Source organism: Catharus ustulatus, chromosome 11 (assembly GCF_009819885.2).
Source record: "Catharus ustulatus isolate bCatUst1 chromosome 11, bCatUst1.pri.v2, whole genome shotgun sequence".
Lineage (NCBI taxonomy): Eukaryota > Metazoa > Chordata > Aves > Passeriformes > Turdidae > Catharus > Catharus ustulatus.
This window is the reverse complement of record NC_046231.1, coordinates 10,416,807-10,560,985: the sequence shown is the minus strand read 5'-3', so window position 1 is coordinate 10,560,985 and position 144,179 is coordinate 10,416,807. Positions and strand designations below refer to the sequence as shown.

The 144,179-nt window shown below is 38.8% G+C and overlaps 1 protein-coding gene across 7 annotated transcripts; it reads left to right on the top strand.

Annotated features, from left to right (window-relative positions):
- Positions 1 to 29,693: 29,693 nt before the first annotated feature.
- On the top strand, positions 29,694 to 131,967 carry TOX3 (TOX high mobility group box family member 3). 7 transcript variants are annotated; one of them, XM_033069749.2, is made up of 11 exons: positions 29,694 to 29,804; positions 32,073 to 32,190; positions 40,126 to 40,150; positions 41,498 to 41,528; positions 44,063 to 44,337; positions 105,470 to 105,535; positions 109,468 to 109,722; positions 125,248 to 125,517; positions 126,810 to 127,037; positions 128,368 to 128,448; positions 130,115 to 131,967. In XM_033069749.2, exons 5-11 carry the CDS (start codon positions 44,320 to 44,322, stop codon positions 130,850 to 130,852), a joined length of 1,656 nt encoding a protein of 551 aa, XP_032925640.1. In that variant the 5' UTR covers positions 29,694 to 29,804; positions 32,073 to 32,190; positions 40,126 to 40,150; positions 41,498 to 41,528; positions 44,063 to 44,319; the 3' UTR covers positions 130,853 to 131,967. The 7 variants fall into 7 exon arrangements, with proteins under 7 accessions (XP_032925640.1, XP_032925642.1, XP_032925639.1 ...); XM_033069751.2 differs by lacking the exon at positions 41,498 to 41,528 and having other exon boundaries at positions 32,101 to 32,190; XM_033069748.2 differs by lacking the exon at positions 41,498 to 41,528.
- Positions 131,968 to 144,179: the final 12,212 nt, after the last annotated feature.

The window sequence follows — 144,179 nt, the reverse complement described above, 5'->3', positions numbered from 1 at the left end:
AATGAAAAAATGGCTTCTTATTAGTCTGTGATGATGAGAAGCATACTGTGTCTATGGAAATATGAATCAAAAGTGTGATCTAGTACACAGCAAAATCATATAAAATTATATTGGGCATTAAAATTTCCTCATAATAGAGCATACACAAGTAAATCTATAGAGGCTTATGTATGAAAAATGATTCTTATCTTTCTTTTGCACTTGTGAGTCACCCATATGACAGTGTGTTTTATCATGAGCTGACTGAAATATAAAATCTTTTTCAGGATATTATGCATTAATCATTAATTTTTATGTTATGAAAACCACAGTATCACAGCTAAGTTGGAAAATGAGCTGCATCAACTTCACTTAAAGCTTAAAGGCATTTATTTTAAAATACTGGAATCTAATTCAAGAATGCAGTGCTCTAGTATCATCGCTATTTGGCTTCACAGAAATGAGCTCATCTTTTCATGAAGAATTACATACCTCACAGATTAAGACAATATCATGAGTACTGGGCCATTTTTACACTTTAATTACCATCATAAACCTGAATATCAAACTGTAATTTTATAACTATTCAGACTGTTTACTTACATGATGTGAAGAATGAGAATTTGGAGAGTTGGGTGGTCTGTGTTTTATTTTAATAAGAGGTAAAGCTATATTTTTCTATGGATTAAGTCCAACACAGAGAGAACTGTCAGTGTGAAAACAATAGAATTTATCTCCACTGATGTAGCTTGACATATGAACAAGAGCCTGAATTGTTGCCATGGCAATAAATGTGTAGGACTTATGCATGCATTTTCTGCTATAGGATTTTGATTAATGGCATTGACTAAATAGTCTGAAGTAGAAGAAACACTGCAGCAGGCCTGAGAATAGAGATGGCCTGCAATGGGTATGCACATCCTACTGTACACTTTTACTGGTAAAATAAACTGGTTGCAATCGGAGTTGTCAAGTCTCCAGTAAAATATGAATTAAGGGTTTAGCACTTACATTTAGTGTGAGAACTCGAAAAGACAGTCACTTGAAAAATGAACTGTTAGAACACTTCTATTTTCAAATATGATGTTTCTTCTTTTGGGATGAAAGGTTTGAATGATAAAAATAGTCTTTTTCCAACTTTAGTGGCTGTGGGCTCAATACTGGTCTTGATTCAGGAGACAATAAAGTATCTAACTTTGATTCATTCATTAAGGTATTGAAGCTGTGGGAGGAAAGGGTCAGTGTCCTACTGAGCCAAGGTCTTCATTTGGTGTAGGGAAAAGTGGTTTTCTGGGACTGGGGCAAGACGCAGAACACCTTGTGGGAGGTGGTTTTATTAAGGGAACAGTCAGAACTTACCAGAAAGGCCCCTAAATAGCACAGCCTTTGAATTCAAGTAGATCTGATTGAAAATAATAAACCTACAAGTTTACCTGAGTTTGTGTGGCTATGTATACTTGGCTATAATGCATTTGCAGTTCTAAATATATTTGTTGTAAAGTCCTAACTAGTGTTTTATAAGATGTACTTGCACTGATTTTTCAGTGAATTCTGGAGCACATATAACAACTAATTGCGTGTATATGAGTGTTTTAAAAAGAAGTTAGGAAACTCTGCAAAGAATTCAAAAAAATTAAAAAAAAAAACAACAACAACCACCCAAAAATACTTCTCATGTAGGATATGAAGATCTTCTTCTGATTTTAAATATATTTTATTCCCATATCTATTTTCATTATAAGAGCTATTTGTGTTTAATCAAGGGTTCAGCTTTTCTCCAGCTCATATTCTATTCCTAATCAACCCTGTCAAGGAATCAGACTGCTGAATTTGTGATGTAGCTATCATTTCTATGGTAATAGGATAGTTGATGAGCACAGTGTTATTGCCTCATTGTGGGATGAGGAAAAAGAAAGACTGGACTGTGTAGGAGGCAGTTAACAGGGACACAAGTGACTGGAGTCGGGGAAAACAGAAACACAGAAAATGATGGCCAATTAAAAGTATTTTTGTGAAATGATTCCCCTCCAATTTGCTTCAATTTGAAGCTTTCTGTTATTTTATAAACTCACCGATACCTTAAGAACTGTATCAGAAATACTAATTAATGAGTATGTTTCAGTGCTTTTGCTATTATGTTATAGTGTCTTGATTTGTGCTTCAATAATTGCTCATTGCAAACTTTTAAGGCAAGAAGATATTAATTGTGTTGGAGTTTTAAAACCTGATCCTGTTTACCTGCTCCTCCTGCCAGTCTCTTACTGGCATCACCTACCTTAGGTTGGCGTATTTGTTTCTCCAGTGGGACATGGCAGTAGCAATGGAACATGTTCCTTCTGGTCCAGACACTTTCTTGGGCTTCTAAAAGGGGGAAGTTATGGAGCCTCAGGTTGATTTTCATGCATTCCAAACCTGGAAGCAGAGGGGAAAAAAAGTTTTAATGTGAGACCACCATATTTGTCTCTGGATCTCTCAAATGAATAATGCTGCTCTTTTTGGCTCCCATGCCATCTGCTACCGAGTAGTACATCACAGGTCTGCCTTCTTTTCCACACCTCTTCCAAAGCAAGGAAGAAGGAAAGGCATGCAAAAACAACCCAGGGAGTTTATTTTAAGGATAAGAATGTTTAATTTCATTGGCTTGTGCTTTTGGAAGTGTTTTTAGGATGTCTAGTCCATTACTGTGTAACTCCTCTGTTTCTGGCACCTTTCATGACTTTCAAAGCTTCATCTCATGTTCTTCCTTTCATGTAACCTTCCTCTGCTCGAGGTGTTGAGCGGTGTTGTTCTCAGGGTAGGAGCAGCACATCCCTGGAAAAAGAAGGATTCCAACCAAAGTACTTTATCTGGTATATTGAACAGGTATGGTATGAACAGCCACAGGGAACACAAAGCCATGCAGCTGCTGCTGATGTTCATACTGACCTAACCAGGAAGGGTCTGGAAAACAGTTTTACTTTCATCTGATCGTTAATCAAGCCAGTCTTACATGAGGAAACTCCTTGAAATCCATTTGAACGTAGGTAAAAAGCAAAATAACTGTTCTGTAGTCAATCATAACTTGTTAGCAATGGAAGGATTCTTTACATGGCTTATCAGTATCTCAGTATATAAAGAGTCTTGTACAGAATAGCCTTAAAATTTCTCATTCATCTCCACTGGACTTTCCAAAGGGAACTCTAATAGAAGCCCACTGTAGGGCAGAGGGGCCTGTCTGTCGAGACTGCAGATCTCACAGCACATTCATGGGTTTGACAGCTTATCACCTTAATAAGAAGACTGTCAGAGACCTTCCAGCTCTCAAGCACGAAGATAGACCAGGCCAATTATCCTGATTCAGCCTCAAAAATAATGGACTTGAATGAAATTCCAAAGCCTGCTAGTGGACCCTGGAAGTGGCTGAGAAGCTGGGAGATTAGTGAACCACTGTCATTGCACATTGGCCTTTGCACACACTGGCCAGCAATAAGTACTGTGATCTACACTCTGGTTCTCAAATTAATATCCTCTACATATTGCATAGATTATCTCAATTTTTGTGGTTTCTGCTGTCAGATGAGAAGCAGGGGTAGGGATTCAAATGACAATAGGAAAAAAACCCCAAACATCATGAGAGTGAAGTTAAGCAAAGAATCTCTTCTTCAGAGGCTGTTCTGAAGTTGCACTACAAATTTACAGAGTTTTAAAACTATCTGAATAATTTTAGAGGCCATTGCCATTCTGATTTAGGAGGATGGAGCCAGGCTCCTCTTGGTAATGCTGGGCAATAAAAAGAGAAGCAACAGGCACAAACTGTTGCAGGGGAGTTCCACTTGATTATGAGGAAGATCTTCGCAGTGCAGTGACAAGCACTGGAACAGATTGTCCAGAGAGGGTGTGGAGTGTCCTTCCCTGCAGATAATCCGTAGCAGTCATATTCCATGTGCTCCACACCATCTAAAATTCAGATCTGTGAGGTTCATATCTCTCAAAAACCTAAATACAGAACAGGGAGTTAGATCTCAGATCAAACAAATCACTCACTGGCAAAATCAATATCCCACATTTTTGGTGAAATTAGATTTAGGTGACCACCTGAATATTACTAGAAAAAGCTTTTGGATTCAAGTGTTTGGCAGTCTTATATATGTCTATATGAATACACAGCTTGGTGGGTAGAAACAGAAAAATAATTAAAAAACAATGAAGAGTAAACTAGGGAATATTTTAAAGAAATTTATCCTTTGATGCTAATTTTCTGTTTGTATAACCAAGAAAACAGGATGAGAAAATAGAAATGTGTGATAGCCATTATTTTTTCTTTTTTTTTTTTGTTTATCAGTAAAATAGGTTGCTGATAGTCTGTCAATTTTCCTGGGAGAGAGCTTCCTGTGAAAGTATTTCTTTTCTGAAGCCAAGAAAATATATGCTGGAAAATTACCTTGTTTATCTCTACTGATGATGTCTGCCTAGTGAAAATGTTTTTAATTGCCCTTGCCTTCCAGAGAAGCAGTTCTTATCATATCACATTACCATGTAATCTTCCAAGGCCTATAATGTGACATATGGGTTTATTAGTAGGTAACATCTGAAGTGACACAGTTTTAACTAAACATAGATCTAGTCAAGATGCCTGCAACCTTTAGGATCAACAGACACGATCAGTTTGAGAACTAATGATTCCTATTTTTAAAATGTACACAGCTATCCTCAGCAATATTCACACTTTGGTGTGGTCTTTTATCCCACTAAATCAAATAAAATTATAAATTACTGTAGTAATCACGTAGAGTGTAAATTTTATACTGCATGGGTTTTAATAATAGATTTTTCTATTTAAGGAAGTACCTTTGATCCAAACAAAAGAGTCTGCCTTAAAAAAAAAGAGAAAAGAAAAAAAAAGCTGTTTCATTTTATATTGGAAAAATACAATGTGACATCTGGAGAATAAATTGTTCAGTCAGCCAGAAATACGCCTTGTAAAAATTGCTTAGGTTTCTGTAACAAGATTATTTACTGCGACTGTTCACCTATAATACAGCACACTTCTGAAATGGACCTTTTATGAAACACATCAAGCACTGTGGAAATGTATTCAGTGCATTAATCTACAACACTACACACTTTACAACACTTTTAGAACAGATTTTGAAACTCAGATCATCTAATGAGACAGAAAGTTTTTTCTTTATATTCATTCCAGTCACGTTTTACTCTAAACCCTCAGGGTATTTAACATAATGCAATAGGTTTTTTAGAAAATACAGACAAACAAAATGTATTACTTTTCAGATGACTTGTGATCTCGGACTGTTCTCTGTGCATTATTCCCCTGCCTGTAAAAAAGGCAGATACCATGTCTATCTTTTGCTCTAGAGTTTTATAAATATTTGAGCACTTCAAAACATGTCAGGTTCTAATCAGAGTTTTGTGTAATTAATAGCAACATCTTGATTACGATCATACTAAAGCCAAAGAAAGGGCCAGACACATCGGGGGTGGCGATGATTTGCTTTGGCTCTAGGTGTCTCAAGTGAAGGAACATGGAAAAATGGAAGCAGTAAAAAGGATGCATTTGTGCTTTGTTTTACACCCTAGATATGCACATGTTCTGCAACAAGATGATTTCTAGGGCCGAATAAAATCATAAGTAAAGATTGGATGAAGGTTGATTCAGGAAATATCCAGATGTAGCAATTAAAATTAAATTTTACCAGTGGTATATGTGAATAGCTGATATCTAAATCCCAAGCAAAATGACAGTAATCTAACACCTATTTTTTCCCTGTAAGATAGGTTACAGTAGAGTTGCAAGAATTTAAGGGGGGACTAATTTCTTGACATGCAACTCAGAAATTACTGCATTCAAATTGTGAGATAGATACTGAGACAGCAACAGAGAACAATGGTCACAAAAGCAGGGCTCTTTCCATTTCTAAACACAGAAGGCAATCTTTAATTGCTGTCTTGCCTGAAAGTATGAAGAGTATTCTGTTGACTGGTAAAAACATTGCATAAATCACATGCAGGAATGCTTGACTCAGACATTGGCACTGTCATACATTGGCAAGTCAGGTTGTCCCAAACCAGTGGGGTTTTTTTCTCCAGAAGTCCATTATAAAAAAGAGAATCAAGATCATAAAATTCCTTAACTGTCAATTGTCATTAAAGACGTAGGTGATAAAATAAGCCAGCTGAAGAATAAGAATGCAGCGTAAAAGCAAAAAGTACATAAAAATCCACTTATTTTTTAGTTTAGATTCCCGTCTGTTCCAGCAGCATGTTTTATAGAAGTGTCTCAGCACAGGTAAAATGCAGGTTTGCCTTCAGGTTTTGGGGTAAGCATTCAAACCTGCACACATTTCCTGCCAGTTCATGTTGCTTATTATGAATAGAAGCCCAAAATGCCCACCAATTTTATAACATAGGATATTAACTTGGAAATTGCTGCTCTGGATTGCAATTACTTTCAGTGCTTTATACCAAGATATTACATTTCCTTTGTTGCAAGATAATGGTACCACATGGAGAAGGCTAAAATTCACTGACTGGAGGAAATGACCAGTCCTTGAATTCTTAGTTTCTGCCACTGACTCAGAGATTGGTCTGAGAACTTGAGTTTCATCTTGGTAGTCTGATATCAATCTTCATTATGGATTTTACAGTGTTTTGCATATATAAACCGCTGTATTAGTGGTTTTGCTTTTACTTATATTAAAATAACCTTTATTAAGAAAAAGAAGTAATTTATACAATCATGTAGTAATTGAGAGATATTATCCATCAGAAGTTGCTACCTGTCGTCTTGCTTTCAAAGATATTTCTTCATGTTTCTTCTTTGTCTTGCCACTTAAAATTAAATCATTCCAAGATTGTGAAGTATTTTTCTTCAGATGCCTTCTGATGTTGTCATTTTTGTATCTTCAAATATGCAATTTTTGCAGTGCTCCACATTTCCTGCAGATTTCATTCTTCACAGAATGATTCACATAATTTACTGGAAGCAGTGTCTACTGTATGTTTACTTCTTCAGCCACCAGAATATGCATGCATCAGAAGTCATACTGTTTTCTGTAATAACCTCTGATTTCTTTGTTCTTAAAAATGTCATAATTTATCTCAAATGCTGTTAGGATGTTCCTTTTATTTTCCACCTTTATTTTCCTTGATGGCTTTTACCTTCCACTCCCTTTTGCAGTATTGGTGCTTTATTTATCTTATTTTTTGGCTTTGATTATGTTTTCGTTTTATGTCCTCGATTTTACCATATAAAAAATGACTTTGAGTTCATTGTTAGCAGAAATATATATGGGGAACTTAGGCTGACATATACTGCAGGCAATTATGAATGGAAATGAAAGGCATATTATGTGCTACACAGTGTCTAGTTGTACAGACTAAATAATAAAGAAGTAAATTATATAAAGTAAAGCTGTTGCTTTACTCAATACCTGCTTTTATTTTCAGGGAGCAAATAGACAACTGAATCAATTAGAGAGAAGAGTGGCACCTCTTCATGTAGAAGTTCCATTACATCCCTTAACTTTCCAGATAAACTTTCCCCAAGGACTATTGTGTTCCTCAACTTTTATACCCTAAGTTGTTGGTGTAACTCTGAGAATTGTGCGAATAAACTGAGAAACTCCTTGGCTACAGGAGCCAAACCAATGCAAAATATTATTCTCCTATGATTTAAAGTTCCCCTGATTTTAAATTTGATTTTTTCCTTGATATGAGAATCTGACCACCTTATAAAACACCTGACAAGAGCTCCACCTTTCTTGGCTCTGTTCCTCTGTCTGTGATATGCTGAAGGAAAAAAAGCCAAGAAAAGCCATCAAGAAAAGCAACTATTCCTAAATGGTGGGAGAGGTAGCTAGATAAGGCCTTTGCTTTTCACCAATCCAGATAGTTTTGAACTGCTTCTCAGGCTCAAGTAAATCAGACGTTTAAATGTATGATCAGCAAACTAAATATGAAACACAGGACTACTGGGCGGAGAGAAAACAGGGAAATGAGTAGGGATTCAGATATTACTGATGTTCTGCTGGATGACTGAATTAGAACTAAAGCAGATACAGAATATGTGTGTATATCACAACAAGAAATAGAACTCAAAGGAAAGTAAAGCTAACTTCTTTTATTATGAAAACTGACATGGCTTCTTTTATAAAATTACCACTTTAAAAACTTTTTCCCTCTGCACATTCTACAGATGGAGTGCAGGAATATGAATTTTCTTGTGGATTCATGGTTATAGCATTAGACAGACTTTAAAACTTCCAGAGATTTTTCCTGTTCAGTTATGATCCTGCACTGAAGTGATAATATTATTCTTTCTGTGCTCAGTAATCCTTGGTCAGCTACTTGGGCTTACAATATCATTAACTTTTTCAAACCAAATCCCAACATTAAAGTAAAAATCTACAGTAAAAGGATGTGAAATAAATAAGCTTCTGCTCTGTAAAACTTCATATAAACTACATACAGTAAGCTACTACTATCATAGTAGCTATATAATAAAGTATGCTGTAAATCCCTACATAGCAAAATAAAGACTACAGAAATGGAAAAATTCAAGTGTAATACTTAGAATTCTTAGAATACAAAATTATGTATATTCTAGTATTAAAATTACTATTGGTTCATAATAACTATTCTTTAAGCCTGCACAACTGCTATCCATAGAAATTGCAGAAAACCAGACCTAATTCTGGAGAAATTTGGTGTTTGGCTGTAGTAGCAGTGTAGAATGTTTAAGTGCTTCAGAGCCACTCTGCGTTTCATGACCCCACCCTGCCCTCTTCAGTTGATTCTTAAATCATTATGGTTGCAGATGTCAAGGGAAGAGGCAGGTTGTGCTAATCTCCTGTTCCCGTGCTGTAACACCACTATTTAACACAGCCCTTTGGCCCTTTCCTCTCTGTACAGCACAAGTCTGGTGTTCCCAATTCCCAGAGTGATTGAAAGGGAAGAGGACACACTGCTGTGAGGAAGGCACTTTGTGTGTTCTCTCTGTTACACACTCAGCTGACACCTTTCCTTTGCTGCATGGGCACACAAGGGTCATGCAAACTTTGTAATTTTATTTTTATCCTTCCTCAGCCACATCTTCCTTTCCCAGCTCATTCTGTGCACAGGTGAGTGATCTCCTGGTTTGGGGAAGGCGAGGGAGGGGTTGGGAACAGCAGAAATCTGTGTCTCCTTACTTGACCAAAACATTGCTGTGGTCTGGCTGTGTGGCAGGTCCATGGAATATCTCATGGAGACTGTACCAACTCAGAAGGTGTGCTGAGGTGAATAATGCTAAAAAAAGCATTAGATTCAGCTTGATAGAAAATGAGGGGTTTGGCTTGCAATAATGAAACTATTTGGGCTAGACTAGTTTTGTGGAATGTGCAGTGAAAATCTTTATTTGCAGGAAATGCACCTGCCCAGTAAGTAGGGAAGTACCCAGCTGATAATTAAGGAGTGTATTTGGGAATATCATGTTTAAACTGGTGAAAGAAAAAAAAAAAAAGCTTTCTCCAAGCAGCAGTGTAACCATTCATTTCTCTAGTAGTTGAGCTACATCGTTGTAAAGAATTTTTTTCTATTAGATTCGAAAACCTGAAGGATGCAGAGAAAACTATTAGCTGAAAAACTGTCAAATGTGTGTAATTTTCCCTGTTGAGTTTTTTATCTCCTTAAAAACCTTTCCCTGATATAATTGGAAAAATTCCTTTAGTTCTTAACGTTTGTAACATGAGTGATGACTACATGAGGTTTATTAGCCTGATGAGTGTTAGCATTAGGTTGCTGATTTCTGACAAATGAAAATCAATCCAACAGATGAAAGAAAAAAAAATACAACACCAAGAATTAATATTATAACTTGTTTTATAATTCTTTCAAAAAACCCCTCTAGTTAGGAATTCTGCCTATGTCTGCATATAAAAAAGGGACTAATTTTATAAATAGTATATTTCACATGATAGTTAAACAAGTTAATTTTTTTTCCTACTTACTGCAAGGTATGCTGGCAGGAATAAAAGTTGGAATTGAAACTCCCACTCTGCAAATACTTCAAAATTTCAGTTACTAAAGGTATTTTTACTTAAATTCTTACTTCAGAATTTTGTTAAATTTATCCTCCTTCAATAAAGCCTTTGCACCTCTGTATCTTACATGTGCTTAACAGGTTGATCTAAAATCACACAGCTCTTCCTTCTACTCTGCTTCCCCTCTGTTTGAGGCAGTTTAATGAATGCAGTTGTGCTCTAGACATTTTGGTACATATCATCTACAGAATAATTTGCAGTATTATTTTATATTTTAAGTAATGTTCCCTTGTTCAGAAACCCACTATTCTAATCACTTATTGATTGATTAGTATTGAAATACTATAGATCTCTGGCACAATGTAAATTAGTATTTTATATCTGATGCCACATTGCAAAATATTAGCATTCAGATTAAAAACAACTGCACTCTGCCAAGAAAAGATAGATTTAGGGCCAAAGCAATTGGATTTTGAAATACATTTATGCTTATTTTTTAAAGCATTTCAATTTTGGGAAAATGAAATTGAGGGTAAGCTTTTTGCCTGGTACTGTGCATGTTGGGGTTTACCCAAGGGCATAAATCCCAGCCATGAAGTTAATTTAGCTTCAGTACTAGACAAAAATCTCTTGGCTCACATAAGCAATGCTAAAGGTTGAGAACAGCTGCAGATCTCTTAAAATCATGCTTTTTCTGCAAAATCAGTTTTTGTATTTCTATATGCACCATCTATTTATAAGTATTTCTATGACTATGTAGCTTCCTCTTTATAAATGGGTTATTTTAGTACACATTTGATCCACATTGAATTTATTCAGATTATTTCAAGGTCAGGATGAAATTTAAAAAGGAAAATGTCTAGAGAGAGTGTATTTTTCTTAGATGTTATTTCAAAAGGTGATCTTTCATAGGAAGTGTTTTGAAATATTATCTGTACATAACTTAAAATGTTGAAAAATACTTTGTTATTAAGCAGTTTAGGTTTTGCTTTGAAAGGAAAGTTGTATTAATTTGTTATTTACTTTTTTCTTTTTTCTTTTTTTTGATGGAAAAAACTAAGAGCTGATAAAACCAAAACTGTTTCTTCAGTATGCATTTTTGCAAACACTACTAAGCAAAACCTTCTTCTCTTTTATAGAATTAAAATAATGCTGTTAAAGACAGAAAAATAAGTATAGGGAACAAAAAAGTTGCAATCTGCTTACCCTGGTTTTTCTCTTTTACTCAAAATGAACAAAATTGATGTTAGTTGCGTAGAAAATAACTTTCAAATAGAGATAATTGTCCTTACTGAGTAGAAGTTTGAAACACCTATCGGAAGCTTCTACCAGTATTTGAAAATGATTTTGTGCATTATTTTTCCCAATATATATATTTTTTTTTTTCTAAGGATTATAATTTAAAGCTAGTCATGGCATTTGTTTATGTGTCTTTTACAAATTATCATCCAAAGCTTTTGCAGTAACTAAGATATGCCTATTTCTCAAAAAAGTCTTATCCAGATGTAATTTTGGTACATGATCTCGTGTTGGTTCTGCTTTTCAATCCAAAGTTCCTATAAACATTCTGGCCTCTACCTGAAATGTGTTTTGAGATAATAAAATTTGTATATAAAATTCCCCATACCATCTTGATGTCACATTGCAAGAGGCAATTTGTCTTCTGAAATTTTCCAAGTGTTTATGCTGAAGGCTGACAGCTTCATGCAAGTTGTGATTGCTGTGAGAATATGTGAGGGCAATATGTTCTGATCTGTTGACCCTCATAGATTTTTTGGGCTAGACTTTTATTTTTACTTTTGCTATCCCAAATGGGTTTTTTTGTTGTTGCTGGTTTTTTTGTTGTTAGTTGAGTTGGTTCAGACAGAGGCTGCTGCTTTGGGGTCCAGGTTTACATTCACCTTGGTGGTTGATGCCAGTGGTTACCCTGCAGGATTGAGGAGTGTGTGGTAGCAGCCCAGCAGGAGAGTTTCCAAGTACTCAGTGCTACAAACAATACTACTAATACAGAAATGTTAATAGCTACAGCCTCCCTGGTTTGGCTGGAGTAATAGTAAATGGCTTATTCTTGGTATAAACATCAGATGATCAGTGGTTCATAGATTTAGTTGAACAATTGTAGCAACCCTTGTGTTCTTCATGCCTGTGATGTATTTTTACCCTTTCCTGTCCTTGGGCACAGTGTCAGTGTGAATGACACCAAGGCTCTTCCTCACCAATTTCTATTAGCATGCTATTAGTATTAATAAATTAGTAAATCAGATAGAGTGCCAACTGTAGTGGAGGCTTGAGAACTCCAATTCTAAGACATCATTCCTGAAAGTGTCACAGAGCAGCAGATATCACAGTGTTACACACTATAGGCTGGGTGATAGTGAGGCTTGGCATTATCACCTGCTTGGCTTCTCTCACATGTGGAGATATCCTGGCACCTGTCTTTTCACTGATGCATGATTTGCTTCCCATCATGTCACGATAATAATTTCCCCTGCTTGTGTATATAATTATCTTTACTAGTATTTGAAGTTCTCTAGTGTAAAACATCAAGTAAAAACACTCATAATTTGTTATCAACATTCTAGAAAAAATGTTTCTTGCAACTCTTGTTTAATTTTTAAGATAGTTTTTGCTGATAATTTACAGCCACCAACATGAGTCTGTGATCCCTCCCCTTCACACAGACACACAGTGCATACACCCACAGGGTTTTCCCTCTTAGTTGATGGAGGGTGTAATTTTGACTCTGAAAATCCATTCAGATATAAACTGCAGAGCACTGTTCTATTAAGAACCATGCTGGTAACAGTGAGTGAATTAAAAATTCATTCAAGCATTCCTTTTAAGAGGGTGTTTAATTAGCTAATCTTACATTATTAGTTATCAAAACAGAGTATAAGTATTCATTCATAACTACAGAATTACTGTATTTTGCCTTCTCTTTGGCAGTCAATAATTTTGATATAAGAGGTCAACATAGGGATAAAAGAGATTTTTTAAGGGATTGTGTTTTAGAAATGCATTATAGACATTTTGTTTTCTGATTTTTTATGATGTTTAGTTCAAAATTACAGATGTTTGTTGTCCTCAGACACCCTAGTTTTCCACCCCAGTATTTCAGTTTAACTGCCTGGGCAATTCTTTATCTTGCTACATTCAAAATCCACAGTGCCCTTGAGAGTCTGTCCAAGTTTGTGATTTTCTTCTGGTATTTTAGGTAGGTATTTTATTTAACTGGCCTTTCAAGTGGCAGATCTTAAGTCCACAACTGCAGATTTGGCCAGAAAGCTCCTTCTCCCTGCGTTCTATATGATAATCCCAATGAAAAACTGGCAGAGTTGATGTCAATCTGGGCAGGCCAGTCTGTGAGCATGCAGTCATGCAATGACTTCCAACAACTCAAGATTCAATTTTGCTTTATTTATCAATTCCAGGAGACAAGTTCACTCCAGCACAAAGGGCACAGTTACACTGACATATTTTCTAAATCATTATGACTCATGGACAATTAGGTCAATATTGTATTGAAAAATATTGTTCTTTTTAAGGTGAGTGATCCTATAATCATCTACAGAGTTTTGAAGCCAGAGAAGCAGACAAAAATAGGAGCAGTAAAAATAAAGTTAGAACTTCCATATAGAAAATGAATTCTACTTCATAATTCCACTACTACAGTAGATGCAGTGAGACAGTTTTAAAATTTTGTGCGAAGGGTTAAGTATTTAAAATATCCTAAAAGTACAATGAATGCTCCCCAGAAGAAAAATGTAGAAAATATGTTTTCCAGGTTTGGCCCTTTTCTCTTAAATTCCACGAAGAGCACCACTGTTAGAATGGAAAATGAGTATTTACTTTGGAAAATTGCTTGCTTTTTGAATAAGTCATGTTGTTCAGGGTAGAATGGAATAACCTACATCATAAATTAATGCTGTTAAAATGAATACTTGATATGAATCCTGGGAAATGTTCTTTGCCTTCAGTGTTTGGAAAAAGCAGGAGCTGTGCAGAAGCCAAACCAATTTGCATTGCTTGAAAACACATAGGTTTCCAACTACTGATGAATTAACAAACACTTTGGATCTGCTCCATCTTGTAGTGTTGTTAACGTTCACCTAAAAAAGCAATAGTGCGAGAAGGTACAGTGTGTGATCTGGAAGTAAATCAATACTGAAGTTCAATGAAGAATTCTGAGTTAGAAGAGCAAAAAGAAATGAAATTCTGAAAATGAAAACACCTGACATATATCACTGAGCACAGGCCAACAGAAGTTATCTAATAGACAATTTCTGTGTAATTGTGAGGAGAAGTTTATTTTGGTTTGGAAAATTCTATATTCCTGCTAGGCCAAACTGTCAGTTACAGCATCTCCCAGTTTTGGATGTCCTTGCAATTTTAAACTTTTTTCCTTTTTCTTCTGATTCCATTCCATTTAATTTACAGTAATTTCATGATTATAAGCCACACTGAGTATAAGCCGCACTTCCGGGTACCAGCAACTTTTCATTCTTTGTCCATACATAAGCTGCACCTGATTACAAGCCGCACTTCAGGCTCGGACCAAAATTTTAGTCAAAATGGTGCAGTTTATAGTCGTGAAATTACTGTATTTCTCAGGCTGTTCTCTTGCCATTGCCCCCATAAATGGCTCACTTCTTCCCGGTAACTGAAATACTCTGATTTAAACACTTCTGTGTTTTGTGATAAATCATTCAAGCAGCTACTTACTGCCTTTCCTGTAATAATCAGTGCTTTATTTTCCCACTCGAAAAAAGAAAAAACAAAACCAAACAAAACAAAAAAACTCTTTAAGTGAACTACTGTAAATGGTGTATATTTTTGTTTTAGAATTGGCCAAACAGCGTTCCTGAGCACCACTACTGCTGGAAAAGAGACAGCTCAAGTGACCTCTCTGGGCACTGTGATAGCATTTAGAAAGGAAATGTAACAGACCTTTGTACTCTCTCTGCAGGATCACGTTTTTCCAGTTTTTAAACAAAGCAATCACTGTACTTTCTAGTATGAAAACTGTCATATTGGATTGCTCCATGATCAGCATTTAAAAATGATCTCATGTCAGTAAAAGTAGCTGATAAAGATGGAGGAGGCAAAAACGATCTCTGCAAGCTTCTTCCTTATGGAATCTCTCAACTGTGGCTGTAAATCTCAAGAAGGAGTAGCTGGGAGGCCCCTTAGTTTGCTCCCTGAGTTATCCCCTTCCCTTCAACTCCCTGACCCCAAACTTGTCTTTATTCCCTGGGCACTGTAAACTCATACTTTCAGCTTTATAACCACGAAGAGTAATGTTTGAAGCACAAGTACATGGCAATTACTGTACTGAAGGAGAGCTCTAGTTTTGCTGTCCAGCATTCTGACTAATAGGGGTCATCTGTGAAGTGCTCATTAAGTTTGTCTTAATATCTAAAACCCAGAGTTTTAAACCACTTCAAATAATTCCTTGTCAGCATTAAGTAAAATTCTTTGTTTCAACCACAGCGTATCTCAAGAATTGATCTACGTGAAATCTATTCCCTCTGTGAATCTTGCTTAATTTATGGCCTTAGCAAAATGCCATGGTAAGGAGTCCCAAAATCTAATTACGTGTTGTGAGAGAAAAATTATTTTCCTTTTATCAGTTCCTAATTTGCCCCACTTCAATTTAATAACTAACTCATTTTGTTGTATTATGGAAGAGAAGAAGAAAAGCTCCCAGTTGACCTTCTTTATAGCTTTCATTACTTCTTAATACACTTTTTGTCATGCCTGTTCCTATTTGTCTTCTTTTCAAGAAAATAAACAAATAAGTTTAAAAGGCAATTTATCCTTATCTAAGAGGTTTTTTTTTTTCCCTTCCATCATACTTGTCTGCTTCTGTGAACCCCATTTCTTCAATATCCCTCATGAGATGTAGAAAATCTCCAGGTGTTTTAATCCACATTGTTTCATTTATTCTTTATATAGTAAAACTTTCTTTTCTTTTTATGAGCTCCCATTCCTGCTGCAGGCTGTGCTCCAGGTCTTCACAATATTGGTTAAATGCCTTTCCAGGATTATATCAGCTTGGAACTTGCTAAGATGAATGACTAATTCCCATTGCCTCCCCAATGTACATTAATTTTCATTCATCGATATTGAATTTTTTTTGCAGTGGCTTTGACCTACATTATTAAGCCATTTGAAAGACACCAATAGCTCTATCAAACACCAGATTTTGTCATCCTTGAGCAGCAGTAATGTTTTGTCAAAATAAGAAGACAGATTTGATGGCTGACACAATTATGAAAAATTCCCCATTCTTTCATAGCTGTTTAACTGAGACACAGAATGAATATCTTTTGTGGGATTTGGACACCTGCATTCTGGGGCTAAGAAAAAGGGCTCACTCTGGCCTTATATTTATGATATCCAGTACGGATTTTCAGTCTGGTTTGGTTCACTTAGAGGGGACTCCAGGTTTCTAAACAACCATCTCCTGCCTTGATCTCAGGATTTCACTGTACCAGGATTACACTGGAATGGCAGATTGGACTGGATCTCTGAACTGTGTGTAATGTAAATGAGCATTGGAATGTAAAGATTTACTGCACATGCCACCACATTTCTGTATTTCTTATCCCTAGCACAATGGCTGACAAATTTTATTCAAAAGCCCTGGGAAGCAGAACTGGAAATTTTGCGTTGAGCTTTGTCCTGATTAAAGACTCTTTTCAACATCCTCTACCATTGCTCCTGTGTTCTGCATTTGAAGTGCCAGGGAAAGGGTACCAGGGTATCTTCATCATGATGCTAGAAATTTGCTATAGCTCAGCAAGAAGGCACTGAACTCTTTACAAGTAGTCCAAGAGCCCCTTCCTTGTTCATATTTCATGTGACACATAGATTACCTTTTTGACTACTTATATTTCCTAGCTCTAAATGCTGTGCTATTTGTCTGATGTGCATCTTAGTCAGGATTCAGCATAATTCTTATGAATTGATTTAACAATCTTTGTCATGTGGTTATTGAACTTAAGAGGTTTAAATCTATCTGTCAGTGAGCTGCACTGTTCCTTATCACTTAGCACTCTTTTTCTTCACCTTCCTCGAGTCTCTAGTGTCACTGGTGCATTTTTGGCACTAAATCTGGCCCTGCTGCTCCCTCGACAGCCTCATTAACTTTACCCTGAGGTGTGGATTTTTGTTAGTAGCCTTTTCTGAACCCAATCTCATCAGTAGATCAATTGTAATTGTGCTCTGAAATGGTGCTTGTTGTGATTATTAAAGCTGGAGTATTTATCCATTTGGTTTTAGGGACTTGGGTGCAAGTAGTACTTGTTCCTCCTGCTTTACAACCTCCTGACATAAGCAGTTATTTTTAGGTGTGTAACTTAGGTTGTGAGCATCTGATGTGTAAGAACTGCTTACAGAGCAGGAGTGTGTCGTTACAGAGTGTGTACCTGCAGAATATGAGTGCTCCCATGAATTCCTCATTTTATTCTTCACTGACACTGTATCTGCTTAGTTTCAAGGGCATTGCAGAGTGGCAGTGGGGGTGGGATGTAGCAGGCAGCTTGCTGCTGACAATTCTGGCATAAACATTCTTTGTAACAGACATAATTTGGATACCAGGCTGAATTTTCAGCGGTAATTAACAGGTTGAGTAACCTCAGCAGTTGTTTATAAAGTACCTGCAGAAGTTATTCTCTAGAGGGTGGGCATTTTAGTATTGAGCAATTTATACTCTGGCAGATACACTCTGTGAACAGCACTTTACCTGATCCAAATTCACATTGAATTAAAATTGGGTTAGGAACAAACAAGTTCCCCATAAAAGCATTAGAATTATTGGGAAAAAATGCTCTGTGATAAATTTGGAACAAAATGAGAATGCTAAAAATAGCAGCTTTTATATTTCACATATGCATTTTTCTGTGGCAGAAATATTGGTAATTTTTTTAAAATTAATACACATTTTCTCCAGGAAAGTGAATTTATTGCAAAAGAGAAAAGCACAGAAAACATGTTTTGAATGCATATACTGGATTCTATGAGCTTGAAAATATGCCAAAATTTGGCATATTACTAAGGGCATTATGTGAACATTTGTATATCTAAATTATGTAAAATCACTACTGAAATAATTGCTCACCTTGTTTTTCTGAACCTCTTGAAGCTGGTGTGGTAGAACTAGTGGGAAATAATGTAATAATGGTAAGAAAGTTGTTGGTATTTTTAGGTGAGATAGTGAAAGACTGTCCTAGTCAGTTTGTGTAATGTAACATAATTTTAATTTACTTCTCTGACTTCTCTCTGTTTAGAGCACTGCGCAGGCAGAGGGAAGGGATCCCTATGTGAGAACCCAGAACCAGAACAGACCAGTGGCTGCACATGCTGCTCTTGACACCTACACCTGGCCTGTCCTGTGGGTTGGGAAACCAGCAAGGTACAACTTTATTTTAAAATGCCAATAATAACATTTAATAGATTTCTACTACCAACTGGTATAACAGTTAGGAACAGTGCTGCTGCTGCAGAGGAAAGAAGAGCTGGCCAAGTTACAGCAAATCAGGCACTATGATATGTTTCAAAAGTATTTTCATCAAAGATGCAAGGAGATTTCACTATTGATTATCACTTATTCTACTGTGAGTTCTAGAGAAGATAGCCAAATGCTCCAAGATACACCAAAAAAGATCATAGATTTTCTCTTTCAAGTTTTTGTGACTGGCAATAAAATGTGCTTTGGTGTGCTTGTATGGAAACATATAGAAAGGAAAGGAAATGGAGCAGGCTGGATTTGTTCTTAGGGAATAAGGTTAGGATGTGAAGCCTAATAATGTCTCTTAAAATATCTAAAAGTATACCTAAAGAAGGTTTGAAAGCAATCAGAGGTGTTAAAACAAAGAACTTTCATATGCATGCATTCAGCAGTACAAAGGTAATAACATGAGCAGAGTATGAGTCCTTAAATTCAGTGGCCTTACTGGAGAAAACACTACAATGTTTTTTTCAAACTCTAAAGTTTAATTTTTTGGTTTGATCTGTTGTGTCTACGATGGTGCTACACTGACAAAGAGATGCTCTTTCTGTACAGGTAACCCAGTATCACTTACATGCTATCTGTATAAAAAAACCCAGTGCTGTGTGAGGTTGCTGAAGTTATATTGGTATAAAACACTAAGCATTTAGACTTAGAGCAGTTATTCTTTTTTTGCTGTTCTTGGGAATCAAAGGGAACATTGGTGTGCCCTACCTTAGGTGTGTCTAAAGGTAAAAGTGTTAGAAGTATTAAAAATCCCCGTGCTGGTATGGAAACAGGTAATAGTCACATCCTTGTTTACCCTTTGGTTCCTAACAGAGGGGAAAAAATAGGCTACAGTTAAGAGAATATTTAGCAATGAGTTGAGAATATGAATGGATGCTTTAATGTAATTTTATTGGCATGCAGTGGGCTGCCAGGAAAAAATGCTGAGAAATACCCATTGTCACATCTAGGGATAACACATCTCAGTCTATTATTATTTTTGTATTCTACTACTGTGCTTTATTCCTTGAAAAAGCGCATGTGCTATGGGGGTCCAAAAAAATGTGGTTTTATATTGAAGTGCAACATGGCATTGTTTGATGTGATCTGTTTCTTCTTGTCGTTCAAGCCCATTTAAAGAAGATGTGTAATTCTGCCAAGCCTGAATTGACTGGTAATACTCATTAATATTTATCATGTCTCTGATTTGTTTTTTTTTCTATTTTATTCCACATAATATTGCTGCTGACCAGATTAGTGATGGTGACGGTGGGGTTGGCAGGAAAAAAGTAAAGACCAAATTCTAGATAAAACCTGATTTCTGACTAGACCTTAGGAACTGTCTGTGTCCATTTTGGGCAATCTGGGAGATGTGAAATGATAGCTGTGAAATACAAATATAACTTAATGCAGGAGGGGGCTATTGTAGAAGTCCATATATTCACAAGCAGTGCAGAAGAGAAGAATAAGAAGCAGTTATTTCTGGCAAAATAAGGACTATGCTGCTACCCTGTAACTCTGGTCAAGGGACAAGTTTAACAGAAATTAAAGTGCTCACTCATTTTAGGAATGATCCACATCATTAAGGTGATGTGGAAACTGAAATTATAGGAGGATTCACAACAATGTGACACAAATTCATAGCATTAAGTCCAGCTGTTATTAAATGTGATGGTCCACATGAAGTCTTCATCTGAGAAAGCTATGCTTAAGAGGAACACTTTGGAGAGATGCTTCCATACAGCCCCTGTTTCCTGGTCTGCAGTTATCTCCTCCTGGTTAATGTCAAGGCCAGAGAGAGTACCCTAGTTTGTACCTGTAAAAATACCACTTTGGAGTTTTACATGGCTCCTTTACTTCCAGGAGGTTACAAATGTGATGATCCTTCAGCAGTCACTGAATTCCAGACTCTTGGGCCTCAGTCCATTGCTCTGGAGTATTTTACCCATGCATGTATTGTAAAGATTCAATGTGTGTGTTATCTCCCTTAAACATAGGTGCAGGAGCTTATAAACTGCCATTCTGATGTTCCTTGCCTGGGAAACTTGCCCTCCACCACACACATTTGGTACTCGTACATTATCTTTTGGCTTCCCATGCACATGCCCATCTGCTCCCATGGCATTGTGCCTGCTCACAAGATGGTGTGCCAGCTCCACTAGACAATGATGCCAATCAAATAAGAGTTGCTGCAAGTGCTTTCTTTTCTAAAAGTAGCCCCTTTCAAGTGAAAGCAGTGCTATAATGGTGCCACTTGTCTCCTTTTTCCTGTTTACACCTGCTGACACTTATCCTCCAAGATGGTGCTGGAATAGTAAGAGAGGAAGAGATGAAACGTGGAGCAGCTCAGGATTGTCAGAAAATACAGGCAGAATCACCAGAGCAGCTTCAAAAAGGCATATTAAACATAGAGCACACCAACCATGTTGATCGGGGGCAGCTCCAAAAGAAGGCAGAAATATTTAACTCTAAAAAAGATCTTGAGAATAAGTGTATTGCTGGAAAAAAAAAGAAAAAGAAAAAAGATTTTTATATGTGTTACTTGTGTGTGTGTACACAGCTTTTCAATGATAACCTATAAAGCTCAAAGGTGTGAGTGCAGGTACACCTCTTTATTCTGTTGTCTGTTAGTGACAGCTACCTGTTCAACTCACAAGAAACTGGGAACTAGACCTAGGAAAAACTCTGACATAAAAGTCAAATTGTTTGACAATTTGTTTTATGATATATAAACAGCTAGGACTGGAAAAAACCTGCTTTCTTCCTTCCCGTTTGTTATACAAGCCAAACTTAATTCAGTATTCCACATCTGAAGGTATAATGCTGCTTTCCATGTTTTCTGCTTTCATTTGAAAAGATATCAACCCTGAGAGCACCAGTTAGGTACAATGTAGAACATTTTGATATAGTCTGCAAAGCTCTGAGAGGTGTTAGTATCCAGAAATTCATCTGAGAACAAAGCCATGATAAATATTGATCTGAGGTGACAAATATTTTCTTCGTTTTTACCATTTAAAAATGTTTATGGACCACACCTGGGTGCATGTCAGTGTAGTTCTGAAAACTCTGATCAAATCATGACCCTTTTTAAGTATATGATCTAATTGTTCCTTTCAGAACTCTTGCTCAGCTTGGTATTTTCCCCATCCCTAAACAGAGTTAGCACCTTATTTTTAAATTGTGAAGTCAAGAGGTAATTATTGAATTTGCATAGCATATGGTAAGAAACCGTGAAGCAGTTCCTGAGGTGCACAAACCTTGCATTATTAATCCATGGAATTACTGGGGAAAAATTAATCTTAACAGAAATAAAGAATGACTCTCAGTTCTTACTTATGATGATCATCTTGATACTTGAAAGCCCCTTAATAGCCCATTAGCAACCCATTATAGCGATCTTTCTGCTAAGGTGACCATCTCCTGTAATGACAGATGTGATTAAACACAATACATCTTCATGGCTTTCAGAATGGTTAGCTCTTGATCTAGGATGCAGGCATTCCAATGGCACAAAGACAAGAAACTTAGGGTATTGTTTCCAAGAGCAAACTGACCAGAAACAAAATAAAAGTTGACTGAAGGACAGCTAACTTTCCCTTTCTGATTTAAAGTACAGCCAGGAGAAAAATGTATTTTCACATTCTCAAATGTATTAATAAAACACTCAAAGAGAGTAGTAATTATTACCAATAAGCAGCAACTGAAGATACCAGTCTCTGCACGGGATTTTAGAAACTTCTGAAATTATTTTCATAAATGGGTTTTTTCTGTTTACTAGTGGAATATTGATGCTGCCAAACAAAATAGCAGAGGTATACATATAGAAAAAGAGAGTGGTTTTGGGTTGACACAGACAGCAATAAAGGTTAAAGATTAAGCAGTCACAGAAGCTGAAATGAGCTGCCTGAAGTTTCCAGAAAATTAAATATCAGATCTAGGAATATAATCTGGTTTCTGAGATCCAGACATGTGTCCTATTTGGGTCAAACCATTACCTTTTGATTCCAATAGCTTGGACAATGTCTAATTAGCTAATATTTTGAAGAGATTAGACACGAGTAAGCAGTGATAGAACCTAACACCTGTACAGAGATAAAAAGCTAATAGTCCATGAACTTTTACTGGCTCTGCAATGAGAATTACTAAATTTTACATTCCTAGGGGGAATTGATCTAGGAGGGTACCTGGTATTATATAAACACACCGTTCATGGCTAAAGGTATTTCACAATGTGAGAGTCCTCTTTAGTCATAGAAAATGCATAAATCTCTATTATAGGAAAAAACCTGAAAGCCAGCTTTCAAATTTCCCTCTTTAGAGTGCAATAAAAGTCAATCATTGACCCAGAAAAGCTCAAATATAGCTTTACTTATAATTTACAACCAAACAACTTACATTAAACATTTTCAGAGGGAGAGAGATGTGAATGACTTGTTGGAAAATGTAATCTAGACTAACCCCTGGCCTTTGCTCTCTCACTCAGGCTATTGCTACCTGCAGTTGTTCATTTAATGCAGAAACATCTCCATTCTGCAAGAGCTGAATGCATTGCATACCAGAATTATTGGGACATGGGATTAACACACTGTAAACAAGATTTGTCTTATCACAACTTGTAGCAAGAGACTGCTATGTAGAACTGTAAATTGTCATGAAGCTGTCTCCTTAATCCTTTCTGCATTCATTTTTATTAGATTTCTTACTGCTTCCTTCAATCATGTTTGCAGATTATTAAAAGTAGGAGTTTGGGAAAAAGCAGTCTTTTGAGCTGTCAACTGACACTGCTGCACAGACAGAATGCATATAAATAAAAACCCTCCTAATGTTTGCTTTAGAATATTCTGATGTAGTATCATGGGTAATTGTGCTGTTTGCTACAAGTTCCCAGGTGAGACTGGAAGTAATTTTGTCTCCCTTATCATGGCTTGATGACTTTTCTAACACTAAAGGAACACTCATGTATTAGCATTTCAGGCTGGTAAAACTATCCAGTTGATGCTGAAATCACTCAGGTTTGTTAAATTCTTATCTTCATTTCCACTTCAAATTTTCATTGTTTGTCAACAGTAAAAGCAATGGAAAGAACAAGGGAATTGTGTTCAAGGCAGGGGAGGAAGGGGAGGCTTGTTCACTCCTCACAGAGATAAGGGAGCAATGCATGGGGTACCACACTATAGTCGGGGTTCTTCCGTACAGCAGCTTTGGGAAGTCCTGGTTTGAGTCAAGAAAGGAAACAGAGCAGAGCTGTCAACATCTCTGAGGTTCAGCAGTCACCTCAGGGTGCTGCTGGTTGGTAAGTGTTTGCCAGGGCTGCTCATGACCTTGTAGGAAATCCCCAGGCATTGCTCCAGAAGAACACCCCTCATGCACCACACTCATTCCTCCTGCCTGGCTTTCCCTAGAACAACCTTCCCATTATTCTTTCAGGACAACATGGTCGTGCTTTCTCATTTCAATTTCTCTACCAGTTATGACACAAATCCTTCTCTAGGATATTTGCTTCTTTGGTCAGATGGCCCAAGTGTTTTCATAGTGCTCATTTCCCCACAGCAGTTAGCTAACAAAACTCCTCCTAATGCTTACAATATTTTTTTCTTTCTGGTTCCTGCATAGCTTCTCTAGAAAGTAACAGCACCTGCAGTCCTACTGAAACCTGAAAAAAGTACAATTTTTTCTTACCTGCTGTATTTTTATGGATCTCCTCTCCCAGGTTCACAGCTGTCCTTCCTCCAGGGTAGAAGATCACCACTGTAGACACCTTTTCCTGATGTGACTCCTCAGGCAAGTGTTACAGGCTGCATTTCTTCTGAGCCCCATCAAGGGACTTATATAAACCTCCTTATGCTGCAAGTAGTTAGTATATCTTTTATTGTTAGCTGTTAGGAATAATGTTTCAAAACAAAATCTAATTAATCACACAAGTGAGTAAAAGTGAATAATTAAATGGAGATAAAAAGTATAATTCACACAAATGCCTAATTATTGTCAGTTTATTACAATTTTCAAAATCTCCTATGCATCTTAATTCACTTGTGAAATTTGGTGATGCAGCTCTTCTATCACTTATATAGTTTTGAAAATGTTGTGTACCAGTCCTTGTTTCTTCCCTTGAATCTATTTTATGCTGAATACTTTATACACAGATGTCTGTCATAGAGCAGACTAGCACAGTGCTGGATCATTAAATATCAGGTCAATGTTATTCTGCACTGACTGAAATGCTTGTCATTGCCTGAGAAGGGGGAAAAGAAGGTTTTACTGTGCTTTGCAGGTGTGTGTTTTATGATAAATGATATTCACATGATTTACGTAAATTTATGGGTGAGTGAATGTGCCTAATGGTTTCAGGATAATTAAAGGGCAATATTTTATGGTTTGCAAGGAGAAGAGCTCTTTTTCTTCATGGCTGAGGCCTGGGTATGAGAAGATAAATGACTCTGGTACCAGAACACATTTGATCAGATTCATTATACATGGCTTTACAAATCTTTGAATTCCAGCTGACTCTCCAAAATGGAAAGAGCAGCATCATGTCTTGGGGTGTCCTCAAATAAGTATACCTTTTGAAAAGGCATCTTTACCTGCCTTGGGGAGTTTGAGCAACAAGAGAAGCAGAGCTGGCTAGTTTCACTCCAAAGGACATTTCCCCAGTGCTGTGATACCCTCTCTTTTCCTTGGGCTTGAGATACAAAACTGCATTACTGCCTGCCTGGCTAATTCCAGGGGGGTTAGTACAAAGGGCAGACTGAAACCAGTCTGTTCTCCCAGGAAATAGCAAGCCTCAGGCAGAATTTGCCCCGGGATTGGAGGCTGGTGCCATGCTGGATGGAAGAGGCTGAGGGATGGGGCAGAAAGTGGAGCAGGGTATTCTCATGAGCCAGTTTGCCCATAGATTTGTGCAACCTCACAGGGATATAGCACACAGATCCTGGGGAAAACAGAAAAGTGAACAAGCACAAATTTTTGTCATCCTGTTTCTGCCTGTCCTAGTGAGCTGCACAGCCCAAATCACTCCATGGTCAGATTTGACAATGTGCCAGTGCCTTCTCAGTGAAACCACATGGAACACATTGGAGAAACTAATCTTATCAGAAGAATCTTATCAGAAGCTGCTTTTTGAAATTGATGTAATAATTGAACCATTTACAAACTTCCTGTGGTGGTTTGTAAAACCAAAACCACAACACTTCCCTACTGGTTTCTGTTTGCTGTTGCACTCAGATGCACTGGGAGGGATGCCCTGTGGGCAGGTTCATCATTGTCAACTAATTCTGCAGTTGAGCAAAGAGGAATTAAAGTAATAAGGCAAGGAGACAAGGGACTTAGGCTAAATCAAAAGTAGAAATGTGGTGTATAGATGTTAAAAAGGGAAAAGCCATGGTCTTCAGGGTGGAAGTGGATGAATGAAAGGAATCTGGTGGAACAAATATCAGTGGGAAAGTCTGACTCTATCTGATAGCAGTACTGTTAATCCCAGATATTCCAAAATCTCAATGCCAGTTAACAATAAAACCATAAAAACAAAGAAAAATCCCCCACACTTCCTAAATGAAATAATAAATGTTGTTTTCCCTTTATTTTCTTTTCATGAGTACAATATAGGGATTAATCCTGTCACATTTTTTGTCTTTTTCCTCCACAAAAGATGAAGTGTAGAAGTATATTCTCTTGTTAAAGTAAGAATCAGTGTGTGCAGCAGGTAGGGTATCCTTGTTTCTTATGTTTTGTTCCTGAATCTGCCATGGCCCTGCAGGGTTATTCAGATCAGCAATTTTCCTGCACCCACATGCTTTGCAAAGCAGGTTGAGAGCTGTGGGTGTGAGGTACCACAGACCAATCATGTAATGTGGTTATCCATATCCAGAGGGCTTTCTTCTGAACCCTGGTAGGTTCAATTCCTGTTCTCTCATGTACACCAAGGAACCACAAGAAAAACTGGCTAGTTTTCACTCTCATCTCTCCTAAGCCCTGGCCTCATTCCTCAAGCAGTCTGCATGTTTACTGGCACAATACATTGTTTAACATTTACCTCTTTTGTGTTTGTATAATCATTATCTTGGCTTTCAGTAGAAGATTGTGCAAGTGCTCAACTTATTTGGAAACTTTTTTTAAAAAAAATTTTGCTTTTCTTCTAAAATAATTTATTTTGAACATGAAGTCCGTATTTTTTATTTCCTGGCTAGTTCTTTTTACTCTGCCCTGGAATATACACATTCCTTCCCAGTATATTAGTGTTTTACTCTCTGAAACCTGGGAAGAAATTTGGAATAATTTGCATTCCACCAAGTATTTTCTTTTATCTTTTGCTTGGATTTGATCTTTTCTTATAGTGCCTTAAATGTGACAATAAACAATTTCCGTAAGAATTTCAAAGAATACAGCCTATGATTCAAATTTTCTATTCCTCAACCTTTTGAAACAGTGGAACTTAAATTTTCATGCTGAAACTTAATTTTTTTTAGATTAAAAATAAGATATAGATTTTTTTGAACCTGCTTGCTTCTTTAGATCACTGATATTATTGGTGAGGGAATGGCTTTTCTTCCAAAAAAGCCCTTGTCTCACTCTGAGTGAAATTGCTCATAGCAATCTAAAATGTGAAGTACAAACTAATAGAGTTTCTCCTTAGCAACTGCTGTCTTTCCAGTGTACGAGCTGCATTCTGAGATTTGAATATGTAAAATGACTAGGTCAGGCTGTCTTGAGGATATAAAAATTATTGGATGAAGTAAAATTTTGCCTGAAATTAAATTTGCAGAAAATCAAATATCTGTTGTTCAGTTCTAAGCAGATGTTGAAAAGGTTTTCCTGGATGCCGTCCTTCTTGATAGCATGTCTTTTGATCTGAAGCCAAGTAAGAAATCTGGATGCTAGTCTGGATCTGGAAATTTTCTTTAAATAAGCATATTAGTTAAGTATGTAAATCTGCTTATCATCACTTAAGGAACATTGCCAGAGTAAGAAACATCTGGAGCTCAATATCAGCTAACTTATTAATTCACATTTTTAGTATGTTGCATCCAGAGTATTGTAGGATTCTGTTATCTCAATTGCTTAAGTCAGCTTTATCTAAAAGGCAATTAGTTGTAAGTTCTGTTGTTTACATTTAGACTCGTCTGAAATCCATGGAGTGTAGTTTTATGGGCCTGATCACTCAGCTTCCCAGAGCTGTTCAGAAACAGTCCAATGCACACTGTGGTACAAGTAACTCAGAGCTAAAGCAATCATGGCTTTGAAACCAGTGCTTGCTTCCATGGGAGACAGATTCTGGAAGTAATTGTTACTGGTTAGCATTTTGAACTACATGGTCTGGTTTCTTTATCTGAACTCACCAGTCCAATTCCAAGAAATTATTATTTGACCTGGTCTTGGTAAAAACATAAGTACAGATGTCAATACAGCCATGCACCTTCCTCAGTTTTATGACTACATTTCTTCCTAAGCTTAGAAAAGATTCTCAACTTTTAAATTTAGAGCAAACCATTTGTACTTTTTTTTAGCATTTTCGAAACTGATGGATGCTGGATGTTTTATAGAATATTTCTACTAGCTTAGATGATAGGTTGTATTAACCCACGAGAGGTAGCTTGCAGTTACTGAAGTTGAAGCTGACCCTTCATAAGTGAAAAATCTAGAAATACTGTTTATTGGTGGTGAGAAATTACTATAAATCTCTACGCAAAAAAAAAAAAAAATCAAAACCATTTTGAAACAAAGTCAAAGCCTTAGAACTGCAGGAACAAGATAAAATGTGCAATTCTACATAATTATAGTAGAGTCTGCCTAGTTCACATACTCTTTGGCTATGCAGTTAAAGTGACTCAAGAAAATGCACATAATTGTGAAACTCAGGTAGCAACACATTTTAAGGATATAAATGGATATAAATACCCTTTTGTTTGGTTTTTTTTAAATTGAAATTTAATGATAATGGTATTATTAAAGTAAAACTCTGCAGACATGATGGAGATCAGAAAATGCACAAGCTCAAATTAATATTCTAAACAGATCCAGCCCTTTCTAGGAACTTGGTAGCAGTCTAAGGTAGTTCAGATCTGTACCTTAAAGTTAAAGACTGTCTTAGCTGTGTCCTCCTGCAAGAGGATATTTATGTTTTGCATTTACTCCACAGGAGTCAGGCCAAAACCAAAGCATTCAGTGAATTAATTTTTCTCAAGTCCTGTTCGTTGCAGTCACAGTCCCTTAGCTGTGGATCAGAAGTGTTGGTTGTGTGTCCTTGAGCAGATTAGGTAACAATTTATGACTGCATCCTGCTTGGTGTGGCATCTGCTGGTGAATTTAAATGCAGCCTTACAGACAGACCATTATGATCAGTATTACTATTTTAAATAATTTGATTAAATGTAATGGCTTTGGAGCAAGGATTGCTTCTCTGTTGTTTGCACTTGTCTTTGTGGAAGGGAATACTGATTCAGAGTTTGATTTCCTTGGTGCTGCCATAAAATGGAAACTACATAACAATATTTATAGTAATTTGGAAATATAAGGCAGATGGGGCCTTCAGCTTATAAAGATGATTTTGTCTCTTGTTCTTGCTGTTGCTCTGACTACATAAAGTTACATTAGGGGGTAAAGAGTTCACCAGTTTTTGATATAAAACAGGAAAACTAAAGTATCTTACCATGATTCCATGAAAGAATTTTAATATTAACTGAGCAAACAAAGCTTGTGTGTATGATCTTCTGTTACTGTTTAAATTCCCATTATGTTTTGGGGTTTTAATAACTGAAAGTTGCTTCAAAATGTACCTACTGTGGAAGCTAAACTGTTCCAAATATTTTTCCTGACTTAAATCAATTAAGAATATTGTGTTTCATTGTGTACTTATTAATACAGCTAGAGTCTCCCTCTAGAGAGTGTATACATTAGAAGAGACAATTTTTGGAGAGCAAGAAATTACTAGCATAGTGTTGAAAATGTGTTTCCTCCATGAAACATAGAAGTATTATTATTTTTTATTAAATATGGTAATTATGCATTGCATTACTCAGCTTTTCGTGTACCTAGTTGTTTTATTTCCTTATAGGAAGTTATGTTTCTATATAATAGATTCTAATTTTCTACTGGTCAAGATAAGAAAACAACACAGGGATTATAATAATAACAATAATATATAAAACCAAAAATTGATATTTATTCATACAACAAAATTTCCACTTATTTTTTTAAGGAGTCTCAGTGTTGGGATGAGAGAAACCTATCTCATTTTAAAATTTTTTTTCACATCCATCTCAGCGTTGGAAAGAGCAGTGGAGTCAAAGTAATCATCGAGACTTGCATATATACAGGTAAAAGATATTTAACAGGGGCATTACTGCTATCTTCTGTTGTGATTTTATTTACAGTAAATTCACGAATACAAGCCGCACTGAGTATAAGCCGCATCTCTGGGTGTTGGTAAATATTTCGGTTTTTGTCCATAGATAAGCCGCACCCGAATATAAGCCGCTTTGTCGCTCGCAGCGAGGACCCGCGTGCAATTAGTAACAGAACCGCGGGAGGGCGGGGTTTACTGGCTGAGCTAAGGCTGTGCAGGCTCGGCCCGCTAGGGGCCGCTGACGGGGCCAGGTGGCCCAGCCCGGTGCTGCCGCTCGGGGCCGGCCGCCGCTGCCACTGGGCTCGGTCACCCCGGGTCGGCGCTGCCCCGCGGTGGCAGGCAGGGACGGAGCTTCCCCTACTCCTACGGCAGCGGCGGCGGGCGGGGACGGAGCTTTCCCGCGCCCGTGGCGCCGGCGGCGGGCAGGGACGGAGTTTCCCCGCTCCTGCTGCGGCGGCGGCGGGCGGGGACAAAGCACCCCGTCGGCTCCCCGAGCCGCGGCAATGGCTGCGCGGGGCTCCCGTCGGCTCCCCGGGCCACAGCAATGGCGGCGCGCGCTCCCCCCCCCTCCCCGGGCCGCAGCAATGGCTGCGCGGGGCTCCCGTCGGCTCCCCGAGCCGCAGCAATGGCGGCGCAGGCTTCCCCCCCCTCCCCGGGCCACGGCAATGGCGGCGCGGGCTTCCCCCCCCACCTCCCCGGGCCGTGGTAGGGGCGGCCCGGGTCCCCCCTCTCCTCCCCGGGCCGCGGCAATGGCGGCGCCGGGCCCCCCCCCCCGTCTCTCCCCTGGGCTGTGGCAGAGGAGGAAAGAGAGCTCTCCCGCCTCTCTCCCCGCCCCCCGTGCTGCCTACAGGGAGCCAGGCTCCACCCGCAGTGCAACAGAGTAGCGATTTGTAACAATCGCAAAATGCCAACTTTGCAGCAGCTCAGCTCAGCACTCTGGCAGGCACTTCTGAGGTTGTATTAGCCGCACCTGATTATTAGCCGCATTTCTGGTTTAGGAGCAAAATCTTAGTCAAATTGGTGCGGCTTGTATTCGTGAAATTACTGTAATTAATGTCAGTTCACCTGTGCACAGATGGCATACTGGGTTGGGTTCATAAAAGTCTGTGAATCCATTAACTTCAGGTGAGACAGCAATAAACACAAGCTGAAACCTGTTCATTGAATTGGATTGCACACACATGTAGGCTTATTTCTATGTTAGTTTGGGCACTCTCATTTTTCTTTTGTGTTCTCTTCCTTCAAAAAGTGAAAAATCTTACCCAGATTGTAGGGGAAAGCTTCTAAATACAATGTAAATAAACACCTGAAAAGAGATAAATCTGTGATACAGCTTGTAGTTTTTTATCTTTGAGTGAAAAGACAAGGATTGACTGGTGCTGTCCTTGCTTTTTTGTTCTTCGGCAAGAAACATAATAGGAGAGGGTGAGTCATGAGTATGTTACAGGAAACATGCAGCTCAGGAGTACATTCTATTTGTGAGGCAGGCTTACTGAAATTGTACTGTGAGGAAAATTCTTTGCATTGGCAGTGAAAAGTCTAAGAATACTTTTGCAGCCCGTAAATGATCAACTGTGTGTGTAAATGATAACCAATGTAGCTTTTAGGATGAAAAGTTGTGACATAAGTGTTCAAATGACTTTCATGGAGCACTCAAAAGATAAATAATCCTTCTAATATCAATGGGGGTTACAGATTATTTGCTGAATGAAAATGAAAACACTTTCACTCACAAAGAACATAGAATTTCATCACATTCATATATCACGAATAAGCTGTTGAAAAGGAAGATATTTACTGGAATTCAGAAAGAATTTTCTTGAGTTCTTATGGTGATAATAGGCCCTCTTTCTCTGATGCATCACTCAGCAGGTGTCAGCATTGAAAACGTGGGCCTGAAATTTTTACATGGAGTTTCCTCCATTATATTATTATTTTTTAAGAACAATAAATAGTGTTTTTCGTTGAATGCAAAGAAGAAATTTGTTTTGACTGTAGAATGTGATTCTGGAGAGGAACAGCGTGTATTATCCAGTGAATCATACTTTTCAAGCAAAAAGCAGCATACAAGAAAAGATCAAGGTTTATTATGCCTCACTTACTATCAAAGAAAAATGTAAAGGCAGATGCAATGTTAGCAAATTCGTGGCGCTCTGTTCACTTTTCCACAGCAGATGAATGACTGTAATTGATGGACTGGTCAGACAGACTAAAACAAAATAACATTTGTCTTTGACAGATCAAGGATTCACCTGCTTTCTTTTTAGAGAAAAACATGAAAGCTGGAATGAAGTTTTATTGGAAGTGATGCACCTTCATTGTCAGTAACAGGCAAATGAGTAGTGGAGTGACAGAAGGTAAGCTCAATGTTCATATTTAATATTGTATTGCTAAAAGGCATGGATTTTTTCTGCGTAATTCATACTTCTAAGAGCAAGATTGAACAGGACCCAGTGTTTAGCAAAGAGTGAGGATGCCAAATGGTTTTTCAAAACTTACTGTGTGGAACAAAGTCACTTAACTGCTCAGAATACTTCAGTGTGCACTGTAGACTCAGCAATATGGAAAATAACCAGAAAGTCCTCCTTCTACCAACTTTTCTCCTTCTTGCTGGTTGCTATTCTTCTTTATGATATACCTAACGACTCCTTCTGGTTTTTTGAGGGGTGTTGGTCAGTATGGTTAAAATATTTTGGAAAGCCAAAAGTTATCTTTGTACCTTAGGGGAGAAGAGCCCATTGACTTTGGCAGACAAGATCTTTTGTCCACATACCTCCCTCCCATCCCGATGGGACTGTCCCTTAGAACTATGTGAAACAAGCAGAAGATATAGTTAGTGGTTTTATAAGTACAATTTTATCCAAAAATTTCCAGTTCAAAGAAGGACTTGCAGAAAAAAAACCCACTATTTAAGTCAATATGTATTATTTTTCCCCCCAAAAAATTAGGGTGCTTCAAAAAATGAAGGAACAAGTTTTATTTGCTGCCATGCTATCTAAAGTGCCTGGCCTTTGCAATAAAGAAATCCAGCATATAAAACAACTTTTCCAATGAAAGCTGAATAAACAGTAAGCTAATTGTGTTTAATTTGTGAACTATTAAATTTGTGATAATGCTATTTAAACACTATGGTTCTCTACTGCACTTATCTGATATAATTCTTTCTTTGCACACGACCATGCCCTTTCAATATGCGTTGTCACATCTCTGATAAAATGGAGTTGAGAGTCATGACAAAACCAGGAACATCTGGGAAATGAGAACAGAAAAGCTGAGTGTCAGATAGCAATCAATGGATCACTTAGGGCAATTATGCTTAAGAAATGAAGGTAGTGCAGATGATGTAATTTGCACATGATCAGGCTGGTGCAGGGAGTCAGCCCTGCTCCCCTTAGGCTGTTATGGAGATGCCTGTGCAGATGTCTGTCCTAGAAATGCCACACGTCCAGGAGAAGCTGTCAGCTCCCCGAGGAGCCGCCCACTGCAGATGAGACAGAGCAGGGAAATGCCCCGTGGCAGAGCCATCCATTAGGACAATCTGTGTGAGCCATGCTCTAAAGAAATGAGTGAACTGGAACAGCATGGAACACAAATCGTAAAGCACAGAGAAGTTCTCCTTCCAGTCAGTTTAACCTTCCTGCCTTAGTCCAATCCTGACACCTCTCCAGTGACACATAACTTAACTCTGTTTTGCCAGGTCTGTCCTTTCCCATTTGTCCAAGTTTACTATTTTTGTCATTTCAGCTTAGCTTATTTTCCTTTTCTACATTTTCTAGTGCAATTAGTTGAATGATTTTGCTCCCTTCCTTTTCACATCATGTCAACTAATCACTTGCCTATATTTCTCTTGCCTCAGCTGGGCACATTTCTGTTATGCAACAATTCAGCTTTAAGCTTCTCCTCTTAGTGCTGCCCCCATTATTATTTATTAATGCTTTGCACAACTCTTCACCAAGAACTTTGACTTATCTTAAAGACTTTCAATAATTAAGTCCCACAATAAGCCTATAAAGGATGCAATTATATTATCTATTTACCAGATGGCTAACCAGGAACAGACAGAAGTTAGCTAAATTGCCCTGGGTTAAAAGTTGGGGAAAGACAGCACTGGGAATAGAATCCAGTGTTAGTTGAGTTTCTCTGCCAAAAGCTTGTAGTACTACAAAGTGTGTATACCAGCTGTTGGGGAATCACTGTGCTGGCCCAGAATTGTCCTGCTCTAGCTAAGAGCTTAAGATCTATTATTGAATAGGTTTTCAAACTCAGTCCTTGCCCTTTTCTTTCCTAAGGGGACAACAGAAACATCTGAACTTGTAAACTTGAAATGAAACTCTGCTGATGTTTTCCCATCTCCTCTGTAGCAGTTCTGTAACTGAGTGAGATCTATGCATATCTGGATTTTTTTTAAAATTGTGTGCATTATGAAGAAAACATTTTGAAAAAGAGGAAATCATTGTTTGTCTGTCTATCAATCTATCTGTCTGTCACAGTGTGAGCCAGTCAGACAGCCTGCCCATAGCATCAAAAAGCCATGCTGGATTTGTTATCTGTGCAACCAACCATCTGGACTACATACTGAATTCTCTGTCACCATTAAACAGAAGAATCACACTTTGTAAATAGTGACTTTAAGGATTTTTTTTCCCAGAGCCACTTATTTGGTGAGACTGGCAAATTCTAACCAGTTCTTGTAAGTTGAGGTCTTGATGTCCATGTTCATCCCATTGTCATGTGTATAATCTTCTTTGATATGTAGAATATTGAACAGAATAAAACTTATGGACTATTCCAGATGCAAGGTTTGCAGTGGATTTATGAAAGCATTGACATGGTGCTCTAACTATTTTCATGAAGTATTTTAGGATCGTTTTAAGTCTTTGGGATCATTTTAAGTGTTACAGTGGAGACCTATAGTCCTTTCATGATCAATTAATACGCTGATCTTGAAATCTCATTTTAAACTAGAGATGCCTAATTCTCATGCTTGGAATTAATCTACAAGGATAATTCTTATGATGGACAAAAGTACTGATTTTCTTCTGCAAAAGTTGCAGTCAAAGTGTGATCACTTCTATAAGGTTGGTCCCCATGCTTCATGGAGGGAGAGCTGTTGTCATTAAGTTGTACACATGAAGAAATGCCTTTTTTACCTCATTTTGCCTTGCACTACCTATGAGTTCCTGGAAGCTTTCCAGTATGAATGGTGAGGGCAGCAATCTCCAGTTATCCTCAATACATTTCCAGATCTTCAGGCATGTGTGTATTCCAGTGTCGAAGGTGATGCCTTCCAGTAGGACTAGTTACAGTATCTTGCATAAACTCACTGCAGTTGCAGAAGATCTTTAAGGGCCATATGAGATTTGTCATGAGGAAGATTAAATGCTGAAATCTAGATGGTCTTTCTACTTTGGGGAGGAAAAAAAGCCCATCCATATGAAATTGTGCTCATTACTGAGGAAAATAAATTCTTGTCTGTCAAGCAAATGGCCAGGCTTTAGAAAAGGTTAGACTTGCACATCAATTACTAGGGAAAAACAACACCTGTGTACACTAATTACTTACTTAATGGAAGGTGTTCAGATATAGGGTCAAATTCTCCACTTGCATCAGTTGTATGCCAAAGAAATGTCATTTTTGTCAATGGAAAAACCCACTGATTTACACTGCTGGGTGTTAGAGTAAATCAGGTGAATGGGATGTTATGGTGCACAATAGGAATGTCATTGTAATAAATAACACCTTTAACTTTTAAATGTAAGCTTTATATGTTCTTACATGATCAATGTCCCTTTAAGTACTGTTTGAGTTAATTTGAGTGCAGTTTTGTTTAGTCTTTGTCTCATGTTTGTTGACTTTTTACTCTCCTTGCTATGTCAAAAACATTTTGATGCTATAAATAAGAGCATGGATTAAATACATTCTTTGTGACAAGCAATGTGCAGTGCATTCACTTCTTTCTTCTAGAAGGCAGATTATCTTTTTCATTATTTTCTATCTGCGCGCTTCCAGTGTTCTGGAGATCAGTAGAAGTACATTTAGACTCAGTTATGGAAAAATGATGTTATGCATATATGTATATTCATATTCTGCTTGTGACAGATGTGTGCTTGCACCTGAAAATATCCACAGTCATACAAACTACAGTCTTAAGAAGTTGCAGAATCCATGGCATTGGTTTTATTTACTACAGGAGTTGTGTATGATGCTGTGGTACAAGAGCTTGTGTTATGATGAGATTGTGTATGATTCATAGGTTAAATCAATTAAGCTTAAAGTATTCCCTCTGGCTAAAGAGGTGGGTGTACAAAGGATCAAACTGGATCAAACATCATGCATCAGGGGAAGCTCCCTGTGCCCTGGCACTTGAGGAGTTGTGTCCTAATTCCCTCCCCCACCAAGTATTCTGTAACATGCCTGATGTCCTGGCAGGTATCTTTATGTTTGTATGGGTATGGCCAAACCTTTTACAGGTGTAAGTTGACTTGAGTGGAATTGTGTGTTTGCATTAAGGGAAAATTTCGTGGATGGTGTGCACTGCACCCACGGCAAAGGGAGACTGATCCTTTTTCAAAATCTGATCTCCCTGTGGTACTCAGTGCAGTAGCAGTTCACTTAAAAACAAGAAACACACAGGAGGAAACATCAAGGCCAGTTAGCTATACAGTCTAGGTGCACACAGAAGACATCATTGTATATTTTCACCAAATATCACATTTAGCCAGTAATCTGCAGGCAGGGGTAAGACAGGAAGAATCTTTCCTTGTGTAATGTCCTAGGGCTCAAAAAGTTCAGTGACTGTGAAGTCTACTCTCATCTCAGGCAATTTTATTTCATATTTGTCTTCATTATTGAGCACGGTTCATATTCTGTTCCTCGGCTCACTGCAGCTTCATTGCTTCATTTTATGTATCAGGAAGCCGGACAAAGCTCAACTGGCAGCAGGATTTAGACTTTTATTAAGTCAGATAGAAATCATCTCACTCAGTAATCTGGAAAGATGGTGAGAAGTCATGAGTTTGGCAGGATGGTCTTTTTTAATTATTGCAGATTTCTGATCTACATTTCCCTGCAGTTTAGCATATTGTTGTGAACTTGCAATGTGAGTGTCAAACTCCCCTCTAGTGGTTGCTGTACACAGAGAATAAACATTGATTTAGCTTGATGACAAGTATTTAACTCTGGACAGAAAAGATGACAATTCATATGAGATTCTGATGGTTGCACATAGTGAAATTTATTTATTTGTCTTTCTTCCTCTTCTAATGATTTAGTTACTTCACATGTTGAAATACTGTAATTAAAACATGATTCATTGTCAAAGCAAACAAACAAACAAAAACAAACAAAAAGAATTATGCCATTGTGCTCTGCAAAATGCGAATGTGCCACCTATTGGTGATGCCTCTGCACTTCTTGATTGCTCTCCAGCAGGTCAGTGGCAATGTCACCATGAACAATGCCAGTTGTCCCAAACCACACAACAGGGCTGCACAGCTCTGTGCCTGCTTGTATTAATGCAATACTAGTGCTGCAATAATATAAAAGCAAGAACTGAGCAGTAAGTGTGAAATAAAGAACTGAGTGTTAAAAATGTGCAAAGAATAGAGTGACTCATTAAGTGTCATTATGATTAAAGAGTTCCATTCCTTGCTAACAGAGTTCTCAGCAGCAGATTGTGAAACCAGAAATACACTCTGCAAGGCAGAAGTTTTTTGCTATGTGTGAAGAGGAAAGATATGGTGAACTTGTATGTTTCTCAGCCATCTGAGCTGTAAATTTGCACCTCTACAGTCCTCTCAGAGAATCTGTTAATAACTTTTTGGAAGCTATTCTGTTTGAATCCTTTAAGGCAGTAAGATTGGATCCTGCCTGCACAGGGTCCATGCATGGAAAGGAAGAAGCCTCGGGACATCTGACACTGTAAACTCTGTTGTGAAAGTTTTGTTTCCCAGTTTTCAAAAGCAGCCTTCATTCATCCTTTATGTGTATTCAGAATTGTATTTCTGTTGATTAAATATTTCACACAGGTACCTCTGTTCTTCAATATGTGCCAGTGATTAAACCTGTCTATGGAGGAAGTGAAAACTGTATTTTAAATCTGTGGTCCTTCTAATTTGATTTTTCTTATAGTTTATACAGCAGTTACCAATTGTCCCACTCTCCAGGATAGTATTCAATCACTGCTTATGGTAGAGTCCCACCTCTATTTAATTTCATTTAGTAGAAAAAAAAAAAATCAATCTTTTTAGTTTCCTCAGTCTAATAGACAAAAAACTGCTATTTCATAAAAAATTCTAAAATGCATTCTTGTTCATAATCTTACTACTTCTTTATGGCGTAGTTTTGGTGATGGTTTGGTGCAGGTTTTGTGCTTTGTATTTTTTTTTTTCTCTTTTTTTTTTGTTAGTGGCTCAGCTTAGTGAAAGGACGGAGTCAACCCTGACTGGCTGCAATAAGCTAAGCACTGGTGTGTGACATTAAATGTACACACTGGAATGTAAGATGTCATTGAAAACAAAACCAGTTCTGGAGAGATAAGGTAATAATAAGAGCCAGCATACAGCAAGCACAATTAAAGTACACCACAGTGTAATATTTGGCTAATCATCTAAAAATATTGGTTTTCCTTAAACTTGAGATTTGTCAGAATCACAAAACAACCCAGCAGCCTAGATAAATGTCAGGGTGAAGAATCAAAAAACACATTTGAAAATATGGGGTATGTTGTTATACCCATAAAGATTGTAAAGCAATAGCTGTGTCAGGTCCTCTTAAAAATAATACGCTTTCATCTTATGTCTCAATGTAAGAGCGTCTTTTTGAGCAGATGTTCTGGGAGTGCTCCCTCCCTTATGCAATGACAGAAGCATAGCAATGCTCCTAGAGAGGTTTACCTTTCAGAGCTGACAAGTGTTAAAAGAAAATGGGGGGTGCGAACAGGTTTATAATCTACATCACAGATATGTGGGAAAGGGTTTTAAAATACACTGTGTAAGGGAGAGGAGAAAAATCAGACACATTAAATAAAATCTATATAAATAGTAACAGTGAAGTCATACAATGATCTTTAGCAAAATAAGCCCCACTAAAGCAGACCATGAGCAGTGAGAGCTGCTATTTCTTATGGGATGCAGTGATAAAGAAATTACATACTTATTTGAGAGGAACATAAATAAAGATTAATAGGTTAATGAGTTATTTTCCTTTCATTACTATACTATTGTACTTTATTATAATTGCTTTGCACTCATTTAATTAAATTTGAACTAGGGCCAACACAAGATAATTTGTTTTCCCTGTACTAAACAATGAGTATGCAGATTGGAAGTACTGAAGCAGTAATCAGCCCTCTGTTTGCAACACTTTCCTACTCTGAGTAGACATTATAATTGATAATTTGATTGTTGCAGCACTCCGTGCAATATATTTTAAAGCAACATTAACATAATGGAAATTATGTTGTGTGCCTAATCCAAGCTTTTCACTGTGTAAGTATATGAATCCATTCTGTAATGAATTAGGGCACTCTCCACCAAACATGCATACAACCTTTACATGCCTCATTTTGGAACAGAGCTGTCTCCTCTAGTCTCCAGTCAATGTCTTCCCTATCAAGTTATATCACTTAAGTTGTGCACAAAAAGTGCTAAAATAGCTAAGCTAAGCATTTCAATGAAGGCTGATTTGTTCTGAAATAAATCTGTCATTAAAACTAAGTAGGTTTTTTATAGTCCCTGTGTAATTTTTGCATTATTTCCAAGGAAGGTGTTCATACTGTCCATTAGATTTTATCTTTCCATTGTCTCTTTCCACCTTCTGAGAAGCCTACTAGCAAAGAAATGATGTGAGATGTTGAGGTAGGACTTTTCAGTGCCTGTAATATAAGCAAAAGCTACCTCATTATGTTTCTTTAATATATTGAACTTAGGAAACAAAGCGCTTTTTTTCATGTTCTGCAAGAATGAGAGGAAAAGGCTGAGGTTCTGTTTGATCTTTTCTTTATCCCAATCACTTGCCCACATGCAGTTTTAAGAGGAGTTGGTGTCTGCATGTCCTGACCCAGTGAAGTCCTGAGGATGGTGGGACAGTCCTGAGCAGTTGTGTGCCGCCTCAGCAGCCACCAAGGTTGCCTTGCCTTTCAAGTTTGGGCCATGAAGAAGAAGTGAAAAAAACAAAGTGAAGTGTTATGGCTATAAAACTCTGCCAACTTTGTTTTCTGACAAAATAAGAGTGATTTTGCTTGCATAAATATTTGAGTCACCTCATTTAATATTTGCCTGTTTACTTTACAGCCTGGAGTGTCCCTGTACTAGAAAGGTGAGTTGTGGGTTTGTAAAATTAGTTCAACTTGTTTGAGAAGACTCTTGTAGAGGAGAGTATCTCCCTTACTGTCTTTTAGAACTGAGCTTGCTAAGTCTCTTATGGTTTTCCTTATGCAAGAAATCCTACTGAAAATAATCATGATTAGTATTTTAGAGAAGTCATGATGAGCTTAAGTGTGCTGCTCACTGGAGAGCAGTGCTAATGAGTGTGGAGTGGCACAGGTTGCCTGCACAGGTGTCTTTTGCTCTCCACCAAGTTTCCAAAGGAAGTTTTTGAAGGAGATAGGAAGCCTGACTGGCAGGCTTGATTTCCCTTTTTCCCCCTCTTCCAGTGTGTAATTCCATTTCCTTTTGCTGACAATTCTTTAACATCATTATAAAGCCTAATATATTAGGAGAAATGCCACTATAATACTCCTGGAGCTGAGAGAAAATTAGAAGTAAAGGAGAAATGAATGGTGTTACAGATATTTCAAAAGGTGTCAGAGAGTGCTCCCTGCATCACCACCCAGCTCTAAAACCACTGATCCTCTGAGAGATCTCTGTCTCTCACGATGGTCTGACACTACGTGCTTCCACTTTTATAGTTTCAGGATTTCTGTGGTTTTCCAGCCGTTTAATAGGAACTTGGGAAATCCTGCCCCAGATAGTTTCTCTCTTGCATATGAGTTTTCACTAAATAGGTCCCCAATTTGGGGTCCAGAAGTAATGAGGTGGGCTTTGTGTCTGTGAAAGGAGAGATGGGGCTGGTTGCCCGAGGTGAGGCTCTGTGCTTTGGGAAGGAGCTGGGAAGCCAGGATCCCTGCTGGAAATCAGGGTGCAGGGAGCTCCTCTCATCTTCATTCAAAGCCTGTAGGAGATTTCTTTCCTGCACTTAGTAGCACAAAGACAGAAGCCTTTTGTAACTTGTCTACTGTGAGGCCTAACCAAAGTCTCCTGAGTCTTAATAAAGGTTGCAATCACCCTCAGTGCAGCTCAGTTTTGCAATAAAGGTTGGTGCATTTCAATAACTTTTGAGTTTCCCAGAGACAGGCTTTGCCTGAGCAAAGAGACATGGGATCCATGACAGACAGGGCATCATTTAGTGCTCGTATCAAGGAGTGGTGGGATTTTTCCACACCACCTTAGAATCTGTTACGGTGGATTATGCCTTCAGAAAAACTAATTTATAATGTCTCCAGTAGAAAGTGGATCATAAGTGCTCTGTCTTTTTATACAAAGCCACTGCTGTCAGCCCATAAGGCAAATCCAGGGAGGCTTCTGTTTTCCATTTACCGTACTTTCCAATTGATTGGTCAGTGGTGTGTATCCTTTTTCAGTTTCTTTATTCCTTCTCTTTCAGACTTGGAATATCATTGCCTGAAATCCTGAGGGTAACATTATAGATTTCTTTTTATTTCACACAGAGTCCTTTAAACACACAACATACCTGAATTGCCCCTCCATCTAGCTTTAAATCAGTCTGGGTGTGTAACTCAAATCACAGACTGAATGCTATAATATTGCTTCTTTGCACAATTTAAAAGGGACTAAAAAGGGAACAACCCTTTTCATAGGTGTGCATAATAAATATAGCATGACTAGAGATGTAAGAATGGGAGAATATTTTGATATGAGGTGTTATAACCAAGCTGGGTTTATAGTGAAATCAAAAAGTGCAAGAAGAAAGAAAAGCTTTGAAAAGCATGAGGGGATCATGGAAGGGTATGGATGTAAAATAAAATAGGAGATTTTCAAAGCCGAAGTTTTGTTGTAGCTAGAGAATTCTACCTGCCGTCCAGTGTGGATATTTATTTGGGATAAATAAAATAGCAGTTGAGATTGTTGAAATGCATATATCAATCATCTCTGAGATAAAGCAGGTGGGAAAGATTGAAAGATTACAGAACAAAGGGGAAAGTGTAAGTAAAAAGAAGAAAATAAAAGAAGTCTGTGTGAAGGCTAAGATAAATAAGAGATTTTCTGAATGCACAAGAAATGAGGTCACTGGAGAATGCAGCTGAGTTTGAGAGACATTGCAAAGTTAACCTACCTCTAGTTGAGAGAAATACATTGTTTAGATGTTAAATTCTTTGAGTCATTTTTCTCAATGAAGATAATGATAATACAAAGAAGAGACACCAAAACAGAAAAAGAAGTTTATATAGACTCTGAATACTGACAAAAATTAGAACTTCAAGAATCAACCCAGATTTCTGGGGGAAACTGAAACACTCAGGAGGAGACATGAACATGCTGACCACGTTATTGGAAATAGTGCCTGGCTGGAAATGCCTGAAGACTTGTAGTCATGGACTGTGAGTTCTTGGCAGATTTTAAGTCATGACATATGGTTTGGATAGTCTGTGGTTACAAGAGAATATTTCTGTACACAGAAGTTCCCATTATCCCATTATCCTTGTGTACTGTGGGCCTCTTCAATTGAGAGAAGGGCACCAAAATGAGACCAAGGTGAGGTTGATGTGGAGGAGCAGTTGATGTGGGAGGCCACATCCTCACTCTATTTGAGTCAGGGTATTTAAACACAATGAACTGTGCTTAGGAGAATAGGAAAGACCAGGTAAAGAATGTATAACATGCTTTCAAAGACAGCCCACACCAATGGAGAGCAATAAGACCATAGAATTCTCAACAGAAAAAAAGAAAAAAAAATTAAATCAAAGGAAAAAAATGAACAGCAAAAAGAATCGGAGCATGGTGTGAAATGCAAATACAGAAGCTTCATGTCTTCATGTAGTCTGATACTGGTGAAGCATGACAGTATCATGGTAATGCTCAAAAGACCACTCTCTGGTTTTAATTATCTTTTTAAAAAGTTATTGTACAATCAGAAAAGCTTCAAAACCACTGCTAGTATGGTACAAGGGCAGAGAGACCTTAGTTATTTGTTAGAGAAAGCAGGTCTATAGAACAGAGGAAATTAGGAGGTCATCTCATTGAGTCAGAGATAATTCTGAAGGGAATAGGCAGGATAAATGCTACCAGGTTAGTTGAACTCTTTTGAGATGTAAGAACAAAGGAGAAGAACTAGGAGAAATCAATGGCCACTGTATTTATTTGGAATTCCTTAAACAAATTGGGACCAATTGCATATATAAAATATTTCATTAATGGCAGCAAGAGGAGGAAACAATTGAAACAACAATTTAAAGGGTTAGTGTAGCTAAGGTTTTAAAAACATAGACATTTAACATTAGCATTTAGAAGAGCTATTTTCTTTGCAAATGATTATACATAATCTTTTAGCAAGGCAGATCTATTGCAATAGATAATAAAAGAAGGCAGAAAAACTTAAAAATAGGAATTTTAATTTAGAAGTGGTTATAACTCTGGTTATTGGAAATTTTCTTGTGGTGATTCCCCAACAGCACTAGTAAATTTTGTATGGAAAGAGGGAGTAAACACTACTTTACTGTATATACTTCTGTGTCTCCCATTTATCCTGTTAAAAAACATGTATCGTAGAAAGGATTGTGTCATTAGAGGAGTTACTTGATTTTTGGGTTTGGTTGGGTTTTTCTGGTTTTGGGTTCCTTTTTTAAATTAATTTAAATTTGCATCTGTGCAGAGGAGTACACAAATGCACACATCTCACATACACACATATATGTATTTGTGTGTAAATTTATTTATTTATCTATGGTATAATAATCCAGAAATTTGTATGCTGTAGTTCTGAACTAAAACTGTGAAAGCCCTTCAGGAATCAGTGCTTCCCTGGAGCTCTGCGTTTGCTTCAGCCATGGTCCTCTCCTGTAACACAAGACTTCATGGAAAAGTGCTAACTGAAATGGGGGGTAGAAGGGACACAGGAATTTTTTTGCCAGAGAGAAATAAACTCCTATTCAAATGTAAAAATGCAGAATTCTGTACGTGGACTAACAAGTCCTATATTTTTTAATATTAGGAGTCCATCAAAAGCTGAGCTGAAGCTGTAACACCCTGCCTGGAAATGGGAGCCTTGCCACGAGAGTGATGATGGATCATCAGACTCACTCTATCAAACAGAAAACTCACTCTTTCAAACAGAATCTCCAGTAACTGAGGCTCAGGTATGATGCAAGACCACTTCTGTTCACCCAACGATGACCGCCTCTATAGAAGCTGTCAGCAGAGGTCCCTATGGTCTGCTGAAACCTGGAGCTTTCCTCTTCTTTCAAGGATATGAAGATGGACACAAATGTAAGTTAATTGTAAAAGATGAAGCACATTGAAGAGTGGAGATAGGTGTATGATTGTGAGGGTGAATGAATATTGAATTGCTGTACATTGAAGCAGTTAGGAACATTAATTAGTCTGGATTTAAAGTATTAGAAGGGGAACATGCACTATACATGTACTTCTAGGGTGTGTGCCTGACAAATTACCATATATCTGCATAACCCTAAAAAAACCCTATAGATTCAGAGCCATTCCTGAAACTTGCCTAATTTGTGTTTTGCTTCACTAGGCACATAGAAAAGATAGGATTTCCCTTCTCCTTCTCAGGCAAAGTGGGTTCCAAAGTGGTTCAAATCCTGGTAATCCAGCCTGAGGAATGAAATATTCCTGAAAAGACAGGATATGCTGTCTGAAGAACAGATCTCTGCCAGAGCTGCTGCTCTTACAGGCACATCCAGGCTGGCTGTAAATGAGGTTGTTCAGGCAGTAATGTAGCCACAACAGCTCAGAGCTGCACAGGGCACGCTGTTTACCCAGTTTTTCAGCCATGGAACAACATTCACATCAGTGAATGCAGTGGAGACATACCCAGAATAAGAATGTGATTTATTCTTTCAATGTGAGAAGCAGCTATATGTTCAACAAAGGCTTTCCTTAGACTAATGGCCAAAGTAGGCCCCAGTGCAGCTCCTCTATAGACTGAGAAGAAAGGATTGTTTGTTGAGGCCCAACTGTCCCCAAAACCCAGTCTGCTGCGTGGATTCCGTCATGTATGAGTTCTCTGCTCACTTCATTGTCACGGGTGTTTCCGCAAGCCTGCCATGCACAGCATAACTGGGGAATTTACTGCTACACTTGCTGATAGAGCACATAATTCAAAGTCCTGTCACAGCTTGGAAAGAACAGATGACTGCTACAGAACAGTTTAATATATATAAGATATTGTTTACCAGTGGATTACAGGACAATGTGATTTTTCTATAGATCCTCTCATTCTCAAGGAATGGCAAAGCATTTAATGAAGGAATGAGTTAAGAGTTGTGGTTGTTCAGTCCAGAGCAATGGCTGGTTTAGCCTTTCAGTGCAAAATCATTATGTGCTCAGCAGTAGCTCACAGAGCCATGGCCAGCAAGGGCTGTCGTGCTGAGACAGGGACACTGGCCTTGACACTCTCTTTGTCCCCTCAAACTGTCTGTGGTATTGCTTGCTCTCTCCTCAGATGGGCACCAATGGAAGAAAGAAGGAAACTTTTGTTAATTTTGAGGTTTTCCCCAGATCCAGTGACAATAACTTTGACCATGTGGAGCCTTTAATTGTGACTTGCAAGAGCTGCAGTTGGGCGAACCCTGGTTTTTGTGTAGGAACTTTGTTCTTCACAACTATTTTCTAGTCAGCAAGTGCCTCCTGTATTCTTGGGAAAAAAATATCTGCTCTCCTGCTCCAGTGTGGGTAGCTACCCTTCCTGAATCGGTTAAACAGCCAAGGAGTAAAACTACACCATTTTCTTTCCAGGGAGACTTGAGTTCAGCTGAATTCCAAAGCCAGTTATGCATGTACTTCATGTAAACTAATGCTCCTGAAAACTACTGCTTTTTAAACCCAGTTTATAATATATCACTCATTTTGGATGCTACTCATTTGAAGCTTTTTGAAGTACTGTTATTATTTGCATATCTTTAGAGCTGATTTTTGGATGTAACACTTCTGTGTTCTTTGCCTTTGTTTGGTTTAGGTTGTCATTACAGAAAAGACCACTCGTCCCAGCAGTGAAGTCTGTCTCACCCACGTATTGCAAGGACATTCAAGGATGTGGTGCAGAGGAAATGGTTGTGCTTGCACAGCCAGCTTGCATGTTAGAACTGCACATTAGAATGGTCTTGGTGCTTGCACAATTTGCAGTAAACTTGGCTGGAACTGTAGGGTAGAAGTCTTTGCTCTAAAATGAAGGTGGTCAGCTGAAGAAGGCAGTGTAAGTCTGTGTGTAAGTCATGCTCTAAGCATGAGCCCTGGTGATGGATCCCCAGCTCTGCTCCCCCTTTTTCAACCCGTGAACATCATACAGAGGTGGATCAGCACAGATCCACAGCCCAGCCTGGGTACTGGGTGGATCACATGTGGGACCCCAGGGCAGGACAGAGATTGTGACTTCATGCTCCACAAAAGCAGAATTTCTTCTGGTTGGGCTTAGCTCTAAGAAGCTGTTTGTCATGCAGGTTTGCTCCCATGGGGCATGTCATACAGGGCCTCACAGCTCAGTGTTTACACACGTGAATGCTCTGGTTTCAATCTGTGAGGACAAATGCAGATTGATTGAGAAGACAGTACCCCAAAGGTCTCTGATTCAATCAAACACTTCAACATATCCCTATCTTCAGCCATGTGGAGTGTTTAGTTTTTAATGATACACACATTTGGACAAAAGCACAAGCTGTTCAAGAGACTTGCTTGAGCAGAAGGAGAGGCTGTGTTGATCAGCTCTTTTTCTGCTGGAAATTATTCATTCAGGTCACCCTTTTACTGTAAAAGTTTGGGAGCAGGAATGAGTCATGCCAAGAGCTTAAGGGGGTGGAGAGGCTCCATTGGATGCAGAATGATGGAAGAAGTGTGAGAGGGTGGAGAGGAGAAGAGCCACTGCCCCCCATCCTCCTGATCCTGTCATGGTCCTGCATGAGGTGCCTTTTACTGGTCTGGCTGCTGCTCCAGCCCAGGAGCTGCCTCCTGTGTACAAGACTGATTTCCCAGTGCCCCTCTGTGACTGCCATGCCTCCTGTGGCCCTGCATTGGTGGCTGTCTGTGTCCCTGGGCTGTGCCCATCACCCTGGGCGCTGCAGGTAGAGCCCCATCCCCACTCCCACCAATGCTCTCTGGGCAGAGGAGCGACTTGCAGAGTTGAGGCTGTGATTGCTGTGAAGGGTGTTGCTGTACCTCAGCAGGATGGATGTCACTGAAAGTGAGAGAAGGGGAAGAAAACCCAAAAAAACAAGTTTTGAAAAATCTTTATCAAACAATACCTGTTGTGGGAGCTGCTTTCAGTGAGATGCAAATGCATTTTCCTTTCATTTCTGCAACGGTTCTGAGCTGCTTCATTAATAACAGACTTGTTTGGAAGACTGACAAGATGGGAACCAGCACTGTAATTACACTGCTCTTTTTGTGAGGACTGCCATGAAAACAATGCTGTGTTCTCATTTTCTCCAAAGACAAGCAGGGAAACAAATTTCTAACACCTTGCCCTCCATTGCAGCTGGACACTGTTCCAGACTGACATGAATCAATTAAAAGTGAAAATGTAACCCATTAAAACATTATCAGTAAGCTTCATACAAAAGAAAGCATTTCTACTTGCCTAATTAAAGAATGAGAAAAGAGTATATATTTTTGGCAGTAGTTGTGGAAGTATTTTGCTTTTTTTTCAAAAGTCATACCATCATAGCACAAACAATTAACAAAAGAAAAATGTTTCTTTTTCCTGGAGTTGGCTAATTAAAAACTTTCTCCCTCATGAATTCACTGAACACTGAAGGAGACATTTCATGGCTTTTTAGCACCCCAAATGTCATATTTATATTTCAATTGAAAAACTGTATTATTGTGAACTGCCATACACACAGCTTACCTGGATTCTCTAAATTAAGCAGTGATAATCTTTATCATTGCTCTCTTGACTTTGTTTCAACATTCCTTTTAATGCAAATTTCCTAATCTAACTTGTAAAACATTTAATATTTAGAATATACTCCTTTGAGATCCATCAAAAGAGGCAAAGCTGCACAACAATGCCTGGTGCTGGAGCATTGTGAGCCTGCTACAAAGGAATGAGGTGATTCTTTCTTTCAGGTCAGAAGGTCAGGCTTCACTGCATTAATTTTGCTGAGTCTCTTTGTTATTTATAACAAACAAGGTCATTTATTTTCATTTCCTTGTTTCTAATTGCATGCATCTCCTTTGGAGTATGAACTCGGTAAACAGGTGGCTGAAATGCTGGGGAAAATACTTGAAGCTGTTCCAGAAATAGGGCATGTCCCACACTGGTAAAGCAATTTGATGAGTTAGAGATTTAGTCATAGCAGGATGTGCACCTGCTTGAAAGCAAACACACTTCTCTTTGGCACACACAGATACATGCAAATTAAAAGAGATTATTTCACTCTGAATAGTGGGTTGATATTTGATCAAATTTAACACTGTATATTTTAAATAAAGCCTTGGTGTGTATTAGTGAAATACAATCTCTTTTCAGCTGCTTTTGATTTTTTTCAACTTCTCTTTGAATATTACAAATGTATGATATTTCTTCACTAGCTGAGCCTACAAAGAGTGTGTCTCTGGAGGAGAACTTTATCAGGGGATCTTTATGATGAGAACTACCTACATGCACTGGAAAAAAATGGGATAATGAAAAGCTAGGATGTTTGACAGACAAGGAATAAACCAGATCTTAAATTTTTTATTCTAAAATGAATTCCCACAAATTAAAGGGCATTCATTGGAGTGAGAGCAGTATGTCTTTTTAATCCTGTAAACCCCAACCAACCCCACGTTTCCAGGCAGCCCAAATGGAACTCCTAAATATATTCACGGGCAGCTTTTGCATAGGTAGTTATCAAATTTGCATTTCAAAATACTGGCACTGTAGAGCTAAATCTGTGGCTGCTTTGTCCTGAAAGACGTGGACTACCTTGATTTCAGGGGCATTTTAGAATGTAGCAGGAAGCAGTAATTGTCTGGCATGACTGAGCTTCTGTTGTTGGTGGTTGAGAACAGGTCCAGGGCTGAATCCATGAGGGAAACAGAGGGAGATTTCTTAGCAAGGTCTTCCAGTTGCCCAGAGAATGGGAAGCACCGTGCCCTGTGTCCACAGGCTCTGCACTGGGCTTTGGAGCTCAGAAATGTCTCTGAGCAGGGGGAAGCGTGGGAGGAAAGCTGGAGAGAAGGATGTCCCTTCTCAAGAGCAAATGTTTTTTCTAAGATTGGGCATAGAGGGGCTGTTTGGAGGAGGCTCTGCAAGGGGCAGGTATCCTCCTGCTTAAATTGTCCTTTTCTGCCGATTATTTCCAAAGAGTGGGGCAGGGAAGGCAATTTGGCTCTAAGGGTTATACTACAGCTTTCATTGTTCAGGATGCATACTGTAGCCTTTCTATGAGAAGATTACTGTCCTGGGCTTTTCTTTCCATGCATATGAAAATATACTTTGTAATTTCAGGGAGACAATATCATTAAATGGTATGTTGGAAGAGAGAAAATATTTTGTATCTGTAAAATCGATAAAAATCAAAATCCTTTCTTTAGCAAAATATTTGTTTCTTGAATGTAATTATAAATGTCATTGTACATTCTTCCTGACTTCAATGCTTATCTTGAGGAGTTCAGTGAAAATAAATTGTTTTCATGAAAGCAGAGAAGCCATTTGATAAACACACTGTCTCAGAAAATTGTTCCTGAAGCAGAGGTCGTTCTCTCACTTTAAAAGAAAGAGAATATGTTTTAGAAAACAAGCCAGGCAGCAGAAAAAAGCTTTTTTTGTTTCAGACAATTCATTTTAAAAAGCAATGTGTAAATCACATGGAAAATTCTGCATTGATTATTTTGACTGCTGTAGAACCCTGGAATAAATGAAGTTGAAATAGACTTATATCAAAGAACATTGCATTTAGTAGCAAGCTGGAGTGTTATTTTACTACTGTCTTTTTTTCTAGATTTGTTTTTGTGATTGTATGTTTTATTAAATATTAGCCATTCATGGTAATGGGGACTGATTCTTTAAGACCAGCTTGGCACATACTTTTAATGAGTTTCAGGAAATAGTCTTGAGAACAGGAATCTGTCATTAGCTTTTCAACACTGAAAATCTGGCCCACTGAGGCACCAAAAAAAAAAAAAAAAAGAAAAGCTTAACTATATCACTGAACATAAGTCCTGAATGAAAGTATAGCAGTTCATTTTAGAGATGTTATTGCAGCCCCTAATCACACCTTCTGTTCCTCAATTTTCAATCTGATGTATTTATGTATATGTCTATTACTAAGTCCCAAACTCTACTGTACAAGTACTTATAAAATAGTGTTTCAGTTTTTTAATCCTCAGCTAGAATTATGCTGCTATTAATATAAGCATTATTAATAGGCTCCCAGAAGACTAGATCATTAATTAGAAGACCTAAAGGATAACTAATGGGTCCTTTGGAAGACAACTCCCAGTTATTGCATGGATCTGATCTATCCAAATAAAGTTGTATGTCTACAGCCTATTAATTTTTTTTATATTTATCTTCACATTCTTTAGCATTGGTCACTAATTATGGTAAAACCTGTGCTGGTAGATGATGTGATGGTAAGTCACTGTAGCATTTGAAAGGGACATGATGACAGCAGCATTTTCAAATAATTACTTTTGTTTTTAAGGCATGACTGTGAAACTATACATTGCTTTTACCTTGTACCTTGGCAGTGTCTCATCAACTGCTTCATTGGCTTCCAAGAGATGACCAAAAGCCCATCCCTTCCACAGCCACCAACAAAGGGTGTGCATTGTGGTCACTGGGGGTGGCCAGAGCCACCTTCCCAGCCCTGGGAACAGCCAGGGCACTGCTGCCCACCTTCCCCCCAGGGTATCACACAGCTCTCAAACACAGGTGTGCCCTGCACTGGGGATTGTTGAACTAAACTCACAAAATCTCAGAAAGAGATTGCTCCAGAAACATCCGCACACCCTTCATTAGGTGCTTTATATTGCAATGTGTGCACATGAAATACATCAGAGGTCGTATGTGTGTATTTCAAATCACTGCCTAAAAGAACATTGGATGAAATTAAAACTGAATAAGGTGCATGAGTGAATTTGTTGCAGATACAAGGATTAAATATAACCTTTCTCACCTGGAAAAACTCTTCAGTATATCTCACTAAGACTTTTCATTAAAATAATTCTTTCAGTAATTAGATTTGGTTCTAGTGTATAATGAAAGTTTCTGCCTGCGACATTCCTCTAGACTAACAGAGAAATTTAAAAAAGAATTTGGATTGCTCATGGTGAGCATACTTTTCATTCTGTAGACATTGTCCTTGTAAATTCCGTGTAAAAAGCAGATGCCAGTAGCTTTTTTTCTGCCTCATAATAGTTCCAGCAGATTAAATTCAATAAATGTATGAATGTGGAGAGAGAAACCAGAAACATACCACACAGCTTTACATCAACAGATGATATAAATTACATATATGTACATGTAATTATGTATATATATATATATATGTGTGTGTGTATATATATATAGAAATATATATATAATATATATATATCTAAAACCATATACAGCACCATCTCTATACCTCTATATCAAGTTTTCTGTCTTGCTTTAAAATAGCATCCCTAGAAGAAAGAAATACACTGTATTAATTTCTTAGTTTCAGTTAAGACTTTTATTCTTTAATCCTAATCTAGAAGTGATACTGTTCCAGTCATTGTTCTCCTAAAGAAGTGAATTTTTATATCACTGGACAGTTCCTTTACTGTTTTCAGTGCTGCAATCAGTTTGTTTTTCAACGTGGTCTTTATCTCACAATAACTGTGTACTAGTGTGTGGGGATACTGTAACACTGCAGTCAATAGCAACAGGATATTCCCCCTGCCAAAAAGTAATCCTATATTGTCCATTACACACAGGTTATTTTGGAAGGTTATGGAATACTTTCTTTAAAGCAGCAGAAACCTTTTTGCTGTAACATAGTTCAGCAGTATTAATGGTTGTCTCTGCTCTCTAAACAACTCAAATGTCTGGTTTTCTGCTAGAATATTATTTGAAACATTGTGTGGGATTTGAGGTGGTAAAATGCTGTAGGTAAAGTAAGAGACTTCAGCAATCTACAGAAATATCAAAGAGGCACATGTAAATCTATGAAAAGTTTAATAATTTTTTTTTTTTTTTATTCCCCGTGTCATTTAGTAATTTCCTGATTTGAGTCTGAAAAAATTTTCACAACCAAAAACTTGCAGTTGTGAGGTTTTTTTCCCCTTGAAACAATCTATACTTGTATTTTGAAATAATTATTTATATTTTAAAGGAATGACTATAGTTTTTAAATAATCCTTTGATCTGCAATTTTCTAGTTGTGGCAACTGAGACAATGAGAAGGTAAATGATATCTGGCAGGCAAGCACTAAACTCCAGCTCCCCTGATTGTTTGGCTTCTCTGATCTGTTGGCTGAAATTCCCTCCTTTACTGCAGGAAACGTAGTCAGTCACTAATAAGTGTTTATTGATCTCTGCTTGAGATACTTGCTAAGAGATGTAGATATCAATGAATATTTGATCTGACTTAATGTTAAGAACAAAAGTATTTTCTTTATGGCCTCAGTTATACAAGATATTCATGCATGTGTGATCACTTCTAAACTCCATCGGACTCTACCACCTGATGAGAAGGGAACTTCAGTGAGATAAACTCTAATGAATTAATATGCTATTAATTGTACTTTTTCTTAGCCCAAAGTTAGTAGCGTAGTTGTTGCTTTGAAGGGTAAGTCAAAATATTATTGATTCTCAGCTGCTGTACTTGATAAGTAGAATATAGCTCTAATTCAAAGCCCATTGCAGTCAATTAAAGGGACTTTCTATTGATTTGAGGAGGCTTTAGACTCTTTTCTAAACCAGACCTGCTTGGTGCTGTCTTTCTTTTCCCCTTCTGTATCCCACCCTTTTTGTTTTTTCCCTTCCATCCTCCACATGTGCTCTGGGGGAGGGACTAAGGCAGCCTTAAGAGGTGACAGCAGAGATATTATCTTCCTCCCTTTCCTCTCATTCCTCCCAGTTCTTACAGAAGCCAAAAGAAACAGTGTAGGAGACTGGAGGAAAAGTGGGTCCTAGGATAGTGAATATTTATCTTTCTTTCTCCCTTTTCTTTTTCTTTTTCCCTCTTTCTTCTACCTTCCTCTTCTTAAATCTGAACCAAAAATTTTCAGTAAGTACCTTGCTGTGTCTGGATGAGTTAAAGTTTGCAAAGTGACTTACTTCATCTGGATGTTTTAAAATTTGCCAAGTACCTTATTCTACTTAAGAGTTCTAAAGTTTGTGGGTAAATGTTGTTATTGACCCTCCTGAGAATTCGGGTGTTTCTCCCACACGTGTCCCAGGGTAAACCCAACCACCTACCCCTAAGCCTGTGGAGAGGGCTGGGGAAAGAGATGTGTGCCCTGCATTGTGGAAATGAATGTCAGATCTTTTTAACGCTGACTCTGCTTTGTAAAACTGGAGCAGAGAGTTCCAGTCCAGCCTTGGCTCCTTCCATCCCTTCTCCCTCATTTTCCTGCCCCTCCCATGCTTGCTGTCTTTGCCAGTGGGAGGGAACTGTGTGGTCAGGGCCTGGGGGATTGCTGAGGTGTGATGCTTGTGGAGGACCTGCTGCCTACCTGAGAATGTGGGTGTTAAGAGATCTGGTCTGTTTGAGGTTCCTTCCTGACCCTGTGGTTTGCTGGAATAAATTCCAGCGCCTTTGTTACTGAGCCTCAGATGCTATGAACTGACACAGGGTTTTACAAAGTTTCACCTGGTACAGAAAAAAAAAAAAAAAAAAAAAAGGAAGAAGAAGACTTGCAAGGCTTGTGTGGGAATCAGCCAGGCTTGGAACATTCATATTTACCTGTGCAAGTTGAAAGGTTTCTGGGCAGCAGTGAGAATTTGTGCAGGCACACTGTATATGACTGATTCACTCAATACAATTTCTGTTCTTACATCAGAAAAGCAGTTTGAGTGTTCTTAATGGCTTTTAAAATTGAATTGTGATGATGAGTCAGAAGAAAGTATAGCTGAAGATGGAACAGAGTCACTATTTGTGTGTTGCTTCCTGAATCATAATTGTTGGCATCAGTAGGCATACATTCAAACCTTTTTGAAAAAAGGCTTTTCAAAAAGTTTCTTTGAAATTGAGGCTACCCAGGACCAGGGAAATTACTGGAGTACGCCACTTGCTGTAGATAGATACTTGCTTTTATTAAACCAGCAGGGAAAAAAAAGGATACTTACTCAAAATTGCAAATACTTCATACTTCCATCTACTCTGGGGAAAAAAAAAAAGTAGAATTTCAAAGCCATAGTTTTATGAAGGACCTTAAAGAGAATGACTTGAGAGAAGAATTTGTTGGACTCCTTTCAAGCATCATGCACAGAAGGTTATAAATACTTTGGCTCATTTTCCATCTTTAAGGTACTCCTGAGATAAATGCATTGTAATAAAAAACACATAATGATGTCATGTATATGAATTAAAAGTATAGCAGAGATTACTCAAGTTTACTTATTTAATAAACTACACTGAAGAAGTGTTGAGAAAGAAAAACACACACTTGCCTAATTCTTTAGTTTGTACAATTCTCTCTGGTACAGTATCACATAAACCATAATATTTTATTTAAAAAGAAAATTAAATTAGCATATATATCTCAGTTTCTCTTCTGTTTTTCTTTAGATCATTTAAGATCACCTATTCATTTCACTGCAGTCGTGCTAGTTCTGCAGAAGACTTACTTTGGGCCCTAGGTAGAGGTGACAAAGGGAGATTACAGTCAGGAATTGGAATTTTTTTTCTTTTGTTGAAAATATTGAAGTGTTGTTTTAGTTTAGTATAAACAGACAGTATTTCAAAATTTTTCACCAAATAATACTTTGGGAGTGTTTTGCCTAGCTTGAATATAATGACTTCTTTTTTTTTTTTTCAGCTAATGCTGAGTCTGTTTTGATTTTACGTTGTTTCTGAGCCAGTGATGTCAAAACAGAGTATTTTCAGGTATTACTGTTGTGCATGTTCTCTTACTCTCAGAAGGAACTGTGCTGGAAACAGCAAAATACTTAAAATGATCAGTATTTACATCACCATTATTAGCTCATCTCCTTATGCCAAGTCTCCTGACCCAGGGGCAGTAGCTGCAGGTCCCCTGGAGCACCTGCTGTGCCTCCCCCTGCAGCCTCTGTGCCTGGCCCCACGGCAGGGGGACAGGACAGGTGAGCTGGGCTGGGCTGGGCTGGGCTGGGCTGGGCTGGGCTGGGCTGGGCTGGGCTGGGCTGGGCTGGCAGGCAGGAGCTGTGCCCAGCCAGGGCAGCCATGCACTGCCCATGGATCACACAGGTCTGCAGCCCTGCAGGGCCTGCTTGCAGTGTGACAACAGCACCAAAGCCACACTTGGAATCATTTGCTGTCCATTCCTCACTCGTGCAGTCTTCCTCTGAATTCAGTGGAAATATGTTTTCAGATTTCATTAAAAGTGTAGAGACCTAGAACTAGGCAGTGGGAAATAGCTGTGCTCTACAGCAGAGCAGTCCAGAACTTGAGGGCAACGACCTGTTCCTACACCTGAGAATCTGCTTAATCCAACATGTGCACTTGGGTAAAATTCTACTTTCACTTCCAGCCTCAGTTAAAGGGTGTTTGCTGTGCCTGTACACAATCACTTTTCCACCACTGTGTTGGAAAAATGCTCTAATGTGATGTTGCATTCTGAAACAGCTTCGTTGTCTTTTTCTGAACAATTTGTTTCTCTCAGGAGCCTAAGTAATTTTTTGCCAAAGATATGGGGTGTGCCTGTGTGAATACTCTGTGCTGTATGTGCCTTAACCATTTCTTTTCTAGCATCAGAGTACATTTTGGTCTTTTCCCTTTGGTTAAAAACAATGAATATGAAATTAGATTAGGTATTTGACAGTGTATGCCTGTTATCTTTGCTATCGAGGCATTTACTCATTCATACTCAGTTTTCTAGAAAGTTGTATTTTGAATACTCTATGGAACTACAAATATGTATGTATCTGTGCTATGTTTAATTCTGCTCTTAGTGCAACACACCATGCTAGAGACCTTTGCTTCAAAGTGTGATACTTCAGAATCAATATCCTGAATAAGGGTGATCTGGCATGTCCTATGCAACCAGGAGCTACTTGTGCCACCAGAAATATTGAACGTAAGATTTCTAGGAATGGAGTTGGGAAGATATTCCTTTCTACATGATGTAGCTATTGACTGTTTTACAGTTGCATCCCTGTGTTTTCAGACAGTGAAGAATCATGCCTGGAGATGCAGTATGGGGCACTAAGCTCCTAAGGCAAGCCTCAGAAGTGGGGCTGAGCATGGGCCCAGGATGTCTGTCCTTCAGAGAAGGTCCTGCTGCTGTTGTACAGTTAAGCCGTGTATGCTTATGTTACCATTGCTATTTTGTAGCTGAATGGAGTAAACTCCATCTGGGGCATTCCTTCAGCTGCATGAGAACTGCCCAGTTCTAAAGGCAATCCTCTCCCTGTCACGGAACCTTGAGTCCAGGGCGTGTTTCCATTCTTCTTCCTTGCACCTTGTCTGCAGGGCTCAAGTTGTGAGGTTAAATGGCCTTGTGCTGCTTTAGTGTTTTCCCCAAAAGTTCTGGAGCAGATTTTCGGGTCAGCAAAGCTCTGTGCAAGGGAGCAGATACGGCTGGGCTGTGCCTACGACTGACAAAACAAATTTGGGTTATTAGCGGGTTACTTTGACTCATCACCCGGACACTTTGAGAGTGTGAGGACGTTTTTGTAAGCGAGGCGAGCGAGGTGGACTGCTGTGGTTTAAAGTCTTGCTGTTGACAGCACGTTAGAAAAATCTCGTTTCTTCTGCTACTGACCTGACGCAGCAAGGCAGCGGTGTGAATCGATAAAGTGCATTATCCAAAAAAAAAAAAAAAAAAAAAAAAAAAAAAGAAAAAAAAAGGCGGAAAACTGGTGGAAGCGGTGAAAGTTACTCACCTGGAACGTTCCGGGAGCGAGGAGAGCCATGGGCAGAGCGCTGCCGGCCCCGGGCGGGCGAGCGGCGGCGCGGGCGCGCAGCGGGCGGGGGGGGCTGCGGGCGGCGGGAGGGGCGGGGAGGGGCGCGGGCCCGGCCGCTCCGCCCGGGAGCGCTGCCAGCGCCGCCGCCGCTCCGCACTTGGCCCCGCAGCGCGCCCGGCCAGCGCAGCCCTGTTGCACCGAGCCCGGGGTAGCCGCCCCCTCCTCCCCGGCAGCGCGGGGCGGCCGCGGCCCCGCCGTGCCCCGCTCCCCCGGCCCCGCCGCCTTTGTCGGGCGGGCAGCAGCGGCGGTGGCCGGTCCGTCCGTCCGTCCGTCAGTCCGTCCGCGCCGGGCGCGTGGCTCCTTTGTGTACAGCAGCTGCTCCTGAATGCGGAGGCAAAGCCTGTGGCTTGGCACTGAGCTTTTAAAAAACAACAGCCCTCCCTCTTTCCCTCCCTCCTTCCCTCTCCCCTGCCCTCCCTCCTTCCCTCCCCTCCCCTCCTCCCGCCGAGGTGGACGGGCACCCACCTGGGGTCCGCTGCCCACCTCTCCTCTCATCCTCCTCTCTTCTCCTCCTTGTTTACCTGCACTTTTCCGCCACCTCTTCCCCCGCTGTCCCCGCCGCCCCCCGGCCCTCGCTCGTCCCCGCTCTCGGGCAGGCTCGGCGCCCCGCAGCTCCGCTCCCCCGGCGCTTTGCCCGTGGCCCTACCCCGGGGAAGGCACTTGAAGGTGGATCTATTAAACCTCCCGGCGGTCTCTCCAAGTGGACCAAATCTCCAGCATGGATGTAAGATTTTACCCGGCTGCGGCGGGCAGCGCGCTCCCCGGAGACCCCTCCAACCTGGACTTTGCCCAGTGTTTGGGTTACTACAACTACAACAAGGTGATTATTCCGCGGGTGTCCATTCCTCGTGCTGCTGCCGGGCCGGCTGCCCGCGGACCGGAGCTGGGGCTCTGTCGGGGCGGGGAGGCTCGGGGCTGGGGATGCCGGAGCCGGGGCGGGTGCGCACTCCGCGCTCCGCGGGGCCGGGGGATGCTCGGCCCCGGAAAGTTGCGGTCGGCGGGGCCGGGCGGCTCCTCCTGCCGCCACCGCGGGGCTCGCCCCGGGGAACCTGCCCTCGGGCCGGTGTCCGGGCGGTTCGGAGGGGTGCGAGCAGCAGACAGCCGGCAGGAGCTCGGGGAGCCGATCCTGCTCCCCACGGCCGGCGAACAAAGGCGCGTCCCGAGCGCGCAGCGTTCGCGGTGGGGTCGGGACTTGCCGAACTTTCCCCGGGCCGGAGCCGCGGCGGCTCCCGGCGAGTCGGACAGAGCCCGGTGGGCTCGGACGGCCCCGCGAGGAGAGGATGGAGCCTCCCTCTGATCTGTTCTCTTGGCTCAGTCAGGCTCTGTTATGGCCAGTTCCTAACTAGAGGATTATCCAAACGGGAGGATTATCTAAAAGTGCATCAGCTGCTGGTACAGGAGGGTAACTAACGCTCCGCTTTGGCGAGCGCTGTCAGAGAAGTTGCAGTACCACTTCTGTCTATTCACACCTCTGCGGCATGTGCAGTGTTTGGAGTAAACCTTAGTCAGAAGCAATAGTCATTTCCCAGTGTCTTACCTTCGTTTACAGAAATATGTTTTAATAATACGGGGATGATTTGTTTCACAAATTACCCAAATCTCGGAAAGGCTAAGTTGAGAATGACACTCTGACTCACGCTATTTTGAAAAAGACTTAGCTGTTTGCACTGTGATGTGTCAATAGCACATTGAGCTATTAGCACTGGGCCCTCACACATGCACATAAAGATCCCTTTCACACTGTGTTTTTCCTGGTGCTATGTTTGTCCAACCTCTGGGGCCTTTTGTGAGGCACTGTATGAGATGCTGGGGAAAAGAAGGGTGCTGCATGAAGCCTGAACTTACGTTAAACCTTGTGTTTTTTTCCAAAAATCCTTTCCAAATTAAGAGATAAACTTTGCTGAAATGCAAAGCTCAATTTCAGAGAGAGAAGTAACGTGGGTTGAAATAGATTCAGCAGCTGGAGAAAACTTTTTCCTAGAGAAATCGCGTCTGCCTAGATGTTGTGGGTGGACTCTTGTGTCGCTCTGCGGGCTGATGTCCATCCGAGCCGCCGCTGCTGCTGAAGTTTGGCAGGCGGGGCGCGGTGACCGCCCCGTGTCCGGTGACCTCCCCGTGTCCGTGTCCAGTGGCCGTGGTAGCCGCCTCGTGTCCAGTGGCCGCCCCGTCTCCGTGCTCGCCCCGTGTCCGTGGCCGCGGTGGCCGCCCCATGTCCAGTGGTCACCCCGTGTCCGGTGGCCATCCCATGTCCGTGTCCGTGCCCGTGCCCATGCCCATGTCCGTGCCCGTGTCCGGTGCTCGCTCGGTGTCCGTGTCCGTGTCCGTGTCCGTGTCCGTGCCCATGCCCGTGTCTGTGCCCGCGCAGTGCCGGTGCCGGTGGCGCGCGGCCGGGCCGCGCATGCGCCCGCGCGGGGCGCGCGGCTTTGTTCGCGCGCGGAGGAGCGCGCAGGGATGGGAATTAGGGATGGGAATTGGGAATGGGAATTGGGGATGGAATGTCAGCCCCAACTTCGGGTGCTGCTAAGGACCCCGGGAGCTCTAAAATGCGCGGTAAATGCCCGCTGTTGGCTGATAAACCGGCTAATTTTGGAAACTCGCAGCGCTTACGGGCAGCCCCCATGTTTACTGTAAATTCCACTTGTTCCGGGACTTTCCTGTGTTGTGCGGGGCGTGCATTTAACTCGGGCTCAAGTACAGGTTACTCTATAGGCTCTTTCTAATTTTTTTTTTTTTACATCCAAAATTTTTAATATCTTCTGAATACTGATAGTTTCTTGTGTCCATTAACTTGCTGCTAGTGCACAGTTATATATAACCTTTTAACTGTATTTCCCAATTTTGCACAATGAGAACAGAGCGTGCATTCAGAAGAAGTCAAAAGCAACTAACTTTTGGCCTATTCAGAAGCACATTTCATTTGCTGTACTCCTGAGCATAATTTTGGCAAGTACCTCGTAGGCCAGGCTTCCAGTCTGTTACAGAAAATATTTTAATTAACAGAGTACAGCTCATGATGCTTGTGTTTTATAATAGATATCTTTGTATGCAGAAGGCCTGATCTGGAGCAGGCTGACACACGCAGAATTGTGTTGCTGTTGTTGTGAGCTCTTCATTGGCTCAGCTGGGAAAACAGCAACGTGGTGTACAGGTGTTTCAAGGACAGAAGAAGAATTTGTGAATGAGTTCCTAGAAAGGATAGTCCTTACTGTGTTAATCTAATCTCATTTTCTGCATTGTTTATAATCTGTAGTTATAGGAGTCATTGAAAAAATGTTTTTTTTTTTTTAAATTATTTGGATAAAAATAGTACATTTGTTTTGGTATCTTGCCTCCCTGCCTTGCTTTCCTTGTCTTGTATCGTTTTCTCTGTGTTTTTAAGGAAAATAAATGATTGTTCCGTTAGGTACTGAGATGACCAGAAGGCACCAAAAAAAAGGGCTGAAATATTTACTCTGCTGAAGTAAATGGGAGAATTGTTATTGATTTCACTAGGGACAGTATTTCACCTCAAGTCCTTCTGAAACTCATTTGAGTATCCTGCCCACTCATCCATGCCTGCTTCATTGTTAGGAGCTGAATCCATATTCTCCTTGTGACAGTGACATTGCCTGTGACAACTGCCGGGAAGCAGCGTGCTGGCAAGAGTAAACAGACTGCTTGGTTGTATCTGTGTGCAAAAGCAGAATTATTTATGTGAAAATATTCTCAAGATCATTACGTCATAGAGTTGATGGCATATGGCCCACCTGTGGAAAATTGTATCTTCCATCATAGCATCTAAAAATATAAAATACAAAACCTTTTAGTGCAAATACATTGCACCCAGTGAGACAATGCTGCCTTCCACCTGCGTGCTTTAAACAGAATTTCCCAGGACTGCAGGGTTTTTTTTCCTTCAGTGGGTACAACCCTGGCAGGAATGTGGCAGACTGACCCATGAACACCCAGGCAGGACTTGGGATCTCAGGGTTCTCTGTGAGGCAGGGCCAGAGGTGGGAGTGGAACTGCATCCTGAGTGCTGGGTTTGGAACCAGGCATGCTAAGGAGCTGTCCTGGCCCTGACCTGCAGGTAACCTTTGGTTGGGTTCCATCCCAGCTGCTCTCTAAGAGCAATGTCATGCTTTTGGAATTGGTGCTCAATACTGGTACTTAAGGGTAAGAAATGTCATTTTGGGTTTTTTGGAGGACAGTTAGTGTTGAATACATGACAGGTGTCTGAAAACTGACTGCTGTGCATCCCTGCCATCACTGTTAGTACAGCAGTTTCTAGAAGGTCCACTGGGGTAGCTTTAGGTGAGGTGGCACAACATGGCACGCACATGTCGAGGGCAGGAGGGGAAACGCGGACACAGGAGTGCAGTGGTTTGTCCAAGGTTACACAGTCGGTCACTGACATAATCAGGGCCACAACCAAGGTATTCTGAGATTCAGTCCAGTGGTTTATGCTGAATCTCATTTACTCTAATAGGATTACTTACATGTTTAAAGTAAAGCATGTGCTTAAGTGCTTTGCTGGATCAGGGCCATATTTGATAAGTTTTCAGTCCTGATGTGAGAGTGCATAACTTGACCCTGCATGTGTCTGGCTGGTGGTGGTTCAGGATAACAGTGATCCACTTCTGCTTCATGGAATTGCACAAGTGAAATAATGGTTTGCCTGCTTCTAGAAGAATCCTGCTGCAGTATACTAAAAAAAAAATTCACCAAAAAGGAGCTATAAAAATTACAGAAAGTTGAAAGAGACCAGCTGTTGTAAAACATTCTGCTTCTGTTTTGAGCCCTTTTATGGTTCTGCAGATGGAGAATGATTTTGGACATTCAGTACAGTTGAGTAGCTTTTTCTAAACAAACTTTTTCACTTATTGAGTAAATTATATGTCTTGTACTAAAAATATTTAGGAAACTGGTATTCATCCTGGCATATACTTTTTTTTTTTTTTTTAAAGGAACTGTGATTCTTGTAATGCCATTTGGAAAAAGTGAAAACTCCTAAACCTAAATACATACAGCTCAGTGCTTGAGTTACCATATTAAATTCCAGAATCCTTACTTCATTATTTAACTGCCTGCATTTTATAATGTTTATCTCTACTACACAGATTGTCCTTGAAGGATACAAATTTCAAACATACATACCTTAATTTAGGCACTACCATACATGTGAGATTGTCAGAGCTTGATGTTTTTGGCTGAAATATTTTTTTCGTTTTACAAAGGAAGCTAAGGAAGTTTATCTTGTTCTTCCAGAGGTAAAGCAGAGACAGCAGTAGTTTAGTAGCAGCTAAACTGGGGCTCTAAGTCATTCCTATTAGTGTGTGTTTTGTTAGGAAGAAGTGGATTACAGTTATGCAAATAATTTAAAACTACTCTTCTTGCAGATTTAGTGTGGCTCTATATGCAAAGGTTTTCCTCTCCTGCAGCAGATGGTGAGAGACAATGGGTGCATGTATGGTGCTAAGACAGAAAGCTCCATGCTCACTCCTCAGCTGCCCTGCAAATGTGCTCGTTTACATCTGGGCTGAGCTGTGGTGCAGACGGGGCAGTCTCAGCTGCTCTGTGCTCTGCTCCTGTGTGCATCTCCAGCCTGGCCATGGCAGAGGTGGCCACAGCTCATGGGAGAGGAGGGGGCCACAAAGCACCAGGGAGCTCCTGAGAAACAGAGATGTGTAGCAGAGACATAAATACAAGTCTTGTTGGAGACAACTGAGGCAGGGGATTGGAAACTTTCTGTTGCAGTACCAACTCAGTAAATGACATTTTATCACCAGTATTTTCCACTGATCTTCTGGCACATGTGGCAAATGTGCTGAACTGCTTCTTTCCCAGAACAGCCAGTCCCTGCCTTGGATATCTCAAAACCTCAGGACTATGTTGGACGCTACTGCTAGGGAGTAAAAATTTCCCAAAAAGCTTGTCTGTCCAGTCCAGCACTAAAATAGTTGGATATATAATTCCTAGTCCCAGGAAGAGGAAGTGAAATGGTCATATGAGTACGTACAGAATGATAATTATAATCTGTATCATCACCCCACCTTGCATTATGCTGTTGTGTAGGCACAGTCATCCCTGAGGTTTTCTGACACAGCTGAAGAGCTGGCTGTGAAACAGGAAAACCCTGCATGCCACAACTGTGCAAGAGCCTGTGGTGCTCAGGATGGACACCTGGAATGGGGATACTGATTGGACTGTGCAGTGTACAGTTTTTCTGTGGCTCAGATAATGCAGCTCCTGTACTGAATGTGCCATTTGTTGGTTGAGAGTTTATTGTATACAAAATACATTTTGTAGAATATTTTTTAGATGTTTTCATTACAGTGGTTACAACAATATTAGTAAGATGCTTGCGATAATGTACAATAATACCTGAAGAGTTTGAATTTAATGCTTAGGAGTTATTTAGAGTACTTAAGGTACCTGGAAATCACTAGTGGGTGGAGTTTTTAAAACAGTGATATTTTGTGGCAGTCACAACTCTGGGGCGTGTTTGCCATGGACATGGAGACCCACTTTACACCTCTGGCTCTGTAGGGAGGAAACACTGACCAAATCCACTGGGATGACAAGAACCTCATTCCCATGGTCCCACCCATAGAACATCCTTCACAGTCCAGCCTAACCTTATAATGAATTATCACAAATTTATAATAAAATGTAAAGCAGAAGCACAGGAAATAACAACCTCTGTTCTTCGGCAGACTCGAGAGGAGGCTCAGCTGTGTGATTCATTTGTTGCAGTTTTGTGCAGTGTCTGACAAAGTGAGGCCAGTCAAACTGTGACCTGTGGTTTGTGCTGCAGCTTTTATTAAATTTGCAGTTAATACATGCCTGTATATTTGTTGAATTCTGATACTCCTTAAAAACCTAAGTAATGCTATTGAATGATGATGATCAAATTTAAGAGGCGAAGAATTTGTACAGCACTAATCCTACCTTTTTATCTGTAATCACATTTCTACTGCCGTAAAATTGAGCACTGTTATACAGACCTAATGGCAGGGTTGAATTTTCAGATGCTTCACACTCTTATCTGATAGCTGTGTTCTGTACTGTTACCTGTCTGTGTGATGTATTTATAGAGTGCCAGTCACCATAGTATCTTTGCGATGATTGCTACCAAAATTGAGAACTCTGAGGTGAAAATCTAATCAGGACTTTAGATAACAATGTCACACAAGAGCCTTCTGGTCTTTGCCTCTGTGCTCTGTTCAGATGAAGGCTTAGATGAGATCATGCTTGCTGCCACGTTATTCATTATTTATTTTTGTAACAAGATTTCTATTTCACGTCTTTCCCACTGCATGTTAGCATGTGTCAAAACAGTCCAAATCCTGTTTTGAATGTATTCTCTCTGTTGTACCTGAAACAATGTGTTGAAAATCACAGGCATTGCAAGGCAGCTGAAACACCAAAACCAAAAGGGGAGACTGTCATTACACAGCTGCTTCTGCCATGGGTACCTTGAAGATCCAAGCAGATGCTTTCATGAACTTCTTCATTCACTTCATGGTCATGGGCAGATTTGCTGAAAATAGTATTTTCATCACATTAAAAATGAGTCTTACAAGCAGAGTGCTGGAAGTATGATTGACAAGTGCTGCAGACTCAATTGTTTTGGAAAAGGTGTGCTGCTGAAACTAGACAATTTTAGTTTATAACTGAGAATCAAAACTGTTTTAATCAAACAGTTCATCCAGTTTTCAGTTTGTTTGTATACTTCATGTTCCATCTCTTGGCATCAGTGTTTGCTGTTTATTCCTGCACGACCAGTTTGCCCAGCAGCCACATTTGGTGGAAAAGCTCCATATCAAGAGGGAAAACAAAAGCAATCCATTCTGAAAAGCTCCAAGCTGAAGGTGTCCCTTGTATCAAGGTGGTTTTTACAACCATAGAAGACCCCTTCAGTGTGGGCATCTTTCCCTTACGTGTGCATTAGCTCAGGCCTGACCTTGGTATTTCATGGGAGAAATGTTTATCAATTCAATGTTTTGTGTTCAATGTTTTAAAGTATAGCCCTTCTTACTGTGTGGGTCACTAGAGGCACATACTTATATAATTTGCGGCCAAAGACTTGTGAGAGCCGAGACTAACATGGAAAAGGGTGGGTTGTGACACAGCTTAAAAAAAAAGGGTGTTTTGGGATGAAATGCCAGAACTTGGACTGGTAACCTCTGAAATAAGGGATCAGAGGTCTCAGCTACTGGCCTGGGTGAGAGCTGCAGAGGCAGAAACCATCTCCTTGCTTTCCTAATCTGCTTTACCACGTATGTAAGTGATGGTTTTGTTAAACCATTCTGTTAAACCAGAACATTTCTTAGACAGGTACATTTGCATTTGGATTTTCCTTCTCTGTACTGAATATTCTGAAGAGTTCTCATCAACTGGGCAACATAACAAAAGGCTGGAAATACATGAAATTACCAACATGGTAGGATTTGTGGAAAATGAAGTCTAGGTGTAGATGGTTGAGGTCATTTGAGGCGAGATGTCTTCATCTCTCCATTTGATTTCCTTAAGAAATTTTGTCAAGAGAATCTCTGCTGTGTTTGGTATTCCAAGTGGTTATTGTATTGTAGTTCTCTAAACAGCTATTAACAGAGAAATTAGATAGGGACCTAAAATCTAAATAATTTTAGACATCCAAATTAATAAACTAGGGTTTTTTTGTTTGTTTTGGAGTGGGGTTTTGCTTGTTTGTTTTTGTTGGTGTTGTGGAGTTTTAGTGCATTTTTTGCAAGGAAACAACATGAGCTTTATGAATCATCCTTGCTATCCCAATGGGACAACGCCTGTATTCAAAGTCACTGAATTATATAAAGGTTTGTAGGTTCAGGACATATTTAAACACCTCAATATTGATTAACTGTCTAATTTTGATATGAAAATGGTGCTAAAACCATGCAGAAATCAATTGCTGAATGTTGGAGTAGCTTATTTTCAGAGCAGATCATATTTATCTGCTCTTCTTTTTATGCTACTCTATGGTTTTAAGGCTTATACAAATAGCTGAATTTTTGAATGGTTTTGGATGCTGTATTTAAGTACTTGTTATTAATAAAATTTGTTCTTAATAAAATGCTTTTTTAAAGCTGCACTTTTATCAGTAAACTACTTAGTGATAAGGGATTAACAGTCCTCTATTTGCATTCTTTAAATAAAGAATAGTTTTATTAGGCATGGAAAAACAATCATTGTGTTTGCTTTAATAGGTTAATGCTGTTACTTTTGTGGGTTCCTGAAAAGCATGTGGCTGAAATTATGATGATAATAGGTGGTGGCCAAGTAAATGTGGGGCTACTGTGCTATTGATCTGTTGTAGCAAGAAACTTGGTTGTTGTGGTTTCCTGCCACAACCCAACATGGTTCTTTTGTCTGCTGTTGTTTTGCTTGATACAGTTTGAAATATGTAGTATACTTTGCATTTTAAAAAAGCCTATTCTGTACATGTGGTAAAAATCCCAGAATTTTATCATGCATTTTCTGCTCTTTCTCACAGCAGAACTTTAACTAAAAACAAGACTGATCTCAAAACTACACTGGACAAACCATAGGTATAAATTCACTGTGAGGTGCAAACACAAGAGCTTAGTACAGTTTTGTGCTACAAAGCAATCATGAGAGTAAATAATATGTTTATGTCTATGTGACTTTCTGTTTGTGGTTTTATGAGAGTGTCCAATTGCTGTATTGCAAATGATAAGATGAAGAAATTTGTATCAATTTATTTTGTTCTGCCAAATAATTTGCAATTTCAGGATATTGTTAAATAAAAGGATTTAACAGATGCTTCTGCTGTCCTTTCCTCCTGACATTTTTAAAACCTACTTAGGGCTATCTTTATACTCCTGTGGTGCAGCTGAGGCCCAAGGAGAGCATGTGGAGTGGTAAATCAGATGTTATGTCACAAGGGGCAGCCAGGCTTCCTAAACAGTGGCTTGCATCACTGCTTCCATGATAGAGATCTACCTGCTGTTTATGACTGAGCACAAGTGCCTTTGTTTCATTCTCATACCTTCATCTAAGCCTCTTTTCACATAATTGCTCTGTGCTGGGGTCTTGGATGATGCTGGTAAGGTGCCCTGGGTATTGTATGGCCTCTTGTAAGAGTTGTTTCGAGGATGTGACAAGCCTGTGTGTGTGCAGTCTCAGTTCTCTGGTGTCTCACCTGGCTCTGCTTCCAGCACTCTGAGTCACTGTCCCTGTGTGTTGGTGGCTGCAGAGCTCTGCTTCAGTGGCCCCTGCCCTCCCTGTCCTGCCTGATGGAGACAATGGCTGCTTCTGAGATTCTCCCTCTCTGGAATCAGCTTTGTGGGTGCTTTGCTGTGAGAGGGCTCTTGGAGTGTGCTCTGCCTCAGCACATTCCTTGGGTGGCTTTCTGCTGTCGCCCTGGCTCTGCTGCTGCTCTGGCTTGGGCTCGCTGGCTGATGGCACATACCAAAAACCTGACATTCCTGGAGCCACCCACAGCTGGGACAGAATCTCAGTGTATGTGCAGCTCAGACTGAATTAGGTGAAAGACAGGCAGTGTAATCTAGGGCTAAATGTGACTCAGAGTGATAAATCAGAGATCATATGAAAGGAAAATATGTTCATTAAATAACTACTCAAGCAGGCAAACAAGCAGCACTTCAGTGTTGTGCATACACAGATGTGTGGAATGTCCAGTGCTTAGAGATCAGTCTTGTTCTTCTACCTGTAATTCTTCACAACAAACAGCTATACAATGGTAGTGTGAGCTTCTGTGTTTATTTTGCCTCAATCTTCAAGTATAGCTTGCCCAGTTGAAGTAGCAAACTGTTTTTTTCTAAATTTAGTTGGCAAACAACTTGTGATAGGATAGCAACCTTTTTCTGCCTTCTCTGCTAGAAAGTGTTTGAGTAGGGATGGTGAAGATTGGCTTTGACTTCTATCAGCACAAATATATTGCTGGTGATAACATATCATAGGAGTTTGCTGCCTATCTCCTCTCCTGTATTCTTGTCTCTAGTAAATAGCAATTTTTCAAGGGAGGTCTCAGAATCTGCCCTTCTGTTAATAGTCTGCTGGAGAGTTTACATACCAGAAAAGAATCCTGATTCTTCACTTGATAACATATTAAAGGGCTTGTTTGTTTTTGGTTTTTTTTCCTGGTTTTCTTTTTTTTTTTTTCAAATTTCTTTTTCTTTTGAGGTTTGTGTTGGGTTTTGTAAAGAAAATTGGCAGCTATTGCTTGTAATACATGTAACTAATAAATGTGAAATTGAAAACGTGACTCTTGGAGAGTCACACATTTTTAAAGCTCAGACAATTGTATTGGTCTGCACCAGTTCTAACACAGTTCCACTGCTTGGAAAATGTGGGGAGGGGCACTTTGCTCCTGCACAGAATACCTACATTAGGATACAGAGCTCTTCTTTGGAGATCATGGGGCTCCTTATGATGGCTTGTAACTTTTGGATTGCTAACTGAGTTCCATTATAGTGCACTCTGCATCATATTCCATGTCATTTGTGTGTTTATGCAGAATTATTTCTAAACAGAAGCTTTTAAGGTTATTCCATCATGAGGCATAAGTGAGAGACAGTGATAAAAAGCTTGATTCATTATGACTAACTGCAGGTGAACATTGTTGTTATGCCTCATTCTGAGTGTTTCTGTGACTCAAAAAGGACTCCATTAAAATACCATGACGTCAATGGAGTATTTTAAATGCACATGAAAGGATAAAGTCTAGAAATCATAATACTGTAAGTATCTATCCATATATTTTTAGACTAAATAAAGCATTTTTAGGTCTTCTGAGTTTCATTTATTCTCTGTGTGGGTGAGACCTGATATCAAGGATACATTTTGATTTCTGCTCCCCCAGATGTAACCCTTTTTCTTTTAAAATAAATGCAAAAGTAAAAGAAGGAACAATATCCACGGAGGAAAGTTATTCTGGACCTTCAGACTCACGAAATCAGATTGATACTTTGCAGCTACAGTGAGTACAAAGAATGCACCACCAATCTGACACAGAATTTTAACAGTGAGAAATCACTGATCTTCTTATTTTTATTTCCCCCCCCGCCGATTCTTCATATTTTTCTCATTCTTAGAGTCTTGCTTCATCTGCCACACTTCTGTGGTAGGAAGCAGTCTTTATGTTATCTGTTGCCTAAGGAAATGGCCATTTGTTGATTTAAAATGATAGAAAAAGGGATGTGAAAGACCTTGGGGAGAAAGAGGGAGTAGTGGCTTGGGAACACTGCTAAATATTTACAATTGGAGGATCAAGTATTTTCAGTCTGAGTTCTTAAACTTCTTTCTTTGGTTGGTGAGAAGCAGGACTAGAAGGGGTGAAAATATATGTTATTAATTTAAAATTTTTCCCTACATTTTAAAGAACTGATCTTTGCTTCTCATTTGATCAAAAGAGGCAGGTTCATCTTTACTTCTCTGTTCATTTTTTATGGCGCCCCAGCAAAGGAGCTCCTATCTGCAGCCTTTTCCCCCAAAACCCAACCATCCAGGGATCTTTGAATGCAGAAATAAGAAATAAGAAGATTTTAGATGATGATTCTCAGTATGTATGCTAGAGCAAGGCCAGTTGCTTATTGATCACAGCTACTGAAGTTTTCCCTGTGAAGCTGATTTATGTTTATCTTAAAAAAATAATCAATCAGCAAGACAAACAAACTGAACTTCATGTAAGAACTGATTTAAAACATATTCACCTTTTTCTTTCTCATCCTTACTTTGTAAGAAAATCTTTTGTGGATTCAAAAGGAAAGGGTGCAATCCTGCTCCTGCACATAGGAATATACTCTCTTTGAACAAGAGAGTTGTATCTGCTTTTGAATTGAGGTTCCTAAACTTGCTGGCAAAAATTCAGCTCAGAAGGTGTATGTTGAAATAGTAGTTTCTTGGGCGCTGAACCATTCATTTCCTAAAAAGATAAAACCAGTTCTTTGTACCTGCTGACAAGACAAAGGAATCAGTGCTGCTGCTGTGTTATGGGAGGACAGGCTGTGGTGTTGGTGTTAACTCTGGCTGCTGGAAAACACCACTGTGCTGTGCCTCTTGTCCTTACCAGGAGCAACACATTGCTCTCACTGGTCTTATCTGTACTTTTATTAAATAAATAAATGACAATTATGTGTTCTCTGGCTTAGATACCAAACAAAAATGAAGGAAAATTGTGTATTCAGCTGAGAAGGTGTAGATAATCTTCATGTCTGAAGCGTAAAAGAACTGACACACAAAATTGCAGATCTGGCAGAAAAGTTTGTTGTTTTTTTTTAAGTACTGGATAATTTATTTTTTCTACAGAGTAGAATACATAAGAGACAGTACCTATGGCCTAACAGTAATAATGGAAAGAGCAGGGTGAGAAAGAAAAGAGGGTTGTTCCAAGCATGGCTGTGTAAACACTGGCCATGAGCTTAGATTGAGAATGAGAGGAAAGCCTTTCTCTCCAGAGGGCTGAGCTGCTGAGGCAGCCTTCACATAGGGAAGGAGCTGTAACCACTTTTAAGGCTCAGGATTTGATGCTAAATGTCATCTGGTTGGGTGAAACACAGGCCATAGGGTTGGCTGTACTTTTAATCTTTTTTAATATTGCTCTTTTAGGTTTCATCTTTACATTCCTAAATATGTGATATTCAATTTGTGTTATGCGCTCTGTGAGTCTTTCTTTGAGTGAGTCTGTGAGAGTCTGGGCAAGGCAACCACAGATGTGATAGTTATCTAGACACTTAATAACTTCAGAGTATTGCATAACACCTAGTAAAGAAAATTCATGTCTGAAATCTAATTATATAGTGGAAAACAATCAGAAATGAGGTTTATAGATGGTGGGTAGTTGTCTCGTATCTCTTACTGAATGTGGAGAGTCTATTCAGTTCATCCTTCAGAAGTGGTGAGCTTTTCCTTAGTGGTGATGAGGAGGGAGGGAAAGACCTTTAAGCATCTGAGGTGGTGGAGCAATCCACATCTGGAACCTTGACAGTCTCTAGAAGTGTGGTATTAAATCATTAGATAGTTTGTCTTGATGTGGGTGTCTTGCCAAGTGCACGTCAGGCTCCTCAGCTCCATGCTCTGCTAACTAGTAGCTGCCTCAGGTTTTGAGAACACAGCATTCCCAGGAAATATGCTTTGTACTGGATCCTGTGGTGTTCATTTGTATTATATTTTAAGTTCAGTGTAAAAAAAATAACAAGACACTTACTTATCTACTTTTTTAGGGAAGTTTCTACTGTCCTATATTACCATCATTATTATTATTATTAACATCATATCATTCTAATTGATGTAATGATTTTTTTTTCCCTGTATGTCCTTTTCCAGGCCTATTACATTATAGAAAAACGTGGGCAGTGTGTTTTTTCATGTTAAACAAAGATTGTCTGTTGGCTTTTTGAAATGGTCCTCTGGTTGGCGTTTATAAAATTGAAACTTCATCCCAGTAATTTTCTTTGAAAAATCACATTAAATAAGGCTAAAGCTGCAGAAGTTGTATGTCAACAAACAGTATCTTGAGAATTCTTCAACTGGAATAGAATCAGTCTAATTTAGTTTCCAACAGAGAGGGCCAAGTGTGTGGCACAAAGATCTGGTAGATCACAGATCTCTTTGAAAGCCTTTCATTGATAGCACTGGATGTGACACTGATGTTTTTGAAAGTGATCACTTGGCTGAACTGATTTTGAGTTTCAGAGTCAACAAACCTGTAGATTATTCTCAGAAGTTCAGAAAAATTTAACAATAGTAACTATCTGCTAGTTTTGAGGTTTTACGAATTAGGTGCTCCTTCTGACTACTGGTAGCCTCATGTTTAGGTAGCTGATTATTTGCATTTGCAGCATGATTTTGTAATTACTGAGCTCTGAAATATACTGTGAAGATGTGCTGCTTGGTTATAAGGCAGTTTAATTGCAAAAATCTTATTGTCGAATTTCATTGCTGCTATTTCTTAATAAGTCCCAGGACAAGTATATTAATTTTGTGCTATTAAAGTGTGATTAAAAACCAGTAGATTTTTTTTCAAGAATATTCTAGCTTTGTCTGTTTTTGAAAAGTAGGAAGAAATAGTTCAAAGTTAAACCTTAAAGCAGGTGACTGTAGCTGATGTAAAAGCTTTCTTCAAAACCTTAGTTATCCAAAGTAATTATTCTTCCTGCTTTGGGTGCTAAGTACTAACAGTGGGATTTTATTTGTTTATGCTTGTGCATCAGAATGGGTAGTGAAGTATTTTATCGAGTCTTTTTCTTGGCAAATGGACTTTAGCAAAGGGAATACATGGGGCTTTTGCAGCATCCTGAAGCTCAATGACAACAAATTTCTTCTTGGCCTAATGTGTCAAGCACTGATTTTGGTGAAGTGGTTTGAGAGATACAGGCTGGGGTCTGCCTGGCAGGGAAGCACATCTCTAGGCAAGGACCAGCAGGTCCTGGTGGATTGAAACATAAAAACCTGGAGTGAGAGTATCACAATGGTCAGTACCTGCCACACTTGCCCTGAGTGTGACCTCAAGGACCTCACTTGACCAGCCTGGAGAAGAAAAGACTTCAGGGGACTTGACAGCATCCCCTGCAGCTGTGAGGAGATGAGCCAGGCTCTGCACAAGGGTTCATGGCTGGAGGTTGAGCGGGAACAGGCACAAGCTGAAATGAGAGTTTCAGACTGGATGTAAAGAGAAAACAATCACTTTGAGGATAACAGGGCATTGGAAGAGGTTGCCCAAAATCCTTGATGACCTGACTGAAGAAAAGCCCCAAGCAAGAAGTTTCTCAGTTTGGTGTGGTCTGTACTTTGAGCAGAGGTCAATTTGAGATCTCCTGATGTTTCTTCCTAGGGCTGCACAAGGTGAATAGGCAGCAAATACTCATTTGATCCTCCTTGCACTGCTGTAGAAAAACAGTTCTGGAAGGGTGGCATGGCTCAGCCCTTGCCTGGCAGGCCCCAGCAGTGGGAGAATGAAGCCCTTGTTTCATTTTCATGTCCAGGATAACCATCTCTGCTCTGCTGGGGAGGAGTTTGCTCCAGTGGGAGTGAGCTGGTCACTGTGACCTGTCAGACATGGAGATTTAATACAGCTGTCTGGATCCCCCTGCCTTTGTAGATGGGTATTAACTCAGGGCATCCTAAAAGAAACGATTTTTGTTTAGCTACATGTAACCTTGCTGAAAGGGATTTCTAAAATGGAGCCCATCAGTTTGGTTTGGCAGTTGTTACAGTGTAGAAAAAAAGTGTGTAAAGATTTTATTTGAAACTCCAATCTGGAATAGGTGTCGCTGGTACCCGTTAGCTTTTCATATATGTGACTTGGCTGTTGCTTCTATAATTAAGTTTTAGAGTTTCTTCTTTCCTTCTTCAGAACTCCATCCACATGATAATTCAGTTTTTATTCTCTATAGTACTCTTTAGAGAAATTCATCCAAAGGAAAGTAGTTCAAACATCAGAATTTCCTAGAAACCCTGTTGCTTTTGATACAGAGAAAAAACAAATCATAGTAGCAGCACATATTTGGAGATGTAAAATAGTTTTCTTAGAAAATAAAACTTTATTGTGCAAAGCATTCTTGGAAGAAGGTTTTTGAAGGAAGCTTTTAACTTTAGTAGATGTTAATTACTGCATTCTACATTTCTTCTTCCTCAGTAGTTGGTGCCAGTGCTGGTTGCATGAACTGACGAAAGTGCCCATGTGTGAGAGAAACAGGGAATGTGGTGAACTTTAAAATCATATCTTGGATAATTTGATACTTTTCAAAGTCTAATTCCAAGCTAGATCTTCGTGCTATGTAATGGTACCTAAAAAGTTTATTGTAGGATGTTTTGGATTCTGCATTTAAGACACTGGAAAAGGATCTGATTTTTAGAGAATGGATGTCATAGCTATGACAATGAAGCCTTTTAAAATGTCACATGCCGAAACTCCTCTCCCAGTTTTAACTTTTGTTAAAATAAATTAAGCCTTGACTGGTTATTGCAGTCTGAGAATAGGAAGTGTGAGAATCATCATGGTAGTGATTCAGATAATTACTACAAGAGAGTGGCCTTTTTAAATTGCTTTTTTTGGGGAGGAAAGGACAGGACCTAAACACTGAAATAGAAAATAACTCATGATTATCTTCCAAACACCCAAGATTTCACTGTCATTAACAGCTGCTGCAAACATTGAAAGGAGTAGTAGGTTGAAAAGAAAGTATCACCACCTTTATATCACAGTACATTTTAAAGAAGCTTTTTTATTCTTATGAAAATATTTTATAATCACATCAATTTATTAATCAGAAGTAACTAGCTTTTCCAGTTTTAGAGACATTAGTCACAGAAAGCAAATACCCTGGATAATATGGACCAGGACTCCCTACATATGGCACAAACATGGTGCTGCCTTTGTGGAAATGGTGCTTTCCCTGTGTTCTTTGTATTAGTTAATAGAAACCCTCCTAGAAAGAAAAAGGATACTCATCAAAGAATGTTTCATGAAACAGAAAAAGAGAACTCATAAACCCTGTTGGATTCCAAGAGTTATTACATTTTACATCATATACAATTTATTTTTCCAGATGCCACAGTTTAAAATAATGTATTTTTAATATTACTTGAAGGATTCTACAGATTCATAATAGCACGTGACACGTTAATATCCTCTGCGACATCCTACTGGTCATATCCAACTGTGATAAACAGTTGTATGTGCTATAAAAGTGACATCTATTATAAAAATAAGGATAATGCAAAAGGATACAAACAATCTCTTAAATTTGTAAAGACTGTTGCAAATCTTGAATGTTAATTTGAAGAAAAAAGTACATGCTAATGCTAAGTTTATGCCTTCAGTTAATAGTCCTTTATTCCTTCAGGAAAAAAAAAAAATCAAGCAGCTATACTTTAAATGAATTTAATGAACTGCAAAGACTGACATTTTCACTATAAAAGTCACACTTCATTTAATGAAGTAGTTAAATATTGATGCTATATTAAAATACAGGCTGAATAAAAATGACAATATGGTTTTCAAAATAAGAATTTGAGCTGTGTTTTTTCTTGTTATACTGAAAATTTCATGAACTGAGAAAAGGGAAATACAACAGAATATCTCCACAATAAACACAAGCCCTTTGTTGAAATAACATTAAAGTTGAAAGACCCAAACCTCTAAACATAAGGAAATCAAGTCACCATATTCTTAACTCAGCATCTTTGTACTTAAACATTGAATGTTTAAATGAGTAGAACCAACAGTATTTTCTAAAATTCTTGGAATCAAAGACCTGTGCTACAGGTGGTACATAGAAGGCCTAGACATGTGCTTACCCAGGATCAATAGTTATACTGTGATACTGTTTGGTCTCAATTCAAAGTAATTGTGATTTAAGTGCTGTGATTTTGATGACAATACTCTAGCACAGCTACATTTCCTGTGGCGTGGCTTCCACAAATTTCACTTGGTGTAGTTTGAATTTTCAACTTGACTTTTATACTGGCACGTTCACCATACACTGATGGTGGTAAAGGAATGTTGCTGACAAATGTGGCTGAGGTGTTTCCCAGCTCCAACACTTCCATGGCGCTAAGGGAAAAAGAAAACAAGAATGAACCTTACCTTAGATGTGAATGGGACCAATGATTGAGTGATGGGATGACTGTCTTCACTCTGATGGATTGAATTATGCTGTAATGTACTTCATAAAGCTGTACAAGTTCTGACATCAGGCTTCTGTGTGTAGTAAAACACTGAGGATGGCATCTTTGGCTCGCTGAAGTCAATGGCAAAACTCACATTAATTTCAGCTGTCTGTAATTTCATTCTCAGTAGCTGACTTATAAAACAATGGCAAATTGATTTAGTACATTTTTTCCCCTTGGGAAAGAGCTCTACTCTATGTAAAATGATTTGTCTTTTGACTTTCATACTCTTACACTAAAATATGAATTTTAATTCAGCGTAAATACAATCTGATCCCCTTCCCATACCTGTGAGCATGTAAACATCAAAGGAGATAAAAGGAAGTGGAGCTATTTTGAAAATGTAGGTTGTACATATAGGTCTATACACGATTGCTAATTGAAACTAATGATGAGGAAGGCAATTTTCCAGTGGAAGGCTGTTGAATTCTTTCTGTGACTAGCAGCTATCAGATGTGGTCTCTACATGTGTTAGTTGAAATCTTGGTTTAGGTGTTTGGGTTTTTTTTTTCCTCTTTATATGCAAACAGTTTTTCCTTAAAGCAAAAACAAAGAAAACACTGGAATCTCAAGAACTGTATATATTACATTATATAAATGTATTTGTATTTGGAATGCATGCTGTATTTGTGTTTATGATAGTGATCTTCAAAATTTCTTCATAAGCTGCTAGATCAGCATCTAATTTCATAGTTATGTGTCCTGGTATTTTGGCACAGCAGGCTCTGAAACATGAGCTACTTAATAGAACATAAAATTTTGTGGGCTATTACATAAAATCAGTGAAATTTACCTAGAGTTAATCGAGCATTAACATTTTGTTCCTCCTCTAGACATCCTTCCAGAAAATGGAAGGAAATGGATGTCAAACCCATGTTTATGCTCTCTATTGTCCTGAAGTAGTTCTGCAGTGGCTCTTGGTGGCTGATCTGCTTCCTGCCCAAGGCAGTGAGGAATAGAAAAGGGTGAAGCACAGCCCCCAAGTGACATGTTTAGGAATCTGTGTCCTTGTGTAGGTAAATCTTCAATGGAAGAATTGTAAAAGGTACTTGAGAAGGTACTCTCAAGTTTCTGTACGGCAGAAATTCAATAGTTATGTATTAGAATCATAATAGTAAGACTGTGGCAGTGCTGCTGTCTTTAACAGTTGTATGGGGAAAATGTTTTATTAAACACTAATTTCACTAGTTATTTAAGAAGTAGCTGGCTTTGCACACATTAATCTCTTCTTTTTTTAATTCAAGGTTGATGGTCTAGGTCTTACACATTGTATTTATGAATAGGGCACTCAATAACTATGCAAAATATCTATTTCTCTCATGGGAATCTGTGCTTTGATATATTCTGATCCTTATTAAATTTAAACAGGATCAAATTTATACAGCTTTGGCAGAGATTTATTAAAATACACTGACTGGACAGCTTGTGGGAGTGCAGTGTGCTGTAATAACATATGCCTCTTACCAGAGAATAGTAATTATTGAGAATCAAATAAATCTGTAGGAGGTTAAGTATATATGGAAAAGATATCAATTGTAGTTTTCTACAACCAGACACAAGTACTGTCTGAAGATTTGTTGCTGTATAAAGAAGTGAACCACCCTTATAAAACCCTAAATATTCAAAATGTCATTTACCAACAAAGCTAATGTTCATCCAGTCTTCAAAAAATGTTAATGACATTTGCTCAGTAGCATTAAATTCATTATTTAATGCCCTTCATCTACATAAGCAGCTATTCACATTTATGCCAAAGATTTATTAAAGGTAATTGAAAACTGTTTGTTACAAAGTTCTATAAATTTGTTTTCTTAATCAGAGTCCTCATGTCCTTGGAAAGGAAAATGCAGAATAACGGTTGCAGATTAAAGAAAGAAAAAATGAAGTTAAAATATATTATATAATGTCTATAATTTTTCCAGAGTTCAGCATTGGTTTGTTTAAGATTAGATTTAAGCTATTGCATGTGATAATTTCACTAGGCTGAGAATTGAAAAGTTTATAGGTGTGCCAGGAAAAGGAGTAACTTCTGGCATTGGCTTTGGGTTTGATGAAATTCCTGTTATTTTGTGATACAATTCTTTGGAATTTCAAAGCTGGAGATATGTAACAATGGTGATTTTTCTCACTAAGCGTTGAAAAAAGACAAACCAACTATCAGTGTAGGTGTCAGGGCAAAAACAAATATTCTATCCATCTTCACTGCTACTGTGGAAAAGATTCCTGACTGTGGTTCAAGAGAGGAGAGTTTGGTGGAATGCATTCTACTGTGAGCCATGGGGAGGTTGTGCAGGGCAGAAAGCACAGCAGGAGCTGGCTTGGGTCTTTCCTGGTTATTCCAAACAAATTCCCTTTGGAAGGCCACAAAAGAGGTTTCTTTGATCCCCCACCCTCTTTCCTTCAGTTACATCTGGAATTTGTTGCTACCTGTACTGATTAATTCAATGTAAAATAGATTTGCTTTTGAAACAGTAGTTGAAAATCTGTAGGTTTTGTGTTGTAGTAATTAGTAATATGCCATTATTCTCATTTTTATGGATTAGAGATGTTTGAAAGTCAGCAGTATCCAAATAGACAGTTCTGGATGTGCTTGGGTGTGAGGCAGCACTAAAGCGACCTTCAGGCTCTGGGCTTTTCTAGTGATGGTTTAAATGAATAGAACCTTATTTGGACTATTCTACTTCCATTTCTCCCTGTGGCATGAAAGATGTGGAGTAATTTCAGCAGGAAATATATTTCTCAGGGCTTATTGTGTAAAGAGAGTGACTTTTTAAAAGAAAATGCATTTAAATAGAGATTATATTTGATTTAAAACTACTACCATCAGAATTCCTCTGCATTTTATTATGAACACCTAGTGAAGGCCACCTAGTTTCTTTGTAGGAAATTTGAAAGATATTAATTTTGGTAAAACTTTTTACAAGTCTTTATGCTTGAACAATTGTATCTTTTAAAAAAAAATCCCTTACATTGATGTGGATGTGATATAAATCTAGCTCACTCCTTATCAAATTAGTGGTGGTTCCTTTATTAGTCTTTTGTCCTGCTCTGCTTTCATCCTACGTTTCCAAATGGAGTTCAGGATTTTTCTAAATATACCCATGAAACCTGATTACTTCAAGCTAGGAAGTGTGTTCTCTTAAAATAATACATATTCTTTTTCTGTTCTTTATTATAAGTGAAGAAACACTGTATTTGTTCAAATAAAAGTCAGGGCTTTTGGGTTCCAATTGCATTTCAGTTATCCCATGGCTGTGTGACCTGGAGCATCGCTTGTGGTGCCTGTCCCTCACTGACTTGTTCTGTGAAAGTAGAGATGGTGGTGGTGACAATGATGATGGTGATGGTGGTGATGGTGATGGTGGTGATGATGATGGTGATGATGATGATGGTGATGATGATGATGGTGGTGATGATGATGGTGATGATCTACAGGGACCTCCTGGTAGTGCAATGAAGCTCAATTCCTGTCTCTGCAGGCATTTCTACAGTTTCATGCATGTCATAACTGTGCATAATATGTTTTGGCACAGATGAGGTGTGTATGTATACATTGTGTGTATCAGCAGGTTTCACCACAGTCCTGTATAACTGCAGTTCACCAGTGAGCCATCTTTTGCCACTACTGAGATTTTTGTTTTCCATGTAGATTATTGTAGAATAAAGGTGGAAGAAGTAGGAGCAAATTCTTTTACTTAAATCTGCAGGTGTTTTGACTCAGAACATTTATTTCTGTAGAAAATTGTCATGTTTAAGTCTGTATGGAGTCAAGTGATTGTGGAAGAAAACTGGGAATCACATGGGCTGCAGCCCTAAGAAAATGCTCTTTTCTGTTATTTATAGGTCATGCTCTTCATTGTCTAAGTCAATTAAAGAAAGCACAATGTTTTCCAACTGATTCCTGTTGTGTTTTCTTTGAAATATACTAATTTCCTTTGGTGAGTCTAGATGAAGATTTATTTGCTTATGAACAGACATAAGACAGTTTCTAGCTTAAGCACAGGAAATTTATTGTTATAAAAGGTAGCTTTATTTGTTAATAGAGAGCAGCTGCATTACACTGATTTATATTTACTTTTATTAAATGTCATATGTGATGCAAGCATTTTTAAATATTCCAGAGTTTAAACTCTTTTTATAAGGACACTCACCTCTTGAAATTATTTCCTCTTGTAATGTCTCAAATCAAACGTATAGAGACAAGCTATTAGGCTATGAATTTATTCATTCATCACAGTAAATCAAGTTGGCACGGTGGCTTATAAAAGATCTTCATCTATATTGGTATCTTCAGGGTCAAATAGTCATATTGCTTCTTACTTTGAATTGTTGCTACTGGCTATTTGCTCTACTACAGACCCTGACAGAGGGGAAGGTTCGTAATTGTATTGAGGGGATTGTTAAGGATTTAAAAAAATGTACTTTTGCATTTTTGACCAAGATTTATCTTGACTGCAATAGTTAGATGTTTTGTATAATGCAACAATAAAATTTGTTTGGAGATGTAAAACAATTTATGTAATTTATGTTATGTCATGGGTTTGTGTATGTTCTATGAAGACAGTGTAAGCTAAAGGCAATAGCCTTGTGCTCTTGGAAGAAGCTAAATAATTGTTCTGAAATGTCAGTGGCTGTGACATTCTAAAAACACTGACATTCTCCTGAGTGATGTCTATTTCATCTCAGATTCACAATGATTAATTAATAATGCTGAGCAAGTGAAAGTTTTAATTTGAAGATAACATATGAGGTACAAGATATTAATTGCTCCAAAGATAACATGCTAATTAAAAGGTTTATGCACAGTCATCTAAGGTTAACTGTGCATTGAAATACTTGGAATAGAAACCTAATTATAATCTCCTATCTCAATGCTGCTTTTTTTTTTGCAAAGGTAGCATCTTTTGTGCTTTCTGATTTGCTTTTCCTGGGGAAGAACTCTTTGTGCAATGTTCCTTTTGCAGTGAAGGTAGTTCAAAAAGGAAACAGGCATTGTAAGCCAAGGATTGAGAGCAGTGTAAATAGGTCTGTGTTGAGTATTAGTTCCAAATGCAGTTGGGAAGATTGTCTCCAGACAAATAAAGTCAGTTTTGAAGAGAAAACACCAACTTCTCACATCTTAAAACAAGGGAGTTGTTTTTACCTCTTAGAGTGTTCATATTTAGATAGAGGAGTCTGTCTGGAGTCTGTCTCCTGGGCCAAGCTCTGTCTCATTCTCTTAGCAGAAAAAGGAAGCAGAAAAATGCAACTCCTGTGGCTCTCCTATGATTTATTCGTTGCAGTGCAATTTTCCAGCACAGCAGTTTCTACCTTTCCTTCCTCTGTCCTCGGCAACCTTTTGGAAGTTTCAGTGTCACCTTACCCAGCTCACAGGAGTGAAGGGAAAGCTCCTGGCAAGCTTTGGCTTTCATCTGCAGGAACATGGCATGTTGGAGCTGGTCCTGGCTCGAGGAGAGCCACGTGTGCCAGCAGTGGTGTAAATAGATAGCACTTGTCATGCAAGTGTCATGGCTCAAGATACAAACATTATCTCACACTGAAAGTGCATGATTTTTTATACGTTTTCCTTGGGAGGGTTATGCAGTGGGAATAGACCTTTTTGTTCTTCCTAGATTAAAATAAGTTAACACTTAGAATACAACTAAGTGGTCGTGAAGTGAGTTTGGAATTCTTACCTGCATGAAGTAATGGCTCTAGACATTGACTGTGATCTCACACCAGTGTTAACATTCATTCTTTGTTAGCTCGAAGGGAGCAGCCATTCTTAAGCTCTATAAACTATTTATAACCTTCACTAACTCAAAGTGCAGAGGTAGTATCACTTTTATTTTAAATCATCAAGTTGAATAATGGAAAAAAAGTCTCTGTTCAAGAGAATTAAGCAAATATTTAAAGAACATAAGTCTTCAGTCCTGGCTTTCTTCAGTGCTACCAGAGGCAGCAGCAGCAGTTGCTGCTCAGTGCATCTATCTATCTATCTATCTATCTATCTATCTATCTATCTATCTATCTATCTATCTATCTATCTATCTATCTATCTATCTATCTATCTATCTCTATATGGGGAGATACTGAATTGCAATGAATACAGTGTACAGCTAAGATAGCTTCATATTCCCTAATATTCTGCATTGCACAATCATCCTTGTACCAAGCAAAAAAAAGAAGTCCTAGGTTACTTGAGTCAGACAGGTCAGTTACCACAATAAAATCTTCAGTTGCTTCTTATGAGTGCTGATTCTGTAGGGCAGTGAATTAACCAAATAATATTTCTACCATCTTGAAACCTAAATGGTTTAGAAGTTTATATCCTAGTGTGTTGGACTGAAGTCTAGAGAGAAATTGTCTAAATCCCAAAGTATGAGCTTCAAAATTCTCTGCTTCAATGTTCTTTTCCCTTAAGTGCATAGGAACCTGTAATTTTTCTCAAAAGTCTGTATACTTAGAAAGAGTTCCTGTGTTACACAGGTAGCTAGCAATGACACAATTTATCCTTATCCTTAGAGATTTTGATGCTTTTGGTTTATTCCCCTTGCCTTTGGAACAATCTCCTTTAAGTTTTCCTATTTATATTTCAGCATTACCTAAAATCTGTACCGTGTGATGTTAGAAATGTTACTGTTTTCATTAATTGCTCAGGGCCAAGAGTTACAGAGAACTTAAGTGACTTGATCAAGGTCATGCAGACTCAGGTGGCAGAACCAGGAACTGTGCATGTATTTCCTTAGCTGTAATTCCATCCTTCTTCTCCCAGTGAATGTTTCTTAGCAAGATGTAGAAATCTAAAGGAACTCCACTGAGATTGTTAAATGTGTATCAGTGGCTTCCAGGGAAGAAATTAAAAAGCTGCCTTGGACTGTAATCAGTAGAAGTCCCCAGGCTGGTTACAGTTCCCTGGGCTCAGGAGATTGCACTGTGGTGTTAAAACTATTCCCCCTGTCCCTTGGCACAGATTGGGGTTTTGTTGGGTTACCCCATTTGTGTCTCTGAAGCCTCTCAAACTCTTCAGGGAATCATGTTGAAGAAATAAATAAAAGAATCTGTCTTCCAAGAGTAGTGATTCTAAATCAGTCCTCACAGATGTGAGAGTACTTCTTGTGCCAGAAAAACTAAAAATGCAGAGGAATATGTTCCTGTTGGTTATTGCTGAGGGACAGAAACATTTGCAGATATGATTTTAACTTAAATGGCACTTACCATTGTTTAAAGGAAAAAAGCTCAAAATGATCACACATAGACATCTAGATTCAAATTAGCAAAGTTATCTAGGGCTTCTCACAGGGTAATTGTGCTTTAAGTAAAGTGCATTTACTTGGACATTGTTTAGGTGCTCTTAATATTATTTTTCCTTCTGCTTTCAAGAGCAGACCTTAGCATCTAGTAAGTTGCAAATCAATTTCCTCCAAAATAAAAAGAGAGCTGAACTACCAGCTTTTTGTTGAAGCAGTAAAAGACAAATATATTACATTTTGAAAATCAAACCTTTAGTTTATGGGGCTTTTTCTTATGTAGACTTCAAAATACACTAAGCCCTATTAGAAAAGGTAATGTTTGCGAATATTTTCTTGAAAAAATACTGAAGTGTGTGTTCTACTTCACATTGCATTAAATTGATTTCTTGACATTCAAAATGCCACTTTTTTTTCAAAGCAGCTTATTTGTAGCATCTGGATTTAAAAAAAATAATCCATATTTCATAGTCAATGACATCCTGGGCCTTTTCAGCCTGGAAATGTCTGTATAACAAAAGTTTTATATGGTTGGTGCTTCAGTTCACTAAATGCCTTAATTTTCCATCACTCACATTGATTTTTAAATTTTTTTTTTTTTAACAGAGTGATTCCAAGTAAGAAAGATGCTCTTCTGTAGAAAGTACTTACCATCTTTGCTACAGAAATGAATGTAATGACTTTTGGAACAGAATGCTGAAAGTGCTTATTTGGGTGGAATGGGTTGAATTGTCCTATCCCATCGAACAAGTGATGGTGAACACACTGTCACCAGTTGTGGAGTGACAAATTCCAGGCTTTGAAAATAGAGCCTTTAGGGCAGTTTGCTTGATTGTGGTAACAGCAGAAGTTGAGACAGTTACTTAGTGGCTCAGTCTTTCAGTATTTCACAGAGGTTATTTTAGCAGAGGTTGACATTGGAAAGTCTGGTTGATGGTGCTTCAAGGAGTTACTGTCTTGGCAAGCCATAAACAGGTGTTTTGGTTCAAAGGTGGCAGTTGTGCTGCATGGAGACACCAGTCCAATTCCCTGTTACAGAATATACAGGGGACAAAGGACCTTTTCCAGCAGCCTTTGATCAGCTCCTTCTAAAGGGAAGTGCTGTTATGAGTATTACTGAAAACAGTATGTCAGTGACAGCCCTGGAAATGATCACCAGCAGCTCCTAGCACAGCATGTCATGTCAAAAGTATTCTACAGCCAGTGTAGAAAGTGTTAGATAGAAAAAAATCTGAGAACAGTTTAAACAAGCTGTAACAAGAGCTAAGGCAGATTAAGCTACTATAATAAATGAGGAGGAGATGCTCAATGAAATTATATCCTGAGGACATCTTGGTTCAGATATTAATGTATTACTGTCTCTAAAGGGAAGCAGTGTGGGGGTTTTTAAAAATTTTGTGTAAGTGTAATAAACAATTGGCTTAACTAACTGGTTTGGTGATTCAGGACTGATTATTTGGGAGGAAAAAAAGGAACGTGAATTTTTAAGTGTCATTGTTAGAACTCAGCTGTGTAGACAGAAGGTGTGCACACAACCTGATTGTTCACACAACATGTGTGGAACACAACATGATTGCTTGGGGAGTGCAGCAATGCCTGCTTGCAAGCAGTTGAAATAGTGGACAAAGAGTTGTCAAAATCTGGGCTTCTCTAAGCCAGGTCTGTGGATGAGACTGATGCAGACGGGCTGAATTCACTCTTCCTCATAGCCCAGGTTGTTCCAAGCATACTGAACATAACTTGGAAGAATTCTTTCCTTTGCAGGAACTGGAAACATGCTAGGTATGGCTCTCATGAAAGTCAATGACTTTCTAGGCACAATGCTATGAAAGTGCTTAAATTTTGAATGTGTCCATTGAAGTCTTTCCTTGCAAGCTTTTTTTATTGATGCACATTTCATAACTGATTGGGTTCAGTGTCATAATGCAGTATCACTGTATTTGCTAAAAGAGTCGATGTGTAAAAGGCCAATTTGGAAGAAGGGAAGGCTGTTGCTGTGCATACATAATGGTTTGAAAGTCCAAGACTGCATCACATGTGCAGTTTGTTCTGGCAGAAGTTAGTATTCACTAGGTGATGAGTTTGCCTTCTCCCTTGAATGTGCTACTTTTTCTTTCTAATCTTATAGTTACTATTAAATGCTCTCCTAATGACTGCTTCTGCTGCCCTGCTAGCATGGCAAGCAGCTCTATAGTCCACTTTAGGTATAAATTAGTTTTCTGTGGTTTTTCTCCTTGATGTCAGCTCATGTATTGTAATGATAAAGAGGAAGAGAAAAGCCACGACAGCTTAAGTTTTCTACTACTTTCTACTGAACACTGCTTGAAACATTTTACAGAAGGGACAAGAAAATGTATTCCTTTATTTGTACTTGATTTTTCTATTGGAGTAGTGTGTCAGAAGGGGACTTCAAAGGTCTTCATTTTAATGTCTTCTCCAACAGTAAGAATTTTTCTCTTAGAATTTTGTGGAATTATTGTAATAACGTCACTAAATGTCTAAAATTTCAGATTTTTGCCACTGTTATAACCTCTGCTAATGAAAATGTCCATTAAACTGTCACAAATATTTTAAATGCATATTCATGCTGAGCTTGAAATCCTGCACATCATTTTCTTAACTAAGCCATTAGCCTTGATATATATTGTTACTTTGCAAATCTTCACTTCAGCAATTTTTACATGTCAAATTTAACCACTGCACAATGCCTAGGAGTAATAAAACCATCTGAGTTTAGTGCTGTCTGTACACACAGCTCTCAGTATCTCTTTTGACACTTGATAGCAATCGTACTGCTAGATATGTTTTTCACTGTACAATGCAGAACACAGGTCACCTATTCTAATCATGGCTTCTCAGAACACAAATCCATTAACCTGTAGTGATAACCCTGCTGCAGAGACTCGACACAAACAATGCTGCACTGTGAATGATAGAGTTCAATACTGAACTGCATTGGAAGGGGCATTCTGAATAAAGTTAAGAAAGTAGCTTAGAAAAAAGTTAATGAAATTTGAGTTACCTGTGGTCAAGGCACAACTGCTTACTGAAGTTTCTACACAGAGAAAGACTAATTCCAACTAAAATATTGTGCTAATGTGTGCATAGCCCAACACAATATAGAATACTTCCACTTAATTTTCTGAAGGTCTTTAGCAAATACTTTTACAGGTTGCTTCAGTGTCACTCAGTCTTGAAGAATTGAAGAGCCTCTTCATCACCAAGAGCCACGGAATAATTCTGGCATGACAGATGATGGTGTTGGTAAAGCTGACATTATCACAGCAGATCGTCATCACTTTGGATGAGACATTTCCCAGGACACATCAGCTATAGATGAAAATAGGCTTCACTTCTTTGATTCTCGTTCTTGGAATATCTCATTTGCTTGTTTGTTTTTTTTTTTTCCCTCTCAACTCCAACACACAGGAATTCTCCCTATATATATTTATGTCTTCTTGAGACAGATTAATTGATTGTTTTTTATTCTTAATCTTCAGAGACCTTAGGATAGTTTCCCTGGCATACCTTAGACTTTCGTGTGCATTGTGTCTCTGGCTATACATAGGATCATCTTTAAAGCTGTGTTGAGATCTCTCTCACTTTTGTTTTTGTTAGCGAGTTCTTTGAAAACTGCCTCAGGCCTTTCTTTTTCCTTGTATTGTATTTTGATTTTTATAGCTCCCAACCTTGGCAAAACAATTTTTTCAATCTTGTCACTATCAGGCCCACTTCAGGAACTGAACAGTAAAATATTGAAAACTCATTGTCATCCTGTAAGCAGAGACTCCATTTAGAGCAGTTTGTTTCATTATTAACTTGATATTAATCTTTTGGAGGAAGTCACCTCAGACAAAGAGAACTGGCAGATAATGGACTTGTGGGTGATTTTGAGGACCACTGGATCTACAAGCTCATCTTTCCAAGCTGCTTTGTGTTGAGAATCAGCTCTCTGCAGCAGTCATAGACTGACCTACTTGTGAGAACCCTCTGTGAAGATCTCTGTCATCACAGAGACATTTGTTCATTCTTGAGAATAATCTCTTCATTCAGAGAAAATGACTGAGGCCACGTCATCACTGAAGGAAATGTGACAAACTCTGAGCTTGGAATTGATGCAGAGCAACTGAAATCTTCAGCGTCTCAGACAAGCAAGACAGAGCCCATCCCATTATTTTCTTTCCAAAGAGAGGCTCAGTGTGTGTTGATAAAAGCATTTGCAGTCACAGATGATAAGGCAGGTAATACCAATACAATACAATGTAATACTGGCTCAGGTGAAGCCTCATGTCACTGATGGCTTTCTTGTGAATTGTCTGTGTCTCAGAAAAGCCTGGTGAAACTCTTGCCAGGGACTGTTGTGCAATTGCTCTAATGCTGATGTAGGAACATGGAAGAGTGATTAAAAAGAAGCTGAGATCAGCATTCCAGGTTAGACTCAAGCATTCCTTGTGTTGTGCATGGAAGCACAACACCTTATCAGCAATTACTTATTACGTGAAATGTGTTCTGTGGTCAGGAAGTTAAATGTACCTTCCACAAATACACCTATACGAGGTCTTGATTTTAAATGGCACATCTCTCAGTAGCTTTTCTTGTCCATACTTTTGGCAGTATTTTCAGGTTTTTTGCAAAGTTTCTGATACTTGCAGAACCCACTGACAGCGAATAAGATATTTGATTGCTTTTAATATGAAAAGTAAAAGTTGTAGTGTAAATCCAGCTTAGCATGACTGAAGTACCTAACAGAGTACCTGAAAGCACTCCGGTTTGTATAAAAGTCATGTCTGTTCATGTTTTGGTGATCACAGTGAGATCCATCTCAATCCTGTATCAGGAGTACCTATCTTCTGTTTGATTATGCAGTATTTACTTGAATTCAGCAATGTTTTTCTGGATGAGTAAAGTCCCTGGTGTGCTTAGCAGCTGCATGGAACCACTCATGTAAGACCTGATCAACATGAAAAAGGGTTGAAGAACTTACTGCCTAAAAGAAATCTATGTGGGTATATTTTAATTGCTGCATTACCATGACAGTCTACAATATTTATAATTCTAAAGACTTCTTTGAAACAAGAAAGATAAGGCACTTTTATGCAATAGAAAAGAGTCAATACATCAGATGCCTGTCAGATAAACATTGCAGAGCTACCCTAATGAAGGTATTGCAATTGCATGAATATCTGAGATAGTTTCAATGTCGACAGCTTAATGCCTTTTGGTGCTTTTAGCCTTTCTGATTTCCCTAAGTGATCATAAAGCTATGAAGTTTTTCAAGGAAGTTGCTAAAAATCCTGTTAGCAGCTTTTTATTACACTGGCAAATTCATGTTGAATTGGTATTCATTTTCACTATTACAGAATAATCAAATTTGTGCTGTTACTGTTGAAAAAGGAAATAACGAGGATGTAATGTAACACTACTAATGTGATGAAGCATTCTTACTCTGCTGGGTAAAGGATGCTCTGGCTGCCTGTTCCAGCTTTCTTGGAGCAGTGAGTGAGGGAGGAAGTGGAGGGCGTTCTGTTTGTGGCATGAGGTCACACACATTCTGATTTCAACATGGAGTTGTGTTTTGATGGCTGATGCTTTGCCCACTTGTGATTCCTGGCAGGCTGTGGTTTGGTTCTGGGCTGTAAGGACACAACTGCCATCGTGCTCTGCCATCACACATTGGGTGCTGTGATCTCTGCTTTAGTTGTGACCAGCAGCTCATGGTTCTCTCTCCAGAAGAAATGGCTCATATATTCTTTTATCTTCATCTGAGGTTTTTTCCAAAAGGGAGTAAAGCTTTTAGAGTGCGTTGTTAAAAACTACAAGCAGCCCCCTAAAGGTTCAAATCTGACAGGGATGTTAGGAGGCAGGTCAAGTGACTGCCTAATGAAGATGAATGGAGAAAATTGCTGGTACAAGAATCACGTGGTGGGCGCTTAGCCCAGGTTGCTGAAAGTGTGATGGAATCTCACAGCTTCATTTATCAGTGTCATATTTGGGCTAAAAGTGAGCAGTATTGTTCTCATTTCTTCCAGATGGATAGGTCAACTTTAATATTTATTGCTCTTGTAGAACATTTGTTTGATGTATTTCCATTAGCTAGGCAATAATAGAAAAGCAGTGGAGAGAAACATAAAACAGCTCCCTTCCTCTTCAGCTGAAATATGGCATACCCTAATGTGTAAATATTTCTGAGACTGCCACACATTTTTAATTTTTTTTATTTATTTGATGACATGATCATATATATTGAAGAATTTTAAAAAATAATAGAAAAAACGCATTGAGGAAATACAAAATGTTTGACTTTTGATTGAGATTGTTAATCTTTTAAGTTTCTTTGACCTTATAGAACCTTTCAGGAGAAGCTTGTACTCAAGAATGTCAGCAAGGGGGAGAGAGAAAGGACAATAACACCATATTTGAAGGACAGTTATAAGTCTGGACGTATTCTAGCAAAATCAACTTAAAATATTTTTTTTTTCTCAAAATGGAATATAAATATGTTTATTCTTGTCGTTTTTTTTTCTTCATTTCTGTTGTCGCTAATTACTTTCTCTATGATGGGAAAGGACTGCCTAGTCTGGGTTGGTGTAGAATTTAAAATAAATAAGGGATTTAACCATTACAAAATGGTGGCTTGTAGCTGATAGTGGTACCCTGTGGTTACTGTTTATGAACTGATTTTTTTCCCGTTTATAGGAATCGGGTTCAAGGTGTTTGACATATATTATTTTATACTGTGGAAGGAAACTTAGCTGTTTGTGAAGCAGGTGTTGTGTTAAGTGCAGTGCAAACATCCTAGCCATATGTTTCTATAATTTAAATTAATTTGGTACAGTCATACTGTTAATCTTTAGTGACTTGTTGATTGGCATTTTGCAGACATATTTCTGGAAGGCACCCAATACCATTTTCTGTATCCTTTCTGGCAGTAGCAGAGAGTAACATTTCCACAAATTGGAATCTTGTACAGCTCTGGGAAAGGAGCCAAGATTTAAATTAGACAATAACCTCTGCTCTGTATATAGCTTCTATTCTTCAGCTGTAGGGAAAGTGATTTGTTTAATACAGTCAGCTCTGTAGCATATAATAGACTGATATATGAGTCACTCCTTGGCAATGTGTGTTTCTTAAATTTATATAGATTGAACAACTAGTTGGTAATGTACTTAGTTACAGTTGTGCAAACAATAACTATTAGCAGAGCTGAAGAGACCTAGAAAAAATTGTGTTTGCTTGGTGTTTGCTAAGGATTGTGCAGAACTGTTGGATTTTAGAACAGTGCTTCTGTTCAGATGCAGAGGATACAATTTCATAATCATGAGTATTCTTTGAGCTTTGGAAAATCAATAATAAAGCTAATAATAAAGCTTTTATATCAGATTTTATTATTTTTTATGTTTTGTATACGGACATGTGCTCCTTAAAAGTGAAACTTAGCATCAGTCTGTTACAGCTACATAATTACATTGCAGCTCTTTTTGTTTTGCCCTTATATATTTTTTCTCTCTTCATGTAAAAATCTGTTGCTGTCAATTGATACCTGTGAATGCAAAGAATTCTTTTCTTTGCAAACAGCAAGAATCTTTTCTTAAAAGGAGAGCTCTTTACACCATTCAGTTCATGTTTATTTAAAAGCTTAAAATCTTTAGAGCAAATCTCACTTTTTGTCCAACAGAAAATTGATTTTGCTAACAAAAGTGGTGCGGGCCTGAAAGAGAATATTCAGAAATATGCAAATAAGTACAGATAGAAATCTGTGTGAGCAGCTGAACAAAGCAATCAAATTTTCCTCATTGAAAGTTTGTTTAGCTCCGCTGTGAATGTTTTTGAACAAAATTATAAACTACTGTTAGTGAAATACTTCTTTTTATAGGAAAAAGGGGCATTCTTTTTAAGCAGAAGTATTTTTAATACTCTACAATTTTTCTGCCAGGTCTTATATTTACAAACTAAAGCACATTGTAAATATTGAACAATACACAGATATATTTCTTAACAGTTTATAGTATGCTGCGTATTCTGGGTGGGTTCCAAGCAGTAGTTAGTATAAATGATATGCCAATCAAAATTATTTTTGCAACTATAACCTGTTATAATGCAGTCTCTTATCTGAAACCTCAACTTGGTATAAGCCAGATCTCTTTTCTTAAGCTTTAACTGTTACATGAATAATTTCCCTGAACTAATCCTGCTTCTGTCCTGTAAGCTTCTTGCTAGTGCACGACAGCAAAGTATAATTTATCTAGAGGTTATATAAGTCTTAATAATCACTGCTTCCATTAGGTCATGTGCATTTCTTTCTCCTTAGTCAGGGCTCAGTTGTACACAGAATTTTTGATGTACTTCAGTAAGTCAGACTTGCACATGTCCAGCATGTCCCTTCCAGGCCATCTCTCTAATGATTCAGCTTCTGTGTAAATGCTGACTTTCAAAAAAAAGTCCCCTGATGGCAGTGAGATGAAGACTAAAAATTTTACCACTTCTATTGGCAAATAAATGTGTGGTTTCACTGTGTACCATGTGTACATGTAGTTAAACATGTCCCTTCATCTGCTCTTCCTTTCTGCCCCAGGTGGAAAAGAATCTTTAATTGCATTGACCTCCCCATATTTTGTGTTTCATTTTTTGCAGTGGAACCTGAAATAGTTGTATCAGCATAAGCAAAGGTGTACTGAGTTACAGAGCAAATAACTAAATAAGCAGTGGGTGGAGGTTTGAAGCATGATGCACGCTGAGATATTCCCTGGGACTTGAGGTCACTTAGCATTGTTTCTGCTGGTGGCAGTGCTGACATCAGGAGTTTGAGTCACTGGAATGTCTTTTAGTTTGCTTCCCATTGTTGCTGATATAACCATTTTATTGTTACATGGCATATCACCTTTTTTGGAAGCAGGAAATGCTGGGAATTGTTGATGATGGCCATTCTAAATGTTGATGATTCTGTTTAGATGATGCTATTTAGATGACTCTGGTGTGGGGAGTGTGTAAAATTATCACTTTAAGATTTTTATAATAAAAAAATCTATTAAAGAGGTTGAAGGGCTGTGATATTCTCAAGCTGAACACAATTCCATATCTTTGAAGCAAACAGGCATTACTGAGCCAGTAGCATGGGTTGTGCTTCTCAGGGGAGGAAGAAACTGGAAACAGGCCTGAATTTCCCTAAATTTATGTTTATGAAGGAAAACATAGGAAGAGTGAACACTCTAAAAAGAGAATTTAAAATTGAGAATGGTGAAGGGTCCATACTCCTTAGCCCCTTCACACATGCATGATGTAACAATATGCAAAAACTTTTTCCTTGTCTCAGAAGTTGATATATTTATATGTTGATGTGAAAATTGATAACCCTTTTATTATTTTATAGTAGTTATTTTGCTACAGCTGATATTCCATTTAGTGGAATGTGGCACAAAACCACCATCTGAATCAAGTGGTGCAGCCTGATTTATGCTGGCAAATAACCCTTCAGCATTTTTCTCCCTTGTAAATACCACAGCAGCAGGTTTCTGTTTTTCCTAGGTAATTCTTACACAAATTATTGTTTGAATTTTGATTTGATGAGAGGTGTGAGGGTTTGGGGGTCTGGTATGTAAACAGAAGCAGAGTGGTTTCTTAAATGAGTGCTTTGTCTGTCAGGTTGGATGAAGGTGAGGTTACAGCACTGAGGAGTTTCCTGTCCCTTGGAATTGTCCTTGGTGGTTCCAGTGGCACCAAGGAAGGTCCCCCGTGGAAATGTGTGAAGGCCATCACAGCATGTTCCCCAGAATGTCCCATGGGTGTTTGTGAACTTAGGCATAGAAAAGGGAGAAACTGTAAGATTGTGTGGGGTACCAAGGAAAGAGACCTCTTTGCTCTAGACCTCTTTACTGGTGCTCTGCAATGATGAGATTGATTTAAATTTCATATTTGCTCTTACAACCTGTCAATTTTTTCAAAATATGAAAGAATGGCATTTATGTGAAAGTGTGTGTAAAAATGTGTGCTTTGAATTGTTTCTAGACACTCTCAAAATCGTGCTTTACGAGGTATTACAAATATTATAAATATTTCTCATTAAGTTTTCCCCACCCTTGGTTGTTATTTTCCTCTTTTGGTAGCAAAAATCTGCCAGGACATCACGTGCTTTTGCCCTGTTCCTGCCATCTCCATTGCATTAACACTAACACTGTGCAGGATTTCCCAATTCAGGTAGAAAAAGTGAGTGAGAAACTTTATAGTAGACAAAATCACCCAAATTTGGCAGATGATGAAGCAACCAACAGAATGGATTTCCTGTGATTTGTTCTTGCTGGGAACAGGCAGAGCAATTTGGATGTTCTGTGCTCCCTTGCATGGTTTCACATCATTTCACTGGCTCACTAGAACTGGACATGGGATTTGACATTCTGAACCTTCACACAGCTTTGATACCACCGAAGCACAACATGTCTGTAAAACTTGGCTAAAGTTATTGTGTGATCCAAAATATAATATAGTAATGAAACAGGTGTAGCTCTGGGTGTTTGGGAAACAAAACCCTAAACATACAGGATTTTGTGAGAGTGTCCTGACTCCCCTTCTAGTGCCCAAAGATTTCGGATCTCTGGGGAATTTTCCATTCTGAAAGTGTGATGGAATGGTAAGGTTCAAGATATAAAATCAAATTGAGAGAACTTCCTGGAGTTTGCAGCTAGTTATAGCAGGCACCTGCCTGCCAGAAGCATGGGGTTATGGTGCAAGGTATTACTTGGTTCTTTCAGAATGGTTTCTGTATCAAAAATACTATCTAGAGACATCTCCAAAGAAATGTTTTTGGTAGGGCTCAGGTTATGTCATCAGCTGAAAAGGAAAGAGAGTGCTGCATGTATATCAGCGTGTGACTTTTCTGAGTTGACCTCTAGTTGACCTCTAGCTTGGAATTAACAGGTATCCCTAGGAATATGTTGCATGGTTTCTAGCATTTAGAAAAATAAAGTTCATGAAGACATTACAGCTTTTATACATCTACTGATTATGATTACAATTCATGCATCTGCTTTGAATTCATGCTCAAGCTACATCTGATCATTTTAAATTCAACTAAGAAGTATTCAACTTCTTGCACATCTTTGATATGAATAGCATGAGACTGAATTATCTCAGTCCACTAAAGTAGGAGAATGTATTCAGAGTGTGAGTTGTGAGCTGTGGAACAGCTTGGCAGCAGAAATGCCACTAGGATCTGGTGTCTCTCATACTTCAAGTAAAGAAATGCAAGAATTTGCATGTATCAAAGCCCTTGCTTGCTTACATCAAGACATGAAGGGTAGTACTTGACTGTTCAAGTAAGCTTTTATTACCATTTTTAATTTTATATTTAAAAACTTTGTTTTTTCTATGGCAGCTGAAAATTATGAGAAGGAATTACTGGTGTGCTTTTTAATATGCACTTAATTCTGACACTAATTACTCATTAGTATTTTGACACACCAATGCTGAAGACTACCTGAAGACTTGAGAGGCCTGGTTTTGCAATGATGCCAAGCATTTCCAGCCCTGCATGTCTGATACTTTCTAGAAAATCTCCATATTTTAACATCAGGATTTTCCTAATATGAAGGTTTGACTGAAACTTTGTTCCTTTCATTTGTCATAAATGGAATTTGCTGTGTACCCTTTGTGTGTCCTTAACTCTCAGCTGAACCTCAGGGGCTGCAATCAATATCAGAAGTAATTTGTGTGCCCACTTTCAAGAAGAAATGAAGTGACCCAATTAAGTGAAGAAAATGCTTCACTGTAGTAATGGATGAAAATGCAATTAAAGTAGGTTACTCACCTACAAAATAAAGTTTCTGCTGCCCAAAATGTTGCCTTTAGCTTGGAATGAAACAGTGGGAAGCTAAAGATAGATAAATTAAGCCTGATTAGTCTCTGTGGCATAAATTAGGAATACAAACCACCATGAGGGATTATTCTACTCTTAAATTTAATTCTCCTGTACTGTTATTTTAGAGCATTGCATCCAGTTCCATCTTGCATGTTTAAATAAAGTCAGGTGCTGCTGAAGACTCTCCAGAGGCCTCCCTGCTGTGGGACTTGCAATCATGCTCCAACTAAAAATAATGGAGAAATCCTCCAGGCTTCAGATTGGTGTGAAATAAAGGAGGAGGTGATGTGTTATGTGCCTGTTTACAGAATACATCTGTGATCCACGTTATATGAACACACCTATGTATCCAAACTGAAAAATGTCATCACCTGAGGAGCGTTTGAGGGTGACTGGTGCCATGTCTGGCGCGGGGCTTGGGGCATTTCTGGGTGACTTTCCTCAGTTTCTCCCTGGGTATGTGTTTAATAGGAGCAGTTGTGTCCCACAGGCTGTCTTTGCAATAGGCTTGCTTTGTAAAGCCTTGCACACGGTGAAGTAGAGTTAAAGGAGACTTTTAAAAATGCTATTTGGTTATGATTAGTGCTTCTATAGTGGAAAGTAATTAATTTCATTTAAAAATGCAGGGACTCATGGTATCAACATGGCTGAGACTTGAGATATTTAAGATTTTGTGCATGTACTGATTTTAGACTGAAAGTATCTTGACTGATCCTCGATTATGATAGTTATAAAATGTCTACATCTGCTTCACCCTTTCTCTATCAGTTTTACATTTAAAACTTGATATAATTTGCTAGTGTAGTAGAGCTGATTCACAGTCTAGAATGGAATTCACAATTTTCACTGAAGTGAGTGAAATTTGATATAAGATTGTAAGAAAAGCTACTTACAGCCCCAATTGCAGTATAATCACATCACTTTAAATTCGTGTGCGAAAATGTTACAGTAATCATGAATATAGTGATGTAAAAGTATTTCTTGGGATCCTAAGTATAAAATGCTGTCATTATGCTAAGAAATGCTTAGGTTCAATGCTTAGACAGTTTATATAAAATAAAGGGGGGGGGGGTTTAGACATGATTAACAGCTTGATTGTATGAATTTAATGCCTTGAAGGGGAAAGCGCAACAGAAATGTTCATATGGCAAAAGTACTCTGGGTTCATGCATTTGCCTCCTGAGCAAACCCAACCAAACAAAACTCCCTGTAAGAGTATCCCTTGCAGCAGAACTGCTGGGAGTAAAGATGTGCTCAGAGGAGTTGAAGAAGGGCCCTTGATGCTCTGCTGGCTGGCTCTCAGGTCCTGGCAGTGCTGGAGCTCCCTATCCATGAGCTGGGCGTGGGGCAGTGGCTCCAGCCATGCACCCGTGCTCCTGCCACAACCTGGGCTGCACTGGGTACCAGACAGGAGGGGCAGCCCCAGCATCAGCTCCACAGACTTGGTTTGAGTCCTTTTTTCAAATTTTCTTGTGGGTGTGTTGGAGGCCATTCTGAGGAGCTGTGGATCTCCTGTTTGTTAGATGTCATGGAGAAAAGAGACGTTTCCATCTTCTCATGGGACCGTGGAAAAGGCTGGATTGGGCTTCAGCCCTGCGTCATTCTTTAGAGCAGCTGTGTAAAAAGAGCATGTTGTTACTGCCATATGTCCTTGGATGTCATCAGAAATGATATTTTATGCAGATTTTCAGCTGTTTAGAGTAATGTAAAGTACGTACATTGTGACGTGAAAACTGCATGTGGGAGAAGGCCTTTGCTCATGTGGAATCAAAATTGCCACAAAGTGTAGAAAAATACATACAAACAGGAGCAATATAAGTAAGTTCTTTTTGCATTTTAGCAATCTTTTCCTACCATGACATTTATGCCTAATCTGGTTTATTGCAGCAACAAGTATGTGCTCATGAGAGTGGTTGGGAAAATAATTTTGTAGTTCATCACTGCAAACACGTCTAGGTTAGAAAGCAAAGCAAGAAAACATGTTCTTTAAATATTCATATATTTTTAAACAAAGACTTAAACTACAGTGGCCTCTCCTTGGCTTTATAACTGAATATCTTAACATCTGGCATCTTTCTGTGTTTCAAGCTTCAGGCAATAACAGGGTGTGGTGAATAGGGAATGTACTTCAGAACTATAGGAAGGAACATCTGTAGATCTTGTAAGTTCCTTTTAATGTGAAACTCAGTGTGTTGGTCTAAGTTTGATATTTGTATTAGCCTTGTACAGAGGAGAAGTAATCTTAGCATATGTAGGAATACACAGAGATACATCCAGAATCTATGTCTGAGTGTCCCTTTTATTACCTTTGAAGGCACAGCTCCACAGACTGTGGACAGATGTTCTTGTCTACAAAGAGTCAAAATAGCAAATTGAAACTCTTTAAACAGCGAAATTGTTGGTTTGTTTGTCTTGGAGAACATTTTCAAGATCCAGACTAATTTTATAACACCTTAATCTTGTATAAATATTAGGACCAGGACTGTTCTTTGAATCACCTTTTAATATGTATGCATTTAAATATGGAATAAGTAGCATTAAAAGTCTGGCATATATTGAATTGCCTTTGACTGTCAGTCAGCAGAATAATACTGTGCATATTCATACAAAGTTACTTGCATATAAAAACATTTATAGAATATGTTCTTCTTAAGAGATCTGAAAATGTCTAACATGAGACCATTAAATATTCCTTTCACTACTGTTCCTAAGACTCGTTCAGTATCACACTTTGCAAAATATCATTCAGTTCCAGCTTCTGGCTGTGGAACTCACTGAAGGAGTTCATATTAAAACATTTGGCTGGAATCACAGAGATTAAGTCAGTGCTTTTTATTGTTATTGTCGAAGTTTTTATTTGCTGGCTGAAAGCTTTTAAAGTAACTTCAAATGTTTCCATTCTAATTGCTTTCCAAAATTTTTAAATCTGTACTATCTGCAAACAGTGTGTCTGATGGATATTGAGGCTATATGAATAAAATATAAATGTCTATTTTTCTTTCAGATGTTACTCAGTTATTTTATCCCACTGAGAATTTTTTTGGCTCTAAACAGAGTTAGAGGATGTGTATGTGTACATATATATAAAGGCATAGCCTCACTTATATAAGGATATTTATAGCAATTAGTGTGGCAGATGTTTGAGACTCAAAAATTGAAATCTAAATGGTCCCCTGAATTAAAAGCTTTAAGATTTTAAATATCAAAAAGACCATAACATGTATGATTCTACACATATTTATGAACAGATTCAATAATTAATGAACCACTAATGAGATTATTCATTTGCCTAAAATTCAGGATTGAGAATGTGACAGCAAAAATGGATACTTCATACTTTAAAGTTTTGTGCTCCTGTCTGTTGGCTTGTTGATCATCAATGATATGGTTGTGAACAAATTCAGCTTTGTGGCATGAAATCCCCTAGAGAAACTCCTTTGGTTTTCTCCAGGGCCTGCATTCCCTCCAGGTCATTGGAGGATGCTGATATGGTGTGATAGAGAATCCTGATGGGGAAGAAATAGAGAAATAACTGCTGTGTAGCAGGTTCTGGTGGCCAAGGTCACCAAGGCTGACACTTCCTGGGTGGTTTTTCATAAGTCAATGAAGATGTGTCCTAGCAGATTTGTAGGCAGAACCTAGCAAAAAATTAACCCTCTTCCAGAATGAACTACTGAAAATGAGAAAACAGTGTAATCTGTCTCAGAAAGCAGATTGCTACTGTGCTATTCTATAAAATTCACTAATCTTAAATTTGTTCTAAAATTATGAATGAAAGTCCCAAGAATAAACTTGGTATATATAGTACACATTACCTAGTGGTCCAGCATTTCATGAAAGTGTTCCAAAATGTTATCTTTTGCTGACTGAAACATTGTTTGGGCACATTGTGCACACACACAGAGAGCATTTTGCTCTTAGATGGAATGGGATACCTTATGTGCTGACTGACCTGTGGTCAGAGGCTGACACCAATGTCTTCTGCCTGCATATTGCCCAATTCTCCATCTCCTTTATGCTCAGTGTCTCAATCCATAACCCCTAGAGCTGCCTGGTGTCTGTGGTGAATAATACTTCTGGTGCTGGGCAGCACGTACCTTCCACAACGTTGGCATCCTGCCAGAGGAGCGAGTCCCAACATTTCTGTGGGTGCTGATGTAGTGCCAAAATCAAGGCTACCATTTTGCATTCAGCCTGAGATAAAATTTCTTCTACATTTGCAAGGTTTAAAACAATGCTTCGTTCACTTACAATGATATGAATCCCCAACAACGTTGCCGGTGTGGCTCCTGTCAAACAACAATTTGCCTCATTGTTTCTAGCAGCAAAATCAAAATAGGATACTTGTATTTTATAAAATAGTATGGATACCATCTACTGCTTCTGAAGTATTGAAACTTCCATGAACGACTTACTCTTCCAGAAAAGAACTCCCTGCTCCTCCTATGAACATATCATAATTTAGGAGTAAAGCCTCTACAGAGATTAACTGGATATCCATCTAGAACAGAAAGGATTGGAGAATTTTATGTTCATTGAGAAAATAAATTGTGTTTTCTGATGAGAACCCCCCCAGTATTAAATTTAATGCATCTGGTGAGGACACTGCAGCTCTAGATGGTGATAGTTAATACTACTTAAAGAAAAAGTCCCCAGTCCCAGCCCTCCTCCCACTCCTTCTACTTCTGTTGCCAGAATAATTTCAGTGTATATTGTTTTGTTTGGAATAATCAGGCTGAAGTAGCATTAGTCCAGCTTCTCATCTTTTAATTACAGACAGTTTATTGTCTATGCTGTCCCACTTTCTGCATGGTTCCCCACCAGCCAGCTAGACTTAGCAATCTCCATTAATTTAATTTGGCATTTCATTCAATCAGACAGGCTGTGAACATGATGAATTTTTTTTTTTTTTAAATAACACAATGCTCATTCTTAATTGATGTCCTTATCAGACATTGTATTTGCCAGGGCTGTAATTATTGGTCAGGCAGCAAAATCAAATCTGCCCGAATGCAGTGAAGATGTTCTCCAGTGAAATTATTAAGATACAGTACTTAGACCTGCAAAGTAATTTAGTTTTGGTCTGTAATTACATCTTTTGGGATTGTTATCTTTCATTTTACTCATAAGGGTAGTGTAACCTCAGAGGAATTAATTTGCCAAATATGAAGATAAAACTGAGATTTTTGCCATAATATAAATTTGTGTTAGTTGATATTTCTCTATATGAAAACCACAAGAATGCTCACACCATAAAAGAATGGTTTTATTAATTTCATAAAAGAATTATTTTTATTAATTTATTACTATTAATTTGTTATTATAATGATTTATTTTTTAAAATATGGGTTCTAATTTTACTGCAGACATACTAAAAATGTGATCATTTGAGGGTGCCATTTTCCATACCCAGTAAATTGGCATCAGAAATAACAGAATTTGGATGTGTGACTGCCTAAAATACCTATACAAATGTACATGTAGTGCTGTGATAGAACTTTTCCACAGGCAGTGATAATTTTGACTAGAAATACTATCCTGACAACTTTAAATGTCTATTTTGTCTAAACATTAGCTAATAATTATGAAAGGACTACTACTGTCATGATAACTAAGTCTGAATTCTGTTTTCCAGTAAGGGTTGGGATAAGGTTTTCTTTATTAAAAAAAGAACAAACCAAAAACCACAACCCCCCCGAAAAAACAAACAACAAACAAACAAACAAACAAGCAAACAAAAAAACCCAAAAAAGAATGAAGAAGCAAGGAGTGGATTCTGTCATAACTATTAATGTTTTTTGTTTATTCTCAGATATATGATATGTAGTCTTTGAGTATAGATTTCAGTCATTCCTTTTAAGCTAAATTGGAGTTGATGGATTAGCTATGAGTAGATGATAAAAATATTTAATTCCTGTTCTGGATATATTTTAAGTTTTTCATTTCATGGTTTTGTTGCTATTCTATGCTGCAACAATAACCTTTCCAGTGGCGGTTCTTCCTTGAGGTTGCATTATTAAATAGCAATATTGTAAAAAGAATTATTTGGCATATTTAACAGATTTGCCTGCTGAATTAAATTTTCTTTTTGAGTGTAAAAGTAATGGTATTTTAGGCATTCAATTTTGTTTGGTGAGATGCTCAGATAGAAGTCTGTGTTCCTTTATGTCTGGTCTTAAGTAGCTTATGTATTTCTGTATGTGGCTTCTTGAGGAAATGAATAGTTGGATGTGAGTTCTGATGTTTTTCAGATTAGAATTCCAGTAAGTCATTTGATTTAAAGACAGGTTGTAAAAAATGCTAATGACTGAACATTGTAAGTAAAATGATTTCTCCATTAAAATCAATAGCAAAATTCTGATTAAGTTTTATAGGTTCAAAATGTTATTCTCCGTGTCCATAATAGTAACACCTTCAAATGTTAATTGCTTTAGTTTTGAAGCTTTTTAAAAACTATTATGGTTTTGTGGTGTGAAGTTCTCTTTTGCCTGTTTTATCTCTTGTGATAATGAATCAATCACAGTTGCCAAATAGCCCAGAAAGTGGCCACAATTCAACATGTGAGATTTTTTTTTGAGGAATTCAGACTCAGTGGACATTTAATCACTGATTTTTATCCTGAGCTGCCAAGGGTTTTCTGCAGTGTTCATCACATCAGAATTCTGCCTTAAAACAACTGCTCATTAGTCTCAGCTTTCATAACCAACCAATTTTTAAGCTCTGGTGAGTACAAAGGGTAGTTTGAAAACTCAAGTAGCATTGTGCTGTGTCAGTTCCAAGTGGCTTATCCCTTGATTTACAAACAGCCTAACATTTGGCCCCAGAGGTTTGGTCAAAGAAAACATGCACTTTGTAGAAGTGTGGCAGTGATACAGATTTATATCCACAACGCTGGGCAGGAGTTGATTTGGTCTTCATTAAGGCATCTGTTGAGGAAGGAGAGGGCATGAAATTCCCCTTTGCATTACAAATATCCACCCTTGCTAGAGAAGCTGAGTAAGACCAGGTGTTTGGCTTCAGGTCTGGCAGACAAAGAGAAGAGAAGACCTTCAACCAGCTATTTTAGAATGAAGGAGTTTTCTGGACATGCTTTATACAAGGTTTTAGTAAACTAATCCAGTCTCATTCCAGTATTCGTGTCTGCCACAGGGATTTCAGCAGGGCCAAGATTCAGGTGCCCTTCCAACATACACGAGTAGGGGACCGAACTGTCGTGGTTTTGATGCAGTGATTTGCATGAAAAATGGAAGCTGTGATTCACAGCAAGTTCAGAAGAGGCTTTGTTTGTGTGCAGTTCATTTCCTGAAATGGGCAGATGTGTGTGGTTTCCATGGGTTGGTGGTGGCAGTCAGCTGGGTACTCCCACTTAATGTGTTCATCAAAACTGAAGAGAGAGTTTGAACTGGAACCAAAGGGAAAAATTGTAATGCAATGGTGTGTATTGCCAAAGGAAACTGGAGACATTTTATTCTTTCCTAGTTACAGAGCAAGAATATTCTGAGTTCTTTAGATGGAAAAGTTTATGCAAAACCTTGCTAATTGTTCTGGCAAAGTTCCAGCATCCCAACACCACCCTGAAACAAAGAGATAGCTGGGCTAGGTGCTTCATCTTCTGTCCCAGGGAAACTCCTCTGGGAGTGCACCTGGGCAGGCCACATTGCTGGGTCTCCCCTTTAATTTGAATCCCTTCTGTCAGCTATACTAATGCTCTGAGCTGCTTTCTGAAGAAAATAAATGGAGAAAAATATTGTCTGCAACAAGAGTTTTTTCACTAAAAATTATTTTACTAAAATAGGCAAGAACCCATTGTTCTATTTAGAATGATTTATAACTGTTCCCAGCTGATCACAAAGTGTTTCTAAATTAAAAGCCATTAATTATAGCCTTATATAGATACAAAGATATGCAAGAAGTGCTTTGTAATTCCAGCTCTGCACTTCAGGTGAGAGCTTTTTAAATTACTTGGACCATTGGAGCCACCTGCTTGACTAAATGCTGAGGGCCCTGTGTTTCAGTACTCATCAGTGCATTGCAGTGTTAACATTGTTACTGATTTTTCTCATTTCTCCAGGGCAAATACTAATTAATGGATACAATTCACAGCTGATTAGCTGTAGTTTCTTCAGTAATTACATTCGCAGACTAACTGTTCAGAAGAGGATTTCTAACCCAGTTCTTATTTCACTCTAAGCTTAATTTGTTTTTTGAATTGTTTAGGTCCTTAAGATAATAACCATTTTATTTTCTTTTGTTGTTATAGGTACCATTAGATAATATGGAAGTTTAATCTTAGAAATACTCACTGATAATTGTTATGTGCTGTCAATGGATTTCTAGTTCAGAGACAAAACATAAATGTAAAGAATATTAGTTGTGATCCATAGTAACAAAAGTGAAATATTCCAATTTCTGACATCATTGCCTGAGTCATACACAATGGGGTCTTAAATATTATAGACTAAGAACAGAATGACTTGAAGGACATGTACCTGTAACTTCTAGCTTTAACATTTTTTGTTATATCATTTATTTCCAGAGTCTTTATAAAATGGCAAATTAAATTGTCATTCTCCCCTTTGTTTTACTTTAATAAAACAAGAAAGAAGAAAACCACCTGGGCAATCAGAAAGCTGTGCTGTGAGCAATACATGTACATCAGAAGAATGTAGAATTTTACTCTTCAATGAAAAAATCAGCCACATTTCTGTTTTGAGGCAGTGGAGCCCTTAGGATGCCAAGGTCATTAAAACAGGGTAGGCTTTGCCCCCACTTATTTATCCAGTGTTAGAGTAATGCTTGTCTAGTGTACCTTTGCCCTTAGGTATCCTTTGACAACTTGATTTCTTTTTTATTTCTTTTTTTTTTGTTACTGTAGAAAGAACAGCTCTATTTGAGCCATTTGAGTTTTCCATGTAAATCATTCTTAGTTTGCCACTAACTGACATGAAAAATTCTATCCTGTCGATCGCACTGTTGAGCTGAAGTAGTGTCTTTGTGCAACAAATCCACACACACATCCCTATGTGCCAAAACAGTCATTTGAATGTGCAATTTTACTTGAATTTTTTAGTCTCCAAACATGGGTGACATCTGGGCTTGTAAAAAATGGATGACATTACTTGAGTATCTGCATAGCTGGGGATAACAGAGTTTTAATAGCTATGAGGCAGCCTACATATTGTGCTAAGGCCTCTGTTGCTTAACATGTGTTATAGGTTGAAAGATTCAGAATGATAAGTACACAAATGGAATTTGTTACTTCAGAATGAGGGATCTCATCTCGTATTCCTTCCCTCCCCTATGAATGTCTCCTAATTTTGTTGATGTCCTATTTAGTCAATCTGACAATCCATCAGGTACACAAGGCTTTATTATTTATTTATTTATTTATTTATTAAAATCTCCTTTTAACTTTGTCTTATTGCCAGAAATGGATGTTTGAGTTTTCAGGGAAAGAGCCTTTCTTGTTTGGAAAGAACAACCTGTGCATGGTCACCCATGCCCATGCACTGGCTGCAGAGCTTATGCTGCTGTTGGGAGTGTTTGCTGTTGTGGGGCTGAGGAGGGGTGTGCAGGTCCACCAAGAGCTGGCAAGATAAGATAAAATAAAGCCTTCCTAAAAAAAAAAAATGTTTTATAAAACCAGAAAATGGGAGTTAGGGGAGGAATGCTCAGTGTGGCTTTAGCAGCAATGTGTGGTAGGGACAGCATGAGGGCTTTTCCCCTGCTCAGAACTCCACCTTGCACTGTGCTCTGTGCCTGGTAGGAGCAATGTGCACGTGTGAAAGCCTGCTTTACTCTAGGTGCACATGTGAAAGCCTGCTTTACTCCAGGTGCCTGGTGTCTGTTCCTTGGAGCAAAGACTCTGGGTGCCTCCCTCCTCTGGGAACATGTGCTGGACTGGTTATCAGCCTGCATGCCTTTGGAAGTGCTGTTCAAGGACATAAGGCACACTATTATGCTGATAATCTCTTGTCTGTGTTCAGTCTGTAGAAGTAAAACTACCTATCTTCCTCAACAAATGTTCATACTTGAGAATTTGGAGGAAATGACTGGCACTGAAGGAAATCCCTTGTGATCACTGGCATGTGGCAGGAGAGTTGCACCTCAGTGGAAGCAAGGGGGCACTGGGCACAAATCGGGGTCTCAGTGTCAGTTTTTCTGATTTGCAAAATTTTCTGGTGTCAATGTTCACTGGGAGATGGGAGCTCCACTGGAGGGAGAGATAAACAAACAAAGGGGGATTGTTTGACTTTCCAATTCTGTGGAAAGAATGGGACTGCAGGAACAGCATTGCAGATTCTCATTCTTCCCCTTACTGCCGGCAGCTCTTGAGATATACATTAATATCTTCCTTGTAAAGACTGGGGGATGCAGAGTATGTAATAATGATAACAATAATAATGATAATAATAATAATGTTGAATCCAATTGAGTTCTGACTTCAAAGAACATCTGCAAATACTTTTTATCTGTTTGTTTTGGTTTTGTTGGCTTTTTTCCTTCCTCCAATCTTTTCTATGCCAATGATGGGGTAGAGAAAAGTTTATCATGGCATACATTAAATCCAAATATTTATTTTTCTTTCAGTTTGGAAACAATAACAACTACATGAACATGGCAGAGGCAAATAATGCATTTCTTGCTGCAAATGAGGTAGATGTTTTTATTTTTTATCTATGCTCATATTCTGCTGTTTGCGGTGATAATTTAACAGACTTTGAATGGATGAAGAGTGAAGTGCCGAATTTCTGTGTGTTTTATGGAGCACAAAATAAAGACTTTAATGAGAAAGAAAATAACCTGACAGCTCTCCATTACTAGTCAATTTAGCTGTCCATAAGGCTGTTACTTACATAGCATGTCAATAGAAACAAATCTGCTTTATGTATGGAAAAAAATTACGAACAGAAGGAAACAAATAAAAAGCACAGTAGGTGTACACTTTGAAAGCAAGCTTAGTAATAGTCATTACTAGCTAATGTTCTAATTTTTGTTATAGATACAAATGGTTTTTTTGGGTTCTTAATACTCATACGAGATAGAAAACCAAAGGCAGCTCTGTTGCCTGAAGTGTATGTGCTACATCAAGGAATGCTTTGAATCCAGGGTCCAGAACAACCCAGAGGCTGGGCTGGTGGAGGCTGGCTGGGCTGTGCAGATGATGTATTTGATCACTGCCTCTGAGAATGGAAACAGGAGAAATGTGGGAACTCCAGGCTCCATGTATCTGCTAGGTGGGGCCAGTTATATATTACATATATATATAACTATATTAAACCAGTTAAAAGACTGTCAACACACGAATCCTAACCCCAAATCAAGACAGAAACTGCCTTTGCTCATCCCTGAAACCCAAGCTCTTACTCCATGCACTGTCTGGTATGTGCACAGCAATATGGAGAACACGAAGTGTTTACAGGGTGCATGTCACAAATGATCTTCCCAACGTGAGGAAAGGGTAGAAAACCAGGCAGCCCTGATTTTCATGTTGTAAGTGGGGACTCAGTCACAGATATTCCTGTGCACTTCTAAAACAGTGACCTCAGAGAAAATAAGCAGAAAGGTATAACAATAAATATGAAGGTTAGAAATAAGGGTAGGATTTTATGAATCATTTATACAATGGTCACCATCTCTTTTTACCCAGCAAGACTGCTTAGATAAGGGAATATTGTTTGGCACTAGCTCCAGTGTTATTTGTGATAATGAACACAAACCCCATCTGTAATGACAACATGATGTTTCTTTCTGTAGAATTTCTTTCCTACATTTGAATCAAACATTGATGAAAGCTCTGCTGCCAGCAGCTGTTCAGAGACAATTTAATTCCAGCTGTGATAATTCACCGTGTCAGACATTGGCTGTTATATGTTGATACAACAGTTCTCCAGATTTGCATTTTTATCAAAAGGAACAAATGTTTTGAACATTTCAGTACAGATGGCATTTAACCATGCACACAGGATATTTTTTTTAATATATGTGTGAGATATAAATATTTGAAAAGTTAATAACTTTAAAAAATGTGATTGGTAAGATAAATCTCAGAAATGTTATACCATCTTTTGGTCATAACACCACCTTTCTGCAGTTCCAAATTGCATACTATTCAGGCTCTTTTTACAGACTGAATAGCCCAGTGATTTGGATTTAAGGTGACTTCACTAAGGGGCTTGCTTTCTTCTTAGATTACATCTATTTTATTCTCAATCTTATATCTATTTTTTGGGTTTTTTTGTTTTGTTTTATTTTTTTAAAGATATACACATATTAGGATAAATTATACACTCAGAATTAAATTCAGATTTAAAAATGTTAAGGATTTCATCAATTTACTCTCCCAGTTGTATTAAGCTATAAGTATTAAGATGAATGCTACTTTTCTAGCTAAAGAATTGTATTATTATCTAGCTGAGCTATACATTTCTGCAGCTGTCCTGGAATTATTCTGTTAGATGGGGAAAAAAAGATCCAGTTCTTATAATTACTAATATCTCATAAATATGTCAAGTAAAGAGAGGTTCAAATGTACTATAATAATACTGATTTCACTGAACCCTTTTGCTTGAACAAGGAATAAAAATATGATTAAGTGTTACTGTTCATATTAAAGCGTGAACCTTACTTTGCAATTACTGCATTACAATGTATTTAATTATAGTGGTTTTGCATTAACATGAATGTAGCTTTCTCAGTATTATTTTGGGCCTGAGCACTGCTGAGCTAGAATCCCATTTTATTTCTGTAAATAATGCCTTAAGAGTGTAATCCTAGAGCACATTCAGGCTTAGAAGCCACACATTTGCTTTATGTTTTCTGTCTCTATGTCATGATTACTACGACTCATTTTAAAGCACCTTAAATATTTATTGAAATAATATTTCAAGTGTTAATTACAGTGGTAATGAAAACAGCCAAATGCCACATATCAAGAATGAGTGTTTATCCGTATTGTTAATGTGATATGTTAGATTTCATTAAGCAGTAATGGGGTAGCAAATGAGTCACAAATTACAGTTGCATCTGTTACTAGACCACATTAGTGCCAAAATAACTGCAAATGCAGCCATAGGGTTATGTTCATTAGCCAGCCACTTCTCCTGGCCAATCCATCCTTTGTGCTTGTGAACCATGGGGTCCATGAGAAGAAAAATTCACACCTTTTGGAATATAGCAGTGGGGAAGTCAAGCATCTCCCTAATCCAGGCCCAGCCTTCACATCCAGAATTAAGTTAGAGCCTTGCAGTTGGAGTGAGATGGGCACAGTCTCAGCAGACTCTGATGGTGCTGCAGACTGCAGCAATCTGGGACCTCATCATTTCTGGTGTGAGACCAATAATGACAGCTGACAGGTTCTATATGCAAGCAAAGGTTTTTCTTGTGTTTCAGTTTCCATCTTCTCTCAAGCGGTTATTAATTTATATCATCATTAACAGTTTGAAGGATGACAATTTGCAGCAGTTAATGAGATCTTTCACTGAACTTATCATTTTTAAATTAACTGGCATTAAGTCACTCTTTCAAACAATGTAATTAATACATAAAACAATTCTCCCTCCCACCCCAACCTGAATCCTGAACTAACGCAAACAAACAAATCCCAGAGCAGCCTTGCATGTCCAGAACAAGACAAGAGTGCCTATTTTAGGATTGCCAACTGCCCAATTTGATCAAGGCAGTTCTGATTTGGGTACATTTAAAATGGCCTAATTTCAAGCACTGAATTTCTATTATTAAGTAGCAGTGGACCTGAAATAATACATGAAAGTTCATTTAACTCTCAAAAAATTTGAATAAGCGTAGCTCATTTGTTTCCCAAATAAAAGTCAGCAATGTTGAAGCCAGATACAGACTCTGAATAAAGATTATCTTTGACAGACACATGCACACGTACGAACATGCACAAACCCTGAAGATAACTGGCAGTAAATGTTTTGCTCAAGGCATCTTAACAGGTGTTTAGTTCATAACAAACCTACTGTTCAAACAAAGCTGGCTTGCTTCAGAAAGCACTGGAAGCTGCTGTAATCACCCTCAGCGCTTTCATACATCTCTCCTCCAAATTACAGCCTGTATTTAAAAGGCTTCACTGTATTTTGGGGATGGAAAAGAAATAAAGAATGATAATATTTCATGTTTGTTAGTGGATAAAAGCAAACAAAAGATGTGAAATGGTCAGTGCTGAATTCCTGGTGTGTGTGGGCTACGAAATTGTCAGTGCTTTATGAAGCGTGAGAGTAATGTAAGCTGTTTGTGCTATTTTACTAACATATCAATAAAGTGGCACTTTGTTATACAGCCAAATCCAATGTAGCTGATATTCGGACTAACAACAGACAGATGTTGCTAATTAAGTACACATTAAAAAACTGTTAATACTGATCCTCCATTTAAGCCATATGATAATGAGACTTAAATCTTTAATCAGAATGATCCACAGACCCATTCAGCATATGAAACTTAAACATTTTGTTGGTTATAGAGTTTGCATTTGAGAACAAAGCAAGATTTGGACTGCAGGTGTGGAGGTGATTGCTGAGCCCTGTGTGCCCTAACACTGTTTGCCTTGTCCTGTCCTTTTCCAGCAGACGTTCCATACGCCAAGCCTTGGGGACGAGGAGTTTGAAATCCCACCCATTACTCCCCCGCCCGAGTCAGACCCTGCACTGGGCATGGCAGATATCCTGCTCCCCTTTCAGGGCCTTGCAGACCAGCTGCCTGCACAAGGAAATGAATTTACGCCTCAGTTTCCCCCCCAGAGCTTGGATCTTCCCTCTATTACAATATCCCGGAATCTCGTGGAGCAAGACGGCGTCATCCACAGCAATGGATTGCATATGGTAGGTCTGGTCCTTTGTGTGTTCCCATTGCCTAATGGTGTCTGTCACATGTAGATCTGTGCCATCTCTCAGCTTTCATTGAGCCCTCAGAAGATCTGTGTGTTTTCTTGGGTGCCTGACCAAGCATTTGCCAGTGTTCTCTGTCATGTTCCAGGCGTGTTCTGTATGAACGATGACACACGTGTTGTTACACAGCAAACAATTTGCTGTTACTCAGTTCCCTAAGGCAGTTGCCAAATGGTTAAGGGTTAAATACTGGTGGATTCAGCAAGATAAACATGTTTGTTAATGTACAGTGCAATGTTATACTGTTCATGAGCAGGTCTCTTGTGAAGAAGCAGTCGCTTTACAAACACAGAATTTTCATTTTGGGAATGGACTTGGAAGCCCATATCTATTGACATCATGTGCATCCCAAGTGCTCCTAAAGTTCAAAAATGTGTTATACAGTTGGCACTGGTGTCAAGAATTGAAAGACCATAGTGTTGGCCAGGGTGAACTACAGCATTTAGAATGAATTGCTTGTCTGTGTTTGAAGTGTAGGATCCACATCTGACATCCATCAGGATATTTTGAGAGTGCACTATTGAGAGTATATCAAAAGGAGAGCCAGACACAGTATAGCAGAAGGCAAAAAGCAGTGTATTTCCCTATATCCTGAATATTCCATGGGCTAAATCTTTATAAAAGGGAATTAATTATTTTTTAAACTCATAATAGAAGTGATAGGGATATATTACCTTGTCAATACTCAGAAATATAGGGCCATAAAAACACTTGTTGTGTCCAGTGCTCTTGCTGGCTATAGAGGCTGGGGCAGGGTGGTCTTCTCTTCCTGGGCTGTGTCTGAGCCCTCAAGAATATGGAGGGAGGATCTGGGTGTGGAAGAGCTGAGTGATGGGGACTCTGAGGCTACTTCCAGAGCTAAGTAGAACAATCAAAAGCAGGGATGTTGGAGTTTCCTCCAGAACCTGTACACACTGTAGGGCTGCAGTCCCAGGGGAGGTGCAGGGGCAGTTCCCATGGTGTTGCAGTGTTTCCCTTTGGGCTTGGGGGGATCTCCCAGTGTGGGTTCCTGAGAGCTTTGTGCAGTAACATCCACACTGCCAACCATGAGACACAGCTGTGAGCCAGTTTATTCTACTCAGCATTTTAAACTCAGTGCTTACAATTAGAATTAGTTTCTGTGTAGCATATTGAACAGCAAGTGAATGTTTAGCTTGAACAGATATTTTACATCAACTGTATTTTTTCTGATTAGCTCTTTTTTATAGGATCTTTTGCTGAACTTGGAATAGTGAAAATATATATTTACTGCTGGACTGTAATAAAGGTTGTGTTGTTATGTTGTGATTTCTTTTTTATTATTCTGGCAAGTGAAAATTAATTAAAGATTTACAAACCAACAGGCAGTAAATATTTCTCTGTAATTCTACAGGCTGCTGACTTCATGGCAAATATTAATATTTCTTTGGAGGTCATGAAGAGTAGCTAGCAATAATGCAGAATGAACCACAAGCTGCTCACTACTAAGGAGGTACAGAATTCAGTCATTCTGTGGGTCCAAAGCAGGCACTGTCTAAAACAGGCCTTGAAGGATACAGTATTTGTTTAGATCTCATTTTGCACTGTACTTGTTGGGTAACTTCTGAAGGAAGATCAGATTAATAAAACCTGAGAGTTAGGAATGTTGTGTCTGAAAACAAAAGTACTGGAGAGTGTGTGCACTGAATACAATGAAAATATGGTGGGCTGGATTGGTGCGATGGGTCTGAGCACCCCCTCAGTGTTATTGAGTGTTTGGAACTTGGCCCAGTTTTGCCCTTTAATTTTGCAACCTTTCACTGAATGTGATTCTTCCATGAGTAAATGCTGTCACCTTAACAGTTCCAACCAGAAGAGGCCTCTAGATTACAGTAAATTCACGAATACAAGCCGCACTGAGTATAAGCCGCATCTCTGGGTGTTGGCAAACATTTCGGTTTTTGTCCATAGATAAGCCGCACCCGAATATAAGCCGCTCTGTCGTTCGCAGCGAGGACCCGCGTGCAATTAGTAACAGAACCGCGGGAGGGCGGGGTTTACTGGCTGAGCTAAGGCTGTGCAGGCTCGGCCCGCTAGGGGCCGCTGACGGGGCCAGGTGGCCCAGCACGGTGCTGCCGCTCGGGGCCGACCGCCGCTGCCCCTGGGCTCGGTCACCCCGGGTCGGCGCTGCCCCGCGGTGGCAGGCAGGGACGGAGCTTCCCCCGCTCCTACGGCAGCGGCGGCGGGCGGGGACGGAGCTTTCCCGCGCCCGTGGAGCCGGTGGCGGGCGCGGACAAAGCACCCCGCCTCCTCCCCGAGCCGCGGCAATGGCTGCGCGGGGCTCCCGTCGGCTCCCGGAGCCGCGGCAATGGCGGCGCGCCCCATCCCCGTCCTCCCCGGGCCGCGGCAATGGCGGCGCGCCCCCCCCGTCCTTCCTGGGCCGCAGCAGAGGAGGAAAGAGAGCTCTCCTGCCTCTCTCCCCGCCCCCCCGTGCTGCCTGCAGGGAGCCAGGGCAACACAGTAACACTGTAACAATCGTGGAATGCCGGCTTTTACTGACAGGTGCTTGGCTCGGCGCCCTGGCTGGCACGTCTGGGGTTGTAAATGCCAGAAAATTATTCACATATTAGCCGCCCCCGACTATTAGCCGCACTTCCGGGTTTCCACCAAAATTTTTGTCAAATTGCTGCGGCTTGTATTCGTGAAATTACTGTATGTCTTTCTTCACTCACCTCGTCTGGTGCTGAATGGGAGGCTCCACATCTTTGCCTTTTCCCTCGACTGCACCATGTGGAAATTAATGGCACAGTTTACACTGACTCCAGTGATAGGATTTGTTCCCACATGTCAGTGAAAAGATGTAGAGAAGCTCCTGCCTTCTTACCCCAGTAGTGGCATTTTTTAGGGTGAGTTCCAGTTCAAAGCTGTGGATTGGGAACTTGTGTGCAGCGGAGAGTTTTGCTGCAGAGAATTGATGAGGAATTGTGTGATTTGATATGGAGGAGCCACATAGGGAGGTTGGTGTGTCAGACATTCCCCACAACTGCTTGATTTGTTTCATGCTGTGAGATGGAGTGGCCCCTGCCATTGTATTCAAGTCAGTAGTCTTTTTTTCTTCTTCTCATAAATGCTAGATAGCTTTGGGAAGTTTAAAAACATTAACAGAGGGTCCTTGCATAGCTTTCCCCTGAACTCACATAGCTCTCTTTAGTAGTCAAATTTTCCAGCAGTTAATCTGTATTTCAAAAATAAAAAATGAAAACATTATATCATATTTTATGTAGAAAATGTGCACTTTATTAAACTGGTAAATATTTATTAATAATATTAGAATTCATCTTTAAATTAGAAATTTCATGAATTACCTTGCCTTGCAGCTATAAAAGCTTTATTGCAGCAATAAAAAAATGTAAAGGAGGCATTTTGACTATGAAATTTCATTTCATGGTCAATTGAATTTACTATATCTGAAAGACCTAAAGATGGGGTTGTAAAATAATTATGATGTTCGTATACACTTACAGAACAATGTTCTTATCCAGCGATGCTGGGATAGTCTTATTTAAATGCTGTATTAATGGTGTACTGCTAATCACTAAAGCTTCTTGAGCTGAATACAAACTTAAATTATTTTAATATTAACTGCATTGAGTTTATTGCTTATCTCGTGAAGCATTAGAGAGCTTTACTGTAAGCAATATTTAATTTAGGTAAATGTAGTCTTACCCTGTTGCAAAGCCTGGTAGAAGAATTTCACCTTGAAGAAATGTCATGAGATTTTAAATCACAAATGTTGAAAAAATAAAATGGGCTTGGACAGAATTATGATTAATACTGTGTGTCTTTGGCTTTTCTCTATGTACTACCTGACATGTTCACCTATAAACTTGAATGCAGAATTGCCAGAGGCATGGTTAAAAATAGGTTATGTCAAGGTTTTCCTATGTCTCCCTTAGGGTATGGAGTTGGCTAGGTACCACATAATGCTTCTGCAAGTATCTCACATGTTACTCACAGGAAGACACACACATAGAAAACAAAAAAAGAAAAAAAAAGATTTAACATATACTTTTTGTGCTATTGTATTGAAAATAGCATTCATGGTGCAAGAAAGATATCTATAGATTTATTCTCAGCATAAACGTGACCTAGCAATTGTCAAAGATTGTATTGGTGAGTTAACCATTGTTTATGCTATTATGATACATGTACTATGGAAAGAGTGACAATTTGTCACAATGCTGATTAACTTCATTATTACTGGCAAGAAACTCAACATGTTTATCTTTACAGCATTTTTAATGCTTAAAAACAGGCCATAGCAACAAAAAGAGGAGATAAAACGGAGGCAGTTTGATTAATTTTAATATTTTAATAACATGCAAATAAAATTCTGATGTTCAAAAAGGAGTCACTGAAAAATGGAGTGTTGATGTACATTTGACTTCAAAGAATGTGTGGATTTACATGATGCAAATATTATCCCTATAAATACTTGAATATAAATAAGCAGAAATCAGCAGCAATATCCTCATTAAAAATCAACCCCCAATATTTTATACTAATGCTGTTTTCTGTTGAGCTGCCCATAAAAAAATATTTTAATCTGCAAACTGTGGCAATTCTATAAAACTACAAGTTTTGCTCCTGAGGGTTCCTTTTTTTAACACCTCTCTCTAATCTGCCCAGCCTGCTGAGTAGCATTGACATCAGTAGTACATCAATTTCAGAAAGTGGATTATTTTTACTAGACAGCTATTGTGACATATTGGGTCAGTCATAAATGAAAGATATTCATGCAAGCATGCAATACTTGTAATGAAGTCTCACTCTGACCTTCTGTATGATTGATTCTGTAATTTAGTTTTCTCAGGCAGTGCCTGAAATGAAATGAAATCATGTTGAACAAGTTTTGAATACCCACAGTGCACCAGGAGAAGAAAAATCTGCAGCCCCAGAGGCTTGAGAGAGAGCAGCTGAACGATTTATCTCCATGCTATTATAGCCTTTGCCAGCATTCAACATTTCTTTTTTTTTTTTTTTTTTTTTTTCTTATTTGGCTTAAGTACTTAATTCTGCAGGTAGCTGTAAATGGGAAAATAAAATGCTGTTCAGATTTAAAATGACAGGACAGGAGTATGTGCAGGGGACTGATAAAATATCTTGAATAGAACTGACCTTTCATGTAGCTGAAAGTTACTGGGGGATTCATCCTCATAATTACCATATAGATTATTTTTATTTCTTTCCTGCAATGAAACATTTCAGAGAGCAGTAGTGCTGATTGAATGAAAATTGAACTTGTTAACATTCTTTTCAGCTTAGCCTGTTGTACATAACAGAAGGTTAGCTTTGATGAATTTCAAAATTCTCTTTCTGATATCTAAGAAACAGACAGTAAAATAATTGTCTTTTTTCAGTCGGATTTTTTCTTTTATTCAAAAACGTACGATTGTTAGAAAAACAGACTGATAGTTTTACACATTTTACTTATGTTGCTAGAGAAAATGTGTTTCCTATTTGATGAAGATTTGAGTCTGTTTATATTTTATAATTGTTGCAATGCTGCCAGTGCAGTCAGGATTCTGCACAGATAAGGCTAATTCATAGTGGAATATGTTCATCTTTAATTATATTACTCTTTAGGAATGGCACTGCGCTCAAATCACAGACACAATGGTGACTATTGATTTTACTTGAAGAAAAGACTTTTAAAATAAACATCTCAAGAATGTGGCCTTAAAGAGATGAGGTGCAAATTTGAGCTTATTAAAGGCTGCATACAATAGAAATATTATTAATGTTTCTGAACAGTGGTGCGTTTTACTTACAGCTCAAAATCTTTTTTAGTGCTTTAAATTCCCAAATTACTAATGAACTTTAAGTGAATAGATTAACATAAGATTGGAAGACTAAAAGCTAAAAACGTTGCTTTGAAATTGGCAAAATATGGTTATTTCACTGCTTACCTGACTGGGTGCCTCTCACTTGTATTTAATTTTCTTTTACAAAGAAACTTACTCCTACATCTCTCTTTTAATACCCAGTCAGTAATCTCCTATCTGGAGAGAATGGAGTAGGTTTTCAATTAATAAAATGTTATAACAACATTGTTTAATGTTGTTGCAGATGAAACAGTTATTTCATGGGTCATTAATGTGTTTAACGCCTGGAATGGTTTATTAAAACAAGCCCTTGTTATTGTTATGAATGTGTTTATTGTCATCTTTGATACAAAATGTACAATGAATTCCACAAGTTTCTAGATATTAGTTTATAGAAGTGGCAATTACTCTTACTAGGAAAAGAGATTCTCTTCTGTTTTTTCTTGGATTTCTGTGCTGAGTTGCTAAGCTTGGGCTTTAAATCAACAGTGTTAGTCTGGTTTGCACTGGCCTTTCCCAGCAGAAATGGCAGCTGTTATTGCTACTGGTTTTCAGAATTTGTGGTACCAGGAAAAATTAATCTCAAGCAACCCTGAGTTAAAGGATGCTCGGGCGGCTATGAGCAGTGACATTTGGCCATGTACAGAACAAGAGGGAGGCTCTGGAAAACGAGACCTTTAGGACTCAGCCGGCAGCTCTGGTGCTGGGCTGGGACACAGCTCAGAGCTGGGTGCTTTGCTGATGAACATCCAAGTCTTTACGGAGTAATTTATTTTTCTTCAGTGTGGAATTAAATATTTTATTTGACACCTGATGAGGTGGTTGGGCATTTTGCAGTTACCTTTCAGAGCACGTGGGTGCCCAGCTGCAGGGCCCTGGGCACAGGTGGGCAATGGGCTGAGAGCCCTGGAGGCAGAGGTGCCTTTGGCACAGGGGCTGGCCTGATAGGAAGATGGTGCTAAACGATAGTGTGAAGATTTTCATATCCTCAGTGACATTGTAATTCTCAGTGTGGATGACAGAGAGTCATTTTTCTGAGACAAACTCTTTTCTCACTGCTCATTGGTACAGACCAATGAATGGGTCCCCTGTTAATTGAGAGAGGGAAATGTCTTCTACTGTTCTTAAAAATACGCCACTTATAGTAACTGCTAGGAAGGATCTGTTCATAGGAGACAAAGCGGCAGCGGTTGCCAAAGACACCTGTCTGAATAGCAGGCACTAAGCTAAACTAAAAAATAATAAAAATTGGAACAGGTAGGTTATTGCCTACTGAGGTCATGAGGGACTCCTGCATGAATGAAGAGAAGCACAGTAACATTGGGAGAACAGTCTGGGAAAAGAGACTGTGACTATTTTATAATAATAGTGCCTAAATCAAGATCCATCTGCTCCAGAAAATATTGTGAGGTGCCATATGCATCTGGGGGAAAGGATATAGCTCACTGGGGAAGCTGTCAGGTACTGGAGCTGAAGTGGCATGTCTGATATTCCTAAGAACTCAGAAGGAACTCAGACATATATGGCTGTGGACACCAACTGTGCGTTAAGCCTAGGCCATGGCTTTAAGACAGTCTGAGTTTAAACTCTAAAATCAGGTGCTGTTTTCATAAGCCAGCTGATGAGGCAGATGCTGCAGTGGGTCTGCATGTGCTGTACCTGGCCAAAGGCTTAGTTGGGTCCAGCCACCCTGGCTCTTGGGTAATTTGAAAACTTCCTTTGAAATTCCTGCTATTCCCTGCTGTAGCCACTCATGTTTCCTCCTGGACAGCTTACCCAATACTCAGCTTCTACTTCGAGTTTGCAAGTGCTGAGGAAATGTGAAGTGTCTCTAGAGTTTTTAATTACTCTGTGTTTTAAAGTAGGTGGAAGAAAAACATTCCTGGGTCTGGTAATACAAAACATAATGAGACCTACTTTTCTGATTTACTTTAGAAACCAACAACAAGTAAACAAAGAAACCTCACAGAAAAGAAAAATCCCCCCAAAAACCTAAAGAAAACATACTCCTGAACACAGCTACCAACATTTGTAGCAATTTTTAAACATAAAAATGCCGTGTAACCCCTGAGTCTGTCCCCCCGCAATTCCTTGCACAATTCTTGTTACCTTTGATAATGTTTGTTAGTTGTCATGCTCCCTCACACACTCTCCTCTCATTCCTTACTGCATAATAAGCATCTTTGAAGTCTGCCTTTGATTTGGGAGCTGAAGCACCTGAGTTGTGGAGGTTGTAATGAAACTGCTAACAGCATTTATCTGACGTTCTGGGACTTAATTTCAACTATCCAGGATTTGTTTGCAATGTGTCGTCACTGTTTGCATACAGCAGACCTAAACTTGTACTGCTAATTTGGAGAGAAGCTCCTCATGCCAAGAGACTCATCAGATCAGGGCCCAGATCTGTGATCTGAGTCACACATGTATTGTGATCATGCTGTTGGGTGCCTTGTCCAAGAGGAGTGTGACTCAATATGCTTTGAAGTATGGTGGAATTGGGAGGAGGAGAGTGGAGAGTCTGTGTTAATATGCCTCTACACAATGGTGTAAGCATTGCATTACAAAGAAGTTGTCAATGAGGTGGTGCTAAAACAGCAGCAGCAGCCACTGTGGGTGGGTGGAGGGCTGTGACCAGCCTGTCCTCGTCTGCAAGAGCAGGACTCAGTAGCAAATGAGGCAACCAAGATGTGTGATCCCTTTGGCCTGGGCTGGGGATCATGAGAGGAATCTGAGGGCTCTCAGGAAAGTAACTGGGTAAGAACAGAATTCCCAAAGAGAAAACACTACAGGATAGAGTGGTGGAGCACCTCCAGCAAGAATTTGAATTTGAATAAAGAATTGTAAGCATTTCATTTCTTTGTCCCTTGGTTTGGTATTTGTGTCATTTTGACCTTGCTGTGAGCTTTGTGTATTTCTTTACCACATAAAACAGTGTTTTGTTAGATATTCACAGCTGAGCATGCTGTGAATGACTGGTTCCAGCACAGGCCACAGCACCACGCTGCAGAGGTGGTGAGTCCTGGGGTTGTGTTGGTTGAGTTGTGTTGGTCTGGCAGGTACCTGGGTGGTTGGCCTGCCCTGGCCTCTTGGTGTTTGGATCACATCTCTGAGGTGGTGCTGCACTGCCTGGTGTCACTGTGCTCCTACTGCCTAACCCCTGAGTGTGCTTCCACAGAAGGGGTTTTCACTTGTGGTTTGCTGGTCTCACATTGCACCTCCCACCCCTATCCATGGTGCAAGGAAAGCATTAATGACATTTGCAGCATGTGCCTTTAACAAGTGCTCAGTGGTGAAAATCGCTGCAGAAAACATCCTGGGTGCCTATGCTGATGCCTTAAGTTTTAGCTTTCACATTTTTCAGATTCTATACTCACTACTATATAACTCTGAACTTTACATAAAGTGTTAGCAAGTTCTCTTCACAGTTTAGTTGTACAAAACAATCCTTTTCCAGCCTGAGAACCAAGGACACCATTGCAGCTTCAGGCTCAAAAAGTGCAAACAGTGAACTGAGGAGAGCAATCTGGGAGGATGGGACTGCATAACCCGGAGCTGTAATTGGACAGTTAACCCCAATGTGTAAATGGACCAAAACTTATAAAAGTGTGAAAGCTCGTGGCATGTTGTCCATCTTGGGTATAGCCTTGGCCAGGCTCTTGTACTGCCCAAGGTGAAACCTTTGAAGGTCTTCTAATAAATACCTACTTTACTCCTTTAGCACTGTCTAGCCTTTATTCCAGGCAGCCTCAAGGGATCATGCACAAAGGGGCAAAATTTCAGCCCTAGGGTAGGCAGGAATAAAACTGATACTCTGCACTGCCAGGTTCTATTATATATGCAGTATATATATGTATGTATGCAGTATGTTATGCAGTATGTTATATAACAAGTCTGGACAAGTGCAAGAAGTGGTGCCAAAAATGAGTGACTTGATTTTGAGAATATACCTGTCTTGTATGACCCCCATAGTAGCCACCATGACCCCCAAAATAAGTTGCTCAGATTTAAGGATCAAATCAGTGGGCTCTTATGTTTGTAGGGTTTGGTTTGTTTTTTTTTTTTAATTTCTTTTTATGTCTCTTCTGTGGTTTATGTATGAACAGAAGAGAGTAGAGGGAATGGATGGGCACACAGACCAAAAAATGTCATATTCTTCATGTTCTTCAGGCAATGGAATGTGTGTGAACTCTTGTCACCAACCCATCTCTTAGGTCCAGATGAAGAGAAATTTTTTTTTTTACTAATTGACATGTACTGTTTCTTGTACACTTTTTTTGGGAATCAAATTAGGCAAGGTTTACTTTTCTACAGAGACTTGAAGTGGAACATGGGAGTTTTTTCACTGCCAGAGAAAAGAAGCTGCTGCTTGTAGGATCTCCTGATAACTGCAGTTTGACAGCTCTATTAGTGATGATGGTGTGTGTGGAGGGGAGAGGAAGGACACTTCTTCAGTGGTGGCAGTACCAAGTGCAACTGTTTTGTATTCTATTAAGTAAGGATTTAATCTCTGACAGAGAAAAGCATCCTGTTAGTTTGATTTGTTTTGATTGGCAGTGAAGTCCAATCCTGTAAAAATTTAGATTAATGGATTCTTTTATCTATGCTTTACTTGTGGAGAAAAAGAATATTGAGGATTTCTTCTAGAGATATGCTGACTTGACTAAAAGTAAAGGGAGTAATTTACAGTCAGGGACAACTGAGGATTTCACTCTACATTGCAGTGCATTTGCTTCAACTTAAATACATCCTTTAAAATATTGCATCAGCTTATGTTACATTGACAGTGATGAATTCCTCAGGCAATAGAATATATAATAGTTTAAGTCAACTTCTGAAACCAGGGCACAGTGAACATAACCATAAATGTTGGATTTTGCTTAGTTATTCCTTAGTTATTTTGGTTGGCAGATTTCTGAATTCCCTTTATCTCATGCAGTGTGGGGTCAGATCGGCACGTCCATGGGGCACTTCCATCAGTCCTCACATGACCAGAGTCTCACTGGAGGTATTGCATATTTAAATGATGGAAGGCTGTAGACATTGATTTAAATCAAGATTTCAGTATTGCTCAAAAATGTTCTGAAAATTAATTTCCTAGTTATATTTTTAAATGTCTTGTTGAATATTTCCAGAGATTAAAATTATATCAGGGTAGGAATTCAGGATTGAATTACTGTATGGAAATGATTCTTAAAATGTAGGGTAGGTATGTGGAAATTAGGACATCTCTCAATGTAATGGCTGGATGCATTTATCTGTCAAAATAAATGCTAACTCTATTACAAGCTATACTAAGTACTGGATGCTTAATGAGTTGCTAATAAAAGAACAAACTGTCTTTTATTAATTTTTTTTTTACTTAGTACTACTCCATGGTACATTGAAAAACACCTTTGATAAAACTGTAAATTGTGAGAGTTTACACATTCCTTTCTTTTTATTTTCTTTTTTTAAAGTCTCCTTACTCCTTTATTTGCTTTCCAGTTTCTGTTGATGCATTGATATTTTATATATTTTTGAGAACTTACTCTTATACAAATCAATGTAAAATAAGCTATATATTTGTCATAGGCTGTGAGATGTGTCCTTTAGCAATAGGACTTAATATGACTTCTGTGGCAGGAGTGTCTAAAGTGATCAGAATTGTTGGGAGTAGGATAGTTTGATGGACAGATATCTTTATGGTTCCTTTGATGAGGCCTCCTAGGAAGTGCTGAATGTTTTAATGTGTGCAACAGGGTGGTGACAGCTGTGTAAGAGAGTGTGCCTACACAGTCACCATAAAGTTGTTTAGAGAAGGGGAAAACATTTTGGACTATATTTTGCTTTTTTAAAATCTGTGTATATAATTAGAATCATAGAAGGGTAAAATTATTTGGGTTGGAAGGGACCTTGAAGATCATTTTGTTCCAACCCCCCTGCCATGGGCAGGAAGCCTTCCTACCAGGTTGCTCAGGGCCTCATCCTGCCTGGCCTTGAGCTTCTCTGTCCAAGGCTTCATCACCCTCACATTAAAGAATTGCTCCCTAACACCTTATCCAAACCCCCTTGCTCTCCATTTAGAGCCCAGAGAGGTGGCCAATGTTCCCCTCAATAAATGTCTCTGTACCTCAGGGGTTTGAAGCACTCACGTAGGATGACAACAGATTGATCTGAGTCAAAGCCATTTCAGTCTGCAGGGGAATTAGACAAGTTATTTCTCTTTTGGTTTTGGTTTCACACATTATGTCCTTGTTTGATTGTCATGCTGAGTAAATCAGGGGTTGAGCTTTGCCTGACTTGCTTTAAGATCACCAGGTTTTGCCTAACTTCAATCTAAGGCTGTAAAGCAGATCAGGCTCAATCAAAACTTGATAGATACTGTCTGCCTGAGAAGTTCATGAATTTTTGTCAGAATTAATCTCTTGTTTTTGCTTAATGTTACAAAAATCTTGAATGCTTTTAATACTCATGTATAACATTTTGGGTTAAGTTTATGTAAAAGAGCTTCTGATATTCTCTGAAATTCTCCCAGTATTTTCAATGGATTATTTTTGGATATGTGAGCTTTTCAATTTTCATATAGTAACGTAATTAGGATGTCATGTGCTCTTGTATTTCCATGTGTGCTTGCGATATAGGATGATTTTCATTGTTAAACATTTCTTTGATAAACATCTCAAGCATAATGAAATGCTGCTGATCCTTTCAGTTTGGTACTGGCCTTTGGTAGTATCAGGGAAAAAAATATGAGTAAAGATAATTGATGGAAATTTTGTTTTCTTGATTTTAGCTCCCTTAGAAGACTTTTGTTTGCTCAGGAGCTATAGAAAAAGGCCATGGACTTTAATATTGCTATGAACTAGCCTCGCTGCCTTCTTTCCAAACCCCTGTACACACATAAAAAAAGGCTTATACTTCTTTGTCTGAAAGCTCTTGTATAGGTACTATAGGTTGTTCAGGCCCTCAGCACTGTGCCATAAAGCAAAAAATGAAAATCCTCTTCCTTGCTTTTTTTAATATTGATCAGCCATATAACTTGAAACTGAAAGTGTAAAAAATACATTGTTTGCTGTTTACATATGGACATACAATACGTACAGTAAGGGATTGGATATTATATGAAACATTTTCTTTCCTATAACACGTCTTATCAGTTTAGTGCTAAATGTCCAGTCTAGATTTTACTAAAGTGCTTTAGATTGAAGAAAAAAAAAAAGGCTAAAGAAATTAGGAAAAGATACAGAAAAAAAAAATTGAGATTAAGTAAGTGGATGCAGAAAACCCACACAAGCATCAAATAGTATCAGAAAAAGGAACAGTTAAGAATTCATGGGCTTGTGTATAAAATTAGATTCTGGGTCAGTGCAAGTCAAGAGAATTTAGTCTCAATAAAATCATAGATGCAACCAAAATGACAAGACTTGGAGTAAATGGTTTGTAACCCATGTCATCATATTTTGTTGCCTCAGTGTAAAGGCCAGAAAGGCTTGTATTGTGTAGCAATAAAGGGAGAACAAAAGCAAGGCTTTTAGGGGTAGAACACCTCCAAGAAAGTACTTTCTGCACAATAATGAAGAAAGTTTTTATGAGATAAGGTTATTCTGATGATCTTCAGCTTCGCTGAAAAAAACAGCAGAGTTTTTCTTCATGCAATAAAATCTGTAAGCTAAAATGACTGGAGTAATAGGCAGAGAGTGATATCGTTTCACAAAAGACTTTGAATGACTTCCAGATGCCACTGCCAATACAAGTCACAATCAAAATGACCCTGTAGTTAACAGCAGTAAATTTTCACAGAAAGGTGCCCTGAAGCAAATGGGTATTTCAGCCAATAAGTCTGATGTTTTGATCTTTCTGTATCAAGTGCTCCACTTTTGGCAAACACACTCATCTCTAAGGAACTACAGTCCTTTACTGAAAATATTAAAAGCATTTAAGAGGTAGGAAACGCAGTGTGGTAGGGTAGGGATGATGAGCCAACCTGGCAATGGCTGGGGAAGCACAGGGAAAATGAGGGTGAGCCCTGTGCAGGGTCTGCATCGGGAGTGTGTGAGCTTAACTCGACCTGTACTGGACCCAGCTGCACCACCACGTGTACTTGTATGCTAAAGAAGGATTTGTTTTTAGTGTATAGGCTTCAGCAGAAGGAGACATGAATGTCAAATTCAGAATTAATATGATTCACTGCTGTAGGGAAGCAGTGAGCTGCAGTATTTGTGTGTAAAGATACAGGAGGTGGGGTGTGCATCTTCTCTACATGTGCTGCTTCTTTGTATGGCATCCTTGTCTCAGCCAAGGAAAGGCTTCCAGGAGCATAGAACCACTGCCTCTGCTGAGGGCAGAGTTGTAAAAAGTAAGGGAAAATCATTTGGACTAAACTTTTACCTCCATGTTGACGCAGATTTTTGAAAAGTGGTTTTACTTATCTGTACTTAATAAGAGAGCACCAGGAAGGTCAGACTCTGTTGTGGAAGTCCAGTAGGCTTCCACAATTGTTGTTTTGTTCTGTGTCATTTCATTAAGGATCATTGCACCTGCTACTAATTGCAATGTGGCTTATTAATAATGAAAGAGTTTTCAAAATCTAATTTATTTCTCATGTTTCTGGCTGTTCAAACAATGACTGTAGATTAATCAGGTTGCTGAATCAATTTGTGAGCTATTTATTCTCTTATTAACTTTTTAAAAAATCTTCTTTTCTGTTTACATGTTCCTTCATTGTGTATTGATCTGTGTGTGGTCAAAAAGAGAAGAGTTTTCATAGGCAGATCACAGCTGACTTTACCTTCAGGGTCTTGCTTCTTTTTATTTACAAATGTGGTAAATGTTGTGCAGATGTAGGAGACACAATTTGTGCCCTCGAGAAACAGTAGAAACCAAACCATGCAAGCACTTGTGTTTCTGAGGCGTGGAGTACAAGGAAAATAAAGTCGGTGATTTGTACATCGATTGCTACTTCCACACGTTTGCTTGTTGGATTAAAGATAAAAATGTGCAGCTTTATGTGATACTTGCCAACAGGGATCTTTAGAAGCATTTAGGATTACTGGACTGGTTCTCCAGCCTGCTGCAGTGAATGCACTCCAGACCTGGCAGGGCAGTGTTCTGTGTTTCAAACAGCTTTAAAATCCCACTCAGACAGGACTGGTTTATATTTACTGCTGTTACTTGTAATGGCCAAGAAAAATGGAAAGTCAGGAAAGGAAGATGCTTTCCTCTCTCCTCATATATCCTTTATATCCCCTCATCCTGCCCCAATTTTGCTTACTTTCTGACAACAGTTTGTGTCTCCTCATTTGCAGTGTTTTCCTGAATCCTCAGTCATCCTGTTTGCCTATGGTTTATGTGGGTATTTTTCATTACATCAAGAGAAGAAATGTTTAAAAATAGAGAAATTAAATTCTCAGTCAAAAAACCAAAATAGCCAGCCCCATTTGGAAGAAAAGTGAAGCCTGGGGCAATTATAGTAACTATTGCTGCATTTAATTTATTAAAAATATATTTAATTCATTAAAAAGAAAGGAAGCAAACTGCATGTTGACAGCACTGGTTCTGTAAGGCTGTGAAAATCACTTCAGCTGATATTGCTGTATGGTAACTGCTGATGTCTAAACAACATTTCCATCTCTTTTAGGATCAGAGTCACACACAAGTTTCCCAGTACCGCCAGGACCACTCTCTGATTATGAGATCCATTGTCCATATGACTGATGCTGCTCACTCGGGAATTATGCCTCCGTCTCAGCTCACCACCATTAACCAGTCTCAGCTGAGTGCGCAGCTGGGGCTAAATTTAGGAGGCACTAATTTGCCACACACTTCTCCCTCCCCTCCTGCAAGTAAATCAGCCACTCCTTCCCCATCTAGCTCTATCAATGAAGAAGATGCAGATGAATCAAACAGAGTAAGTTATTCTGTGTGCTGCAGGGAGCAAGCTTCACACATCCACGCGCTGCATTTCCATGGATGTGGCAGTGTCAGCTCAGCTGCAGTGTGGTCATTTAAAAAGAAATGTTATGGTAAAATGGAATATCAATGATTTGCTGATTACCATCTTTACTTCAGAAGTTTCCATGCTAACCCCATCATAATAAACCTAAGAGCAGACATATACATTTTTTCTCTTTTGGACTAATTTGGCTCAGGTTTTCAGATCTGTTGAATCTCTTCAGGCATCAGTTTTGGACAGTTTTGTCATTTTGGTATTTTCTGGAGCCATGTAAAACATAGATGTGTTTAGAGAGAAGTAAAATAACCTTTCATCTAACTGAAAGTTTAGTTAATTATATTTTCCTTTAAATAAATCTGTTATAAAAGGACAAAAATACTGACCAAATGAAGTACAAATGTTGTTACAGCAGTACAAGGCCTAATTTAAGACTGTTCCATTAAAGGTCTTCTCATTAAGTTGACTGAAGTAATACATGAGGAAAGCTCATTGTACAGGATCCTCAAAATATCAAAGTAAATTACTATCACAGAGGCATATTTAGAGCCACTTGATCCCCTTGTTGCAATAACCTGTGCACAGTTCAACAAAAAAGGGTGCAGGGCACGAGGCACACAACGGGAGCAGAGCTGCTGTAATCCTGAGTGTGCTGCTGGGATCCCATCCCAGAGGGAAAAGAAGGGCTGTTGGAGCCTGGCCAGAGCCCAGAGCTCCCAGTGCTTCCCCCCAGGCACTGCTCCTGCAGGTGGACACAAACTGCCCAGCTGCTGCTTTTTCCCTAAAGGGTGGGGTTTTTGACCCCTGGCCCATGTGTAAGTTGCCAATCTAAGCCTGGGAATTTGGAAATGCCTCCAAACTTTTGCCTTTGAGTCTCAACCGCTGAGATTGTATCTTGATGGAAAAACATAGATGGCCTCTTCAAAATGTGCTCTGACCTAATCTTAATTTTTAAAATAGAAATTAGCATTGGGGTGTCCTTTTTCAGGTTAACTTCATAAGATGTGACTCTCAGAGCCATGCTTAAAATGAGTAGTAACTACTCATGCATTTAGTTCCAGTAGATCCAACGAGATTACACTAAGTACTCTTTGTTAGAGAGAAGAGTCTGCACAACAGGATTCTCCCAAGTGTTGCCTGCATAATAGCTTTATCCATATAATATTAAGACTGACTGTCAATAAGCTTTTGCAATTTATCTCACTTATTTCATGCATTTATTGACTGTTCTTGTTCTTACTGTTTGTTAGGCTACTGGAGAAAAAAGAGCTGCCCCAGATTCTGGCAAGAAGCCCAAGACTCCAAAGAAGAAGAAAAAGAAAGACCCCAATGAGCCACAAAAGCCAGTGTCAGCATATGCCCTTTTCTTCAGGGACACACAAGCTGCAATCAAAGGACAGAACCCGAATGCTACATTTGGAGATGTTTCAAAAATAGTGGCATCTATGTGGGACAGTTTAGGAGAAGAACAAAAACAGGTAAATTGGTGCAGGGTTTTCTCATAAGATATAGTAATCCTTGTAAGAAAATCCTCCTACCTCTGCTCTGAGTGGACCATGCTGCTTGCTTATGTAGAACTCTACCTGTATAGAGCTACACAGAGTTTTGAACTTGAAGACCTGTCATATAAAAATTATTTTTGTAAGAGCCAACAGGTAATGTTAAATGACTATATTTGTCTTTAAATTTTAAAGGGCAGTTTGTAGAAGAGCTCAGGTTATAGTGTCCTGGAGTCCTCTTAAAACCATCTTTTGATGATTCCTATTTCAAAGCCCTTGTTTCCTATTAGTAAGTTAGAAAAGAGGAAGGTACAGCGTATTTACCATTTCCTTTGATCTGCCTTATGAATTTGCTACAAAGCGTGTTGATTTCTAACCTTTGAAGCCAATCCTCTGAGTCTCATTACAATGTTGTGTGTGAAATGCTATCTCCAGCTCCAACTTGGTACAGAGTGATGAGTTTTGTACTTCCTTGAGGGCTATTCTTCTTCCTATACACATGAAACTGCTGCACATGGATTGAAAGGGGTTAAAAAAAATCCCCTTTGTTTGTCTGTTCCCAGTAACAGTTAATAGAATCTTCAATGGAAGAACAGATTCCCAGATAGGCCAACTTTTGGCAAGAGATGAATGGTACTTGTTTCTGAAATCCACTTAGAAACTTTTAGTCTGATCTAACAGATGATAATGAACATGATTTAAAGGTGAACTTTAAAATTTACTGATGATTAAAAATACAGATTTAGTAATTTCTGCCTAACTGTGCTTGTTTAACTCAATGGGATCCTCTCATGCTGGCTTTGTGGCAAGTCCAAGGTCTTTGATCCACTTTTTTAAAAGGTGTACAGATTTTTTTTATATGTAGTTCAAATACTTGTTTTGGAAAAAAAAATGCACAGGTGTGTTTTTCTGTTCTAGACTACTGCTGATACATTTTGGCATCTGAAATACTCGATGTCCTAATATCCCTGCTACTTGGAATCAATAAAATACTGTTTTCTGAGAAAGGAAAGAGTGCATAATAGTCTTGTCAATCAGTTGGTTGATCAGACTGATGTCAGACAGCAGCCTTTTGATATTCCTGATAATCAACATAAATTGTAGTGCAAGTTCAGCAAGTAGACCTGAAAGCCTGTAACCACCTGCAAGAATATTTAGAACTTTCAGGGAAGAAAAAGCACATTTAACCATAGAGTGTTCTCAGGAGTTTTGGTCTATGTTTTACGTTTCTTTGCAAGTGATTTGGACAGCATTGTGGCAAAAACATCCTAATAGTTGAAGATGGTGAAATTGTGGTCTCTTTCAATAGGTATATAAAAGAAAAACTGAAGCTGCCAAAAAAGAATACCTAAAGGCACTTGCTGCCTACAGAGCAAGCCTTGTTTCTAAGGTAAGCCTAACATTGACTTCGATGCAATGCAAGTGATCTTTTACCAATGCTACTGAAATATTTGGGGTAAGGGGGGGATGCTATGCAAAATAGAGGTAGAATCCTAGGATTTCTGTAATACATCTCTACAAGATGTTGTGCTGTTGCTTAAACCCTGCTTAGTCTCTGTAAAAATAATTTCATCTCTGGCAGAATGATTACCAGAAAACATCTTTGTAATTGTACATCTTCCTTGAGCTGCGGAGGCAAAATAATGCACTTCACCACAAAAATAAAATTCAGTCATGAAAAATACACTGACCTTTTAACATTAATATTTGCAAGCTGTTTGCAGAGGTTTGTTTTTCCTCAAGTGCTGCTTCTCAAAGGACAGGCTTGCTTTGCGTAGAGTTGGAGCGCAGTTGTTGTGTGACAAAGCTTAAGTGCTCTTGCAGGTGAGGGGAAAGGAATGCATAGTGGCTCTGAATTTGGAGAGTACTAAAAAAGGGGCTAGCTGGCAGTGAGCCACCTGGAGTGGATCCTGAATTAAAATAAAACCTGTGAAGAAAAAGAAGCTCTGCTGTCTTGAGAATTTACCTTTCTAGATGGCAGCACTATGCAAGTTGTACTTCTGTTGCATCTGAGTATCATAAATGGAAATGTGCTTATGGACATCTAAAATATGGGTAAAACATTACCAAGGTGGTTATTTATCTAATAATATTTTATAAAGATCAATTACAAAAATATATTCAGTCAAAAGAAAACAAGCAAGGGTGATGATGTCTTAAGTCCTGAGAATATTTATTTCAATGTACAACTGCAGAGCATTAGTAAATAATACGGAAAGTTGCTGTGTGTTTTAATTAATGATTGAAAATACAACATCAGAAATTATACACATGTTTTTGAAAGCTGGAAGATTTCTTCCCCTTGTGTTAAGAAGCTGTGTTTTATTGTTGCCTCTGGGGCTCAGATAATATTCTAAAAGCCTTTAGTGTCACAATGCTAAGTTCAAGATCAGCAGGAATTCTAAATACCTTTGTGGGATATTATTTTGTGAATCTTAAGTTCCCATTTCAAAACCATCAGAAATGATATTTTTTTCCCCAAATCAATGGGACCACCAAGTAACTTCTGGGTAGATTGCAGGTAGAAATGACTTTGTCATTGTCTCATCTCCTCTAAAGTGAGACATCCTTGCTGTAGCTTTTTCACGTGAGATGGTTGCTCAGGGCAGGGATGGGATAGTCACTTGTGCAGCACAATTTATTACATTCTCAGGGAAATGTCTAAAGACATCAGTTAATTACTTGTTGGTTGATAACTCATGGGGTGAGGAGTGTGTGTGCTGCTGACCCCCAAAGAGCAGGGTTTTTCTAAAAACATCTAAATGTGTTGGGCCTGTTCAGTGAATGTATGTGACATCTGTGACTTCCTGGTGTTGGTCAAGAGCACAAGTTAGATTTTGTCCAAGTAAGACCTGGAGGGAGCATATAGGGAGGCAGATAAAGAGGTGATACAATGTATTGGTGGTGAGTGATTGTTTTCAGACTGCAGATTGATCTTTTCTGATAGAAAACAAAAGATGGCAAAGGTCTCTGAGTAGCTGTTACTTTTATTACTGTGTAAACAGTAACAATGTTTTTTCTGTTTAAAAGACAATTAATTTCTCTTCCACATACAGGCTGCTGCAGAATCTGCTGAGGCCCAGACAATTCGTTCTGTTCAGCAAACACTGGCATCCACAAATTTGTCTTCCTCGCTTATTCTGAATAGTTCTCTTTCTCAACACGCGACGGTTTCAGCGTCTCCCCAAACTCTTCAACAGCCCCTTTCCAGAGCAATTGCTCCAAAACCCTTGACCATGAGACTGCCAATGAATCAGATTGTAGCCTCCGTCACCATTGCACCAAACATGCCAACAAACATTGCAGCTCCCTTGATAAGCTCTATGGGCACAAACATGGTGGCAACGCCGTCTTCATCTCAAGTCAGTCCCTCCATGCAAAGCCAGCAGCACCAGATGCAGCAGCTCCAGCAGCAACAGATGCAGCAGATGCAGCAGCAGCAACTACATCAGCATCAAATGCATCAGCAAATACAACAGCAAATGCAGCAGCAGCATTTTCAGCACCACATGCAGCAACATTTGCAGCAGCAGCAGCATCTTCAGCAGCAGATTAATCAACAGCAAATGCAACAGCAACTGCAGCACATACAGCTTCAGCAAATGCAGCAGCAGCAAATGCAGCATATGCAACACCAGTCCCAGCCTTCTCCTCAGCAGCATTCTCCAGGAGCCCCACAGATCACTTCTCCCATCCCTGCCATGGGGAGCCCTCAACCAGCACCTCAGCAGCACCAGTCACAAATACAATCCCAGACACAGACTCAAGTATTATCGCAGGTCAGTATTTTCTGAAGACAAATGATCTTGCAACATGGCTTTGTGTTGATGGAGGGGGTAGGGGTAAACCATATTTGGCTGAAAACTGTAAATTGTTGATGGTAGTTATGCAGGGATGCATAACAGATCAAATGATCCTCTAAAGTGTCTATTAGATAGGCAATAAAGAACTACAATGTAGCTGTGTATCATCTTTTAGCTGACTATAAATCATTTTGTTTAAAAGAAAAAAATGCTGTTCTCTTTTTCATGTGATGCCTTTTTAATTTATTTAAGCTTTACCTACAATATGTGAATCAACTGGCCTAATAAATACCTGGACCTTATGACTGCAAAATGGCCTTTCAGAGTTATTTGCTATAACCCTTCTTTCTCTAAAAGTGAGTAATGCACTTCAAGGCAGTATGAACTCATGAAGCCCTTAAAGCACAGTTGTAACTACCTGTAAAATTATGATTGGATTTCATACAATCATACTTGTATAACATGAGTTAGTTGATGGCATTTTTTGTCATGAAAAAATAGAGTAAATCACAGATTTTTGCCAAAGCTCTTATTTTTTTTCTCTCTTAAATGTCGTCAGATAAACAAATGCAAGTAACTGGACTTAAATGTTTGACCCAACTTTTCACTTCATTTCTCCAAATAAACCTGCCATAGTTCATAAGATAATATATATTGACATTTACCCTCTTACGTTAATTCCAATTACAGAACAAATGTGAATATTATATTCTGTGTCGAAGTGATGAGTTTCAGATTTAATACACTGTATTTTTAAAAGGGAAATGCACTTAAATAAAACTGTTATTACAGAAAGCTAAGATGAGAAATGCAAGTTATTAATACGCTGTAAAACCAGTAGAATATTTAAATGAAACTCCACAACTGAATAATCAATGTAAATATTTTCTTTAAAAGTTGTAAGTTTTCATATCATGTGTTGTAAAGTTTTCATAAATGAGGCTTTAATGTAAACACTGGTAACATGAATTATTAATTGCTACATTGCTTATTGTGTTTTTATGCTGTTTTATACTTTTTTATGAGTTATGATAGCAGCAATTAAGTTGTTTGTATTTTGCTTATCTAAAATAAATGCTTTTATCTTGCTATAGAATAAACACATTTCAGTAAAACTGATGAGCTGTAAGTCTTTGATAGAGAAACCAGAAATGTTTCCTTCTGGAAATGCTTTCTTGGACTTTTTTAACTCCTTTGGATTTTTATCAAACATTCTGGGTGAACAGGTACCAATGGGAACAAAGCAAGCATTTGACTTTTGTACCCTCCAAGATGCTGTGCTGGCAACTTTTCTGAAGTGTCTGTGACTTCAGAGAGAGAAAGCAAGTGGTGGAGTCACAGGACAGTCAGGGTGCCCAGTGCTGATGATCTGCAGGAACAGGGAAGTGAACCTGTCCCTCTGCAGTCATCTTCAGAAATGCAAACCAGCACAAATTGTGGGTTTCTATGAATCCAAGAGTTTCAGATGTAAACATAGCTACTGCTGTGGGCTTCCCTCTGTAAGCAGCTCTTGACTTGGGCTGGTCCTGAGTTTTCTGACTTGTATTTTCTTGTTGAGGTAGAATGTGGTGGTGGGGGGAGGATGGAGGGGCAGGTCTTTCTTTCATAGGAGGGGTTTCAAAACATTGACATCCAGTGTATTGTCAGATTATTAGTGCTGTTCCTATATCTTTGCTCTGAACAGAAAGGAGAGAGCCTTTATTTTCTTGTTTCCCTTCTTTGCCTGCAATATCTGTGCTGTGAGTGCAGTCTGACCACTATCCCCAGTTGTCTGGCATGATTAATTACAGCATCTGTCCTGTCAGAAGCTATAATGAAGAGGTCTTGATAAAAATTGCAAATTACCACTGGCAACAATCTTAAACTGCTTATGATAAAATGAAAATTAAAAACAGCAAGTGTCAAGCCTGAGCAGAATCCTAATCCTGTTTGAGGCATGGCTCCCATGCTCAGACTATAACCCAAAAATAATGGAATGGAGATCCCCAAAAAGTTGCAGCCAGACTTGAGGGAAGAAGTACTATGCCATGTGAGTTTCTTCATAACGAATTCAGCTTTCAATATTTCATCATCCTCAGGTACTCTGTTTATTATGTACAAATATTGAACAGCAAGAGATTCTAATTATAAATTTATAGATTTCTTGGAGCAGAAAAAATCATGTATAAATTGAAGCTTTTTATAATAAGTGTTAGTTGACAGCTACCCATGCTCCTAATAGCCTTAGCATGATATCTAATAATGCCTGGGATGGAGGGTGTTTATTCCAAGTGCAAGGAAGCCTGTCTGTATTAGAAATGGCATGACAGAGGCTGGCTGGGAGAGACTTTGTGTGTGTCAGATTTAACCAATGTTACATAACAAAGGGAACCATTTTATAGTAGTTTCTGAAACCTTTAGACAAATGTCTTCAGAAATAATTGCTAAACTGCATGTGACAGTAATTGTGTATTAGTTCTATAATTGTCATTTTGAAGACCTATGAAGTATCGTTGGAAAAATGTCACAAGTGATAAGAGTTAATTACAACTGAAGTCTGTTTTCAACTATTTGCAGCGAGAAGCAGGTGTTATTACACTCATTAAATGGTTTCATAAATCCTGGGTTTTATCACGTTTGATTAAGAGCTGCTGAACTACTGATGTTCAATTCCAGGAAAAATAGTTTTAATTACTGCAGCTTAAAAAAAAAAATATTAATCATCAAGCAGGACTGTAGATTTTAAATATCAAAATTTGAATCTTGAAATACTGGAGCATCCCTCTGCTTGCCACAAAATTACATTTTGCATTACCCACAATAGCATATTGCAGAACATCTTGTGTTTCAAACTGTGCAAGTTTGTGTTCATGTTCCCTAAGTCTAAGTGAATAACTGTGCTATCATAGGTCATAAATAAAACTGTTAGTTTAAATCGCTTGATATACAATTTGTATAGGAAAAATGCAATAATCTGTATGGTTTCAGTGCCGTACATGGTTTTTAAGAATGCTTTTCTTCATAGCATTTACAAGCACTTAACTGCTCCCTTCTTTTCCCAAGGTTTCAGATGCTTTATCACCTCGGTTAACCACATTCTACTTTCACATTAACCCAGGTTGACACATGATGAAAGAACATACGGAGGTTTAATTTTTAGCTGACACAGGGTCATTAGTTTCTAACTTGGAGAACAAAGCCTTTAAATACCTCTGTGCAACATAATCTCAATTTTATATTATCACCTGAACATTGTGGTTTGCAGGACAGATGGATTAAATATCTCAAGTTTAACCACAAGTCTTGCACTGACTCTTTTCAATGGGGATTCCTATTTGAATGGCTCCTTTTCCATTTCTCACTTCATGGAGTATTTTGCAGCACTGGACTGCATTCTAACCTTTCCCTCCCCCCTTTGTTTGGCTTTTGTTTTGCAACAGCTGTTATTATCGTTTTTGGTCAGCTGTGATTGCTGGAGGCAAAATAGGACCAGATGGTGTTTTGCTATGCATGAATGGCGAGTTAGAGGAGTTTAGATTGAATAGGCCAAGTTTGAATGGTGTCTATGCACCACCTGCCCTCTTCAGCAGCAGCACACACATCATAGGAGCATGATCTGTCTCAGACCTACTAGAATTGGATGGGAATGGAGAGCGCCTCGTTGGATTTTCTCCATATTTATTGATCTTCCATGCACTAACAGCATAATGCAGTACACAGTCAATTTGAGTTAATTGGATATGACACAGCATGTACATGTAATCTATCACCAGAGTCTCCTGGTACACTTTAGGGTTTGCTGCCACAAGAACATGCAGTATTAGCCTGCATTAATAGGCTAAGTGGATGGAAGTAAACCAGGATCATTGTAGGGTTTGATTTGACAAAATATACTGTAGTTTTACAATTGTACCCTTGAAACTGCCAGAAATGCAGTGAACTATGAACATTTCTGAATTGATGGACTGGGGCTGAGTATTTTGTCTCAGGAAAAAAAAAAAAGTCATTCCCATAAATTTCTGTGAGGTTTGCCAGTGAAATTTAAACAAATGTAGGGAGCAGCATCCATAGAGATGGGCCAGTGCCATTCAGAATAGTACCAAAGGGCTCCTTTGGTAACCTAAAACTGGTCAGAGAGGTGGAATTTAAATGTTACATAAATGCAAGAACTGTTGTATGCTCTGTTAAGGCTGACTGAAAGACATGGGGTATGAAAGACTTGTGCCTGGATATTACAGAAGAAAATACATATGTTATGAATAATGAAAACATATATAACAATAATATATAATACATAAATTACTTGCATTGTTGCAGCAATAGGATGTTTCAAAGCCTACTTAATATGTAACTGAGGGTTGGGATCATGCTCTAAGTTGGCAGGAGCTGCTCACTCGGCGTCTTTGTCTGTGGTGTCAGGTAGCCAAGTGAGCTACTTTATTATGAAAATTGCATCCAACTGAAAAAATGCTAAATATTTTCAAGTGCCTGTGGGAAAAGCTAGGTTTGTATTAAAGGATTTGGTTCTTAAAGTCACCAAGAAGTTAATGCTTCTCAGGTGCATCGGAGGGAGAGAATTTTCGATTATAATACTAAAATCTTTGAGAAGTGAATGTATTGCTTTGAACGAGCTTTGACACTTCAATAGGCTACACTGGAGATTAAGAATGCATTCTGTTTACTTCAGTTGAAAACCAGAAGTGGTATTTTAAATAGCGGGTTTTGTCCAAGTTTTTTGAGCATTAACATCTTCAGCCCCTAAACAAACCAAAGTAGTGGAGAGTTTACTTAGAAGGTTTGAAATTAAATTTATTTTAAACTTCTATGTAAAAGAAGTTGAACAGATAATTATACTTGTCCTGCAGTTATATGGAGACTTCTTCCAGGTATCATTTATTCTCTTTCCAGGAATATCTTTATGATGCAGTTAGCCCTTTGGTCTGTCATTTTTCTCCAAACTGGAGTTGCTACATCATTGTAACTCTGCTGCTCTAATTGTAAAAGAGAGGCTTTGATCCAGAAAATAATTTTAAATGAGCTGATAATTCATGTATAAAAAGAGTAATTTCATTGAAGTGACTACTCATATGCTCTGTTATACAGTTGCTCAAGTGCTTTCTTAGATCAGGGGTCTAATTGCAAAACATTGCATTTGTTTTCCAAACAGATCCAAGTATTTATAATAATAATCAGAATCTAAAAGTAATCTTACATTTTCTGCATTTTCTTTTATTAAATTCTATTCAAAACAAGTCACAGGTTTCATTTTCAAGTACAGATGTCTAACCTTAGTGCTGGTTCAATGACTGAATTGTCAAAAATGTGTAAAGAATTACCCACCTGATGGTGAATTGCATCTGCAGTCATTTAGAAGGGATTCTACTATGCACAGGTCTGAAAACTTGTACCTGGATCAGCAGTCACAGCTCGTGACTGAGCAGATGCCTTAACCAAATATTTGTATTTACAAAACAGAGAAGTAAATGCAGGCAAACAAAGTGCCAGGGTACCTGCTGGCAATATTTGTGAAACCTAATGGGTGCAGTTACTGCAGGCTGGTTTATTTTAGTGCTATAGCCCATACTGTACTGATAGCAAACAGATACATTGCATTAGCACAAAGTACATAAATAATAAATCCCTCGTGTTACAATTTTTTCTTGCTGGTAGTTAGAGGTACTTAATCTTGGAATTGCTTTTGATGTTCCAGGAATCATGTTACATTTAAAGAAATAGTGAGTACCTGTACCATTTCTTACTCTCCTCTTCCTAATTTTGGAAGTGAAGAATATTCAGTGTCTGGAAATCAGAACTCACTTTGGAAAATTCTGCTGTATGGACTGCTGAACAGGGGATTATCACTGCTGCCCTGATGTGTGTGCATACATATATATACGTATAAAATAAATAAAATCTTGCACCCTGCTCCTATCTGCTCATCACCTGTGGAAATCTTCTCCTGAAGAACTTCTCTTTCAGCCTCTCTTCATGTTCCTCCTGTTCCAACAGGTCACAAGGAAATTGATATATTTTGCACACACACAATACATGTTTGTTTTACTAAAGAGACGTCCAGATGGGTACACTTCATTGTATGTGGCAAATGTCTAAAATTACATAAATCTAGGCATGCATTTGGGCATTTTGGGGTTAACATGTTATGTGCTTTGCTGCATGGACTGCCAAAGGATTTGGTTACTGCTTAGCATGCCCTGGCACTGACAGAATATAGATGAAGCTAGTGATAATTATCATCCTTGTGTAAACAGACTTTCTCCATTATAGAATGGTGGCAGAAAAATCTATAAGAGTTTTGGTCACTTACAGCAGACAAGTGTATTACAGCAAATCTTGAGCCCATGGTGAAATACATGTAATTCTGAGTCTGTATAGATTCTTGTGATTCTGTAAAGGCTGGACAATCTCTCTTTTTTCCCTTCCTTTTTTCCTTTAAGCCAAGGCAAATGAAGTTATCCTTTGCTTCAGAAAATGACCAGAACTTGCTAGCAGGCTTGGACAAATTAAACGTCCTGGAACAAAAATTGCGATACTTTCATTTCTGTTGATGTTTCCTGTAGCTGTACTTGGCTTTAAACTGAAGGTGGAGTTTGTTCTGATTATTTCTTTCCATTTTCAAAGCTGCTGATCAGCAAAAAGAAAAAGAACTGATGCTAAATTCTGCATCCTTGCCTGTCCAGCTGCACAACAGGCAGCTCCCACTGGGAATGGGTGCTGGTCCCAGGCACAGCAGGCTGTGGGTGCAGCACAGGCTCCATGTTCATCTCATTTCATGTCACTCTGATGTTAAAAGTCAAAGCAGGGTATAAGTGATCATTTCAGAGGGAGCAGAGCAGCCCATGGTGGGCTCTGCATCCCCTGGTCCCCGTGGCCATGGGGTGTGAACTGCAGCCTCTGCAGGGCAGATCTCCCCAGTGCCATGCACCAGCAGCACTGCTGAGCACCACACCTATGGAAAATTAAAACGAGCTTTGCAGCATGCTCAGGGCTAAATAAGAGCCCATGAAGCCAGTAAAAATAATCCTGATTATTTCAGGATACTTTGGACCAGGGTTTAGCTGAAAATGGACAGAGAAATGCAACCATTATGAGCACACTTGTAATTTTTTCCAGTGACGTAGGAATATTTCTTGGAGAAGGAGAATTTGAAGGAGAGGGAGGAACAGCAATTTTCTTTCTGAATTGAGAAAATGAAAACTGTTGGGTGTGTGTTGCTATCACAGCAAAGTGTTTCTATCCAGGCTCAATGTTTCAGCATGTAAACAACTTCCACTGAAATCTGCAAAGTGCCTGTGCAGAGCATCTGGGAAAATATTTGTGCTTTAAATGCATTAAGCAAAATGATAATGTTATTTGACTTTGGTTAATCAATAACGGAGGAGAAATACAATGTTTTAATAAGCTTCTGCCACACAATACAAAGTCAATGAAATAATAAAATACTTTGTTCTTTTTTAAAAGTATGGATAAATTATAGTGGGGTTTCATTTTAGGGACTGTGGGTTGTTTTCGCCCTATCGTTATCTGTATATTTTATCTGCAGTTTGTTGCTTTAGAACAACGTAATTGTCCACTGTAGACAAAATATGCACTTTGTTCAATTCCTTACTTGAGGTCAAATTCTCTTGAGGAGAACAAGTGTGGGTTGTGTAGCTGTCAAAAGAGGGTTTAGTGCTTGACCCTAAGAAGCATTCAAAGCCCAGATCTTTCTTTTTTTATTGCTTTTCATTTTCATTGTTTGTACTTTATACTTAAGAAGGGGCCTCTGCACAGGGGAAAGCCCCTGCTTTCGTATTCACAACCAGCAGCCTTCTACTGAAACACCTCAAAGGCTTTTCACAGCAAGAATTTGGAAACCACTGCTCTGTGTCCACGGCTGGTGCATAATCAGGCTGCACATGCAGGGGCTGGGGCAGGATGTGAGGGTGCACGTGCCCCATGGAGCCCAGGGAGGGTGGGATGGAGGTGCTTTACTGGGGGCACATGCAAAAATGTTCTGGCAATAAACAGAAAGTACAGGAGCTCTGTAAGCTTAAAAAGCAGGAGTGTGAATCCAAAAGGTAAGTTGTAGTTTAGAAGGTACAGACAGCAGCTGTGTAACTGGGCACTCACTGAAAAGTTGATGATACACTTTCATATATCTGTGCTCCAACAGAAGTTGTCTTACATTCTCTACAGATGGTGTTTATATAGTGTACACAAGCTCAGAGCTGGAAATAGCCATAAAAAAGGCCAGAGATTTTGTGAAATTATTCACAATTACTATTGTGTAATTGAAATGTATAAGTTCTGCATTACATTTTATTTTACAGAAACTACAGTGCAATTATACTTGTAAAAGCTATTGCCAGTATGAAGTACCTTATCAGTAAAAAATGCAAAATGCTTATAAGTGTTGCTGACTGGACAGGAGTTTTGGTTAACACACAAAAGTGGTAAAGGCGATTTCAAATCCTTTCTATCCACACTGGTAAGACTGTTGGCCTTATTTTTTTATCTTGTGTAGTAACTCGGTTCTCCAGGGCCATTCCAAGGGAGCCAGGAGCACAAGAGGACCAAACAAACAGATGGACTGAGATACCAGAAACCTGAGCAGTGGAGGAAGGTCACCTCTTTGGAAAGTTACACAATGCTTGTGGGAGCCTGGCTCCCAAGCAGGGTGATTCTGGTGCCTCCAGGTGGGAGGTGGGCACTGCACATGCCCTGCCCTCTGCTGCTACTACAGGCATGAAACAGGATTAAAGAAAAGGGGATGACAAGATAATTGGTCATCTACATAAATTGAGACAAAGTACATGTACTATGTATTCTGGGATAATTTGCACCCTTAAGAAGTCCTAACAAGAAGCAGTTGCTGGCCTACTCAGAACAGACTCCAAATAGGCATTCATGTGGGGAAGCATGGTTTTAATTACACAGATCTCCAGCAAGTATCTGGGAGCCAAGGAAATGCAAGGGTACATGAGCACTCTGTATCAGCATCATCTGGTTCAGCCAACAAGAAGCAGTTCACAGACAGTACAGGAAAAAATGTTGAATACTTACATGAAGAAATAAAATAGCATTCAGGTTGAGAGAATCAGAAAAAAACAGAATAGAACAGAGCAAAACAAAACAACACAAAACAAACAAACAAAAAAAAACCCCAAAGACAACACTCTCAAAATTACAAACTGTATGAGCTTTCTTGTGTAGCATAAATTCCTCCAGAATTGTATTTGTTGCTCATAACAGGCCACTGGGAATAACATGACAGGTTTGCAGAGTGCCTGCAGGGCGCAGTGCACATACAGGCACTGTCCCAGCCTTGTTCTTGAGGGCAAATATTGCTTTCTGCTTGTTGCCACTGGCTCAGGACTCATTCCCATGCAGACTCAAGGCCATGTCATCAGTCTCTGCTGCTTGTTCTCAACAGCTGCAGGTCTCAGCCAGGCAGTGTCAGTGGGAGGGTGACCTTCAGGATCATCATCAACACAAAAGCCCTGAGACAGGAGGGAACCTTCCCTGTGATGTGGGGCTCTCTGGGCTCGTGCAGGCCCTGCTGAGGATCAAGGGCACTTTGCTGGCTGCACCAGGCACGAGGAAATCAGAATTATGGATCCCCCATTTCTTGAGTGTTCAAAGGTCGGGTCAGATGGGGCTTTGACCACTGTGGTCTTTGTGGAAGGTGTCCCTGCCCATGGCAGGAAGATTGGAACTAGATGAGATGATCTTTAAGATCCTTTCCAACCCATACCTGATCCCATGATGCTGTGATTCAAACTTCCTTCACTGGAAGATCCAGAGCTACAGTGAATACTAATTTATGGAAAGAATTATTTTAATGCACATGCAAAAAATCCTGTGTAAGATTAAAAGCACAGGGAGAAGAAAAGGGCAGGAGAGATGATTTCCAGCCTGTGATTCTGCATGTTTGATTGTTTGATGTTTTTCTGTTTCTGACATGAGGCTGTTTAAATTGCATCACCTTGGGGTCAAGGATAGAGTTACAAAATCTCTGCTGTTCTTGGGACGCTCTTGGCACTGATCTGTTTGCCACTGGAAAATGACCGGAAACAAAGCACTGAGGAGAAAGGTGGGTCTGGTGTAATGGATTGGAATGCCTACAAAAAGAGAGCAGTTCCAGGAGTTCCCTGCCATCCTCCCTGTTGGTGTAGTTTGGTGGGTGAGAAGTGCAGCATCACCACAGAGACATTCACCTGGCTGATTTTGTGATGGGTGTTGGGTTTGGGATTAGTGTGGGCTGACCTGACTGTATTCCAGCGCTCACTGTGCACTGCAAAACTCATCTTCAGGCCTACTGAAAGTCTGACCATACTGATTCTGCACATGTTCACATGTAAAAAATCTCCTTAAATTTCATGTATTTTAATTAAACAACAGATAAATAAGCACAGTAAAAGCCCAGCTAAATCAAACCATTCTAAATCTAAATCTATGGCCTCTGTCAAGCTGGAGATAAGCTAATGATACCTGTGGCCTGCCAAGAGACCATTTCTGGTTACCAGCATTCTTACACTTTGCCTTCTTCTCCTTAGATTAAATGGCTCTTAAGCTCAAGCTTAAAGTTAAGCTCCTTATGAAGTATATTGCAGATTTTAAAACACAATTAAGATTTAAGAACAGTAGAAGAGCCTGTAACTGCTCATAATCCATCTCTTCTTTCTCCAGACCTTGAAAATAGAAATTATGAGGCTTTCCAAAAGAGTGATATTTTAATTTTATTTTGCTTTTTGTTTCTGTTAAGGATTTCATTCTATTAAAGTGGAGTAAGAAGAAAAGTTTGTTACACGGGTTTTTTGTTAAAACTGAAGGAGCAGAATAAATAGGTGGCTTCATGAAAAACTGAACCAGGTGACTATAATTCTTGGTGATTAATTAACATCTGTGATGTTTAAATGTTGGCAACTGCACCTGTTTCTTTAAAACATCCTCCTGGGTTTCCTGTGTGGAAGAGGGTGAGAGTTTGATCATCTGCAGCCCAAGGCAAATATTGCTGTGACTGAGATTTGCTGGTCAGGTGTTCCAGGTGAGTCCTTGGAACAAAGTAGATAGATGATCCATTTGTGAATTTAATGGTACTTGAACACAAAGTAATTAACCCCTTACAGTATCATATGCAGAATTTCCATCCCATGCTTTTTGTTTAGCATTACTGGAATTTAGCCATTGCCTCTTGAAATCCATTGAAAAGCTCGTAGTGGCTCTGGAGCTGCCGTACCAAATCTAGAAGAGCAGCTTTGGCACTTTTATAATGTAAAAGAATGATTATAACAGAGAGCTGTGCTTATGTTCCTGCTGGCAGCAAGGTGAAGGTTGTTGGACTCAGAGCCCAACACAGTCCTGTTCACCTTTGCAGCCCTATATGAATGATTGTGAGCGTACTGAGGTTGGGTAAAATCTGGGGGTTCAGTTGGTGCTGAAAGAGTCGATAATGTTTGTCCTTATAGAGAGAGTGAAGCATCTTGCTTTCCACATTTAGGCATTTAAGCAGCTAATAATTTAAAAAAAAAAAAAAGGTGCTGTCTCCACCATTCCAATGTTTGGTCACAAAGCAACAACAATATTTCTGGTTTTCCCATCTTTACACAGAACCGAGATTGGATTTTCTGTGCTACTCCTTTCCTACTTTTGGTACATATACAACTCTTTTAAGCAATACAGATTTGATTAAAAAAAAGCCAACCCAGCAGCATAAACCAAAACCAACTGCGTTCATTGAAGCGTTTTGTACATCAGAGCTGCTACTTACCATTCTTATTCATCTGGCGTTTACAGAGAAAGCCTGTCTTGATATCTTGAAGGCACTTTTAATGAGTACACATCATGAATTTTCCAACTGCTTTTAGATTGAAAATGATTTCCTTTCTATTTGTCAGAGAATCATGTTATTTTACATTTTAAAAGGTTCTTGCACACCTCCCCAGCACCTGGATTGTAAGTGATTATTGGCTATTGTAGTTTGAAAATGAAAGTTGGTAGAATTTACTTCAAGCCTGTTCAACTACATAAAAAAGTTAACTTCTGCTTTAAAAAAAAAGAGTAAAACTGCCACATAGCTACTGTATTCTCAGCTAAATACCTGCTTTCACATATTAATGCAAAAGGTTAAATCCTGCACTCCTCTGTACAGCACCTGTACCAGCCATCCCATCCCCTCTTGCAGAATATTAAATCCGTCAGACTCCTCCTGTCAGGATGCTAAAAGCTTATGAGGGTTCAAAGTGTGGACAGGTCAAAATCATCAAGGAAAATCCATTCAGGTCTCTTCAACACAGAAATAATTTCTGGTTTGGGACGCTCCCTTATAAAATTGGTTGGAGACTGGAAGACAATCTGGGAAAATGGAATGTTGTCCTGTGCTCACCCTCATCCCAGAGCAGCCTGTTTTGGACACTGGAGACCAGGCTGGGTAAACCTTTGTAAACCCTGTTTTTAAGTCTTTTGTTAAATGGGCTAATTTTAAAACCACTGCAAAGGTTACTCAGGCTTTGGAAAGTTTCAGAATGGTGAAGGTAAAACTTATTTAATGAACAAACTCTATAGGCAAAATCCATGAGTGGGAAGGCAAGTAAGTGGGAAAATTTACTCCTTTGGGTTGTTAGACTTTTCCAAGCCCTAAGCCTAACTGCCAAACACTGAGCAGTAACTACTATTTCCTTTCTTTCTCAAACTGTAGATACATTAGAAATATTTCCTTATCTTATTGTTCTGATACTACTAAAGATGAGAACACTCAGCACTGACCTGCTCTGCCAAACTGACCAAGGAACTCTCAGTTTCAGAGGCAACAGGTGGAGGCTCCTGCCTGTTAGTCCAGGGCTGCTGTGTGATCACAACTAATTGGGTGACTTCACTGACTGGGCAGTTTGGTGTAAGAAAATAGTGCATATTTTAGTCATACCCTTGTAAAACATCACTTTGCATTTGGAAATATTTGGAGTGAAGAGAAATATTGAACTATCTCTACCCTCATTAAATAGAGAATTGAGAATATGAATATTAAGAAGCCCAATCTAAAGAGTTACTGATTGATTTGCTGCAAGTTACTGTGAATTAGTCTGCAAGGAAGAAAACAGGATTACAATTTAAAGATTGTAATTCAATGGCTTAGAATTTGTACCACTTCCCATTCTCATTACATTTGCAGGAATTAAGCACTTCTGTCACACAATTTAGCATTAACTAGGATAAAAGAGATTTATCGTTTCTGTTGTTATTTTGGTGATCACACAGTCAAAGGCAGAGAGCAGCCAAAACCATCGTTATTTTTAATGCTGGTTGGTGACATTCATTACAGTCTGGGCAAACATGGCAGGGA

Excerpts from the sequence above, each read along its gene's own strand:
- TOX3 (XM_033069744.2), top strand. The coding sequence starts at position 57,867 with ATGGATGTAAGATTTTACCCGGCTGCGGCGGGCAGCGCGCTCCCCGGA. Across the intron at positions 109,723-125,247 it reads ACAGCAATGGATTGCATATG|GATCAGAGTCACACACAAGT; the intron begins GTAGGTCTGGTC and ends CATCTCTTTTAG. Across the intron at positions 128,449-130,114 it reads GAGCAAGCCTTGTTTCTAAG|GCTGCTGCAGAATCTGCTGA; the intron begins GTAAGCCTAACA and ends TTCCACATACAG.